General features: G+C 42.6%; 1 protein-coding gene and 1 long non-coding RNA gene across 2 annotated transcripts; one reads left to right on the forward strand and one right to left on the reverse strand.

Annotated features, from left to right (window-relative positions):
- Window positions 1–6,304: 6,304 nt before the first annotated feature.
- Window positions 6,305–50,550, reverse strand: rpn1 (ribophorin I). The gene is given in 11 exon segments (XM_059943915.1): window positions 6,305–7,005; window positions 11,225–11,470; window positions 13,482–13,601; window positions 15,004–15,142; window positions 16,401–16,500; window positions 19,377–19,569; window positions 20,339–20,548; window positions 24,219–24,525; window positions 32,792–32,856; window positions 50,217–50,457; window positions 50,459–50,550. Coding segments are annotated over 11 exon segments (1,881 nt in total). The 5' UTR covers window positions 50,536–50,550; the 3' UTR covers window positions 6,305–6,822.
- Window positions 50,551–51,159: 609 nt separating this feature from the next.
- LOC132377691 (uncharacterized) lies at window positions 51,160–72,767 on the forward strand. Its single transcript, XR_009506717.1, has 3 exons — window positions 51,160–51,325; window positions 60,295–60,447; window positions 72,124–72,767. It is a non-coding gene; the product is annotated as an uncharacterized LOC132377691 (long non-coding RNA).
- The last annotated feature ends 71,412 nt before the right edge of the window (window positions 72,768–144,179 follow it).

Below are 144,179 nucleotides of genomic sequence, written 5' to 3' on the forward strand. Positions count from 1 at the left end.
CAATCAACAGGAGCCTGACAGATCTGACTCTTCCAGGTTTGTTTATCACATATGCATCGAAACGTACGATGAAATGTTGTTTGCGTTAACAGCCAACACAACCTGAGGATGCGCTGGGGGCAGCCCACAAGCATCACCACACATTCTGATGCCTGTCCTCGGTGTTCACTAGAGCAACAGCAATGAAACAAGACAACAGCAAAACAAGCCCCTTACCCATCCACTCTCTCTCTCTGTCTCTCACAACAACACAGGCCTCCAACCCCAGGCCAGGTCACCTCTGACCACCAGTCCCTGGACCTGACTCGCAGACCTCTGGACTCACCAACTTTGATCTTTGAACTTCAGGCTTCAGCCTACCGTCTCACCAATTCCTGGACTTTGACCTTCAGATTTCACTGAAATCTGGGTGTTGACCTGGGCAGCCACCAGTTTCAAAACTCGGGGATGTGGGGCAGGAGCTGTTTACAGGACCAATAATCCCCAGTGCTGCACACTGAGTAGTGGGTCAGGCAGCATCTATGGAGGGAAATGGGGAGTTGTCGTTTCAGGCCGCAACCTGTCACAGCTCCTTTATGTAATTCTCTAGAATTCCATCATCCGCAGTGTTTTCTGTTCCCAGTCATCTGGCATTGATCTCGGTTCTCGTATTTGTGATGAGTTTCAAGGTGTCTTTTACATTCCCAAACAAAGGAGCCGAGCATATCTCCTCTTCCACTTTTTATAAATCCTCTCTTTAAAATTCTATATTCCTTTTATACATTCTATCACCTGCAAAGGACTCACATTTTGTCTCAGACATGCAACAGCACAGCTCATCTATTCAGGTCGATGTGCCTATCTAAGCTAGTCCCATTTGCCTGTTTTTGGCCTGTATTCCAAACCTCCCTATCTGTGTACCTGTTCACCTGGTCAAACAACTCCACTCCATCTGCAAAAGTCAGGATTTCCCAATGGCCAACCATGTTAATTCCAATCCCTATTCCCATTCCAACACATGGGATAATGGCCTCTTCTGCCACAATGAGGTCACTCTCAGGTTGGAGGAGCAATACCCCTGTCCAGATCTCTCCAACTTCCAGTAAAACTTTCCCATACCCTCTTCTATTCTCCACTCTGACCTCTTCTCCTCACCTGCCTATCACCTCTCCCTGGTGCCCCTCCTCCTATGGTTCACTCTCCTCTCCCACCAAATTCCATCTTCTTCAGTCCTTTGCCTTTACCACTTATCACATTCCAGTTTCCTAATTCATCCCCGTCCCACCCACACCCCCCCCCCCACCTCCCATCTGGCTTCACCCATCACCTTCTAGCTAGTCTTCCTTCCTCCCTCCTCCTCCTTAATCTGGCATCTTCCCTCTTCCTTTCCAGTCCTAATGAAGGGTCTCGGCCCCAAACATTAGCTGTCCATTCTTCTCCCTAGCTGCTGCCTGACCTGCAGAGTTCCTCCAGTATTTTGTGTGTTACTCTAGATTTCCAGCATCTGCAGGATCTCTTGTGTGTAGCTGTTCAAGTGTGTTTAAAGACGTTGTATTGCACAATTAACTTTATACTGCAAAGGGGTAAAGACTCTGAGCCCGAGGATCTGCTGATACAGGAGTCCGGTATAAAACTTAGCTCAGTTTGCAAGAGAAACAAATTGCACAGTAAATCATCTGAAAAACAAATTTATACCTATGATCCTGAGAATACTTGGATTTTATCAGTGGCCCTGTGAAAATGAGCAGGAATTGTTAGAATCCTTGTGTTATGGATTTCAAGATGGCGGGGGGGGGGGGGGTAGCGGATTGTAATGGACAGTGAAGAAGGCAGACCAGTGTAGGTCTTTCACAGTAGAAAGGCTGATGTGGGAATACAGACAACACACACAAAATGCTGATGGAACACAGCAGGCCAGGCAGCATCTATAAGGAGAAGCACTGTTGACGTTTCGGGCCGAGACCCTTCGTCAAGACTAACTGAAAGGAAAGATAGTAAGAGATTTAAGATTTGAGTAAGAGAATACGGATCCATAATTAGTTTAAGTAGCGTCAAAGTTAGATAGGGTTGTAAAGAGGAACTATGGCACATTGGCCTTCAGAAATCAGAGTTGGGTGAGATGAAGGTTAAGAGTGAAGGGTGAAATATTTAAGGGGAATCTGAGGGGAAATATCTTCAGAGGGTCGAGCGAATGTGGAATGAGCTGCCAAACATGCAGGTTCAATTGTAACACTTACATTTAGATATGCATATGAATGGAGACCAATGCTACCCCCATTCAAATTTATTTTCAGCTACAAATAAAGTTTCTTTAATTACAGTACAAACACTTTTAGAGCATGCATTAGGTGTCCATCTGCTTTTTCACCTTCTTTGATGGATGGGTTGGGGAAATGATACCAACTTTCAACATCAGTCTCTGATCCCCACACCCAGTAATTCAGTCTGCTTTGAAAGAACTTGGGCGACTGCGCTGAAACCATGCTCCACCAAATAGGATGTTGGAAAGGCAAAAAAAAAAGAGAATCTCTTAACCTTTTGCCACAGTGCAGGATAGCGTTCAGAGATTTCTTCCTGCAACCAACCCTTTCTGAACCTCAGCTCAGCTGTCATTTTGTAGCAGAATCAGTTCTTGCCCCCTCTTTCCTGCTAAGGTTCAGGAATGGATTTATTACTCAACTGAGAATTTTAATGGAGAGAAAATCTTTAAATCTCTTTGACTTATAGCTAAGCAAGGTGGGCACAGTATTCTAGACCATCTGGTATCCTTTCTTTCCCTTCCAACTCAGAAATTGCAAAAAGACACAATGGCCAATATTGCACTTAAGTAAGGTCAGCTTGCAATAAATGTGAAGACTGATTTCACTTTGATAAGATTCACATGATTTCAATGTGATTGAAGATTGATTTCATTCAACTTGTGAATAATTCTGACAGATAAGCAATGTCACGGCCGGTAGCACTCACATTGTCAGTGATGAAATGCTTTGAGAGGTTGGTCATGACTAGTCTGAACTCCTGCCTCAGCAAGGACCTGGACACATTGCAATTTGCCTATCGCCATAATAGATCAATGGCAAACGCAATCTCAATGGCTCTCCACATGGCTTTAGACCACCTGGTCAACACAAACACCTACGTCAGGATGCTGTTCATCGACTATAATTCAGCATTTAATATCATCATTCCCTCAATCCTAATTGAGAAGTTGCAGACCCTGGACCTCTGTACCTCCCTCTGCAATTGGATCCTCTACTTCCTTACCAGAAGACCACAATCTGCGTGGATTGGTGATAACATATCCTCCTCATTGACGATCAACACTCGGGTGTGTGCTCAGCCCACTTCTTTACTCTCTATATACACGACTGTGCGGCTAGGCATAGCTCAAATACCATCTATAAATTTGCTCATGATACAACCATTGTTGGTAGAATCTCAGGTGGTGATGAGGACGTACAAGTGTGAGATATGCCAACTAGCAGAGTGGTGCCCCAGCAACAACCTGGCACTCAACATCAGTAAGACAAAAGAGCTGATTGTGGACTTCAGGAAGGATATGAGGGAACACATACCAGTCCTCAGAGGGATCAGAAGTGGAGAGAGTGAGCAGTTTCAAGTTCCTGAGTGTTAAAATCTCTGAGGATCTAACCTGGTCCCAACATATCAATGTAGTTATAAAGGAGGCAAGACAGTGGCTATACTTTATTAGGAGTTTGAAGAGATTTGGTATGTCAACAAATACACTCAAAAACTTCTATAGTTGTACTGTGGAGAGCATTCTGACAGGCTGCATCACTGTCTGGGTATGGGGGGTGCTACTGCAGAGGATTGTAAATTTAGTCAGCTCCATCTTGGGTACTAACCTACGAAGTACCCAGGGCATCTTCAAGGAGCAGTGTTTCAGAAAGGCAGCATCCATTATTAAGGACCCCCATTGCCCAGGGCACGCCCATTTCTCACTGTTACCATCAGGTAGGAGGTACAAAAGCCTGAAGGCACACGCTCTGCAATTTAGAAACAGCTTCTTCCCCTCTGCCATCCATTTCCTAAACGGACCATTGAACCCTTAGACACTACCTCACTTTTTAAAGGTATACGGTATGTTTTTGCACGATTTTTTAATCTATTCAATATATGTATACTGAATAAGATTTAGTTATTTATTATTTTATTTCTGTTTTCTCTGTTAGATTATTGAATTGCATTGAACTGCTGCTGCTAAGTTAACAAGTTTCACGTCACATGCCGGTGATAATAAACCTGATTCTAATATTCTTGAGTTAATTACTGAATAAATCATTTGAATCTTCAAAGAATTAGTTTCAAAAAGCTCATTAAAGTGTCTGTTTCTCTTTGAACGCCATCTGATTTTTTTGTGTAACACCCAGCATTCAAACTGTTCATTATTCTAAATTCAAAGGTCTCAAAATCGTCAAGAATCGACAGCATTGGACTTGGTTTTATTAACCACCGTGATAACAGTATTTAACGATTTGTGCAGCCGATTACTTAGGTTTTCTGTGACAAGATGTTGTCTGAATTACACACCCATGGCGAATGTTAGTTATAACTTTTTCAACCAGGTAATAACCCCATGCGGTGGCTGATCATTGATGGTGCCCATCTGTTGCACAAACAAGAATGTTGGTAGGCAGGATGTCCTTCTCTTTTAAAAATCTCTCAACAGCCCAAAATATTGACTGCCCCTTCATGTTATTTCTAGTCTCATCTTTTATGAAGTGAACGTAACTGAGAAGCAAAGATTCATTGCCTGACAAAGTTGACTCATCCAACTGCAGAGCAGATTTTGTTGTCCAATGTTGCACAATGTGTCTTCCACATCCTCAAGAGTTGAACAGAGTTTCTTTAATTATTTGGTCTGGTGACTTATGCAAATCTGTATTTAGAATCTTGCTTGCTGCTGGCAGAATCAGTTCTTCTCCAACTGCCTCTCTGCCTGAAGGTATATGAAGTGGGGCAGAGATATCTTGGTTGGGCCATGGGCTAGAGAAATGCGATCAAGATCATTCTAAAGGGCAGATTCTGAACATTGTACTCTGATTCAAAGGAATTGGCTCACTGTGAGAATGGTTCTTGCTAAAACTGAACTACAGTACTGAATGACAATAATGCGCAGGCCAAGCCTAGAAATAACATGATTTCTTCAGTCCATATTTCTCATGATATGCCAAGTACAGAAGTGTCACCTTGCTTTTCACTAGCTAGAATGTGCTTTGAGTCGTACAAGATCAAAAGAGGAGGCGATTATGTGATCACTGCAATTATGAGGCACCGAGGATCAAGTAATTAATTGTTAAACCTGTAATCCCTCAGCTTGCCCCTCCCTTGCTACTGACCATACCCAGGAGGGGGTGGTATCACCCACTTCGGCAACTACTGTTGTAGAGGGTTCAAGGAGATGGCCACGAGCTGAGTGAGTGGTGAGGAGGGGGGAAGCATGGCAGGTGGAGTTAGGGTAATACTTTACAGCACCAGTGACCTGGGTTCAGTCCACATGGGTTTCTCACCACATTCCAAAGATGTAGATTAGGTCAATTGATTGCATGGGTGTAACCACACAATACAGACTTGTTGGCTGGAAAGGCCTGTTAATTTCTAAATACTTCCCCAGGGATCATAACTTTATCGTGGTGGAGAAGTTTGAGTGTGGCACTGCCTGGAGTTTAGCTCCTGGTAGGGTCACCCATGGCAGGGTCAGCAAGTTCAAAGGGGGAGATTCCAGACAAGAGCGATCCAACCAAGACCTCAACAGATGATGATGTAACGTCACACTGGCTGAGGAAGCCTGCAGCAGTGAAGGAGTCCCAGTTGTTGTGCATTCCATGCCACTGGCCACTGTCAAGGACAATGTGGTGGCTCACCTTGCATCAACTCCTCACGTTTAACAAAGTCACGTACAGGCATTCTCCGTTAAGGCTATCCACCCTAACATCTCTGATTAGATCTCATGCTGATCAGCAGGTTGAAGGGAGCAGGAACGTGAAGAGCCATGTGGGTTTCCTGTGGGTGCGCCGGCTTCCTCACATAGTCCAAAGACACATGGATTGGGAGGTTAATGGATGAATGTAAATCGTCCTGAGATTAGGCTAGGAGTAAGTAGGTGGGTTGCTGGACTGGAAGGGCCTGTATCTCTAAATAAAAGAAACAATCCTGGCCTGGACTGCATAGCCATGTGAAGACTGACTGATACACAGCCCTGTAGGAAAACAGAACTCTCCTCAAATGATCACAATACTATCTCCAAATAAAACAAAAATGCAATGAATATAGAATGTATTTCACAAAGACAATAACACCAGCATCAGAGACGGCAAGATGCCCTTTTAATTTTTTCATTTTCCAACTTAAGAAATTAAAGTTGAATTTACAGTAAACTTCTGTCAGAAAGAAGGAGACACAACCCTAAGCCCTTCCACTGCACTTGGTGTCCAGGGGAGGGATTGGCAATACAAAATGTAGTTTTTACATGCATTAAAAAACATCCACAGAAGATTACAGGAGAAGGGGGAACATTCGCCAGATGGGGCTGGCAGGGGTCATCTTCAGTCGGTCCCGCAATGAATGTGCCTCTGAATGCCAGTTGCCTCATTTGACCCTAGGAATCATCTGCCAGCCCCAAACACTGAAGAGTGATTAAACAAACTTTGAATGCTTGCCCATACTGCACTGCACCTGAGTTGGAGGAGTCACCCCTCTCAAACCGATTACACTGAACCCACCTTACACAAAGGAACTCAATTAGTTTTACTGCCACTCAATCTTTAACGGGGGGGGGGGGGGGGGGGAAGAGAGGAGGAAGCACGGAGGGGAAGACTGGCACTATAAGGTGTCCAGGATGGTGTCGATCCTGGAAATGAGGTCCTGCCGCTTTGAAGAGAGGTGTTTGTCATTCTCGATGTAAGCATCCTTCTTCACCTTCCCAGCTACCAGCCGCTCTGCTTCCTGACTGGCCTTCAAGGCCAGGTCCTTCACCTGCCCGTCCAACTTCTGAATCTCAGCCACCTGCAGAGGAAGACAGGGATGGGGGGGGGAGAGAGACAGGTCAATCACAGGTAGCTTGTCCCTACCCCGTACAGCAGGGCTCCCAGCAAAACTGCTGAACTATAATCAAACACAGGACATCCAAGATGAAGCTAACATTAACAGGGCAGTAGTACGGTGCTCAGTTCTGGCCGCCTCACTACAGGAAGGATGTGGAAGCCATAGAAAGGGTGCAGAGCAGATTTACAAGGATGTTGCCTGGATTGGGGAGCCTGCCTTATGAGAATAGGTTGAGTGAACTCGGCCTTTTCTCCTTGGAGCGATGGAGGATGAGGGGTGACCTGATAGAGGTGTACGAGATGAGAGGCATTGATCGTGTTGATAGGCAGAGGCTTTTTCCCAGGGCTGAAATGGTTGCCATAGGAGGACACAGGTTTAAGGTGCTGGGGAGTAGGTACAGAGGAGATGTCAGGGGTAAGTTTTTTTTAAAACTCAGAGAGTGGTGAGTGTGTGGAATGGGCTGCCAGCAATGGTGGTGGAGGCGGATACAATAGGGTCTTCTAAGAAACTTTTGGATAGGTACATGGAGCTTAGTAAAATAGAGGGCTATAGGTAAGCCTAGTAATTTCTAAGGTAGGGATGTGTTCTGCACAACTTTGTGGGCTGAAGGGCCTGTATTGTGCTGTAGGTTTTCTATGTTTCTAAATGGATCCTGCCCAGAGCAACAAGCTCAAACCCTTGTTCTGTTATGGGAGGGGCTTTCCTCTGCACAGATGCTGCATCCTCTAGGGCTTCTGAGGAAGGCTCAACCGAGGAGATCAAAAGGCAATGCCCCATGGCAGCAGCATCCATCATTAAAGATCCCCACCACCGCGTTGCCACCATCAATGAGGTGGTGCAGAAACCTGAAGAAAGATTCAGATTCAGGAACAGCTTCTTCCCGTGTGTCAGATTTCTGACCTCACTGTTCAGTCTTTTGGTGCCTGTAAACTATATATTAATTTTATGACTTTATCCTGCACTGCTGCCATAACACAAATCACACAAGTCAGTGATGAACCTTGTTCTGAAAACAGAAACTCAGTTGTACTGTCCCCTCGCTGGTAGAGCGAAGGAAGATGGGGATCACAAAGGACACAAGCTCAGTATCCTCACCCCCTCCCCAGCTTCATAATCACACCTTCATTTCTTCAACATGGGGCCAACTTTGTGCAGCTTTGAGGGGAACTTCGGGATTTATCTGAATTAGTTTCACTTTGCCAGACACAGTGAAATGCATCATCTGTGTCAAAACAAATCAGCGAGAATTATGCTGGGAAGCGTCACCATGCTGCCAGCACCAACATGGCAAACCCTAACCACAAGCCTTTAGAACGTGGGAAGAAAGCAGAGCACCCAGAGGAAACCTATGTGGTCACGGGGAGGATGAACAAACTTCTTACAGGCAGTAGCGGGAATTGAGCCTGGATCTTACAGTTGAGGTTACAGTGCTGTGCTATAGATTGGCACATGGACGAAGGGGAAATGTTGGGCCATGAAGGATTAGATTAATCTTAGGGCAAGTCAGAAGGCTGGCACAACATTGAGGGCTGAAGATCCTGTATTGTTCTGATTGTTCTATATTGATCTGTGAGTGTAGAATATGACTGATTTCTTTGATGGGTTTGTTACAAGGAGAAATTAGAGATTATAGATCCAAGGGTGGCTCAGTAGTGTGGTGGTTAGAGCAACACTTCTACAGAATCTGGTATTAGGGTTCAACTCCCAACAATGTCTGTAAGAAGTTTGTACATTCTCCCCGTGACCATATGGGTTTCCTCCAGTTTCCTCTCACACTCCAAAGACATACAGGTTAGGTTTAGGTAAGTTGAGGGGATGCCATGTTGGCACTGGAAGCATGGCGCCATTTGCAGGCTGCCTCGAGCACATCCTCAGACTACGTTGGTCTGTGATGCCAACGACGCATTTCACTGCATGTTCTGATGTACGTGACAAATGCTCATCTTGAATCTGAATTTTATAGGTTATCACAGGTGTTGCACTAGACTGAACATATGCCTTTGTAGTTTAACAATTAATTGTCTGCTGTTTTTTAAATAATTATCTATATAGATGTTACTGTTCAGTGCACCCCCTAGTGGTCAGAGTATGGACATGCAATTGTGCAGTGCACCCCCTAGTGGCCACAATATGTATATGTAGTTGTTCAGTACATCCCCTAGTGGTCAGAGTATGGATATGCAGTTATTCAGTGCATCCCTTTGGATACTTGGCAGTATGGAGGAGCAGAGGGATCTGGAGATACATGTCCACAGATCCCTGAAAGTTGCCTCACAGATAGATAGGGTAGTTAAGAAAGCTTATGGGGTGTTAGCTTTCATAAGTCGAGGGACAAAGTTTAAGTGACGCGATGTAATGTTGCAGCTCTATAAAACTTTAGTTAGGCCACACTTGGGAGTACTGTGTCCAGTTCTGGTCGCCTCACTATAGGACAGATGTGGAAGCATTGGAAAGGGTAGAGCGGAGATTTACCAGGATGCTGCCTGGTTTAGAAAGTATGGATTATGATCAGAGATTAAGGGAGCTAAGGCTTTACTCTTTGGAGAGAAGGAGGATGAGAGGAGACATGATAGAGGTGTACAAGATATTAAGAGGAATAGATAGAGTGGACAGTCAGCGCCTCTTCCCCAGGGCACCACTGCTCAGTACAAGGGGACATGGCTTTAAGGTAAGGGGAGGGAAGTTCAAGGGGGATATTAGAGGAAGGTTTTTCACTCAGAGAGTGGTTGGTGCGTGGAATGCACTGCCCGAGTCTGTGGTGGAAGCAGATACACTAGTGAAGGTTAAGAGACAGGTATACGGAGGAATTTAAGGTGGGGAGTTATATGGGAGGCAGGGTTTGAGGGTCGGTACAACATTGTGGGCCGAAGGGCTTGTAATATGCTGTACTATTTTATGTTCTATGTTACGGTCGTAGAGGTGCTGTAGAGATGTGCGCTGTGCTAGTCGCCTCCATTTCTCACAGTTGTGGGCGAGTGCCTGGGTTGCTGTGAAGCTCTCTCTGGTCCACTGTTGTCTGTCCATTTCCTCCTCTGTCTGCCCCATTTTCTTTTCCCCTGCACCGCTCCCTGAAGAATGGTCTTTGATCTTGTTATGTGGCCATAGCACCACAGTTCCTCTTCTTTGCTGTGGAGAGTAGATCTTTGTAGTGTCTCATGTGCTGTGTGATGGTTCTCCGTACTTTGTCATTTGAGATATGGTCTGTACAGGAGATGCCGATGAGCCTTCTGAAGCATCTCATCTCTACTGCCTGGATATTCTTTTGCAGTTCTGCTGTCAAAGTCCATGATTCACATGCATACGAAAAGATGGACAGCACAGGCGCATATAGGAGTTTCAACTTGGATCAGAGAGCGATGTTATAATCACTCCAGATTGGTTTTAGTTTAGCCAGCGTTGCTGTTGTTTGGGCTATCCTTGCAAGGAATTCAGGCTTTGATCCTTCTTGGTTGATGATGGCACCAGGATACTTGAACTGTTTGACAACCTCTAGCTCATGTCCACTGTGATTTTTGTCGTGATTGGTTTCTCATCAGCTTGGGTTTCTGGTAGATGCATCATCCTCACTCCGTCAGCCCATCAATGCCATCAACAAACCCGAGGTTGGCTAGGATCTGTCCTCCGATGCTGACAAGATCTTCCGGGGCATCTGTTATGAAGTGGTCACAGTACATATATGCAATTTTCAGTGTGTCCCCTAGTGGTCACAGTATGTATATGCAACGTGCCCCATAGTATGATTCTGGTAGCTTCGAACAGGGTCTGATAGGTTAACTCTTATCTGTGTGATTTTAAATAGAACATCTCTTTTCTATGGGGTATAAAAAGAGATGAACAATTTGCCCTGCCATCTTTTTCAGCCTTTCTGTCCTTTGTTCTTAGCTGCCTCTCCCTGATTCCATTTCATTTTGTTGTATTATCACTTAATAAAACGATTGTGAACCAAGTTTAAGGCTTCTTTCTTGACTTACAAAATAACCTTGAATTACAAACATCTGAATCCAACTTTTCTCCTCTGTTCATTCTTTGCTGATGTAACACTCAACAACCAATTGGAATTATGTTTTAAGCCTTTTTCTGGACTTCTGAACATCTTGATCACAAAACCACTAGGACCCAGAGGTAAAGGATTTGCCATGACCTCTCTGCTGTAACCATAGGACCATCCCACACCCCTTACCTTCTCAGCCAGGTCCGAGCCCTCGCTCTTCAGCTTTGACTGCAGGGCGCTGATGTCCCCAGAGAGGCTGCGATGCTCCGTCTCCAGACTCTTGCGGCCGCTGTTCAGGGTGCCAATATCCCGCGACTGCTTGTACTTGTTCACTGACTCCTCGAAGTGGCGGTACAGGCCGAGACGCTTGTTCACCAGAGTCAGCACCTGCTCGGTGATGGAGGCCACCTTCATCCGGGCTTCCGCTGCCGGGTCCTGCAGCAACAGGTGGGACAAGGAGAGACTTCAGCAAGGAGCACTGGCTGAAACCATCGAGTCACAGCATGGACAGCCCAACTAGTTCATGCTGACCGTGGTGCCCATCCAGCTGGTCCCAATTTCCTGTGTTCATCCCTCTGTTTCTTCACCTGCCTCAAACACTTATTCTAGCAGTTTGCTCCATTTACTTACCACCCTCTATGTGAAAAAGTTGTACCCAGGTCTTTTAAATCTTTCCCCTCTCATCCTAAATCTATGCCCCATAGTTTTGGACTCCCCTACCCTGGGATAAAAACTATTACTATCCACCTTAACTATACCTCTCAGTTTTAAACATTTCTACAAGCTTGCCTGCCCCCCCACCCCCCCAATTCACCTACATACCAAGGAGTAAAGACCTAACCCTCCCTACAACTCAGGTCCTCTGGTCCCAACAATATCCACAGATCTTTCCTGCATTTTTAAAAATTCACTGTGCAGCTGCCACAAAACAAAATTCATGACATACATCAGTGAGAACAAACCTGGTTCTGATCCCAGTTTAACTACATCTTTCCTAAAAGAGAGTGACTGAAACCGTACACAGTGCTCGCTTCAAGCGCAGCCTCACCAACACGTTACACAACTGACCATAATGTCCCAACTCCTATACTCATTGCCCTGCCTGAAGGCTGGCATACAAAACAATTTTTTTAAATTATCCTGTCTACCTGCTGTTGCTTTCAGTGAAATATTCACTTGCCCTCCCATCACACTCCCTGGTGCCCAGCATTCATTGTCCAAGACTTATGGTGGAGTAACTTTCCAAAATGCATCAGCTCTACCCACAAAGACCAAATCTTTTAGAGAACAGCAAGCAGGGGGAGGCCACAGGTTCATGGTCAAGGAGAATAGATGTAAACTGTAGATTTAAAAAAATTATCCCCTCAAATTAGTACAACAATCCCAAGACATTTACAGATGTACAGTCTTGGTCAGTGGGATGTGAGTATGTGACAAGGGGAGAGGATAGAGAGATGTTGGGACGGAGCTCTGTAGTTAGGAGAGCTATATGCAGCGCTGTATGGGAAGCAGCTCAGTGGAGAATTGCAGAAGGCATCAGCAGAGTGTGTAGTGCCACTGTCTCTCTGCTCCAGGGGTCCTGGCTTCCATCCTGACCACTGGTACCAGCCGCATGCAGCACAAGGATGAACTTTCTGTTGGTACCCCCACTTCACCGGTTTCCTCTCACATTACAAGGAAGCTTAAATTAGCAGCTGAATTTGACACGGAAGTGAGTGCTAGAATTGTGGGGAAAGAGGGAGCTGAGAAATGAGGCAGCAGTGGGAATGTAGGGAAGAATATAATAGGATTAGTGTAAAGCTGTGCTTGGCAGTACTACGGGCCAAAGGGGTCCATTTCCAAGCTGTTGGACTACGAGTCAAGAGAAGAGGGTGAAGGCTAGGGTAGGGGAAGGAACGAGGAGACTGTCAGACTGAGGTAGGAGGTGCAGTTGGAGAGGACATTGCTTCGTCTGTGGAGTTAGTTTGGGATAAGCAGAGCTTAGGGAAGAAACTTTATTAAGAACAATTTCCCCTCTGCCAACAAATTTTGAACGGTTCATGAATTTATGAACCCTTCTCACTACTGTGCTCATTTTTGATGATATTTATATTATTGTAATTTAAAGTAATATGTATGCACTGTACTGGAGCCACAAAACAATTTTCATGATGTACAGAACAGAACGTTATAGCACAGGACAGGTCCCTCAGCCCACAATGTTGTGCCGACCTTTTAACCTACTGTGAGATCAATCTAACCCTTCCCTCCTGCATAGTTCCCCACTTTTCTGTCATCCATTTGCTGATCTAAGAGCTTCTTAAATGTCCCTGACGTATCTGGCTCTACCACCACCCCTGGCAGCCACTACTCTGGTATAAAGACGCTGGAGATGTCAGTACTAATAAACCTGATTCTCAGAACACTCTCAGAGGATTAAACCGCTCTGTCATGATCACCAGCTCACCTTTGTGATCGAGAAGTCCAACCGGACATAGATGATGACAGTGAAGAAGAGAATGTAGAAAGCTCCCACCACCAGCAGGGGCTCCTGGAGCATCAGGACCTTGTTGAAGTTGTAATGGATCTGTAGGAGGAAAGAGCACAAGAGGTGAGGAAAATTATTCACAGTCACAACTCTATGCCCTGTCAGATAACACTGTTGGTTCAGTTCAACCTGGCAGGGGGGGCACTGGGTCACAGGGACCCGGTATTAGGCCTGATGTCTTCTCTTTCTGACGCCTGCTTTCAGCTGGGAATGCCGAAAGAATGAGGGGGCACAGCCTCAGAATACACAGACACCCCTTTAGAATGCAGATGAGGAGGAATTTATTTAGCCAGAGGGTGGTGAATCTGTGGAATTCATTGCTGCAGAGGGCTGTAGGTATATTTAAACGGGAAGATGATAGGTTCTTTTCCAAGAGAGGATCGAGGAGCCAGGGTCAGAAAAGTCATGGATATAGGAAATAAAGATAAAAATGTCATGTGTAATTGAAACATACAATTACATCCACACTGACATTATCCTGTCCCACTCCGTGGATGGCACAGTATCGAGGTGGCTAGGGCACTGCTTTACTGTGCCAGCTTACGGTTAATGCCCACCACAGTCTGCAAGGAGTGTGTACGTTCTCTGTGACCACGCGGGTTTCCTCCCACGTGCAGTTAGGGTTTAGTGAGCGGTGGGCATACTATGATGGCGCTGGAAGTGTGGCAAAACTTACAGGCTGCCCAGCATGACCCTCGTTGATTTGACTGGACACGAGCAATGCATGTTTCAATGTACGTGTGACAAATAAAACTCATCTCTACAGGAGTGACTGGTCAGTACAGGTGAAGGAGGACTGCACAACACATTGGTCAAGAACGACACCAAGGTCACTACATACAGAGAGCTGGCTTAACAAGGTTAACCCCTTCTGTCGATGTCTGATAGCTCTGGGCCTGTACTTGTTGGAGTTCAGAACTGGCGGGTGGGGAGTGAAATCTATTGGAAGGTCTAGGTAGAGAGGATGTCGAGGAGTCCAAGACCGGGGGTACAGGCTCAAAATAAAAGGGCGTCATTTTAGAACGGAGATGAGGAGGTATTTCAGGGTTATGCATCTGTGGAATTTCTTGTCATAGACAAGGAATTGTCTGGAGGCTAAGTCACCAAGTATACTTAAAAGCTGAGGTTACTTGGCTCTTGTTAATAAGGGGAGAAGGCAGGAGAATAGGATTGTGATGGAATAGCAGAGCAGACGATGGGCTGAATAGCCTCCAATGTCACATGGTCAACCTCTCACCCTTTGCTCCAAAGAGAAAAGCTCCACCCTGCAAGACAGGTTCTCTAATCCAGGGAGGATCGTGGTAAATCTCCTGTGCCTCCCCAAAGCTCTGCAACATAGGTCAGTCACGCATAAGGGGTCTGACCACCCTTGAATTAACAGAAATGGCAGCAACAAGGGCCAAAGGACAATGGTTGAGAATGGGAGAAAAGCAGCAGGTACCACAATATCCTGAATATGCTGTTCCACCAGGTTTGACTTGTGGGCAATGATCACAGGCCGGCCAAACGTGTCCAGGTAGGTGTAGTGGAGTTCGTCAGGCTGTCGGTCGATCCCATATGGTGTGTCCAAGTGAATGTTCCTGCAGAAAATACAGACAGGCTGACACTGGGGTGGGGGAGGCAACTTAGTGACACACAGTTTTATTCCTGTTTCAGAGGCCAAGTACACTTAGAACAATGACTTACTGTAGATAGAGTAAAACTCCCTCTAGCTTGTCCCATCACACTCTTCCCAGACATAGACAGGGTGGAAGAGATTCCTCCCCCCCCCCATCCCTTATCAAATAATCTGCTTGCTGTCTCAGTGTGGTGACTCATTTTCTATGCTGCACAAAGCAGGAAGAAGCCATTCAGCCCCTCAAAATTTTCCATCATTCAACAATAGCACGGCTATACTGCACTATCACATAATCTCATGTAAATGCAAGCAGGATTTTTCCACTGAGATTCGCTGAAACTAGAATTAGAGGTCACAGGTTAAGCGTGAAAGGTAAAATATTTTAGGAGAACTTGAGAGGAAACTTCTTCATTCAGGGAGAGGTGAGAGTTTTGAATGAGATGCTGGGAAGGAAGTGGTGGATGTGGGTTCAATTAGATATGTACACAGATGGGCTGGTTATAGACAGATTAATAATTCAGCACAGACTAGATGGGCCAAAGGGCCTGTTTCCATGCTGTGGTCTCTGTGATTCAATCAGACCTTCGACATTCTGGGACTTGGAGGTCACAGTGCATTCATTCGCTGTTAACAAGAACCTGCTGGCTTGATTCACGATGAAGTGTGGCCCAGGAGGAGCAGGCACGAGTCCGCCCGTTCAGGAGCAGGGACTGGATCAGTCTTCGTCTGGAATCTTGTCCACAGCCCTTCCAACTTGGCTGGCCCCGCCCAAAGGACGCAAGCCTCCATACGATGTCAACGTGTTGATCCAGGTCGTGTCATATGAAACATAACAAGAACTAACGACGAGGAAGATGACATTTATCCTGAGGTTGTTCGAGCCCCGCCTGACGGTGGCTCATCTGTTGCATGCACACATTGATGTTGCTCGCTTGATAAACTCACCAAGGGAGGCTTGGAAAATGCTGACCCAACAAATGGCGAATAACTAGTGCAGACTAGATGGGCCAAAGGGCCCATTTCTGTGCTTTACTGCTGTGACTTTAAAACACACATACATGTGCGCCTGGAGACTTGTGCGGTTGGACTTCATCTCTAGACTAAATGGGAGTTAGTACTTATCAGCTGGGAAAAGGCAAAACTAGTGCTCCCAACCTACACCCAGTAAGGGGGAGCGGCTACAACACGAGGTGAATGTGCGGTGGACCCCAATCACTCACCTCGCTCCTTCTGGGAGAATCAACTTCACGGTGAGGTCGTCAATCACTTGATCATCGAATACGTGATCAACAAACCTCATTTTCAGAGCGTACTGGTCACCTGATAGGAGACAGAAAGGTAAAACTGACCAATCGGCAGCAGTGGAAGGACAGGTCACATCGGTCCCAGGGTGAGGGCAGCAAGGTGTCAGTGTCAGCTCCAACCACCATCCAGACCCAGGGAGACAAGATACCAGTTACTGCAATCTGGAGTGAATCACAAAATGGAGGAGCTCAGACAGGCAGTGTCAGGTCAGGCAGTGTCAACGGGGGAGAATGTAGCCTCCAAACCAAGAGCATGAATAACGATTTCTCTAACTTGGTAATCTCTCTCGCCTCCCTCCTCACTTTGACTCCTTTCTCACTCCTCCTCTTCTCCCTGTCTGCCCATCACTTCCCCTCTCCAATCAGATTCAATCTTCAGCCCTTTACCTCTTCATCCCATCAGCTTCCACTTCTAATTTCATCTCCTCCTCCACCCACCTTCCCCCTCACATACTCACCTATCGCCTGCCACCTTTTGCTCCTCCCCCTCCCCCCGTCCTTTCCAGTTCTGATGGAAACGTCGACTGTTTATTCTCCTCAGCCCCACCATCTGAGATCCTCCAGCATTTTGTGTGTGTTAGTCGATGTTGAGTTGAGTGAAAGGGAAGAGAGCTGCTTTTTTTTTTAAGCGTGTCGCTCCAGACAGGCAGTCATTTCTGTCTGGTGCATGGTGTCAGCATTGGTCTCCTTTTGGATTAACCGGGTCACAATATGAACGGTCCTGACTCGACCCTTGTTTGTTTCTTTTTAAAATGAGGCTCGATGCTCAACCTGGCACGGATGAAAAGCATGCCCCGGGTGGGGGGGGGGGCAGACTTGGATTGGAATTTGGAAGCCTTTGCTCCGGAGTCTGGCGCTGATCCAATTGCACCACCAGCCGGCAAGAGAGCTGGTATAAAGAGGCAAAGGGAAAGAGGTGGAGCTAGAGCTGGCAGGTGTTAGGTGGACCCAGGTGAAGAGGCAAACTGTGAGAAGAGGGAGATCAGGAATAGTGACAGAAGCTGGGAGGTGAAAAGTGACAAAGGACTGAAACTTGAGAATCTGCTGGAAACCAGACCCCAAACAGATACCGCAAGGAGGAAGCTGGAGCATGGAATTAAGCGAGGGAGTTGAAAAGGGCAGATGGGGTAATGGAGAGAGGGGAACCAGAGTGTGGGTAATGGACAGATGGAGAGGGTGGAGCAGGAGTGTAAGTGGGCAGATCTTCCACATGAAGTAGTTGGGGAGCCCACCGGCGAGGTGTTGCCAGAATGGCTTAAGGACATCATTAACTTTAAGTAGGAGTGTTGTGTAGAAAGGGAAGTGGTCAGGAATGGGATGGAACCAGGACCACGTAGTCTGGGAAGAGCTGGCAAGTTGGGAGTTTAGGAAGAGACAATGGTGTTTAATGGCGACTCCTTTGCTCGCATCTTCAGAAACAGCTCTATTTCCATCTTTAATATCTCTATTTTGAAGACCCTGACCTGGAGTTACATGCTGGCTAAAGTGCCGAGACACCAGAGATCTTTGGGCAAAGAGCTTGGGAGAAGTGATGCAACGGATTTCTAACATCGTAAACCAGCGAGTACTTTGTTACATCTCCCATCTTGCTGTGAAACAGAGACACCTTTCTCTCTTATTAGGGGGAGAGGGGGAGAGGGGGAGAGGGGGAGAGGGGGAGAGCCTGTGGTATGTCAAATACTGGTTGAATGAGCAGTCTTTGGAGTACTGCAAGTGTGTGTCTTTACTGTTGCTTTGCTCACGAGTGTTCAATGGTGGGTGCCAAAGCTTCTTTCTGTCGATGGGGCGGGGGGGGGGGGGGGGGGAGAGAGAGAGAGGGTGGACCGTTGCATGCTGCCACTTACGTGTGGGAGGAGGGAGGGGAGCTGGGGGGACTTTGAGGTTCTAACATTTAACTGTCATTCATCCTTTGGGGGGCAGTCCTCTGTTTTTGTGGTTGGTTGTGAAGAAAAAGCATTTCAGGATGTATACTGTATACATTTCTTTGGCATTAAATGTACCTTTGAAACCTTTCCCCAGGGACTGACCTTACAACTGCAGTACTGCCCAAACCAACAAGTGCCATCTCTGATCCATCTCACAAGAGACCTGCGACTAGACAGATTGAAGACCAGTCTCCAAATGGAAAGCTGGTAAATCACTTTGCTCATTACTACAATTAGGGAGGTGAAGACATACACCTAACACTTCAGTAACAGCTTCTTCCCCTGTACTATCAAGAGTTCTGATCAGTCCATGAACATTACCTCAGTATTCCTCCTCTGCAGAATTTGTATTTTGTAAGTTATAGTATATTTTATGTATTACACTTTAATGGTGCCACAGAACAATTTCCTGACATACAGTACTACGCAAAAGCCTTAGGCATGCAAATTTATAGCTAGGGCACCTAAGACTTTTGCACAGTTCTGTAATTGTTAACATGGAGCGGAGAGCAAGTTTGTAAATCAGGCGGGAGTGAAGGATGTTGGGAGTGGTGAGAGACAGGTGGCAGAGGAGGAGTGCTGGGGCAGCGGGTGGTGCTGATGAAGATACACCCAGCCGTGAGACACCAGGCAAGGTCATTTGACTCCAAACAACTGATCATTACGGAATGCCTCTCTGGTGCTTCCTGCTCCCTCCCCTCTCCCTAACCATGATTCCCCTCTCCCTGTCACCTTCCCATTCTCAGTCCACAATAGAGACTCATATCAGAATCAGGTTTATCATCACTCACATACATCAAGAAATTTGTTTTTTTTGCACCAATATAGTGCAATACACAAAATTACTAAAGCGCTGTGCAAAAGTCTCCCTAGCTGTATACACGTAGGTGCCCATGTCCATCAGTGAAAATAAACCCAATTCTGTATCAATCTCTGTTTAAGCTGTAAAGCTGGGACTGGTACTGACCGATGTTGTACAGGTACTCATAGCTGGGCAGGTTGTATCCAATGACATAGTGGGTCTTCCAGCCGCCAAACAGCGGGAAGCGAGGACGGACTTCCATCTCTACAGAATCATCCAGGACAACCAAGTGGCTGGTGGAGATGTTCCCAATGTCATCACGGTAGTAAACATCCTGGGCAGCAGCAGGGAGGATGGTCTGGAATGGACAGCAGAGAGATTGTCACAATAGCTTCCAGTTAAATCAGAGCCTCAAACTAAGAAATGTGGGCCTGCCAGCTGGAGTCAGTCACATCAGAGGTGAGATGCAGAGCTGGTGAAGGTCGCTATAGTTATGCAGATGTTCCTCTCTCCTGGTACATTAGTATCAATCTACATGTGGATAAAATCCACCCTGGATTTGACCTCCTACCCCTGTGGGGGTCAGTAGAAGGGTGGGGTCATTCAGGATGAGATTTCTGTGATATAAGTTGTATTCCTCAATGCGAAGCACCTTGGAACGGGAGTTTCTTTCATCTCCTTTGGAGTGAAGGAGAATGAAAAGCGACCTGATAGATGCGTACAAGATAAGAGGCGTATATCAAGTGGACAGCCAGAGACTTTTTCCCAGGTAGGAAATGGGCAATATGAGATGGCATAATTTTAAGCAGATTTGAGGAAAATACAGGCGGGGGGGGGGGGGGGGGGAGGAGGAGGGAGACAGTGTGTGGAGATGTCAGAGATGAGATCTTTTAAATATACAGAGTGTTGGGTGGGGTGCATGAAACACTGTTGGGATGGTGACAGAGGCAGATACACTAGGGACATTTAAGAGACTCTTAGACAGGCACATGGATGAAAGAAAAATTCAAGGCTTAGGTGTGAGGAAGGATTGATCTTGGAGTAGGGTAAAAGACGACACAACATTGTGTTCTGAAGGGCTGAATGTACACTGTGCTAAGTTCTATGCTCCTGGATGTGAGACATACCTTGAAGGATTTAACAGAGGATATCCCACTGTCCGGTTGCCTCTGGTAATCATAGCGGGAGAAAGGCCCCTTCAGAATGGCGCCACAATGCTTCAGGTCGATGGTCTCCTCCACAGCGATGTTCCCCCAGTGCGACACCTCAATGAGGCGTGTCATGCTGACAATGGCCAAGAAAGGGCTGTTGTTCTCATAATGCACCCTCAGCGGGTCCTGAAAGGACAGTACAGCACATCAGTGAGAACAGTCGGCATAAATTGTGCTCATCAGACTCAGTCCTGCTCTCATAGACACCTGATACAGAGAGAGCAGACACTCAACTGAGAGCAAGGAGTGGCAGGATAGCATAACAGGTAGTTGCTTAACTGTCTGCAAGGAGGTTGTACGTTCTCTCTGTGACCATGAGGGTTTCCTTCGGTACTCTGGTTTCCTCCCTCACTCCAAAGTGGTACAGTTTCAGGTAAGTTGTGGACACACTATGTTAGTGTTGAAAGCATGGCGACACGTACCGGCTGACCCCAGCACATCCTCAGACTGCGTTGGCTGTTTGATGCAAACACATTTAACCGTCTGCTTCAATGTATGTGACAAGTAAAGCTAATCTGCAGACACTGGAGATCCAGAACCACACACACAAAATGCTGCAGGAACTCAACAGGTTGGGCTGAACTGAATAAACAGTTGACGTTTCTGGCCAAAACCCCTCTTCAGGACCTGATCTAATCACTTGCCTTCCCTACAACTGCCCAGCTAATTAACCCTGCAAGAGTTAACAGTGGCATGCCAAGTTTGGTGCAGCAGATCCAACACTTGCTCAGAGAAGAATCATCTCAGGTGCTGAGTGAGTGAGTGTGTGTACGCAAGGATATGGCAAATTGCAGCTGTGCTTTGACAGTCGCTCAAGTGCACAGGGAAGTCATTAATCAGCCACAGAACCCTGTGCCAAGGGAACATGTGAAGTGATCGCAAGCACATTTTGTTCCGAGTAGCTGATAGGAAAGCCATGGCCACACTAACACCTGCTTCTGGTGCTGGGGAAACTGTTACAAGGAGGGAAAATATACAAGACAGGAAATACAATTTAGTTCATAGATGACAGGAATTATTTGCAGCTTTTGCCAGAGGCTGCTGGATATTGGGAAGGTACAACTGGCAGTATCTCTATTAAACAATTATTAGTCACTTACAATAGTATTTAAGCTGCAGAAATACTCTTATGAAGAATGGATCTCTTTTGCAAGAAGTATTGCATTATAAATGCAAATCACACTCAATTTTAGAAGTACTGAACTTAGTGCAGCAGAGCATTGCCTGTGCAGCTCTGAGAACTTTAACGCTTTCCCTTTTTAGGATATTGTTGCAAAGGAAAGATTTAACGATTAATTTTGTTTGTCACATGCACACTGAAATAACATAGCCACAGAACAGAGGGACGTCTACTTAGAACAGAGATGGGGAAGAATTTCTTCAGCCAGAGTGGTGAATCTATGAAATTCATTGCCAGGCAGCTGAGGCTGCCAAGTCACTGGGTTTATTTAAAACAGATGCTGATAGGTTCTTGATTAGTAAGGGTATCACAGGTTCCAGGGAGAAGGCAGAAAAATGTGTTGAGGGGGAAAATAAATCAGCCACGATGAACAGGTGGAGCAGACTCGATGGCCCGAAAGGCCTAATTCTGCTCCTCTCTCTTCTGGTCTATATTCAGTGAAATGCAAGGTTTGAGTACATAAGCAACAGTCTGAGGATGTGCTGGGGGCAGCTCACGTGTCTCCGGCGCAACAAAGCATGCCCACAACTAACCCTAATCAGTACGTCTTTGGAATGTGGGAGGAAACCAGAGCACCCGGAGGAAACCCATGCAGTCAAGGGGAGAAGGTACAAACTCCTTAGACAGTAGCAGAAATTGAACACTGATCCCCAAGATTAACACCTTGATATTCAAGGAGACACACATTTCATTGTCTTGGTCCACAAAATGCCAATGGAAAAGCCAAGATACCCGAGAGAGGCAAGAAGGAGCCACAAGATCAAATGCGAGCTGGGATCACAGAACACACACAAACAAACGTGCTCCTGCTTCCTCTCACAGTCCAAAGATACACCAGTTAGTAGGTTAATTGGTCATTAGGGTTTGTCCTGTGTTTAGGCCAAGGCTAAAAAGGCCAGTTGCTGGATGGCGGGCTTGTTGGGACAGAACGGCCTGTTCTGCACTGAAAAAGCAGATACAACAATATCCGCCATTCCTCTCCTACTGTAACATGACACATAATTATTAAACACAGTCCCCAAGAAAGGCAAATGAAGCAGGACTAGGTTAATAAGGGCCTATACCAGATCAAAGTGACTCTGAATTTCTACAGATCAATAAACACAAGAGGGATAATTTTCCCACCGCCTGCATACTAATATATTAATCCTTTCTGTAACATATAATTAATTCTCTGAAGAGACCGAGCTGAGAATTTATCCTTCTCTCTCCCCTCAGATTCTGCCTAACTAGCTCCGCATTTTAACCCCACCTCCCAGATCTCCAGCATCTGCAGTTCCCGATGAAAGGTCTCAGCCCGAAATGTTGACTATTTATCTCCCTCCATAAGTGCTGCCTGACCGGCTGAATTCCTCCAGCATTGTGTGTGTGCTAATCTTCAGCTCCATTTTCACAAGTAAATCTCTATGGCCAGTACCTGCAAATTTAGCCAGGGGTCCACAGATGTTTGCAAGGACAACCCAGCAAGGGTGGCCAGCTGTCAGAATTCAGTGCTGGAGGTCTGCCTGATGTTAATCCTATCCTGTCTACGCAGAGGTTCCGATACATCCCAGTTGCTTTGTGGGAAATTTATAAGGTGGATGCAGGGCCACTTGATTCCTACAGTGAGGAAGTCTCAGAATACCAGGACGATCTTTAAAGCAGACGAGGAGGAATTTCTTTAGCCAGAGGGTGATAAATCTGTGGAATTTATTGCCAAAGATGGCTAGAGGCCAAGTCATGGGTATTTTTAAAACAGACTTTGATAGGTTCTTGATTAGTCAGGGTATCAAAGGTTATAGGGAGAAGACAGGAGGATGGAGTTGAGATGAATAATAAATCAGACATGATGGAACGGTGGAGCAGATTTGATGGGCTAAATGGCCTAATTCTGCTCCTATGCCTATGGTCTTAGTAATTTTGTTCCTTTGCTTTATTCACAAGGTTGACTTTTCTCCGTTTACTAAAGGCCCAGCAACATTAAATGTGTAATATGCAACCCTAATGGGCAGAAACAAATCTCAAAGACGCCCCTCTCCCACCACACGCAACAGGTTTCAACTACAGCTGGTGTAGTGGCTACAAACAGTAAGTAGAACTCTGCCCTCACCAAAACCATGCAGCAAGGGACAATTCTAACTGAAACTGGCAATATACAGGCAGGGTACAAGACACTACAGATGCTGGAATCTAGAGCAACAAGCAATTTTCTGGAAGAACTCAGCAGAACGATAAGTAAATCTGTTAGGAAAGTACATATAGGGCAGGGATTCCAAACCTGGGGTCTACGGACCCCTTTGTTAATGTTACTGGTCCATGGTATATAGAAAGGTTGGGAACCCCTGGTACAGGATGTGTCACTGAGAACATGAGTTGTAGAGGCCATAGGTCAGGGAATCAGTTCAGTGTTGAGGTGAGTGAAGTTACCCACTGTCTGTGGGGGGAGGAATTGCCGATGTTACAGGGCAAATCTCTGCAATGGAACCCAGCCCCAATGCAAAGATCAAAACTGAATGTCAGCAATTCCTCCCCTCCAAGCAGATGCTGTTCGACTCACTGAAATTAAAGGTGTGGGAAGTTTGCCGAAGGTGGCAAGGAAAGAGTGGAGAACGAAACAAAAACTGTTGTTCTTGTCACCTGGCTGTAGGGAGCGATGTCCTTGAATGGCCCATATTCGATGGAGTCCTCAGATTTGCTGGGGTTTCCAAGTTTGGTGTAACTTTCAACGTTCTTCGAAGCAAGCTTGACCCGAGTTATTTGGGTCTTGGTGGGGTATGGCGAGTAGAAGTAATGGCTGCCCTCAAACACCACAAACTGTTTCTCAGCCTGGGCAATGTGTGTCGGGAAAGGCCGCAGGACGTGAGTGAACGTGGTTTCGATGGTCAGCTTAACTCTGGCACCAGCTGCCAAGCTCGATCCCAGCTTCACTTTGAAGAACTTTCCACTGGAAATGGAAATAAAAAGTGATGAATAAAAAGTCTCTAGAAAAACACTACTCAGACCCAAGATTAACATCACAGTACACAAGCGTAAAGGAAAGTGAAATAATTGTAACTCCAGAGCCGATGCAGCACAAAAAAAACAAGATAAACACTACTCAGACCCAAGATTCACAATTAACATCACAGTACACAAGCGTAGAGAGTGAAATAATTGTTAACTCCAGAGCCCATGCAGCACAAAAAAACCCCCAAGATGACAAGCATGACTGAGTTCAACTTGAAATTTGACAGGGAAAAAGTAAAGCCTGACAAGCGGTTTTTCAGTGGAGTAAAGTGGTATGAGAGAGGAGTTGGCCAAAGTAAATTGGAAGGAGCTGCTGGCAGGACAGCAATGCCGTGAGTTTCTGGGAAAAAATGAGGAAAATGCAGGATAGAAGTATTCCAAAAATGAAGAAATATTCAAATAGCAAAAGTGTACAACAGTGGCTGACAAGGGAAGACAAAGCTAATGTAAAAACAAAAGAGAGGGCATACAACAAAGAAAAAATTAGTGGGAAGATAGATTAGGAAGCTTTTAAAAACCTAGAGAGAGCAATTAAAAGGATATTTAGGAGGGAAAAGATGAAATATGAGAGCAAGCTAGCAAATAATATCAACGTGGATAGAAAAAGCTTTTTCAAGTATATAAAACAAAAGTTGAGAGTGGATATAGGTCTGCTAGAAAATGAGGTTGGAGAAACAATAATAAGGGACAAAGAGATGGCAGCTGAACTAAATGAGTATTTTCTATTGGTCTTCACTGTGGAAGACACTAGCAGTATGCCAGTTGTTGAGGGGTGGGAGGGAAGAGAAGTGAGTGTAGTTACTATTACATGGAAGAAGGTGCTCAAAAAGCTGAAAGATCCAAGGGTACATCTGTTACTCTGTTACATCCAAGGGTTCTGAAAGAGGAAGCGGTAAAGATTGTGGAGGCATTAGTTATGATCTTTCAAAAACCATTGGACTCTGGCATGGTTCTAGGGGACAGGAAAATTGCAAATGTCACTCCACTTTTTAAAAAAAAGAGGAAAGCAGCAGAAAGGAAATTATAGACCAGTTAGCCTGACCTCAGTGGTCAGGAAGATGTTGGAGTAAATTGCTAAGGATGAGGTTATAGAGTACTTGGTGATACAGGACAAGATAGGACAAAGTCAGCATGGTTTTCTTAAGGGAACATTGTACCTGAAGAACCTATTGGAATAAAGAGGGGATTGCATTGAAATCTACTGAATATTAAAAGGCCTAGATAGAATGGATGTGAAGAGGACATTTCCTTTATGGGGTAGTCTAGAACTGGGGGCACAGCCTCAGAATACAAGGACGCCCCTTTAGAACAGAAATGAGGAGTTACTTTAGACAGACGGTGATGAATTGTGGAAGTCATTGCCACAGACAGCTGTGGAGACCAAGTCACTAAGTATACTTAAAGTGGAGGTTGATAGGTTCTTGATTATTAAGGGTTTCAAATGTTATGGGGAAAAGGTAGAATAGGGCTGAGAGGGTTAATAAATCAGCTATGATGGAATGTTAGAATAGACTTAAGGGGCCAAAATGGTCTTAAGTCTGTGGCTTTGGTACAGTTCCAATGTTTAAAAGATATTTGGACAGGTACATAGGGATACAGGTAAATGGGACCAGTTCAAGTAGGCACTGCAGTTGGCAAAGGAGTTTGTTTGAAGGGCAGCGGAGTCTGTGGAAGCAGAGTCCTGGGCTTTGGCTAAGTGGGCTTCGGCATAAGGGGACTTCGGTAAGCCTGTGTGATTGCTCGCTGAGGGGAAGAAGGTAAGGTCGCTAGGTGCTTTTTAGACTTATTCTATTAATCCAGTTCAGGTATGGGGGAGACAGTCAGAGCAGTGGTGTGCTCCGTATGCAGTATGTGGGAGGTCAGGGTCAACACAGTTGTCCCTGATGGCCACACCTGCAAAAGGTGCGTCCAGCTGCAGCACCTATCAGACCGAGTTAGGGAGTTGGAGCAGGAGCTGGATGAACTACGGATCATTCGGGAGGCAGAGGCAGAGATAGATAGGAGTTATCAGGAGGCAGACACACCAAAAAACCAAGAAGTAGGCAGATGGGTGACGGTCCAGAGAGGCAGGGGGAGCAGGCAGAGAGAGCAGAGCACCCCTGCGGCCATTCCCATTAACAATAAGTATACCGTACTGGATACTGTTGATGGGGATGACCTACCAGGAATGAGTTGTAGTGGTCCTGCCTCTGGCACAGAGGTTGAACCCTCAACTAGAAAGGGGAGGAGGGAAGAGAAGAGAGCGATAGTTTTAGGGGACTCTATAGTTAGGGGGGCAGATAGGAGATTTTGTGGGGCAGATCGGGAGTCTCGGATGGTATGTTGCCTCCCTGGTGCCAGGGTCCGGACATCTCAGATCGGGTGCAGGCTATTCTTGAGAGTGAGGGCATGAACCCAGATGTAGTGGTCCATGTAGGGACCAATGATGTAGGTAAGGTGAGTGAGGGGGTCCTGCTTAGAGAGTTCAGGGAGTTAGGAGTGAAGCTGAAAGGCAGGACCTCCAGGGTGACAATCTCGGGATTGCTACCTGTGCCACGTGTGAGTGAGGCGAAGAATAGAATGATTATGCACATTAATACGAGGCTGAGAGCATGGTGCAGGAAGGAAGGGTTCAGATTTTTGGATAATTGGTCTTTGTTCCAGGGACATTGGGATCTGTTTCGAAGGGATGGTCTACATCTGAACCGGAGGGGTACTAACATTCTTGTAGGAGTGTTTGCCAGTGCTGCTCGGGGGGGGGGTTTAAACTAGATGTGCAGGGGGCAGGGATCCAGATCCAGAGGGTTGGTCAGAAGGTGCATGGGGTTAAATGTGTACAAGGTTTGGGTGATCTTGAGAAGGTCATCAAAATTCAGGGTGCAATTTTCCCGAAGGAAGTTCAAGGAGCTGGGTTAGGTACAGTAGACAGTGTTTTAAGCAAAGAGAGGAGGAATGGGCTAAGAATTCTATACTTGAATGCACGTAGTGTCAGAAATAAGACAGATGAGCTTGAAGCTCAGATGAAAATGGGGAACTACGATATTGTTGGGATAACGGAGACATGGCTGCAAGGGGATCAGGCCTGGGAATTGAGTGTACCAGGGTATACGTGGTATCGTAGAGACAGAAATATGGGAAGAGGGGGTGGGGTGGCCCTGTTGGTGAGGAATGAGATTCAGTCCTTAGCAAGAGGTGACTTGGGAACAGGGGAAGTAGAGTCTGTGTGGATTGAGCTGAGGAACAGTAAGGGTAAAAAGACCCTAATGGGTGTTGTGTACAGGCCCCCAAACAGTAGCGTGGATATTGGGTACAAGTTGATTAGGGAGTTAACATTGGCATGTGCTAAAGGTAATGCAGTCATTATGGGAGATTTCAACATGCAGGTGGACTGGGAGAATCAGGTAGGTGCTGGACCCCAGGATAGGGAGTTTGTGGAGTGTCTAAGGGATGTATTTTTGGAACAGCTTGTGCTTGAGCCAACCAGGAACGAGGCTATTTTGGACTTGGTGATGTGTAATGCACAGGAATTGATAAGTGATCTTGAAGTAAAGGAGCCATTAGGAAGTAGTGATCATAACATGATAAGTTTTTATCTACAATTTGAGAGGGATAAGGGCAGATCAGAGGTGTCAGTGTTGCAGTTAAATAAAGGAGACTACGGAGCCATGAGGGAAGAGCTGGCCAAAGTTAAATGGGCGGATGCCCTGGCAGGAAAGACAGTGGATCAGCAGCGGCAGATATTCTTGGGCATAATACAAAAGATGCAAACGCAGTTCATTCCAATGAGAAGGAAGGATTCAAAGAGGGGGAAGGGGCCACAGTGGTTGACAAAGGAAGTCAGAGATTGTATAGCATTAAAGAAAAAGAAGTATGACAGGGCTAAGATGAGTGGGAATACAGATGATTGGGAAAGTTTTAAGGAACAGCAGATCTTAACTAAAAAAGCAATACAGAGCGAAAAAATCAGGTATGAGCTCAGTCTAGCCAGGAATATAAAAGGGGATAGCAAAAGCTTTTTTAGCTATGTGAAGAGAAAGAAGATAGTTAAGAACAATGTTGGCCCCTTGAAGAATGAATTGGGAGAAATTGTTATGGGAAACAGGGAAATGGCAACAGAATTTAATGCATACTTTAGATCTGTCTTCACCAGGGAGGACACAAGCAATCTCCCAGATGTATGGATGGGCCAGGGTCATAAGATATCAGAGGAACTGAGACAGATTGACATTAGGAAAGAAACTGTGATGAGTAGACTGGTAGGACTGAAGGCTAATAAATCCCCGGGTCCAAATGGTCTGCATCCGAGGGTTCTAAAAGAGGTGGCTCAGGAAATTGCGGATGCATTGGTAATCATTTTCCAATGTTCCTTAGATTCAGGATCAGTTCCTGAAGATTGGAGAGTGGCTAATGTTGTCCCACTTTTCAAGAAGGGAGGGAAGGAGAAAACGGAGAACTATCGCCCTGTTAGCCTAACGTCAGTCGTGGGGAAGATGCTTGAGTCCATTATTAAGGACGAAATAGTGGCACATCTAGATGGCAGGAATAGGATTAGGCCGAGCCAGCATGGATTTACCAAGGGCAAATCATGCTTGACTAATTTGTTGGTGTTTTTTGAGGGTGTAACAAGGATGTTAGATGAGGGTAAGCCAGTAGATGTTGTGTACCTAGATTTTCAGAAGGCATTCGATAAGGTGCCACATAGGAGACTGGTGAGTAAAATCAGAGCTCATGGCATTGGGGGCAGGGTTTCAACATGGATAGAAAACTGGTTGGCAGATAGAAAGCAAAGGGTAGCAGTGAATGGGTGTTTCTCAGACTGGCTGGAGGTGACTAGTGGGGTACCACAGGGCTCTGTATTGGGACCACAGCTCTTTACGATTTATGTCAATGATTTAGATGAGGGCATTGAAAACTATATCAGCAAGTTTGCTGACGATACTAAACCGGGTGGCAGTGTGACATGTGAAGAGGACTTTAGGAGAATACAGGGAGACTTGGATAGGCTGAGTGAGTGGGCAGATACTTGGCAGATGTCATTCAATGTGAATAAATGTGAAGTTATCCACTTTGGAAGCAGGAACAAGAGGGCAGAGTATTGTCTGAATGGTGTAGAGTTAGGTAAGGGAGAAATGCAAAGAGACCTAGGAGTCCTAGTTCACCAGTCAATGAAGGTGAATGAGCCAGTGCAACAGGCAGTGAAGAGGGCAAATGGAATGTTGGCCTTTGTTACAAGGGGAATTGAATACAAGAGCAAGGATGTTCTTTTGCATTTGTACAGGGCCCTGGTGAGACCACACCTGGAATATTGTGTACAGTTTTGGTCTCCAGGTTTAAGGAAGAACATTCTGGCAATTGAGGAAGTGCAGCGTAGATTCACTAGGTTGATTCCTGGGATGGCAGGGCTGTCTTACGCAGAGAGATTGGAGAGATTGGGCTTGTACACGCTGGAATTGAGGAGATTGAGAGGGGATCTGATTGAAACGTTTAAGATAATTAAAGGATTTGATAGGATTGAGGCAGGAAATATGTTCCAGATGTTGGGAGAGTCCAGTACCAGAGGGCATGGATTGAGAATAAGAGGTCAGTTATTTAAAACAGAGTTCAGGAAGAGCTTCTTCTCCCAGAGAGTTGTGGAGGTGTGGAATGCACTGCCTCGGAAGACGGTGGAGGCCAATTCTCTGGATGCTTTCAAGAAGAAGCTGGATAGATATCTGATGGATAGGGGAATCAAGGGATATGGGGACAAGGCAGGGACTGGGTATTGATAGTGAATGATCAGCCATGATCTCAGAATGGCGGTGCAGACTCGAGGGGCCGAATGGTCTTCTTCTGCACCTATTGTCTATTGTCTATTGATGTACAGCACTCAGCTGTGATCTCATGGGGTAACAGAGCAAGATGGCAGATAACTCTGGGATGACTGAGGTGCAAGGTTGAAGGCAAGAAAAATGACAAGCGCTCAAGTCACCTGTAGTTAAACTTACTCCGACAATCACCAACCACAACAGTCCAAAATGCTACCCCTCACCTCCCTCCATGTTAAGTCAGAATCTATTAACCGGGCTTTGCCACTTTTCACAAGATGACCATGAAAAAAACTCAGCTGACGGGTACCTTCCCATGCGCTATACAACAGCATCAGTCGAGGAGAAAACTGCAACCACTCTCAGCACTTTTGGCTACTTCTCACAAGTTACGAAAATACAATCAGCCAATCTGTGGGCAAATATAGGAATGCTACAACTAGTTTCAATGCTGCAGGTGAGGGATTAATAAGTCATAGAGCAAAGAAACTGGCCCTTCAGCTCAAATGACCCACGCCCATCCAAGTTAGTCCAAGTGTCCGTGTTTGACTGATATCGCTCTAAACCAGTGATTCCCAACTTAGGGATACATGGCTCCTTCAGTTAATAGTTGGCATAGTAGGCATAAAATAGGTTGGGAACCCTGTTCTAAACTGTTTCTATTCATGTACCTATCCAAGTACCTTTTAAATGTTGTTAATATTTCTGCTTCAGACACATTCCCTGGCAGCTCTGTCCATATACTGACCACCCCCGGGTGGAAAAAGCTTCCCATCGGATGCTCTAGTTCTCGGTTCCCAACCTTGGGAAAATACTATGCACTCACCCTATTGATGTCCCTCAACTTTATGCACACTCAGATTCATCCCTCAATCTCATACCTCTAAGACAGGGGTTCCTTACCATTACCCAACAACATCTCAGTGTACCTCCCCAGGGATCTGGAGCAGAAAACCAGCACACTACAGGAACTCAGCTCAGACAGCATCCGTGGAGGCAGGGAATGGGCAACGTTTCAGGTTGAGACCCTGCACCATTCTTTTTGCCTCCACAGATGCTGCCTGACACTGAGTTTCTGCAGCAGTTTGCTTTCTTTTCAGTGACTACATGCTTGCAAATTCCAGCAGCAACAAAACCCATAGCCATTCATCCCATCTTCTGCAGTTCCAGATTTAGCCTCCACAAACCCACTCGACTGCTTCCAAAATTTATATGATTAGTGATGCTTTTTCAATTTTGTTTGGAAAATGGACCCATGGGAATTCCTGACTAACACACTCAAAATGCCTGGGGAACTTAGCAGGTCAGGCAGCATCTGAGGAAATTAATCAATGTCCAACATTTTGGACAGAGATCCTGAGATCCTTCTCCAGGACTGGAAAGGAAGTTCAGCTGGGGGGGGGGGGGGGGGGGGGGAGCCAGAATAGGGAGGCGAGGGGAACGGAAGTTGTACAACTTGGCAGGTGATAAGTGAAGGGGGAGGTGGATGAAGAAAGAAGCTTAGAAGTGGGAGATAGGTAGAAAAGGTAAAGGGCTGGAGAAGAAGGAATCTGATAGGGAAGGAGAATGGATCATGGGAAGAAGGGAAACCAGATGGAGGTAAGAGGCAGAAAAGAAGGGGTAAGAGGGGAACCTGAATAGGGACAGGAACAAGAAAAGAGGGATTGGGGAGAAATTGCCGGAAGTTACAGGAATCAATGTTCATGCTGTCAGGTTGGCGGCTACCCAGACAGAATATGGTGTTGTGCTCCAGCTTGAGAGTGGCCTCTTCGTGGCAGCAGAGGCTATGGGTCAGCATGTTGGAACGAATGGAATTAAATGGATGGCCACCAAGAAATCCCATCCCATGAACTCCTGGCATTTTAGATGATAAAATTAGTATTTGGAGGATCGAATCAGATTCACTCATGTATAAGAGGACTGGAAAAATATTTGATCACTGGAAGAGAGAGGTTGAATTTCAGGAAGACAGTTGTACGAGTTGCAGCTCGAGTTAAATTAATAAGGATGACTAAATCCATTCTTACTGATGAAGAGAGAACAGGGGAAAAAATCTAGGAATAGAATGCAAATGAAAAGATTAGCGTTATTTGTCACATGTACCTCAAAACAGTGAAACGTCTCTTTTGTGTCAAATGACCAAAACAGTCCAAGGATGTGATGGGGGCAGCCCACAAGTGTTGTCATGCTTCCACTGCCAACATAGCATGTCAGTAACTTACTAACCCTAACCCGTATGTCTTTGGAAAATGGGAGGGAGCCTGAGCACCTGGATAAAACTCACGCGGTCATGGGGAGAACATACAGACTCCTTATGGAAACTGGCAGGAATTAAACCCCGATCTTACAGCTAGAGCTGTAAAGCTCTGCGCTAACAGTAAAACTACCGTGCTCCTACACAAGTGAGAATGAATCATTTACCTCTGTCCTCTGACTGGAGTCTCTTCCAGATTCAATGAAGTTTCTTCTTCATCATTGGTTTTTAACTGGAATAAAAAAAAAGTTTAATTTATGAAGCCAAATGCAGTCCCAACAATTACATATTAATTTTGTCCAACGTCCAAGTTCAAAACAAGAAGAAAACACATTCAATTATTTAAATGATTTAACACTTCTCAACAATAGTGGAACAGATGCTGGAAATCTTGAGCAACACATACAAAATGCTGGAGGAACTCAGCAGATTAGGCAGCATCTATGGAGAGGAATAAACATTCTACATTTTGGGTCAATACCCTTCATCAGGATTGGCTGCCGATCTGCTGATTAGGCCATTCCTGATGAAGGGTCTTGGTCCAAAATGCTGACTGTTTATTCCCCCTCGTAGATGCTGTCTGACTTACAACAGAGAAGATTGCAGCACAGCACATTGGCTCCAGATGTTGTGTTGACTTTTAACCTACTTTAAGATCAGTCTAACTCTTCCCCTCTACATAGCCCTCCATTTTTCCTACCATCTATGTTTCTATCTAAGAATATCTTAAATGCCCCTAATGGATCTGCCTCTACCACCATCCTTGGCAGGGTGTTCCATGTACTCCCTGCTCTCTGTAAAGAACTTACTTCTGGCACCCTCCTTATACTTTTCGCCATTCACCTTAAAACTATGCCCCATTATAGTAGTCATTTCAACCCTGGGAAAAAGGCTTCTAGCTGTCCACTCGATTGATGCCTCTTCTCATCTTCTCCATCTCTATCAAGTCACCTCTCATCCTCCTTTGTTTCAAAGAGAAAAGACCTAGCTCACACTGAGTCCCTCCATTTTGTGTAGGTTAGAATACCTACACTCAATTTTTCTGGACTGGAAAGGAGTATATTGCCCCAACAGCACTGATCAGAATGGAGGGTGTCTCAATGGCAGAGTTTTATAGACGTACGATTGAGATTGCATAGACTGGCTGCATCACAGCCTGGTATCGAAACACCAGTACCTTGACAAAAAAACATACAGAAAGTAGTGGATATAGCCCAGTTCATCACGTAAAGCCCTTCCCTCCATCACAGAGTGCTGTCGCAGGAAAACAGCATCAAGGATCCTTGTAGTTGGTGGAAACATACAGAATTCATAACCACCAACATTAGGTTGGGTTCACTTTAAGAGGCTGTTCTGACATGATAATGCAATTGTGTTAAAGACTTTTATCACACTTTGCTTAGTTTTTGGTGTTCAATAAATCAGTTGCTATGGTTTTCCTTAAACACAAAATGCTTCTGCCTTTTTATTTGCCCCAGCATTGAACTGTTTCCACAACCAATGTACTCACTTTCAAGGACTTTTTAATATCATGTTCTCGATTTTATTGCTGCTTTATTCTCATTTCCTTTTAGTGGTTGCAGAGTTAGTTGTCTTTGACACACTGGTTGAATGCCCACATTGGTGTGGTCTTTCATTGGCTCTGTCACAGTTATCCTATTATGGATTATTGAGTATGCCCACAAAAAATGAATTTCCAGTTTGTATATAGTACATACATGCACTTTGATAATAAATTTTAAACTTGTTTTCATGGTCAGTCCACAAAAAGCAGATCAGACCAAAGGAAAGCAACCACTGATTTGACAGTGAAGTGAAATATCATTCATTGAAGAGAACTGCATTAATACCACACATGCTTTAGGATAACACAAAGCACTTCACAGCCAATGCAAGAGCCTTAGATAATATTCTTCGCTAAGAGTGCTCCATTTCACAAGTGAGACCCTAGACCATTTGAAACCACAGTGGTCAATACTGCCCTTTGCCTTCGACCAGTTATTACAGGGAGATAATGGGAGGTGGGGACATTTCAGTCCCAAAATATTATGCTTTTAAAGTTAGAGTCAACAAAAAAAAACTTTAACCTGAGTATTCCTTTTGCCAATTTGCTTGCTATAGTAGTCTAAACAAAGAGCAGGTGCTCTACAAGGGCCATGAGAACAATCTTAGCCCACTCTCAGCTGGACAGTAAACAGAAGATGTTTTGAATTTGCACTGGCAACCCACAAAGTTGGACAATTCAAATTTAGATTTTAAGGAACTGAAGTCTATACCACTTTGAAGTTTTTAAAGAGGTAACTTGCAATCTTGTACATTTACCTGTGAAGATCGGTTTCCATTTCAAGCACTAGTTTCTAATGGGTTGCATGGTTCCCCATTTGTAGGCCAGCTTTGAAGTATGTAAAGTTTGAGCGTATTTTGTTTATATGTAGAATTTTCAAACATTTCATACAGAAATAACCCCACCAAAAGCCTCCCCATCCTCACCTCCATCCCCAATTGTTGGATACCACACTCCGTTTGTCACACTGCCTGACAACTGGTACTAGAAAATCACAATCAAACATGTCTTTCAACTGCACACCATGAAGAGCAGAGCCACCATCTTCAGTGTCCATCACAAGTCCCACAACTACCAACTTCTTGGCAAACCTCCATGCCTGACTAGATCCCTTGCCAACTTGGTGTTATATCACCATTACTTTATTGCTGTAGAAAGTGTGTCTCAGCTTGGCAGCTGCTGAAACCCTCACCGTTACCCACACTCACTCTAGCCCCCACCCGAAACCCACTCTGCTCTTCAACTCGTCGTGTTATACAGTCAGAGCAATCAGACTCACCCAGCCAACGCTGAGCACCAGAGAGCTCGTTATGAATATGTTCATTTAAAACTTGTGCAATGAGTACTATAAAATGTAATGATTTCTTTAAGTCCCAAAATGCTCTCAGGCCATATTTACCTCAAAAATAAAACCCAGGCCTTGCTTGAAGATTCACAAACTGTTTTACAATCCCTCTTTTCATATTGAAGCCACAGGCTTATTAAAGTATTGTGACAGTTTAATCATTAATCTCTCTGCTTTCACATCCTAGTCAAGTTCATTTTTATCACAGGCCCCTTCATGTCATGGTGTGCCTTCCGGAGTAAAGCTGATGCTGACCACCGTGCCTCTGCTCTGGATATTATCTCGCTCTGCCCCACCAGCGGAAGCCTGCCTCACAACGAGGTGTCGTTACCACATCAGGATAAGAGGAACGAACATTCTTACTGCCACCCTCCCCACAACTTGAACCTTCTCCCCAAACAACTGTATAGACCTCCTTAACCACGATATTATTAGAAACAATGAAATGGCTTTTCTGAAGATGCCAAGGTGAACCAGAGTGATATGGTAATCAACAGCATCCAGGAGAGATCAGGTGGGGGCGGCGAGGGGCTCACAGAGGGTGACACGAATACACTTGATTTACTGTTAACAAAATAGTCAATGCAACCATGGAAGGGAACCAGGATTTTCAGACATTTACTGAGTGTAAATGGCTTCAAGATCCATATTCTGGAGATACTCTGCAGTATGGTAGTGCAGTGGTTAGCAAAATGTTTTACAGCACAGGCGATCAGGGTGCAGTTTCTGCTGCCGCCCATAAATCTGTCCATTCTCCCCGTGACCGCATTGGTTTTCTCTAGGTGCTTCGGTTTACTCCCACAGTCCAAGGAGATAACAGCTGGTAGGTTAGTTGGACATTGTAAATTGTCCCCTGATTAGGCTAGGGTTAAATCAGGTGATTACTTGGCAAGCTCAGCTTGAGGGACCTATTCCATGCTGTATCTCAATAAATAAACACAGCAACATTCTTCCCCTCCAGACAACACACCAGTTAAGACCAGAATTCACACGGAACTTAACGGCAGCTCACCTTCTAATACCATTGATTAATAGAATACCATGACTATTCTGTATGAGAACTGGCCAATTTTATCAAGCCAAAATGAAAGGTGGAACACGGGTGCAGTCTAGCAAATTAACATCAGGACAATGGGATGAGATTGTAATTCCTGTACTTCTAAGGACACTCAAATCAACGGTTAGAGTGGGATGAAAAGCAGCCAAACACAAAAAAAATGTCATTGTACATCGAGTTGAGCAGTGCCTCAGAAAGGCAGTGTCCATCATTAAGGACCCCATCACCCAGGATATGCTCTCTACTCGTTGTTACTGTCAGGAAGGAGGTACTGAAGCCTGAAGGCAGACTGTGATTCAGGAACACCTTCCCCTCTGCCATCTGATTTCTAAATGGAAATTGAACCCATGAACACTACCTCTCATTATTTCTGTGTTTGCACTATTTTAAATTTAATACACATACAATAGACAATAGAAGTAGACCATTTGGCCCTTCGAGCCTGCACCGCCATTTTGAGATCATGGCTGATCAACTACTATCAATACCCGGTTCCTGCCTTGTCCCCATATCCCTCGATTCCCCTATCCATAAGATACCTATCTAGCTCCTTCTTGAAAGCATCCAGAGAATTGGCCTCCACTACCTTCCAAGGCAGTGCATTCCAGATCCCCACAACTCTCTGGGAGGAGAAGTTTTTCCTTAACTCTGTCCTAAATGACCTACCCCTTATTCTCAAACCATGCCCTCTGGCACTGGACTCTCCCAGCATCTGGAACATATTTCCTGCCTCTATCTTGTCCAATCCCTTAATAATCTTATATGTTTCAATCAGATCCCCTCTCAATCTCAATTCCAGCGTGTACAAGCCCAGTCTCTCTAACCTCTCTGCGCAAGACAGTCCAGACATCCCAGGAATTAACCTTGTGAATCTACGCTGCACTTCCTCTACAGCCAGGATGTCCTTCCTTAATGCTGGAGACCAAAACTGTACACAATACTCCAGGTGTGGTCTCACCAGGGCTCTATACAAATGCAAGAGGATTTCCTTGCTCTTGTACTCAATTCCCTTTGTAATAAAGGCCAACATTCCATTAGCCTTCTTCACTGCCTGCTGCACTTGCTCATTCACCTTCAGTGACTGATGAACAAAGACTCTTAGATCTCTTTGTATTTCTCCCTTACTTAACTCTACACCGTTCAGATAATAATCTGCCTTCCTGTTCTTACTCCCAAAGTGGATAACCTCACACATACTGACTGTAATTGATTTACTTATTGCTTATTCTATATTTCATTGTACATGTACTGCTGTTGCTAAGTTAACAAATTTCATGACATATGCCGGTGATATTAAACTTGATTCTGATTCTTTATTTTTCTCATGTAAATCAAAACTAGTGAAACGCATTATGATCAATAGATTTGTTGGTAATTAAATCGACGCCTCCCATGTGTCACTATGCCTCCAATGCCAACATAGCATGCCCACGACTCACTAACCCTAATCCATATGCCATTGAAACATGGTAGAAAGCCACAGAGAGAATGTACCAACAATAGTCACAGAGAGAATGTACCAACACCTTACTATGATAGGAATTTAATGTGATGTGGGATTTTCCATTCATTGGCACTGTAAAGTGTTATGCTAGCCACAACGCTACCATACCATCCTTGGCACAGACACTGATGCTGATGCCCAATATTCACAGAAAGTACAGGAATGGCAAGGACAAAACAGCAACTAAAATTCCAAGGGGCATAAAGGATTATTGGCAATTCAAAACTCAAGGTGTTTTATGAAATGCACATAACAAGTGACAAGAGGGTATATATTAATTAAACTAAACCGATAAATGTTAATAGACACTGACCTGGCTATTGATCTCTATGAATCGTACACTTGCCTTCACAGACACAATTTCTTCCCCATTTTGCATCCAACCTGCCACTGTCTTTTGCATCTCGTAAGTGAATCCGAGAGCTTTACACACTACTTGGTGTTCTGTCTCTCTATCTGCCTTTGTTAACCTGTCGGCTCCATACAAATTGGATTCTAGTTCATTGTTAACTGGGGCAGTTGCTTATTTGGGACAACTCTTAAAGAACAAAAACTAATCTAGAAAATAGCCGGGATTCCTTTCATTTATTTGGGACACTAATTAAAACAGAAGATTGTTCCCAAACAATTTCTAACTAGCATCAGTTGCATGAACTTGTGTAGCTGTCAGACACTGCACCGTGCTTACAGAGAACAGTTTTTTAAAAAATAGTGTCAGTTGCACGTGTTCATGTTCAAAAAGCAGTGATTTCTCACTGACAGCTGGCGAGAAATAAACAGACAATTCAGAGCTGTTTTGCTCTCTGCAGTTTCAAGAGTACAGGCTTGGAGATGCCAGAAACAGCTGAGAGTAAATGAACAGATTTCACTACTTCAAGTTCTTCATAGTTCCCAACTTGGTGAAGATGATGACAATTTTGAGCATTACAATGAAAAAGATTTGGAGGATGAAATCATTGAAAACGTTGTATAAAGGCAGTCCATTATCCACACTGGGTGTCTGTACTGATTTTGTTCATTTATAGTCAATCAACAGAACATGGCAGCGTACACTGGATGAATTCCTCCATCGATAACGATTATGAACTACACGCAGTTTTATAGTACTAGTAGTATTGGTAACGTTCTGGTTTGTTCTGTATTTCATTTAAATGCACTTGTTACTCAAATAGTTTGTCTTTCTTATACCTCTTAAACTATTTCAATTGGTTAATTGGGGCAGCCATTTAATTAGGCTAAAATGTGTTGATTCTGATGTGTCCTTATTAACCAAAATCCACTGTGCATCAAAATCAAATGAGTAACCTTGGCTTCAGCAAAATCCACTGATATTCGCTTTGTTAGATCCTTCCCTCCCTCACCCTCTGCAATGTAGTTTCTGTTCTTCCCACTCCTGACACAGGTTCTTTAACTCAAGATATTAATTCTGTTTGATTCCACAGATGTTGCCACAAATTAGAGATTATGTAATTCCAGAGACCATATGCTCAGCACGGCAGTGAAGTGGTTACTTTAACGCGAGACAGTGCCAGTGGCCAGGGTTCCACTTCCACTGCTGTCTGTAAGGAGTCTGTATCGATTGAGATACAGTACAGAATAAAACCCTCCAGCCGCACTGCACAGCAATCCCCCGATTTAATCCTAGTCAATGTACAATGATAAATTAACCTACCAACCAGCAGGTCTTTGGGCTGAGAGGAAATTGGAGCACCCGGAGGAAACCACACGGTCACAGGGAGAACATACAAACTTCTTACAGGCAGCAGTGAGAATTGAACCCAGGTTGCTGGTACTGTAAGGTACTGTGCTAACACTACACTACCGTGCCCTCTTTCCCCCCCCCATGGTCCCTCAACATCCTCAGACTGTTGGTTGTTGACACAAAATAAGATGCATTTCACTGTGTTTCTGAGTTAGAGAGGAAGCTGAACTTTAATCTTTACATTAGTGGCGAGCAGATGCATACCTGCCTCAGTTTGCCCCTTCGTAGACCTCCTTCACACCAAGCCATGGGGTAAGCTATCACCATCAGAACACTTGGAGGTGAGCTTTTCACACCAGGGTCTCAGCTCAATAGCATACAGCCCCATTGGATGCACATAAATTCTTTGAAAAATATGTGGGGTGGGAGAGTAGTGGTTAATATCAATGTTTAAGAGGACCGATAGCACCAGAATGAGTCAGTGCTTTGTGGGTCTATGTAACTGTGTCTGGGAAGGTGGTGTGGACAGAACGGTGGATGAGCATTTCAAGTCCTGACCTAGCCTTGTGAAGTGTGAAGGTCTCCTTCTATGCCCGGAATTTCTGATTCCACAATCAATTAGCATTTGTAAGAGAGATTCAAACTTCTTACACATACGAGTATTTCGAAAATACCTCTAGTTTCTTGAGGCCATGTTTAAACTTTGGAAAACATCTGCCAGCATAATAGGTTATCTTTTCAAACACAAGAGATTCTGCAGATGATGGAAATCCGAAACAATGTACACATCTCAGCAGGTCCAGCAATGGAGGGGAATAAACTGTTAACACTGTTGGCCTGGAAAGGAGTGGGGCAGAAGGCAGAATAAAGGGGGGGGGGAAGAGGGAGAAGAGTATAAACTGGCAGGTGATAGGTGGAAAAGGTAAAGGACTGAAGGAGGAATCTGACAGGAGAGGGCAGTGAATATGGGAGAAAAGGAAGAAGGCAGGGAACCAGAGTGATGGGCAGGTCAGAAGGGGTGCAAGGGTAACCAGAATAGAGAGAAAGTAAGGAAGAGGGGAAGAAATTACCAGGTCAATGTTCATGGCATTGTTAGAGGCTACCCAGACAGAATACGAGGTGTTGCTACAACCTGAGTGCCCCTGTTGTCTCATCAAAGGTGGCCCTGGACTGACATGTTGGAATCGGAATGGGAGGTCAAAATGAAATGGGAAATCCTGACTTTTGTGGTGGCTGGACTGAAATTGTCCAAACTCCCATGCTACCATGTCCCTCCTTCATGAGGAATGGAACAAGTGATAATAACATCTTTAGAGCACTTTTCATACAGATGGTGTAGTTCAAAATGCTTCACAATGGGATAAATTGCAAACATGAAAATATAAAAAATAAACTTGAAAATAAAAGACAAAAAGATGTTAGTTAAAAACAAGGTTAAATAAACGGATTTTGAGCTAGTGTCAACCGAGTCTGCATCCCTTATAGTTTTAGTATTGAGTTTCACTTCAGGACCCTAATTCAAAAAAAGCTGACCTGCCAATTTTTTTTTGGGGGAGATTGTTTAAATTTAAGAGACCAGTGAAAGAACACCTGAGAGCTTGAGCAGGATTATAAATCAAAAATGATTCTGTGATGTACTAAGGTCCCAGACAATTAAGAGCTTTAAAAAATAAGAGAACTATCAAATCAATTCTAAAAGATACAGGGAGCCAATGCAGACTAGCCATGATGCAAATAATATGTGCCCTCACCCTGGTTTTGGTTAAAAGTCTAGCAGCGGCATTCTGAATGAGTTGAAGTTTGTCAATAGATTGCTTTGGAAGGCCGCTAAAAAGTACATTGCAGTAATCTAGCCTGTTCGACATTTTCCATTGCTGCCTGCAAGGAATTAGCGCATTCTCCGTGACTGTGCGTTTCCCCTGGGTGCTCTGGTTTCCTCCCATAGTAGGTTAATTAGTCACTGTAGATTGTCGCATGATTAGGCTCGGATTAAATCGGAGGTTGTTGAGTGGTGTGGCTCGAAGGGCCAATTCCTTACTGTATCTCAAAAAATAAAACAGCATCTATTCGATATCATAGCGATATCACAGATGTGGACAGTAAATACTAGTTGTCCAAAGCACAAGATACTTCAGCATGTTTTAGTGTTAAATTTAGCTCCAATATGCTGTTAAGTACTTCAGACAGTTTTGCCACCTTCAGGATTTTGTGTAAATATAAATCACTGAGTAACTATTGTCCCAGGAAAACAAGGATGGTATTCAGGGAAACTAATGATCCCGTATATCTGAAATTAAAAGGCAAAGTAAAGGGAAATGCTGGCAACACTCAAACCAGACAGCAATGCGAATTCTCAATTCTGAGTATCACATTTCATTTGTAGGAAGCAACAAGATTAATTTTGGGCTGATTCTCACAAATGACAATCGATGGACGCCTTCAGCAAGAGAATCAGATTTAATATCACTGGCATACAGTACTGTGCAAAAGTTTTAGGCACATATTTTGTACAGTACTATAGTTATTTTATGTATTGCACTATACTGCTGTGGGAAAAAAATCATGACATGTGAGTGATGATAAACCTGTTTCTGATATGGGTCTTTACTGTAGACTGAGAGTAGGAAGGGGGCAGAGAGAGAGGGGAATCGTGATTGGGAAAAGTGGATGGGAGAGGGGAGAGAATGGGAAACACCAGAGACATTCTATAATGACCAATAAACCAATTGACTGGAATCAAGTAACCTTGCCTGGTGTCTCAGGGCTGGGTGTACCTGCACCCACACCCGCTCCCCCCTACCCTTGGCACAATTCCTCTGCCACCTCACACCTCTCCTGCTGAACTCCACTCTCACCATTCCCAACATCCTTTACTCCTGGCAGATTTACAAACTTGCTTTCTGCTCCAGATTGACAAATACAGTACTGTGCAAAAGTCTTAAGCACCCTAGTGCAAAAAGAGAAATTCATTGCCATTCAGAAAACTGATGGCAGAGAGGAAGAAGCTGTTCCTGAGGGGGTTAAGTGTGTGCCTACAGGTTTCTGTACCTCCTCGTTGATGGTAGCAACGAGAAGAGGACATGTCCTGGATGATTGGGGGTGGGTCCGTAATGACAATTGCTGCCTTTTTGACATACTGGCACAGCAACTATAACACCACTACAAAATTTCACAAAAACATTAACATTGTGGGCCTGGAGTGGGCACCACTGAGCTCCAAGTTACCTGGACTAGTTATCATTACTATACATACAGAGACAGAAGCTGTGTAGCTTGTGGGAGTGGCCAACTATCACCTCTTCAAACCTTTCCCTTCATCTATAATGTACAAATCAGGAATGCACTGGGAACTCTTAACACTTCCCTGGAAAACAGCATCAGCAATATTCATGCAGCTTGAAATTCAAAACAATACAACCTGCTTAATCAGGACACCACTCCTGTAAAGTGTGTATGCAACCTACATGCAGCACCACTTCAACTTGCCAGAACTACCATCACCCTATCTTGGGAACTCTACGTTTAAAACAAGTATCAGGATAGGAAAGGAATGGAACAGTGGGGCCAAACACAGGCAAATGGCTGGCTTAGATAAAGAGAAAGAATTAAGAGCCCTGATGAACGGTCTGAGCTCAACACATCAACTATTTATTCCTCTCCATGGATACTGCCTGACCTGTTGAGTTCCTCTAGCATTTTGTGTGTTGAAGAGTATGCTTTCCCAATGACCGTGTGTATTACCTCCCACAGTCCAAAGACGAACCGGTTGGTAGAATAATTGGGCATGGTAAATTGTCCTGCAATTAGATCAGAATTAAATCGGGGGATTGCTGGGCAGCATGGCTCAAAAGGCTGGAATGGCCTACTCTGTGCTGTATCTCAATAAATAAGCATTATTTGTTGCATGCATAGTTTGCGTCAGGGATCGACACAGTCCAAGGATGTGCTGGGGGCAGTCCACAAGCGTCACCATGCTTCCAGCACCCATTTAGCATGCTCACAACTTACTAACCGTAACCTAACACGTCTTTGGATTATGGGAGGAAACCAGAGCACCCATGTGCCTTTATTTCCTGCAGAGCATCATGAAAGCTCACCTCTGTCCCAGGATACTGACGGACTTTTACTGCTGTACCATTGAGAACATACTCACCAACCCGCATCTCAGTGTGTTGTGGCAATTGTCCCATATCGGACCGCAAAGCACTCCAGCATGTGGTGAAAACTGCCCAGCATATTATCGGCACCCAATTGCCCACCAATGAGAACATCTACCATTAACGCTGCCTGGGCAGGGCGAAAAGCATTATTAAGGATGCATCTCACCCTAACCATGGACTTTTTACTCTCCTCCCATCCGGTTGGCGCTACAGGAGCCTCCGCTCCCGCACCAGCAGGCACAGGAAGTGCTAAGCAGTACTGCATCCATATTGTACTGTCTCAGTACTTTTGTATTTGTGTGCTGTAGCACTTACTTTTTAATTCGCAGTTATTTTGTAAATAACACAATTCTTTGCATTTCTGGTTAGATGCCTACTGCATTTCATTTAGCTTTGTATCTGTACTCGGCACAATGACAATAAAGTTGAATCTAATCTAATTTTTAACTTCTTGCTTAATATTACTGTTCAGCATCTTCATGATGCTCATGTATTAAATTGGTGTTAAATAAACGAAGACCTGAATTATAATGAAAGGGTGAAAAATTCAGGATTTTTTTAACCCCCTCTGGATTGTAGGAGAACGAGAGGAGATTTGACAGTGGTTTACAAAATTATGAGCAGTGTAGATAGGGTAAATGCAAGCAAGCTTTTTCCACAGAGGTTGGGTGAGTCTAGAACTAGAGGTCATGGGTTAAAGCTAAAATGTTTAGGGAAACAGGAGGAGGAATTATTTTCTTTAAAACTCAGGAGTGTGGTAAGTGTGGAACAAGCTCCCAGCAAAAGTGATTGATGCAACTTCAAATGCAAGAGAAGTTTGGATAGGTACATGGACTGTTTGTCCCACTCCCATTAGGGAGGCTACACAGCATCCATGCCATGACCACCAAACTCAATTACTTTCTCTGAGCAGTAATGCTGACCAACACCTCCACCCACTAACCCAGCCCTCCACACCACCCACTGATACGTTATCATTTCCTGTTAGTACCACCTTATGTAAAAACTCCTCAGACTACAAGTATCATCTACAAATTGCGAGTGGACAGTGCTCCTGTATACATCAACAGTGCTGAGGTTGACAGCTCCAGGTTCCCAGGAGTAAACATCATTACCAGCCTGTCTTGGTCCACACCCAGCTCTTCATAATCTCAGTGTTTTCATGGCAAGATGTGGAAGTAGACTGCTAGGCCTTTCTTCCACGCAGATACTGCTGCTGCCCAGGTTGGGACCCGGCTGGATTCGAACTCAGGACCACCTGCCTCGAAGTCCAGTGCTGATGCCACTACGCCACCAGCCGGCCTAACAAATAGGTACTTTGATAATAAAATTATTTTGAACTTTGTACATTCTTTCTTCTCTCATCAGGCAGAAAACACTAAAGTGAGACAGCACTCATCTTCAAGCTGAAAGAAAGCTTCTAATCCGCTGTTATAATACTGAACGGTTGCCTAGTCTCATAAATTAGACCCTTAGACTCAATCTACCTCACTATGATCTTGCACATTATTGTCTACCTGGACGGCACTCTCTGCAGCTGTTACACTTTATTTTGCACGATTATTATTTTACCTTGTTTTATAGCACTGTGTGAAAGTCTTATCACATATGTATAGCTAAGGTGCTCAAGTCTTTTGCTCAGTACTGTATTTTTTGTCAATGTGGAGATGAGTTTGTAAATTTGGTGGGAGCAAAGCATGTTGGGAATGGCGAGGGAGGAGTGCTGCGGGAGGGTTGTGGGTCAAGTGGCAGGAAGGAGTACTAAGGGCCAGGGGGGTGGCGCTGGTGCAGACACACCCAGCCCCGAGACACCAGGAAAGGTCATTTTATTCCAAACAATTGGTTTATTGATCATTACAGAATGTCTCTCTGGAGCTTCCCTCGCCTTTCCTCCTTTCCCAACCTGATTCTGCTCTCCCTACCCCCTTCCCACTATCAGTCCACCAGATACCCCTATCAGAATCAGGTTTATCATCACTCACAAATGTCATGAAATTTATTTTTTTTTTGTGGCAGCAGTACAGAGCAACACATAAAATTACTACAGTACTATGTAAAAAAACTCAGGCACCCTAGCCATATATAGGTGCTGGAGACTTTTGCACACTACTGTATGCCAGTGCCCTGTGTAATGAAGTTCAAAGCTCACAGTAACTTTATTATCAAAGTACATGTACGTCACCATATACAGCCCTTAGATTTGTTTTCTCAATAAAAGACTATACCTAGCATGGTGGACAAACAACTGTTGAGCAGGATTAAAGGAGGGTCTCAGCCTGCAACATCGACTGCGTATCTTTTCAATAGATGCTGCCTGACCTGATGAATTCCTCCAGCATTGTGTGTTGCTCTAGTTATATTCGGTTGGCCACACGTGGCAGGTTACACCAATTGCATGCCTGATACCATCACCAGCAAAGAAACCAGCCTCCCCTCCATGAACTCTGTCTACACTGTGAAGCAGCCGACCTAATCAAAGACCCCACTCACCCCAAACATTCTCCCTTCTCCCCTCCCCTGCCCCAACAATCAGGCAAAAGCCAGAAAGCACATTACCACCAGGCCCAGGGACAGCTTCTATCACACTGTTATAACGCTATCAAAAGGTTCTATAGTGTGATAAAATGGACTCAACCTCACAATCTATCTCATTTTGGCCTTGCACCTTATTGTCTGCATACAGTACACTGTAGCTCTGTATTCTGCATTGCTGGTTTACTTTGTAGTACTTCAATACACTGTGGTAATGAATTGATCTGTATGAACAGTAGTATGCAAGATGTGCTTTCCACTGTAGCTCAGTATGCATGATAATAAACCAATTTACCAGACTTCTAAAATCAACACTATTCTGAGCTTCATCACAGGAAGAAATTACCAGGAGACTGCAGAAAAGGTTCAAGGATGAGTTAAAACCCTCCTTGAAATAACTCAATGGTTCCAACTTGCGAGAATCTTTGGCCCACGATCAAGTCTTGCCATAAGACATCGGAACAGAATTAGGCCATTTTGGTCCACTGAGTCTGCTCTGCCATTCAATCAATGGCTGATTTTTTCTCTCAACCCCATTCTCCTATCTTCTCCCTGTAGCCTTTGACACCCTTACTAATCAAGAACCTCAGATTCACCAGCCTCTGGCTAAAGAAAGTGCCCTCATCTCTGTTCTAAAGGAATGTCCTTCTATTCTGATGCCATGTCCTCTGGTCCTAGACTCCCTCACTATTAAGAAACATCCTCTCCATGTCCACTCGATCTACACCTTTCAATATTCAGTAGGTTTCAATGAGATTCCCCCCCACCATTCTTCTGAAATTCAGCAATTACAGGCCCAGAGCCATCAAATGCTCATCACATATTAACCCTTTTATTCCCAGGATCACTCTTGTGAACCTTCTCCAGATTCTCTGATGCCAGAACATCCGTTCTTAGATATGGGGCCAGAAATTACTTATAATACTCCAAATGCAGTCTGACTATTTCCTTCTAAAGCTTCAGTCTGGATGGCTATGTAAACTTCAGATCCATTTGGAAACACACAATGGCTCGGTTAATCTGCAGGAATGCACCACCTCATCAACTATGCACCCATCCATAATTGACCTCATCAGACACTTCATATCCCATAAGATCACAGTTGGAGCAAATGAATCCCCACTGAGGGCTAGCCTGAGAAGGAACAACCAAGAAGGTGATTGTGCTGAAGAGTGCAGAGCAGCTTCACAGGATGCTGCATGGGTTCAAGATTTTTAGTTATGGGGAGAGATTGGAGAGTGCATTTTTCCTCAAAGTAATGACGACTGAGGGGTACACTAATGCAAGTATATGAGAGCCAAACCCCCAAACAGTAAGGTATCAAAAACAACTTAGCATCCATTTGCAGAGGGGGGTACAAAGGTCTCAGTGATTAAAATTAAGCATATGATTGTATTAAAGTGAGCTGTAATCAATAAACAGCAGCCTAATGTAGGTGTTGCTATTGCTCAGGTAACACAGGGGCGAGTGGAGAGCCAGAAAGATTGTATCTGCTATAAACCTGTTGTGGAAATAGGCAAATTACAGTGGGACAATGGTTCCATGTAATATCAAAGAGTGTATACAGTATACAAACTGAAATTCTCACTCTTTAGAGACATCCACGAAACAGAAGATAGCCCCAAAGAATGAATGACAAAAATGCTACAAGTAAGGTCAAAGGCCTTACTTAGGCAGGAGTTGATTCTGGCCATCTCCAACCTCTGTTGAGCAAAGCCCAGCATCGAGGACACCTTCAAAAAGATGGCATTCATCAGTGAGAGCCCCCATCACCCAGGACATACATACTGTCTTCTCATTGCTACCATCAGGGAAGCCTGAAGACACACAATATTTCAGGAGCAGCTTCCCCCCCTTTAGATTTCTGAATGGACTACTTATTTAAAAAAATATATTTTCCCTGTTTTAATTTATTTTTATTATGTCTGCAATGTACTGCTGCTGCAAAACAAAAAAATTTCACCACACACACAAAAAGTGCTGGTGGAGCTCAGCAGGTCAGGCAGCATCAATTGAAATAAATATACAGTTAATGTTTCAGGCCAAGACACTTCTTCAGTCCTGAAGAAAAGTTTCAGACTGAAAGTTCAATTTACATATATGCTGCCTGACCTGCTGAGCTCCTCCAGCATTTTGTGCATGTTATTTTGGACTTCCAGCAACTGCAGACTTTGTGTTTAAAATTTCACAACATACACTAGCAATGTTAAACCTGATTCTGATACAAGAACACGTTTTAAAGAGGATATGAGGGGACAGATTTGAACAGGTCATTTAAGAAACTCAGATCAGAATCAGAATCAACATTAATTTCACCAGCACGTCATGAAATTGTTTTGTGGCAGCAATATATAATATTTGTTTATTGGGACATAGCAGAGAATAGGCCATGCCGCTGAGCAATTCCCTGAATTATTCCCAGCATAATCACAGGACAATTTACAATGACCAACTGACCCACCAACTGGTGAGTCTGTGGACTGTGGGAGGAAAGTGGAGCACCCGGAGGAAAGCTCTTGGTCATGGGGAGAAGGCACCAACTCCTCACAGTGGGACAATGAGATCCATACACACACAGCATAAAGAGAGAGAAGAAATCAGTGAGGTAGTTTACATGGATTCATCATCCATTCAGAAATCTAATGGTGGAGGGAAAGAAGCTGTTCCTAAAATGTTGACTTCAGGATCCTGTACCACCTCCCTGATGGCAACAAAGAGAAGAGGACATGTAATAATGAATGCCCCATTTCAAAACTTCACTTTTTAAAGATGTCCTCAATGCTGGGGAGGCTACTGCTGATGGAGCTGACTGCGTCTGTAACCTTTTCCAGCCCTATGCAGTGGCCTCTCCAAATCAGATGGTGTTACCACGATGACACAAAATAGAAATACATTAGAGACATTTAAAAAACTCTTAGATAGGTACATAGATCAGAACAGCACAGGTCAAACCCTTCAGCCAACAAGACACACAAAATGCTGGTGGAACACAGCAGGCCAGGCAGCATCTATAGGGAGAAGCTGTGTTCCACCAGCATGTTGTGTGTTGTTGTTTAAATTTCCAGCATCTGCAGATTTCCTCGTGTAAACCCTTTAGCCAATCTTTTTGCACGTCTACTCTGAAGATCGGTCTAACCCTTCCCCCAAGATGACCTTCAATTTTTGTTCCATGGAAGGTCATGTAGTTGGACAGTGTTAGACTGATTTTAAGAGTAGGTGATTTTAAGATTGGCACAAAATTGTGAACCAGAGTCCGTATTATGTTATGTAACTGGACAGAAAAGGTTTAAAGGAATACGGCAGAGCTGAGGGAGAAATCTGGTTTAAAAGAAAACTTCACTGAAACAGTGTTCCTTCCCTTCAGAAGAATCTTTTAAAAATTGTTTTAACTTTTTGTTGGATGGAATGGGATTGAAACAAATACCTTTGCGGGACAAATGTCCCCCGAACCAATGGAATAAGGCACTGGAGTTTAGTGCATACGTGTCAAACGCTCCAGTTTCACCAACACGGAAACACCACTCCTGTCATTCATTGTCTACCCTGGGCGCGCAGAACTCCCTCGCCTCCAAGTTTAAAACAATATTACTTGGCCAACTGGCTGTTTCTGCAAAATGCACCTGAGGAAGTTTACATATTTTGCAGCGCAGACAGTGAAACTTTTTTCGATTTGCAATTAAACTATAAAAGGCTACAGCAACATTCGGACGTCAAATGCAAAAGCTTACGTTGACTCCGAGATAGGCCAGGTGGTCCTCCAGACCGGGCTCCAGAGCCAGGAGGAAGGAGGAAGCCGCCGAGGGCCCGCCGTTGGCTAGCGTCACCTCAGCCGTGATCTTGGCCAGGTGGGTGCCCAAATCAATGGAGCGCCGGACCTCCTCGTTGACCAGGGACTCGCCATCGACCGGCCGCAGCGAAGCCAAGAGGCCGCAAACCAAGATGGGAATAGAGAGGGACACCCTCATTTCACAGAATGACCGATGGAATCGGATCCTTCCGAGTGGGTCGCCACAGGCCGCCGCTCCAACGCGCCGACCCCGCCTCCATCTCGAACCATCCAATTAGCAGATGCAGCGTGGGGGTCCCGCGGAGATTGACATCTCAGAAAACCAATAGACCTGCGTTCCAGCACATAGTCCCCGCCCCATCTTTTCAAGAGTCATCCAATCGACACACGCCCCTCTCCGGTGAAGATAGACTTCAAGCGTAATCAATGATCTGCCGCCCTGGTTTACAATTCATCCAATCGACACACGAAGCGGGGTCCAGCAAAGATTGACATCTAGAGAAACCAATGAGCGACAGCTCCGCCCCACGGAGGGAAACATGGCGTTCGCCGGTGGGCTCAGGACCCTGCTCTTAGCAACGGCAAACGGCCAGATCCTGCCTGTCATCACTTCGCTTTCGAAAGAAAAGCTTATTCTGTTCATGTATTATAAATAAGTTGTTGCGATATTTATTGCATATTTTAAAAACTGTGGGATTTCTGCATAGGTAGAATTCAAAAACCTGAGACATTAGCAAATCATTACCCTCTAGAGACTTAGGTACGTTTTCTCATTGGTTTCCAAAGATGTCAATCCTCAGGAGCCCTCGCGGATTGGTTTATTTTTGACCAATCATTTAGTCTATCCACATCCTTTCAATCTGAGATGACCTTTCACCCTATTTCGCTCTTTACGATTGCTAAGTGATTTAGGGCATCCCCTTCTTTTTCTAATCGAAACCCGAATTAATGCTAAAGAAATAAGAATATGGAGGTGGAAATATTCAATTCTGCTGCTGCCCATGGTCAGAAAGCCAAAACAAAATTCAGGACTGAGCCTGAAGATTGCTGGTAAGCCCAGTTCACCTTCGAACGGCCAACTGTTTAAGGAAGGCTACATTTCAAAAGCCAGCAGACCTAATTCTAGAAGAAACATCAGAAGTATTTTTGTTGCCCAGTGCAAATTATCACCAGAAATAATAATCTCGTAACATAAGCGACTGCAAAGTCAAAGTCGAGTTTATTGTCACACAAGTCCTATGTATGCACAAGTGCAATGAAAAACTCTGCAGCATTACAGGCACAGAACATAAGGTAATTAGCAGTCACAAGAAAAACATTAAGCCTCATTGTCACAGGTGCTGGGGTACAGTGAAAATTTTGTCTGTTTTTATACAGAACAAATCACACAGTGCTTTGAGGTAGTACAAGGGGAAATAACATCCAAATGCAGAATAGTTTACGGCTACAGAGAAAGTGCAGTGCTGCAGTAATGTGAAGGATCATAATAAGGTTATAAAAGAAAGAACACGACCAGAATTGGAAGAAAAAAAAAGTTCATTGTAGTTCATAGTGGTCAAAATGGTCCTGGTGAGGTCATAGAGTCATAGAACACAACAGCGGGAAAAAAGACCCTTTGGCCCATCTAGTCCATGCTGAACTATTATACTGCCTAGTCCCATTGATCTGCACCCAGACCATAGCCCTCCCTACCCCTCCCACCCATGTATTTATCTACATTTCTCTTCAATGTTGAAATTGAACCCATATGCATAACTTCTGTTGGCAGCTTATTACACACTCTCATCACCCTCTGAAGGTGTGCTCCTTCATGTTCTCTTTAAATATTTCTCCCTTCACCCTTAAGCCATGGGCCCTAGTCTCAGTGGAAAAAGCCTATCTATAGCCCTCATAATTCTATAGTGATAGGGATTGTGCAGATTGGTTGAAGGAAAGTAGTGCTCTTGAAACTATGGCAGCCTCCTGCTCAACGGTAGCTGCAAGATACCCCAGATGCTGGAATCTGGAGCAACGCACAAGATACTCAGTGACACAACTGTGGGGGGAATTGAACTGTTGACATTTTGGGATGAACCAATCGAGTTGCAGGGTCTTAACTCAATGAACCATTTCCCTCCAACAAAAGAGCAGTTTCATTGTTTGCCAGTTCGTTCAGTGAGATTCCACCTCCACAACTCTAGTCGTCGGCCCAGGACTCACACACTTTCGCTCCTTGGCTAGATTACCAGGATAGGAAGCGTGAGACCAGAAGCTGAGGCCTGAAAGTGAGCTCTGTGATTGCGCCTGTGCTGTGCTGTAATGTTCTATTTCCCATGACACTGGAGAATGGAGGGACAAAGGAATGTGGGGGGAGGGAGCAGCTGGATGAGGGAAGAGAATGAGCCAAAATGCAGGAATTGACCTGGGAGATAAATGGGCTTCTTGTAGAGGCATATCGTTAAATGAAGGGGCCTAGATTTGAAAAATTACCCATTTCTCCTTTTGCAGATGCTGCCCTTACCTGTGAGTATTTCCAACAGTTTTCTGTTTCTATTTCAGACTTCTCTTATACGTAATATTCCTTATTTATAACAATATCAATATTTGCTCGAAACTTATCAACCCTCTCACACTTTCTTGATGCTCACACAAACGAGTCAAGGGATTGCAGAGGCAAGAAGGCCCATATTAGACAATTATCACTTGTTATGTGGAAAACAAGGTAGCCATTTTGCCCTTAGGGGCATACTAAAAAGAGCAATGAGATGAATGACTGTCTTATGGGTTTCAAGCAACGGTGAAAGACAAGGGAATGTTGATTAGGACAGAAAGAAAAGATCTTATTCTCAGAAATCTTTAGTGTAACTGAGTCTCTGGAGTGAACAGATGGGTATCTGTGTCCTTATGTGAAAGACATCACTTCTGACACTAAACTGGACTGACACTTAAAGTTGCACATATTTCCAAGCTTTCTTATCTCAATCTAAAGCTCGTTGGTGCTTATCTAAAGTATGTGCTAGTGAGCCTCATATCAAGAGCTTCACAGATAGCTTGGAGATAATTAGACTGAGAACATAAAATGTAGAACATTCAGCACAGTACAGGTTCTTTGGCCCACAATGTTGTGCCAACCTGTTAACCCACTCCAAGATCAATCTAACCCTTCCCTCTCACATAACGCTCCATTCTTCTACCATCTGCCTGCCTATCTAAAAGTCTCTTAAATTTCCCTAATGTACCTGTCTCTACCACCAAAACCCCTGTAGTGGTGTTCCAAGCACCCACTACTCTCTGTGTGAAAAGCTTACATCCCCCTATACTTACCTCCAATCATCTTAAAAAATATACCCCCGCGTATTAGACATTTCTGCCCTGTGGAAAAAAAAACCTGTCTATATCTATGTGTCTCATCAATTGTACACCTCTATCAAGACACCTCTCTTCCTCTAGTGCTCCAAGGAGAAAAGCTCTAGCTTGCTCAACCTTTCCTCATAAGACATGCCCTTATAATACAGGCAGTGTCCTGGTGAATCTCCTCAACACCCTCTCTAAAGCTTCCACATCCTTCCTAAAATGAGGAGACCAGAACTGAACACAATATTCCAAGTGTTTTATTGTGGGGGAGAGACAACTGGATTCTCCTTTCATTTCTCAGAATGGTCTCTCCAAAGACTGGAGAGACTTTGTTCTCATTGAATGTGTTTTTTAAGATCTCTTGGTAGATGTGACAACAATAAACCAATATTAATTATAAATACTAGATGTTCTGCAGTTGCTGGAAATCTTGAGCAACACACACAAATATGAGGGGAACTCAGCAGATCAGGCAGCAGCTATGGAGAGGAATAGTTAATATTTCGGGCCTAGAGGCTTTATCACTTAGTTGAACCTTGGTTGGGGAACTTGACTGCTCTGGCAAGACCAACTCACCCGATCTTTGAGATGTTCAAAAGGCAATGGAACCAAGATCAGGAAGGTTTTCATGAATGGTTCTTCACTATTGCTTCTCTACCTTAAGCACACTTTACTGCTTGTCACAGCCTATAATAGCCTCTACAACCTCTTTACTGTCTTCCAACATACCAGCCTTGTTGCCAGAGCATTATGATGATTAGGATTATGATTATGATGATTTGCTGGTCGTTTGCACCTCGTGTCCTAACCACTGACATCATTAAATCAGAGCATTCAATAGACAACAAGATTTACCTTTAGGAACTTTGGAATAAGGACCTTGACTTGCTCTTCATTGATAGAACAAAATGTCCATCACTTGACCTTGTGGAGGGAACACCTAGAAGATGAGTTCGAAGGTGCAATTGGACGGAAAGAAAATTGTGGAGCAGTATTTCAGTAATAAAGAAATACGTTTCAGTTTATGCCTCCTTGTATGAGTGCCAATGTTATTTTGGCAAAGCCTACCAGCGTGTTGACCTGTGAGTTTGGTTTCTACACGAGTAGGGCGTTTCCACTGCCCCCGTAATCTCTGAGTACAATTGTGGAGGATGTAGCTGATGGAGTGGTTGAAATATATCCGCATGCAGTCTGAAGACATTAATAAGCAACATAAACAGATTAGCTCATGCAATCCTAACTGTCACCATTAAGTGCGGGAACTTCAATCTATCTTAAAGTTGACACTCAAGAAAACCCTAACTGATGGCTCCTGCTATCCACTTTTACCACAGTATCCTGACCAGCGCCTGGCACCCCACTGATAAACCCCAGGCTGGCAGCGGCAGAGCTGCTCGCCGGAAACCTTGGACCGGCATCATAGGTTCTGTTTGGCTTCTCACAGGAAGCTTTGTGTGGAAGGCTTGCCTTCAGTTGTTCATGCAGAAGCAGCTGGAAGGGAGGAGGGGAGCGGAGTAGGAGGGGGGGGTTGGGGTTTGGGAGTGTGGATGGAGCGAGCAATGAGGTCAGTACGCTGTGGAATAAAGGCCTGGCTCATGCTGAATTAGGGACAGAGCCATTCAGGAAATCGGAACTGCATTTGGAATTGGAATTGGCTTTTTACTGTCACATGTACAGTGGGCCAGTGTAAAACTCTGTTTTGAATGGCATCCACATAGATCAGTTAATCACATCAGTGAATTGAGGTAGCACAAGGGAAAACAACGATAGACCAGAATTTGGTAAAACAAGTACTGTTGTAGGGAAAGTGTCCGGGCCAGAGTCTGGAGGATGGAGACCTGAAGGGACAAATGACCTAATTCTGCTCTTAAATCTTATTGGTGTACAACTCTGGGCTGGAGACTGATGGTTGGAGGGTCAGTGTTTCAGTGTCTGGGCTTCAGACTGATGAATGGAGGGTCAATTTGAGTGATGGTCAGAGGCTCAATGTTTGAGAGTCTGATGCTTGGAGGCCTGAAGTTTGAGTGTCTGATGGTTGGAGGCTCGATGTTTGAGTGTCTGATGGTCGGAGGTTCGATGTTTGAGTGTCTGATGGTCAGAGGCTTGACGTTTGAGTGTCTGATGGTCAGAGGCTTGACGTTTGAGTGTCTGATGGTTGGAGACTCGATGTTTGAGAGTCTGATGGTTGGAGGCTTGATGTTTAAGTGTCTGATGATGGGAGACTTGATGTTTGAGAGTCTGATGTTTGGAGGCTTAGTGTTTGAGTGTCTGAGTGAGAGACTGGAATTCTGAAGGCAGCCTGTACTGGGCTTGAAGGACTTAGCCTTGAGTGCATTGGCTGTTAATGCAAACAATATGGAAACTGGCCCTTTAACCCAACTGGTCCACACCATCTGTGTTGTCCAAGTGAGCTAATCCTGTCTGCCCGTGCTTAAACACACAATCCTCTATAATCCATGTGCTTATCTAGATGGCTTTTAAACGTTGCTAATGTACCCACCTCAACCATTATTTCTGCTAGTTCATTCCAAATAAACACCACTTTTTGCATGATGAAGTTGTCCCAGATGTCCCATTTAAATCTCTCTACTCTGATCTTAAACCTGTGCCCTGATGTTTTTTATTACATCCTCCTTGTTTCTCCATGTTGGCTTCACAGCCCGCTATGGAAACACTAATACTCTTGAATGGAAAAGGTGGTGGACACAGCCCAGTCCATCACAGGTAAAGCCCTCCCCACCACTGAGCACATCTACAAGGAGAGCTGTCGCAGGAAAGCAGCATCCATCGTTAAGGTCCCGCACCATTCAGGGCATGCTGTCTTCTCACAGTTACCATTGGGAGCAGGTACGGGAGCCTCAGATCCCACACCACCAGCTTCAGGAACAATTATTACCCCTCAACCATCAGGCTCCTGAGCCAGAGGGAATAATTTCATTCACCTCAACTCTGAACTGATTCCACAACCTATGGATTCACTTCCAAGGATTTTACAACTCATGTTCTCTGTATTGTTTATTATTATTTATTACTCAGTGATCTATCATTATTATTATTTCATTTTTCATTTTGAATTTGTACAACTTGCTGTCATTTGCATGTTGATTGTTTGTCAATCTGTGTGTGCAGTTTTTCACTGATTCCATTGTGCTTCTTTGTGTTTATTGTGAATGCTTGAAAGAAAGTAAATCCCATGGTTGAATATGGTGACATCTATGTACTTTAATAATATATTTACTTAGAACTTCGAACTTTTTTGGAAAAAAGACTGTGTGCTTTTACCCTGTCAGTGGTGGTCACCCTTCAATCTACTACATTGTAGGCAATAAAGTTGGAGTCGATTATTGAGGATGAGGTCTCAGTGTACTCGGAGGCACATGATAAAATAGGCTGAAGTCAGCAAGGGAAAATCTTGCCTGACTAATCTTTGGGAATTCTTTGAATGAATTGGTTAATGTTGTGTACTTGGATTTTCAGAAGGCCTTTGACAAGGTGCCATACACGAGGCTCTTACAGGCTATGAGCCCATGGTATTACAGGAAAAATTCTAGCATGGATAAAGCAGTAGCTGATTGGCAGAAGGCAAAGAGTGGGAATCAAGGGAACCTTTTCTGGTTGGCTGCTGGTGATTAGTGGTGTTCCACAGTTCTAGGCAAAGGGACTTGGGAGTCCTTGTGCAGGATTCCCTAAAGGTTAATTTGCAGGTTGAGTCAGTAGAGAGGAAGACAAATGCGATATTAGCATTCATTTCACGAGGACTAGAATATAAAAGTAAGGATATAATGTTGAGATTTTTTAAAGCACTGGTGAAGCCTCTCTTGGAGTATTGTGAGCAATTTTAGGTCTCTTAACTTAGAAAGGATGTGTTGAAACTGAAGAAGGTTCAAAGGAGGTTCACAAAAATGATTCCAGGTTTGAACGGCTTGTCATAAGAAAAGCGTCTGATGACTCTAGACTTGTATTCACTGGAATTCAGAAGAATGAGGGGTGATCCTAATTGAAACCTATCGAATGGTGAAAGGCCTTGATAGAATGGATGTGGAGAGGGTTTTCCCATGGTGGGAGAGTCTAAGACCAGAGGGCACAGCCACAGAACAAAAGAGTGCCCTTTTAAAATGGAGATGAGGAGGAACTTCTTTAGAAACATAGAAACTTAGCTGGAGAGTGGTGAATATGTGGAATTTGTTGCCACAGGCAGCTGTGGAGTCCTAGTCCTTATGAATATTTAAGACAGAGGTTGATAGATTCTTGATTGGTCAGGGCATGAAAGGATATGGCAGGAGATTGGGGCAGAGAGGAAAATGGATCAGTCATGATGAAATGGCAGAACAGACTTGATGGACCAAATGGCCTAATTCGGCTCCTATATCTTATAGTCTTATGGTCTTAGCTCCTTGTAATTTGGGCCCCCCAAATCTAGGCAACATCCTGTCAAATCTTTTCTACACTCCGTCCAGTTTAATTATATTGTTACTATAATAGGGTGACCAAAACAATACTCCAACTGCATCCTCAATAGTGCCTTTTATATCTGCCACAAAGCTTTGCAACTCTTATACTCAATGTCCTGGCTGATTAAGGCCCAGGTGCCAAATGCCTTCTTCACTACTCTGTCCACCTATGATGCTGATTGGCCTGCTGGTTGGGATAAGGCTGTCTCACCAACTGAGCTGCAGCCATCAATAGTCAAGAGGGGGAAGCAACTGGTCGGGCCTCCTGTTTCTCTTTGGGTATTCTATGTCTTGATAGTACTAAAACTGAATTTTTCAACTTTGGGTAGCCTGCGCTTCGCTCCTTTCTCTCTCCTTCCTCTCTCCTTCTGATCAAACCTTCCTGTATCCATTTCCAACTGTCTTTTAAAATTGTTTTTATTTTTCACTTATTTGGCAATGCAGCATTGTAACAGATCCTTCTGGCCCTACCCAGTTACGCCACTATGACCAATTAACCTATTAGCCCGCCCGTCTTTGGTAGGTGGGAGCACCTGGAGGAAACACACTTAGTTTCTGTCCAATCTCAGAGCGATCCCATCAGTCCCCCACCATGCCTCTTCTTGGTGCTGCCATCAGCCAGGAGATAGAGGAGCCTGAAGACCAACATCTCAAGGTTCAACAACAGCTTCCTCCCCACTTCCTAACACCACCTGGAATCTCCCTCTCCCTCTCCCTGTCTCATATCTTATGGGGGAGTCCTGACAAGACAAGGGTTAAGATAATGTCCAGATAAGAATGGTTTACAGAGTGCAGTCAACCCAGGAAAGAGAGTTCTTTGAAGAACATAGCTCTCCTCTGCACAATAGGGGACCAGAGCCATCTGACATACCAAGACAGATGAGGATGCGAATGAAGAATTCTAGGATGACACTGACTATTGATCAGTTACTTTACTGATTCTGAAGTATTATTTCCTTTAACATGTAGATTCTATTGGCTATTAATACCTATATTATTGTAATATGATTGGTGATTGATTATACAAATAAGGAATTTGAACACCGCAAGGTTACCAATTGACCAGAATCTGTTTCCAATTAGTCAATTTCTGTATTAAAAGGGCATTTCTTTGTTCAGTCTCTAGGAGAGTTTGATAACAGAGTTTGTGCAAATAAAGTGTGAGTTTTCAGAGAAAAAGAGAGAAGGGGGAGGTGTTAGAAATGACCGGAGTTTGGAGGAATTGATGTTCATACCATCAAGTTACACGGAATATGAGGTGTTCCTCCTTCAACCTGAGAGCGGCCTCATCGTGGAAGTAGAGGAGGCCATAGACTGACATGTCAGATTGGGAAGTCGAATTGAAATGTGTGGGAAATCCCATCCCTTGTGGCAGATGAAGCGTGGCCCCACCCAGTTACGCCACTATGACCAATTAACCTATTAGCCCGCCCGTCTTTGGTAGGTGGGAGCTCCTGGAGGAAACACACTTAGTTTCTGTCCAATCTCAGAGCGATCCCATCAGTCCCCCACCATGCCTCTTCTTGGTATTTGAGGCCAGGAATGGATGTGAGGGGGAAGTTGAAGGGGCAGGTATCACACTTGTCCTGCTTGCAGAGAGAAGAGCCAGGAGGGAGTTTGGTGGGGAAAGAGGAGTGGACAAGGAAATCGCGTAGAGAGCGATCCCTGTGGAAAGCGGAGAGTGGGGGAGGAGGGGAAGGTGTGTTTACTGGTTGGATGTTAAATGTTCCAGAGCAGTCAGCAGGTCAGGCGGCATCTGTGGAGAGAGAAACCAAGTTAGTGGTTCAGGGCAATGATCCTCCTGCACAATGCGGAGCATTTCTGACTTTAATTCATATTTTCATCCTTCCCAGTCAGAGAGTCATTGACCACTACAGCACAGAAACAGGTCCTTCAGCCCATTCAGTCCGTGCAGAACTAGTCCCATCGACCCTCACCTGGACCACAGCCCTCCATACCCCTCCCTTCCATGTGCTGCTCCAAACTTCTCTTAAATGTTGCAATTGAATCTGCATCCACTACTTGAACTGGCAGCTCGTTCCACACTCACACCACCCTCTGAGTGAAGAAGTTCCTCCTCGGGTGCCTCTTAAATATTTCACCTTTCACCCTTAATCTATGACTTCCAGTTCTAGTCTCACTCAACCTCAGTGGAAAAGCCTGCTTCCACTTACCCTATCTACTCCCCTCATAATTTTGTATACCTCTATCAAATCTCTCCTCATGCTCTTACAGGGATTTGAATTTGGGATCTTGCTGTGCTATCTCACACCCCACTGGGTTGCAGCCTGTGGGTGAGCTCGGAGAACGTCAGGAATGTGTCAGTTTCAGTCTGAGTGGGACTGCAGGAAGAACAGATTTCACAGAACAGAACCACTAGGGTCTCAGGTGAAAATACTTTCTCATTCACGTTCCAAGAATATCTGTTGTTTTTTCCCCAAACCAACACATGGTTGGCTTGTGGTTACTGACTGCCTTTATTTAGTTTAATCACCAAATGACAAATTGACAATTTTATATTTAACTGGTTTACAGGAGAAGGGATGACAGCACTCAAATCTCACACACACACCCTTGATGTACAAACTGATTCATACACACAGAAGACAAGTACATTTGATACACATACCGAGAAATGCACCACACATACACGCACACACATATGCATACAGATGTATTTGATATACATCAACCCAAATATTTACACATACAACATATATACATGGAAGTGCATCAAAATATAGAATCTGTGTATTTGATTGAAAGACATAAATATATCCATCATCCAGGCCATGCCCTCTTCTCACTACACCCATCGGGAGTGAGATAGAAGAACCTTAGGTCCCATGCTACCAGGTTCAGGAAAAATTATTAGCCTTCAATTATCGGGGCCCTGAACCATTGTGGATAAATTCACTGACCTCAACTCTGAACTGATACCACAACCGACAAACTCACTTTCAAGGATTCTACAACTCACGTTCTCAGTATTATTTATTTGTTATAATTTGCACAATTTATCTTCTTGTGCACATTGGTTGTTTGTCAGTCTATGTTATGTATAGATTTTCATAAATTCTATTGTATATCTTTACTTTCCTGTAAATGCCTGGAAAAAATGAATCTCAGGGTAGGTATATGGTGACATATAACGTCACATGGACAGAGATACAGTGAGAAGTTTGTCTTGCACACTGTACATACGGATCAGATCATTACACGGTGCACTGAGGTAGAACAAGGGAAAATGACAGAATGCAGAATAAGTTATTACAGACGCAGAGAAAGTGCAGGCAGGCAACAAGGTGCAAGGACACAACAAGGTGGACTGTGAGGTCAAGAGTCCATCTTATATTAGGGAACCTGGTAACAGCGGGGTAGAAGCTGTCCCTGAGCTTGGGGGTATTTGCTTTCAGGCTTTTGTTTCTCCTGCCCAATGGGGGGGGGGATGTTCAAGGTAGGTGGGGTCTTTGAGTACGTTGGCTGCCTTACAGAGGCAGTGAGAAGTATAGACAGAGTCGATGGAGGGGGAGGCTGCTTTTTGTGATATGCCCAGCTGTGTCCACAACTCTCTGCAGTTTCTTGCAGTCATGTGCAGAGCAGTTGTCGTACCAAACCATTATGTACCAAATAGGTTGCCTTCTAAGCTGCATCTATAAAGATTTGTGACGGCCGTTGGTGACATGCCGAATTTCTTCAGCCTCCTGAGGATGGAGAGGTTTTCTTGACTGACTAGATTGATTTGTGGCTCTTAATGTAACAGAAAGCTTTATTGGCAAGGCTACTGTATAAATGAAAGTGGTTGCTGTTCTCTAGACATTCTCATCGTGAACTTTGGGAATACACCATTAACAACTTCACATCCTGTAGATGGCGCCTTTTACTAACAAATGCCTGTTTTATCCCACCCACTCCCCCTCTGGTCCATTATACCCTGTGTGGCTGGGGCTGTGTAAAAGGTCCCATGGATTCTAGGACCAATCTCTGCATTGTGCTAAACTGCAACAGAGAGGATTTGTGATCATTATTGGCATGTCCCAGGGGGCTGAGACTGAAAGTTGAAGCCTGAAGTTTGATCGTGAGTTGGGAAGTCGAGATCTGATGTCTGAAACACTGGGTCCAAGAGTTGACTAGGGAAGTGAAGGGCTGATGTCTGCTGGAGGCACCCAGGGCAGCCTGTCCTGGGGTTGGAGAACAGACTGTATGAGTGGATGGGTGGGAGGGAAGAAAGTGGGCTTGTTGTGCACTATTTTGTTCCACAGAACGTTGTGGGCATGTTATGTTGGTGCTGGAATGTGTGGCAACACTCACAGGCTGTCTCAACATCCTTGAGTGTTAACTCAAATGACACGTTTCACTGCATGTTTTGATGTACACGTTGTAATGAATCTAAATCTGGATTTAAAGAATGACGGATCAGCCATAATCCCATTGAATATGGAACAGACTCGAGGGGCTGAATGACCTTTTCCAGAGCCTAACTCCTCTGATTGAATGGCGACTTTCTGTCTTGTCCCAGTAAACTTAGTATGGGACAGTGCAGACACATAGCACCAGTCAGCACCAGCAGTTTAGCTACGGTCTTGCCTGCCACCTGGCACTGATGGGCTTATCCTTTTCCACAGACCTGCAGGGTTCCTCCAGCATTTTGTGCGTGTTACAGCGGAACAACCCAGACACAAGGGTGGGAAAGGGGCTTGTTTGGCTGCCGTTGTTGCTGCTTGTGTTGTCCTGCCGAGCATCGTGGACATGCTACGTTGACACCGGAGTGTGCCAAACTCTTGCGGGCTGCCTCCAGCCTATCCTTAGGCTGTGTTTGTTGTGAAAAACAGGCAATGCTTTTCACGGCATGTCTCAATCTACGTGTGATAAATAAATGAATCTGAATCTGCTGCCGAGGCCTCTTCTCAGTCCCAGCAGTGTGGGACTGAACTAACCAGCTTGATAATATGGTGAATGTGTGTTCTACTGCAGGTCTCTCTGTGAGGGTTTGAAAAGGATAATTTCTTTTTTGATCTCTTGGGCTGTGGCTGTTAACACCAGCTGCTTTCACTAACATGCATTTAGGAGGCAGAGTGGCTCTCATTACTCAGTCTGGCCTGTACGTGACTCCAGTCCCACCCTGTGTCGTCAGATTTGGATTCGATCGATATAAACGCTGGGCACAGGCAGGTCAGCTCTGTGCTGAGCTAAGAGTCTGGGGACTGACTCTCTTTATGAACCAGTTCAGAACGCTATTTGCTTGCATGATTTGTTTTTCTCTCTCTCTCTCTCTCTCTCTCTCTCTCTGCACATTGGGTGTTTGAAAGTCTTCTTTTAATGTTTAGTTTGGGTTTCTTTTATTCTGGCTGCCTGTTAAGAGATGAATCTCAATATTGAATAATGTATAGATACTTTGATAATAAATATACTTTGAACTTTGGAGAGCAGATTATATCACAAAGATCAGTGTTACTATGAACACAGAAAACAGAATTGTACAGGATAGGGACAGGCCCTTCAGCCCATTGTGATATAGAATAGTGCAGCACATTTCAGGCCCTTTGGCCCACAATGTTGTGCTGACCCTCAAAACCCTGCCTCCCATATAACCCCCCACCTTAAATTCCTCCATATACTTGTCTAGTAGTCTCTTAACCTTCACTAGTGTGCCTGCCTCCACCACAGACTCGGGCAGTGCATTCCATGCACCAACCACTCTCTGAGTGAAAAACCTTCCTCTAATATCCCCCTTGAACTTCCCTCCCCTTAACTTAAAGCCATGTCCTCTTGTTCTGAGCAGTGGTGCCCTGGGGAAGAGGCGCTGGCTGTCCACTCTGTCTATTCTTCTTAATATCTTGTACACCTCTATCATGTCTCCTCTCATCCTTCTTCTCTCCAAAGAGTAAAGCCCTAGCTCCCTTAATTTCTGATCATAATCCATACTCTCTAAACCAGGCAGCATCCTGGTAATTCTCCTCTGTACCCTTTCCAATGCTTCCACATCCTTCCTATAGTGAGGCGACCAGAACTGGACACAGTACTCCAAGTGTGGCCAAACTAGAGTTTTAAAGAGCTGCATCATTACATCGCGTCTCTTAAACTCTATCCCTTCTAACATTAGTCCGCTTTGTGATAAATGTAAAAGGGGCGAGGCCTCTCTCATTCATATGTACTGGTTTTGTCCTAGCTTGGAGAAATTTTGGAAAGATGTCTTCATAACGTTATCGTATATTCTGAATCACCACGTAGAACCAAACCCTTTAATTGCTTTGTTCGGTTTCTGGGGTGAGACAGATCTACGTCTGAGTTCGACTAAGTGTCAAATATTATCTTTTGCCTCTCTCCTGGCTAGACATTTAATCCTCCTTAGATGGAGAGATGTTGCCCCACCCACGCATGCTCAATTGCTTAACGATATTATGGCCTGCTTAGACCTTGAAAAAATTCATTATTCAGTTCTTAATTCGGATTTAAAGTTCCATAAGGTCTGGGGACCTTTTATTGACTACTTTCATAACCTTCCTCTTGACTAAGGTTTTTTTTTCTGTCCCTTGCTTTCAGCTCCTTTTTCTTTTGGTAGTAGGCATTAACATCTTCTGTTGCTAAGTGTATTTACAGCTTTGTGGGTTTGATTGTCCTGATTTATATTCTCTATATTGTGTTGTGGTTGGTCTGGAGTTTTTTTTTTGTGTTGCGTGGCTTGGGGAGGATACTAATTTTACTTGTCTTCAATTTGGGTGCTTTTTCAATTATCTTTCTTTGTATCATATTGTTATTGTATGTTTATTTTTGCACTGTATCAATGTTCTTCATTTTGATCTGGGTTTTTTTTTACCTTAGTTATGTAGAAAATGTATAAAAAAACTAATAAAAAAAAACAAAAAAAACTCTATCCCTCGACTTATGAAAGCTAATACCCCATAAGCTTTCTTAACTACCCTATCTACCTGTGAGGGAACTTTCAGGGATCTGTGGACATGTACCCCCAGATCCCTCTGCTCCTCCACACTACAAAGTATCCTGCCATTTACTTTGTACTCTACCTTGGAGTTTGTCCTTCCAAAGTGTACCACCTCATACTTCTCTGGGTTGAACTCCATCTGCCACTGCTCAGCCCACTTCTGCATCCTATCAATGTTTCTCTGCAATCTTCGACAATCCTCAACACTATCCACAACACCACCAACCTTTGTGTCGTCTGCAAACTTGCCAACCCACCCTTCTACCCCCACATCCAGGTCTTTAATAAATATCACGAAAAGTAGAGGTCCCAGAACAGACCCTTGTGGGACACCACTAGTCACAACCCTCCAATCTGAATGTACTCCCTCCACCACAACTCTCTGCCTTCTGCAGGCAAGCCAATTCTGAATCCACCTGGCCAAACTTCCCTGGATCCCATGCCTTCTGACTTTCTGAATAAGCCTACCATGTGAAACCTTGTCAAATGCCTTACTAAAATCCATGTAGATCACATCCACTGCACTACCCTCATCTATATGCCCGGTCACCTCCTCAAAGAACTCTATCAGGCTTGTTAGGCACGATCTGCCCTTCACAAAGCCATGCTGACTGTCCCTGATCAGACCATGGTTCTCTAAATGCCCATAGATCCTATTTCTGAGAATCTTTTCCAACAGCTTTCCCACCACAGATGTAAGGCTCACTGGTCTATAATGATGTGCTGTACTAATTGAGCTAATGGCCACAGATCCCTCAAAGTTGTTGAGCAAGTTATAGAGTGGTTAAGGAGTCATATAGTTTGTTGGCCTTCATTAGTTGGCAAATGAATTCAGGAGCTGCAAGGTACAAAAGACCTGATAGTGGACTTCCGGAAGGGTAAGACGAAGGAACACACACCAATCCTCAGAGGGATCAGAAGTGGAGAGGGTGAGCAGTTTCAAGTTCCTGGGTGTCTATATTGCTGAGGATCTAACCTGGTCCTAACATATCGATGTAGTTATAAAGAAGGCAAGAGACAGCGGCTATACTTTATTAGGAGTTTGAAGAGATTTGGCATGTCAACAAATACATTCAAAAACTTCTACAATTGCACCGTGGAGAGCATTCTGACAGACTGCATCACTGTCTGGTATGGGGTGTGGGGGGGGGGGGGGGGGCTACTGCACAGGACCAAAAGAAGCTGCAGAAGGTTGTAAATCTAGTCAGCTCCATCTTGGGTACTAGCCTACAAAGTACCCTGGACATGTTCAGGGAGTGGTGTCTCAGAAAGGCAGTGTCCATTATTAAGGACCTCCAGCACCCAGGGCATGCCCTTTTCTCACTGTTACCATCAGGTAGGAGGTACAGGAGCCTGAAGACACAAACTCAGCGATTCAGGAACAGCTTCTTCCCCTCTGCCATCCGATTCCTAAATGAGCATTGAACCGTTGGACACTACCTCACTTACTTTTAATGTACACTATTTCTGTTTTTGCACATTTTTTAAAATCTATTCAGAATGCATAATTGATTTACTTGTTTGTTTATTTTTTTATTTATCTTTTTCTCTGCTAGGTCATGTATTGCATTGAGCTGCTGCTGCAAAGTTAACAAATTTCATGTCACATGCCGGTGATAATAAACCTGATTCTGATTTTGAATATGAGTTGATGCTCTGCCCGCTTGAGGGTGGCCTCATCATGGCTGTAGAGACAGACATGGGAACTGGAAAGTTTAACTGAAATGGGTGGCCACTTGATAATCCTGATTTTGTAGTGAACAGAGTGAAGGTGCTCAACAGAGATGCCCCCTCCCCAATCTACGTCACAACCTCTATGTAGGTACACTGGCAATCCAGCAGAGGCTGGTATATTCCAGCCTCTCAGAGGCAATGACATTTCTCCTTGACCTTGTGGACCTGTCGCGTTTGGAGTGGACGGGGATTGACGGTGAACCGGCGTAGGCTGCCATGATGCCCCGTGTTGGTGGAATGCCTGTAGATAGGAGGCAAGAGGCAGGGAGGTGCATGGGGTTCAGTTCTGCTTGCTGGAGCTTGCACAGTGACTGACGGAAATATGAGATATTAAACTCCTACAAATAAATTTTTTCGATAACATGACCATTTGGAACACCAAACAGTAGAGCATAGGAACCACCACCTCAATGGGCAAGGAAGCGGCAGATGGAATACCGTGTGGTCATGCACTTAGGTAAAGGAAATAAAGGCCTAGACCAGGGCTCCACAGACCCCTTGCCTAATGGTATTGGTCTGCAGCATAAAAAAGGTTGGGAGCCCTTGGCCGAGACTAATTTCTAAATGGGAAATTAATTCAGAAATTGGAGATGCAAAGGGACTTGCAAGTCATTGTGCAAGATTCCCTCAAGATGAACTTGCAGGTTGAGTCACTACCATTTATTCTGAGAGGATTAGAATACACGAGCAAGGATTTAATGCTAAATCTTCACAAGGCATTGGCCAGACCGCATTTGGAATATTGAGAGCAGTTTTGGACCCCATATCTAAGAAATAAATATGCTGGTGTTGGAGAGAGTCCAGAAGATGTTTGCAAGAATGATCCCAGGAGTGAAAAAAGTTAAAAGGTTAACGTATGATGAGCATTTGAAGGCTCTAGGTTTGTATACTTTGGAGTTTAGTAGAATGAGGTAGGTAATCTCAGTGTATCCTACTGAGACGCCCCCCCATCCCCATGGGATCATTGAAAGGCCTAGATAGAGTGGATGCGGAGGGAATGTTAGGTGAGTCTAGGACCAGGGGCATAACCTCAGAACAGAAGAATGTTCATTTAGAACAGAGATGAGGAGGAATTTCTTTAGTCAGAGGATGGTGAATCTGTGAAATTAATTGCCACATATAACTGTGGAGGCCAGGTCATTAGGTATATTTAAAGTGGAGTAAATTTGATAGTAAAGGCATTAAAGATTATGTGTAGAAGATAGGAGATTGAGATTGATAGGAATAATAAATCAGCCATGATCAAATGGTGGTGCAGACTCAATGCGCCAAACGATATAATTTTGCTCCTACATCTTATGTCTTACAGTCTAAGTTAGCCAGTGTGAGGGGGATCACAACTTCTGTCAGGGTATCAGGGAGGAGCAATTGATTCCCCCCCTCACCCCCCAGGGACTTTTCCCCTATTTTTTGTTCTCCTTTTGCACTAATAATTTTTAATATATATTTTTACTGTAATTTGTAGTTCAATCAAATATCTATTGCAATGTTCTGCTGTTGCCAAACAACATATTTCACAACGTATGCCAGTTGTAGTAAACCTGATTCTGAATTGGTTTGTTATTGTTATGAGATACAGTGAAAAGCTTGTCTTGAATGCTGTTCGTTCTGATCCAATCATTGCACAGTGCATTGAGGTAAAACACTACAAAGGCAGAATAAAGTGTAACAGCTACAGAGAAAGTGCAGCACAGGTAAACAAGAAAGGGCAGGATCCTAACAAGGAAGATTGTGAGGTCAAGAACCCAACTTGTCACATTAGTGGACCATTTAATAGTTTGGTAACAGTGGGACAGAAGCTGTTCTTGAGCCTGGCAGTACATGCTTTCAGACTTTTGTATCTTCTGCTCAATGGGAAAAGGGAGAAGAGAGAATGCCTGGGATGGGTGTTGATGCACCATCAATAACTCTCGGAGACGTGAGGCGAGATATAGGCTTTTATTGGCTGGAAGAAAGAACAAGCAGCAAATGACCACCACACTACATCCTGGAGACAGGCCAGGGCTGCGTCTCCAATCGTCTTTATACCGGGGTCCGTGGGAGGAGCCACAGGAGCAGTCAGCAGGGGGGGTGTGTTTAGACAGGTATATGTAGTTCACCACAGGTGTGTTCTTTGATTATGACTGGGGCAGTGAGAAGTGTAGGCGGTGTTCACGGAGGGTAAGCTGGTTTCCGTGTTGAGCCGTTTTACAACTCCCTGCAGTTTCTTGTGATTACAGTTGCAGTAACAAGCCATGATGCATCTGGATAGGACGCTTTCTATGGTGCGTCGATAAAAATTGGTGAGGGTCAAAGGGGGAAATGTCGAATTTCTTTAGCCCCCTGGGAAAGTAGAGGTGGTGTTGAGTTTTCTTGGCTGTGGGCTTGGAGCAGGGCTATTCAGTTTGATCCTGATTCATCTGTACACTAACATTTTCTAGGGGTCTTATCTCTGCTTCGTAGCCCTAACCCTACAGAAAGCCACACTTCTGTGAAATTTCCAATTAAAGAATTCACAAACTTTTGTCATAGAGTTGTTCAAAGTGATTTTTTTAAAAATCAAAGTACATATATGTTACCGTATTCCATCTTGAGATTCATTTTCTTGTAAACATGCTCAACAAAAATAAAGAAATGCAATAGAATCTATGAAAAACTATATTTAAACAATGATGGACAAAAAACAGTATGCAAAAGAAAACAAATTATGTCAGGGTTTCCCAATCTGGGGTCCACAGACCCCTCAGTTAATGGTAGGGGTCCATGGCATAAGAAAGGTCGGAACCCCTGGATTAGGAAAATAAAAATAGCATGAAGAACATGAATTGTAAAGATCCCTTGAAAATGAGTCCATAGCTGGTCGAGACAGTTCAGTATTGAAATGAGTGAAGTTATTCACCCTGGTTCAGGAGACTGATGGTTGAACGGTAAAAGCTGTTACTGAACCTGGTGGTGTGGGACCTAGGCTTCTGTACCTTCTACCCAATGGTAGTGGTGAGAAGAGGGCCTGACCTGGAAACTGGCATATCAGTCTGCCGAGCCTGTACTAACTATCAACCACACCACCAATCTAGAATCAAAGCCATTTTTCTTCTCCTCACATTTCAAAGACTCAGAGGTTAATTTATGATCAAAGTATGTATGCAGTTTACAATTCTGAGATTCGTCTTCTCCTGATAACCACACAAACCAAGGAATCCAGCACAAAAAATATTGTGCAAATGGCACAAGAAAGAATGATAAGACAATCATCAACCCCCCCCACCCCCCATGGGCAAAAGGCAACAGGAATAACCACCAGACCCTCCCCTCCACAAAAAAACTAATAAATCACGCTAAACAGCAACATCGAAGAATGGACAAAAACACAGAAAATTGAAAAAAACATAAACCTGAAATTCAATCCATAAATCACAGAACATTGGTAACATCCTCCATCAGAATCGAGGGAGAGAGAGATCACTCAAACACAGACAGTGTCCCTGTGGAGCAGAGAGCAATGGGACATCACTCACGCGCACCTTCCTCAAAACTTCTATTTCTTCCCCTCACCCACACACTGGGGGCAATTCACACATCAACTCTCAAGTCTTTTTACCTGGGAGGAAAGCAGAGCAGCCAGGGTGGAACCCACATGACAGCAGCACCGTGAGCTCTGCCGTGCAGGAAAGTATTCCCAAATTTAGATTGGGTTGGGGAAATGCTGCCTGCCATCTCTCTCTCTCTCTCTCCCCCGTCCTCTTCTCCCTCTCCTCCCACCTCTTTCTCTCACACACACAATTTCTTCTTTCTCTCTTTATCTTTCTTTCTCCCTCCTCTCAAACTCGATCTCTTTCTCCCCACTCCTTCCTTCTCTCTCTCTCTCCCCTTTCTCACACACTCTCTCTTTACTTTCTTTTTCTTTCTTCCCTCTTTCTCTTCCTCCCTCCCTTTCCTCTTTCCCTCTCTCTCTGTCTCTCTTCCACTCATTCCATCTCACATCACTTTTTGATAGAAGGTAGTAAATGGTCGCCTGTAGTGTTGTGCAGGGAAGAGTGTGAGTGTGTCTGTGTGTGTGTAAGCCTGACCTTCCTGAACCGGCTGCTTCTTCTGGGCCTGACTGGACCCACAGTGGGCTATGGTGCTCTGGAGTAGGTGGTAGTTGGGTAGGTGTGAGTACAGTGGGCTGATGACTGGAATTTACAAGCACCATGGAGATTTCAAAAGGTCATATTTCACCTGAGGGCCCCACTTTGAGTACTCCTTCATCCAAAGGCACAGATCACTATCAGAGATTCACATGAAAGATTTACAGAGAGTTTGAGCTTAATGATGCCTCTCCCATTTTCGTTCTTGTTGTGGTTTTTAATGTTTTCCATTTCACTTAATTTTAATTTAAAACATTTTTGACTATCCTGCAATAGAACAGTTTATAGAATCCCGGATTGACAAAGAAGCCCATCCTACCCATTGAAATCGTCCCATCCTGTACTTCATGTCTGTACACTGCAAGACGCAGACTACATTCTGACATGGGCTGATCGGTAACAAATCATTTATAAGACCCTAAGACCATAAAATATAGGAGCTGAATTAGGCCAATTGGCCCATCGAGCCTGCTCTGCCATTTCATCATGGCTGATCCATTTTCTCTCTGAGTCCCAATCTCCTGCCTTCTCCCCGTATCCCTTCATGCCCTGATTAATCAAGAATCTATCAATCTCCGTCTTAAATATACTCAAAGACTTGGCCTCCATAGCCACCAGCGGCAACAAATTCCACAGACTCACAACTCTCTGGCTAAAGAAATTCCTCTGCACCTCCATTCCAAAAGAACACCCCTCTATTCTGAGGCTGGGTCTTCTTGTTTTAGACTCTCCCACCATAGGAAACATTATCTCCACATCCACTCAACTGAGGCCTTCAACATTCGATAAGGTCACCCCTCATTCTACTGAATTCCAGTGTGTAGAGGCTCTGAACCATCAAATGCTCTTCATATGACAAGCCGTTCAATCCCAGAGTCATTGGGAACCTCCTTTGAACCCTCTCCAATGTCAGCTACGGAAAGCAGCCCAGTCCATCACAGGCAAAGCCCTCCCCAGCATTGAGCATATCTGCATGGAACGCTGCCACAGGAAGGCAGCATCCGTCATCAAGGACCCCACCATCCAGACCGTGCTCTCTTCTTATCACTACCACTGGGCAGGAGGTACAGAAGCTTTAGGTCCCACAGCGTCAGGAACAGTTATTACTCTCCAACCATCAGGCTCCTGAACCAGTGTGGAGAATTTCACTCACCATTAATCTGAACTGATTCAATGGCTTACAGAATCTTTACAATTTTATTTTATATATACATTTTGTCATCTTTTGAACATTGGTTGTTTGTCAGTCTTTGTTTATGTTTTTTTTTGTTAATTCTACAGTATTATTTTTCCTGTAAAGCCTGCAAGAAGTGAAACTCAAAGAACATATATGGTAACATGCAGTGAAATGGCCACTTTATTACTTACACCTGTACACCTTCAAATATCTAATCAGCTAATCACGTGGCAGCAACTCAATGCAGAAACGCATTCAGACATGGTGAAGAGGTTCAGTTGTTGTTCAGACTGGGGAAGAAATGTGATGTAAGTGTCTTTGACCATGGAATGATTGTTGGAGCCAGACCAAGTGGTTTAAGTTTCTCAGAAACTGCTCCTCAGAAATGGTGTGAAAAACAAAAAAAAAAAAAATCCAGAGAGCAGCAATTCTGTGGGTGAAAACACCTTGTTCATGAGTGAGGTCCGAGGAGAATGGCCAGACTGGTTCAAGCTGACAGGAGGGCGACAGTAACTCAAATAACCACTCGTTACAACAGTGGCATGCAGAATAGCATCTCTGAATGTACAACACATCAAATCTTGAAGTGGATGGGCTACAGCAGCAGAAGACTGCGAAGATAGACTCAGTGGACACTTTGTTAGACACAGGAGGTACCTGATAATGTGGCTACTGCGTGTATATCCATCTCCACGGTCTTTAGAATTAGCTGTAATTGATGGTAATTGAATGACAAAGTTCCTGATGACAATAAAGTGAAAATGTCCAGCAAACCTAATTCAAGATGTCAGTTTTAAATTGGAAGCATTGATTGTGAGTTGGATATTTGTTTCTAGAAATCAAGGATAACTCCAAACTATTTCAAATATGGCTGTGAGATCTTTGGTGACCACTGGGAAGGACTGAAGGCTATCATTGTCTAATCTCACACAGTGTGATTCTCTCTCAGTACCACCCCTCCCACAGTGTGACTCTCCCTCAGTACCTCCCCTCCCACGGTGTGATCCTCCCTCAGCAATGCCCCTCCAACTGTGTGATCCTCCCCTTGTAACAACCCTCCCACAGTGTGAAGCCCCCTTAGCATTGCCCCTTCCACAGTGAGACCCTCCCTCAGCAATGGGCATTCCACTGTGTGAAGCTCCCTCAGCAATATCCCCAGACCCTGTAGTTCTGTACATCTCATTATTGGCGAACGTAGAATCCAATTGGATTCTTCAGTCATTAAAGGGTTAATCTGGGGGCTCCTCAACATTGAACAGAGCTGAGGGAAGAACAGGTAGAGTTGACATGAGACTGACAGAGTGCAGAGGATGTTGCCAGGACTTGAGGACTTGAGTTATAGGGAAAGGGTTGAATAGGTTAGCACTTTATTCCCTGGAGTGAAGAAGACTGAATGAGGATTTGATCGATGTGTACAATATTATAGATAGAGTAAATGTAAACAGGCTTTTTCCACTGAGGTTGGTTGAGACCAGAACTAGAGGTCATAAGTTAAGAGTGAAAGTTGAAGTATTTAAGGGGAACCTGAGGGGAAACTTCATTCAGAGGGTGGTTTGAGTGTGGAATGAGCTGCCAGCTCAAGTGGTGGATTCAGATTTGGGTGCCAAGTTTCAGAGGTTTGGATAAGTACATGGATGGGAGGGGTATGGAGGGAATAGTTCAAGTGCAGATTGATGGGATGGGGCAGGATAGCAGAACAGCACTGATTAGATGGGCCAAAGGGCCTGTTTCTGTGCTGCAGTGCTCTATGACTCAATCTGATGAACATTCCATGAATTGGAAGTACAAATGTATTTATTAGTCATGGACAACAGCCAGTGACCAGGAAGAGGCCATTCACCCTTTGAGCTTATTCCACCCTCTAACCTCCTGCCCCCCCCACCCCCACTCGTCAGACTGTGGCTCAACTATTGTATGTGGGCTTTGATGTGGCTCATGTGATAAACTTGCCATGGGAGACCTGGATAATACAGTAACCGGTGAGTATCTGTTAGACATTAAAGGTTTGCGGAACGGATGGTTTAACTGCCTCTGATTAACCGATTGGCCCCAAATCCAGCCTCAGTCTGTGTTTACCTTGCAAACGATATAAAACATGGACCTTGCTTCTTGAAGATTCACAGACTGTTTTACAATCCCTCTTTTCATATTGAAGCCACAGGCTTATTAAAGTATTGTGACAGTTTAATCATTAATCTCTCTGCTTTCACATCCTAGTCAAGTTCATTTTTATCACAGGCCCCTTCATGTCATGGTGTGCCTTCCGGAGTAAAGCTGATGCTGACCACCGTGCCTCTGCTCTGGATATTATCTCGCTCTGCCCCACCAGCGGAAGCCTGCCTCACACCGAGGTGTCGTTACCACATCAGGATAAGAGGAACATATCAGCCTGTTTCCCCCCCCACTCCAACTCTTAATTTTTTTGTAGATGGAATTTTACAAACCTCGCCAGGCACCGCAGCCTCAATATTAATAGAAAAAGACATCAATAAAAGTGCAACATTTAACAGCTGTGGACCAGTGTGGTAACCGTGGGCAAGGCAGTGAAGTCCAGCTGTAAACTCAGCCAGCTCCATCATGGGCACCAACCGCTGTAGTATCCAGGACATCCTCACAGAGCGATGCCTCAAAAAGGCAGCGTCCATCATTGAGGACCCTCATTACCCAGGACATGCCCTCCTCTCATTGTTACCATTGGGGAGGAGGTACAAAAGCCTGAAGGCACACACTCAATGATATAGGAACAGCTTCTTCCCCTCTGCCATCTGATTTCTGAATGGACATTGAACCCATGAACACTACCTCACTACTGTTTTTTAAAAATTCTTTTTGGACTGGGTATTTAATTTAACTATTTAATATATGTATGTGTGTAACTGTAATTCCTAGGTTTTTTTCTATATTATTATGTATCACATTGTACTGCTGCCACAAGGTTAACAAGTTTCATGACGTATGCCAGTGATATTAAACTTGATATGGATTCCCTGTCTGGAGTGACAGAAGAATGCAAGAAGTCGGAGCAGGAGTCGGCCATCTGGCCTGTCGTGCCTGCTCCAACATTCAATAAGATCATGGCTGATCTGACTACGGACTCATCTTTACCTACCTGCCTTTTCCCCATAACCCTCAATTCCCCTACTATGCAAAAAATCTATCCAACCTTGTCTTAAATATATCTACTGAGGTAGCCTTCACTGGTTTATTCCCCAGACTCACCACTCTCTGGGCCACATCTCAAATGACAGTGAATCAGAATACAGAAAGGAGATAGCTTCATGACATGGCATCGCGACAATAACATTTCAATATCAACAAAATAAAGTTGCTGGTCATTGACTTCAGAAAGGGGTTTGAGGAGGGGAGGTGGGTGTACAGGCTCCTGTCTACATCAGCAGTGTTGAGGTTAAGAGGGTTCAGAGCTTCAAGTTCCCAAATGTGAGCATCACCAATAGCTTGTCGTGGTCCAACCACGTAGATGTCACAGCCAAGTAATCTTGCCAATGGCTCTACTTCCTCTGGAGGCTAGATAAATTTTGCACGTCAATAGTTCAATAGTTCCATTTAATATCAGAGATTGTATACAAAAAACAAATTCTTACTCTCCACAGACATCCCCAAAATAGAAGAAAAACCCCCAAAGAATGAATGACAGAGAAAAAAGATGCAAGAACCCCAAAGCCCCCTGCCACTTCTATGCAAGCAGTGTTAACCCTCCCCCAAATTATTCTAGCATAAAGCTTCAGCTTTCCCACCACCCACCAGGCCAACAACAGCAAAGATCCCAAAGAGAAACCATGACCTACAGGCCATCAAAAACTAACTGTTCACTCCAACATTTTGACATCCTCTGGGTTTACTTCCGAATCCTTGCCCATGTTTGTGTATAGCGACAAGGCAGTGGAGATTTGAGCTCAGAGTTTTCCTTCTCAAACCTGCCAAACCCCATCTGCCCGAAACGACTGGTTTTAATGTTCCAGTAACCTGCCTTTGCTCTTAGTTGAGCCACACATGAAGGCCAGGAGCTGGACTTGATTCTCAAGAGTCTATTTCAGACACACACCATTGGAAGTATTTAATAGCTTGTGGGAGCTTGCCTGGCTGCAACAAGCTTAAGGAACCTCCACTCTATGTAGTCCTTTCAATGAGAAAGGCTTCAGTGAGATACCCCCTTACTCTTCTACACTTGAGCAAGTAAAAACCTCGAGCCACCAAATACGTCACACATTAACCTTATCATTCTTGTAAATGCCTCTGAATCCTCTCCAATGCCAGCTCATCTTTTGTTAGATAGGGGCCCAAAACTGCTCACAGAATGTGGTCTGACCTGCGTCTTATCAAGCCTCAGGATTACATCATTACCTACATATTCTAAATGAATGCCAACATTGCATTTGCCTTCCTCACCATCGACCCAACCTGCAAATTAACCCTTCAGGAATCCTGCATGAGGTCTCCCAAGTCCCCTTGCATTTATGATTTCTGAATTTTTCTCCCCATTTAAAAAATAGAATACATCTTTATTCCTTCTGACAAAGTGCACAATTATACTCTTCCCTACACTGTATTCCGTCTGGCACTTCTTTTTCATTCTCCTAATATGTCTAAGTCCTTTTGAAGACTCACTGCTTTCTCAAATGTTCCCTCTCCCCAGCCCACCACCATCCATCATAAACCCATCAATTTTGTCATCTCCATCATTGATGTACAATATGAAAAGAAGTGGTCCCAACACCGATCCCTGTGGAACACAACTATTTACCGGCAGGCAACCAGAAAAGGCCCCCTTTATTCCCACCCTTAGCCTCCTGCCGGTCAATCTTCTATCCTTGTTAGTATCTTTCCTGTAACAACATGGGCTCTTAACTTTGTTTAGCAGCCTCTTCTAACTTAATTTAGTGTAATGATTTGATTGGGTGGTGGGGTGGAGCTTTGTCTCTACTAAAGGGGGTGTTGGACGCTCCTTCCTCCGCTAGCCTACAGGCCACCCTTGGGCGAGGTGTAGCACCTGCTTAGCCCCCGATCAGGGTCACGTGGAGGCATGGGAACGGGTAGTGGACGGTCGTATGAGCAGCTTTAGTGTTTGCTTTTATTAGTGGAGGCATTGTGTTCAAAAGTCAGGAGGTTATGTTACAACTCTGGAGTATTGCATTTGGAATACACATTTGGAGTATTGGTTGTCCCACCACAGGAAGGATGTTGAGGCTTTGGAGAGGGTGCAGAAGAGGTTTACCAAGATGCTGCCTGGTTTAGAGGGCATGTGCTATCATGAGAGGCTGGATGAAGTTTGGTTGTTTTCTCCGGAGCACCAGAAGCTGAGGGGAGATTTGGTAGAAGTTTAGAGAGGCATAACTAGTATCTGTATCTGTTTCCCGGGTTGAAATGTCTAAAACCAGAAGGCAAGCTTTGAAGGTGAGAGGGGATAAGTTCGAGGGGGATGTGAGTGTAAGTTTTTTACTCAGAGAGTTGTGGATGCCTGGAATGTGCTCCCTGGTATGGTGGTGGAGGCAAATACATTAGAGACTTTAAATAGGCATCTGGATGTAAGGAAGATGGACAGATATGGACAAGGTGTGGGAAGGAGGGATTAGTGTTTAAGTGCTTCTGGGTTGTTTTTTAGCTGGTTCAGTACAACATTGTGGGCTGTGCTTTTCTGTATTCTATGCTCTATATCACAAGCTTTTGAGACTACTGACCCCTGGTAGTCTCTGTGAAGAGTATTGTTAATGACTGGGGTCACCCCTCTTGTGAAGACACTGCCCAGAAGAAGGCAATGGTAAACCACTTCTGCAGAAAAACTTTCCAAGAACAATCATGGCCGTGGGAAAGGCCATGATCGCCCAAGTCATACAACATGAAACAGAACAAACGAATGAATTGATCAGTATGGATGGTATGCAAAGCAAACTTTTCACTGTGTGTCAGTAAATGTGACAATAATAAACCAATACTTCCATTACTTCTATGGCAGGGGTGAGAGCTGGACATTTGGGGTTGAAGCCCCATCTTTGGAGACCTGAGCCCTAGGTCAAAACTGACAGTAGGCACAGGTCAGGACCAGTTTACTGCCTGAACGTGGTGCTTCGTATCTGACATGCAATCTCACGCCATGTACCCTCAACCTTTCTTTATCAAATATTTACCAATCTCCGACGTGAAGCTAATTGGAAGATATGTGAGTACACAGAAGAGAGTTTCAGTTTCCACTGACCTCTGCGGTAGAGCTTCTCTGAACTTCACTCCTCACACCTCAAAATCAAAGTAAAATTATTATCAAAGTGTGCATATGTCACAATATACTACAGTGAGATTCATTTTCTTGTTGATATTTACAAGAAAAATAAATACAATAGAATTGACGAAAAACTATACTTAAAGTTAAAAAAAAAGTTTAAAAAAAAGTAAAGTTAAAAAACTATACTTGGATAGGCTAGTGAGTGAGCAGATACTTGGCAGATGTCATTCAATGTGAATAAATGTGAAGTTATCCACTTTGGAAGCTGGAACAAGAGGGCAGAGTATTGTCTGAATGGTGTAGAGTTAGGTAAGGGAGAAATGCAAAGAGACCTAGGAGTCCTAGTTCACCAGTCAATGAAGGTGAATGAGCAAGTGCAACAGGCAGTGAAGAGGGCAAATGGAATGTTGGCCTTTGTTACAAGGGGAATTGAATACAAGAGCAAGGATGTTCTTTTGCATTTGTACAGGGCCCTGGTGAGACCACACCTGGAATATTGTGTACAGTTTTGGTCTCCAGGTTTAAGGAAGGACATTCTGGCAATCGAGGAAGTGCAGCGTAGATTCACTAGGTTGATTCCTGGGATGGCAGGGCTGTCTTACGCAGAGAGATTGGAGAGATTGGGCTTGTACACGCTGGAATTGAGGAGATTGAGAGGGGATCTGATTGAAACGTTTAAGAAAATTAAAGGATTTGATAGGACTGAGGCAGGAAATATGTTCCAGATGTTGGGAGAGTCCAGTACCAGAGGACATGGATTGAGAATAAGAGGTCAGTTATTTAAAACACAGTTGAGGAAGAGCTTCTTCTCCCAGAGAGTTGTGGAGGTGTGGAATGCACTGCCTCGGAAGATGGTGGAGGCCAATTCTCTGGATGCTTTCAAGAAGGAGCTGGATAGATATCTGATGGATAGGGGAATCAAGGGATATGGAGACAAGGCAGGGACTGGGTATTGATAGTGAATGATCAGCCATGATCTCAGAATGGTGGTGCAGACTCGAGGGACCGAATGGTCTACTTCTGCACCTATTGTCTATTGTCTATTGTCTAAGACTGACAACCAATGTGCAAAAGAAACTTAAAGTTCAAAGTAAATTTATCAGCAAAGTATATATGTATATGTCACCATTTGCAAGCCCGAGATTAATTTTCTTACAGGAATTCAGAGCAATAGAGTCAATGAAAAACTTCACGTGAAGACTGACAAAGAACCAATGTGCAGAGGAAGCTGAACTGTGCAAATAGAAAAAACAGACACAGAGAACGTGGGTTTTACAGCCATTGAAAGTACGTCCGGAGGTTGTGTTCAGTGATCAGTTCAGCGTTGAGGTGAGCGAAGTTATCCACACTGGTTCAAAGAGAGTAATAACTGCTCTGGTGGTGTGGGACCTGAGGCTACTGTACCTCCTTCCCGATGGCAGCAGTGAGAGGCCAGGATGACGGGAGTCCTTGGTGATGGATGCTGCTTCCATTCTTGCGGCAGTGCTCTACATAAACAAGCTCAGTAGTGGAGGGGGCTTTTCCTGCGATGGACTGGGCTGTATCTACCACTCTGGACATTTCTTTCCCTGCACATGAGGATGGGAAGCTGGCCTTCCACCAGCAGCAGCACCTTCCACCTAGTTTCTTCTATTTAGTAGGCTGCATTAAGCCACACTTTGACCTTCTAAACGACAGGAAATTAAACCCTACTGTGTGTATTTGCTCCTTCTAATTTAACCCTTGATGTCCAGGCACTGCTCTGCTGAGCCCATACTGTACCTGAATCCCTGAGCTGCAAACTTTCTCCAGTGTTCCTGGTGTCCACTTATTGGTGGAGCGCCAAGCCTCCCCTTTTGTAAAACAGCAGGTATCGCAGCTTGGTACAGCAACTGCAAGTCTGCATCCTAACAGCAGGTATCGCAGCTTGGTACGGCAACTGCAAGTCTGCATCCTAACAGCAGGTATCGCAGCTTGGTACGGCAACTGCAAGTCTGCATCCTAACAGCAGGTATCGCAGCTTGGTCTACAATAAACTGCAGAGAGCTGTGGATACAGCTCAGCACGTCAGTAAAACCAGCCACCTCCGCCATGGACTCCATCTGCACTTCTCACTGCCTCGGCAAAACAACCAACATAGTCAACCACATTCTTTCTTCTCCCCTCCCTTCAGGCAGAAGATATAAAAGCCCAAAAGCCATTCCACTGGCTTCTATCCTGCTGTAAGACTATTGATCAGTCCTCTCAACAGTCATTCATTGTGTGCCATGTCGTATGACGTAGGCGATCGTCTTTCAAAAGAAAGGAAGTGTAAAGTGTTTCTTCCTGCAGGTCCCCCTTGGGCAAGGTCCACCCCCTGATCAGGGTCACCTGAACCCATGGGAGCAGGTGGTGGATGGCTCTAAGAGCAGCTGGTGCAGATTGACCGCTGACACCAGTCAGACAATCTCTGAAGAGTATTGATAATGGTTAGGGTCACCCATCTCGTAAAGGCACTGCCCAGAAGGAGGCAATGGCAAATCACTTCTGCAGAAACACTTGCCAAGAACAATCATGGTCATGAGACTATGATCGCCCACGTCATATGACATGGCACATAATGCTGATGATGACATCACAATAGTGAAACTCAAAGAGAAATGCATCATTTGCGCTAATAAGGTCCCAGGATGAGCTGAAGGGAGTCCGCGAGTGTCGTCCTACTTTCAGCACCACTATGGCATGCCCACTATTTACTAACCCTAACTCATACATCTTTGGACTGTGGGAGGAAACCGGAGTCATTGGAGGAAACCTAAGTGGTCACAGGGAGAGCATCCTGTACAAACTCCTGACAGACGGTGGTGGGAATTGAACCCCAATCTTAGAACTCGCAATGTAACGTGTTACCTATCCACTCTGCTACCGTGACGCCTGAAAGTATCATGGCTGATCGCCACAACCTTTTCCAGCAAAAAGCTGAGTATGGGTCATCACCATTTACTTCTTGACCCCATTCGACGGGGGAGCATGTGGTTCCCCAATCAGTGAAGCATCAATCACCCCATGATCAGATAACCAGCTGGCAGCCAAGCCCGGACTTACGTGTTAACAATGGAAATGACCAAACAGCGCAAGAAGAGTTCGAAGCATTTAACCTTCCCAGGCAACGATAGGTTCACTAACAGGAAATTATCTTTAAGGTGGCCTTAGTGGAGCTGATTCCGGCTGTGTAGTTTTATCGGTGATGAAGAGGCGTTGACATTGTTTGCTGTGATTGTCTGTTTTGTGATCACTGTGCTACTTATGGTTTCACTGCTTGGCTCCCTTCCCTAGAGAGAGTGGCCCTGGCCGTGTCTTAGCCACGGAGATAAGAGACCCAAATCTGCGTCAGCGCCACAGGGTGATGGAGATAATAGGCCTGCAGAAATGTTACCAAAGAGCCACAGTTCTGGGTGGAAACTGGCTGGTTGGGTCTGTCAGTTGGAGTCTCAGTAATAGCTAAAGATCATCACGCTGATTTCCAGTCAGGTTATATCAGTTGATGATAACACTGTCAGATTTAACAGCACCTTGAAAACAATGTTTCTTTAGAGACATACAGTGCTGAACCAGGCCCTTCAGCCCATCTGCTCCATGCTGGCCTATCTAAACTAATGCTATTTTTTCTTCCTCTGTTTCTTCCTCTGTGGTTGAGGCTTTATCAGGAGTGATGAAGCCTCACCTGGAGTACGGTGAGTGGTTTTGGGCTCCTTCTCTAAGAAAGGATGCGCTGACAGGTAGCAGCACGATCTGCACCAAGTCCAGCTCCTTCAGTTCCCCTGCCAATAGGCAGCTCGCTGATGGGGTAGACCTGCAGTATTTTAATGTCCAGCAGGGTCTTGCCATTGTAAAAAATACATTTAAAAAAGACAATAAAACCTTTGGTTTGCCCCATAGAAGCCACTGCAGCCGAGTGTGCCGCCAGCTTCCATGCGGGTGTAACTGGGCAGCACAGGTTTGTTGTGCAAGAAAGGCCTGGAAGTGTGTTCTATCTAGATAGATAGTTCAAAGTTCAAACGTTCAAAGTAAATTTATTATCAGAGTACATATAGGTCACTCTATACAACTATACACTATATACACTATATATAAGTTCAAGTCACTTCTTATTGTCATTTCGACTGTATCTGCTGGCACAATACACAGTAAAAACGAGACAATGTTTCTCAGTTTATTATCAAAGTACATATATGTCACTATATACAACCCTGAGGTTCATTTTCTTCTGGGCATAGTCAATAAATCTGTAGAATAATAACCATAACACAATTGATGAAAGACTGCCCAACTTGGGCTTTCAACCAGAGTGCAGAAGACAACAAATGATGCAAATGCAAAAAAGAAGGAATAATAATAATTAATAAATAATAACTATTGACAATATGAGATGAAGAATCCTTGAAAGTGAGTCCATAGACTGTGGGAACAGTTCAGCGATGGGGAGAGTGAAGTTAAATGAAGTTACCCCACTGGTCAACGGCCTGATGGCTGAGGGTTAAGAACTGGTGGTGTGAGTCCTGTGGCTCCTGTACCTTCTTCCTGATGGCAGCAGTGAGAAGAGAACATGTCCTGGGTGATGGGGGTTCCTGATGATGGATAGATAGATAAACTTTTAAAAAACAAGAACAATTGAGCATCAGTGCAGGTTCCTTCAAAACTAAGTTAAAGTTTGTGACCAGTTGGCAGGGTATAGGTCAGAAATTTGAGCTTACAGGCGACTTGTCCAGGGCTTCTCATACGCTCTTTTGATCTCTGAGACAAACTGCCACATCTCCCTACTGGGTTTAATTGCAGGGTCGGACTCCTGTCTCTTCACAGTGCTGAGGACAAACCAGCCGCCAGACAAACCTTTCACCTACCAGGCTTCTAACCAAGGCAGATGTAGAAGTACCTGCAGGAAGAAGGCATTGGCAAACGCTTCTGTAGAAAAATTTTCCAAGAACAGTCGTGGTCAAAAACCACGTTGGTCCACATCAGATGCAATGGCACGTAATGATGATGACTGTACAGTTGCTGCAAAACAACAATTTTTATGGCATACTGTAAGTCAGTAATAATAAACCTGATTCTGAATTTGCTGCTGTGTGTTACAACGATTAATGTATCATTAATATCCTGGGCATTGTCTGTACTCCTGTGCGTGACGCTGCTGCAGGCAAGATTTTCATTGGATCTCCTCCTTTTAAATATACTTCTGCTACTAATCTGTGTGCCATTGGATCCTGTAGTTTACATATCGATAATGTGTTTTTGGGCCAGCTGAGCGATCTGGCACTTTTGCTGTCTCCGGGGGAATTTGGTGTGGTTGAGAACAGAGTGTGTGACCTAATGGTGGAGGGTGACCCCACAATTGACCCCAATTTTCGACCGACTTGCCAAGTAAAACACCGAGCAAGATTGAAGTCAATGAGGATGAGAGCGGCAGGCGTGCGAGCGTTCCTTTCCCTTTTGCTCGCTGCTGTTGGAGGAAGATGCAGGAGTCTTGGGTCTTGGGCGAGGTTTGATTGGCGCAGTTTGTGGATTGGACTCGTCTTTAGCGGACTCTGCAATTTGATATGATTCTAGCTTCTGATTACTTTTTTATCGCTCTTTTGTGTGATGTTGATCGGGGCTCTTCGACACAGAGAGGCTCTGCGGCCTGCAATGACAGAGCTAAATTGAACTGAACCAAACTGAGCAATCCTAGACTATTTCAAGGACTCTGCTGTTTGATGTTTAATATTTTGAGTGTAATTTGCTTGACTTCTGCCGCTTGCGTAATTTGGGTTTTTCTTTGCTCATTGGGTGTTTGATGTTTCCTTTGAACGGGTCCATGGTTCTTCTTTGTTTCGTGGCTGCCGGTGGGAAGATGAATCTCAGGGTTGTATATTGCATACCTACTTCGATGATAGATGTACTCTGAATCTTTGAACTTCGAATAAAATGATCGCGACCACCCTATTTTGTGCAAGTGTGTGGCAGTAGCTGAAATGCTCCCGCGCACATAGCCTTCGTTGCCACGCGGCTGGGATAAAGGCAGAGGAGAAAAAGTTTACAAAGCATGGAAGATTTCTTTGTGCTACTGTATTGCAATATACCATTCCATTAATCAATAAAATCAAAAGTACGCAACCTTTCAATTTTCATTTTAAATATTCATAGAATGTATACAAAATAATTTCATTATACAATGCAGTTTTCAGGCTGTGTATGAACTTCCTGCTCAGAGCAATAGTTGGTCTGCACAGCTGTAAAAAAAATTAGAGGGGAAGCTGATCACAAAGCAAGAAGTTTTATGCTTGTTTCTTGACTTTCAAAAGAACCTTGGATTAAAGATATCAGAATCCAACACTCCTCACCATTGAATGATAAATCTACACAACTGTTCTCAATTCCTGTGAGGGCAATATAATTTCCTTTGATAAAGCTGATCATAACCTTTAAAGATCCAATCCTTCAATTTCTTCTTCAGCTGTGTGGTCAGTTCTATTGTTAATGCGTATGTCCAGAGGGATATTTGTGTCCCTCTGTCCCTCTGAGACACAATATGAGGGACAGTAAAGTGATCGGAGGTACGCATGCTCCTCCACCTTTGGATGGGGTCAAGAGGTGCCTGGTGATGTCCCAGACTCGACTTTACGCTGGAGGTGGTTGTGGTAATCAGTCAGGATACATCCAAGCAGCACGCTAGCAGATTGGATAGGTAATACTTCACAGTGTCTGAAATCAGGGTCAGTTCCCACCGCTGTCAGTCCAGAGTTTGTATGTTCTCTCTATCTCCTCATATGCTTTCCTCTAGTTGCCTTGGTTTCCTCCCACATTCCAAAGATGTACGGGTCTGGGTTAGGGACTTTTGGGCACGTTATTTGTTTTTATTTTTTTTAGAGATAGCATGGAACAGTCCCAATGAGCTGCACCGCTGAGCAACCCACTGATTTACATTAGTCTAATCCCAGGACAATTCGCATTGACCAATTAGCCGACTAACCGTAGGACTGAGGGAGGAAACCGGAGCACCCGGAGGAAACCCAGACACTTCACAAGGAGAATGTACAAATTCCTTACAGACAGCACCGAGATTCAGCTCTGAACTCCAGAATGCCCCAAACCGTTGTAGTGTCGCGCTAACCCACTATGGTATGTTGGCGCTGGAAGCATGGTGACTTTTACCAGCACAATCCTCGCTGATCTGATACAAACGACATGACTCCATGTCTTGATGCACAACAAATAAATCTTGCTTTATTTAATTTCTGGAGCCAGGCTGCTGCTGTTCCTCCTGCCAGCACCAGAGGGCAGCCTTTTATAGCTAGTGAGAAGTGGCAAGTTTGACCACTGACGTCCTGTGAATGCCCCCATGTGACTGGATTGTAGCGGTGTGCTACACGCAGCGCTAAAATTACGACACGGAGTCGGTAACTGCAGTCGAAGGAAAAAAAAACTTTATTCGAAATCTTCAGCCTCACTTTTAAGCCTCCCTCAACCTGCCCCCCCGTGGCGCAGAGGCTCCAAAGCTCTGTGCTCGCAAACCCCCGTAGGCTTTCTAATTGTGAGCCGGTTCGGATGTGCCAGGAAATGGGTCGCCACATAACCCCCCCCCCCCCCCCCAGAGCCGGCGATACACCCCCCCAATGTCTATGGTCTGGGCCAGAACCTGCTTGGGAGGTCGGCCTCTGCGCCGAGGTGCCGGAAACTCGGCCGGTTGCGCTGGGTCCACATGGGCCGGTTTGAGGCGGTCCACCGTGGAAACCTCCTCTTTCCCCCCAACGTCCAGCACGAACGTGGACCCGTTGTTCCGGAGCACCATAAACGGCCCCTCGTATGGCCGCTGCAGCGGTGGCCGATGCCCGCCCCTTCGTACAAACACAAACTTACAGTTCTGCAGGTCTTTGGGTACGCAGGTCGGGTTCCGCCTGTGCTGTGAAGTGGGTATGGGGGCCAGGTTACCGAGCTTCTCGCGTAGTCTGCCCAGGATTGCTGCGGGATCTTCCTCTTGCCCCCGTGGGGCTGGTAGGAACTCCCCGGGGACGACCAGGGGCGCGCTGTATACCAACTCGGCCGACGAGGCGTGCAGGTCGTCCTTGGGCGCTGTGCGGATGCCGAGTAGGACCCAGGGAAGCTCGTCCGCCCAGTTGGCTCCTCGCAGGCGGGCCATGAGGGCCGACTTCAGGTGACGGTGGAAACGCTCCACTAGCCCGTTCGACTGTGGGTGGTAGGCAGTTGTGTGGTGCAGCTGAGTCCCCAAAAGGCTGGCCATAGCTGACCACAGGCTGGAGGTGAACTGGGCCCCTCTGTCGGAGGTAATGTGGGCTGGTACACCAAAGCGAGATATCCAGGTGGCAATCAGGGCTCGGGCGCAAGATTCGGAGGTGGTGTCGGTGAGCGGGACCGCCTCTGGCCATCTTGTGAACCAGTCCACGACAGTCAGGAGGTGCCGCACTCCGCGTGACACTGGCAGGGGGCCTACGATATCCACATGAATGTGGTCGAAACGCCGGTGGGCGGGATGGAACTGCTGCGGTGGGGCTTTGGTGTGCCGCTGCACCTTGGCTGTCTGGCAGTGCATGCATGATTTGGCCCATTCACTGACCTGTTTGCAGAGTCCGTGCCAAACGAACCTGCTGTAAACCATCCGGACAGTTGTCCGGATGGAGGGATGCGCCAAGTTATGAATGGAGTCGAAAACACGGCGCCTCCAGGCTGTCGGGATGACGGGACGGGGCTGGCTGGTGGTGATGTCACAGAGTAGGGTCCTCTCACCGGGGCCCACGGGGAGGTCCTGGAGCTGCAAACCGAAGACTGCTGTTCTGTAACTCGGAACCTCCTCATCTGCCTGCTGTGCCTCCGCCAGTGCCTCAAAGTCAACCCCTTGGGAAAGGGCATGAACGGTAGGGCGAGAGAGCGCATCCGCCATGACATTGTCCTTACCCGAGACGTGCCGGACATCCGTCGTGTATTCAGAGATGTAGGACAGGTGGCGTTGCTGGCGGGACGACCAGGGGTCGGACGCTTTCGTAAACGCAAAGGTAAGCGGTTTGTGGTCCGTGAACGCGGTGAAGGGCCGACCTTCTAGGAAGTACCTGAAATGCCGGATTGCCAGGTAGAGCGCCAACAGTTCCCGGTCGAAAGCACTGTACTTAAGCTCGGGTGGTCGCAGATGTTTGCTGAAAAACGCCAGGGGTTGCCAGCGACCTGCGATGAGTTGCTCCAGCACCCCACTGACTGCAGTGTTAGATGTGTCCACTGTGAGGGCGGTAGGGGCGTCCATTCTGGTATGTACTAGCATTGCGGCGTTCGCCAAAGCTTCCTTCGTTTGAACGAAAGCGGCGGCGGACTCCTCGTCCCAGGTAATGTCCTTGCTCGGACCCGACATCAGGGCGAACAGGGGGCGCATGATCCGGGCAGCTGAAGGGAGGAAGCGGTGGTAGAAATTGACCATACCTACGAATTCCTGAAGGCCTTTGATCGTGGTGGGTCGGGAAAGAGGCGGACCGCATCTACCTTAGCGGGCAGAGGGGTTGCCCCGTCTTTAGTAATCCTGTGGCCCAGGAAGTCAATGGTATCGAGTCCGAACTGGCATTTGGCGGGGTTGATTGTAAGACCGTACTCACTCAGTTGGGCGCAGAGTTGACGGAGGTGGGACAGATGCTCCTGATGACTGCTGCTGGCTATGAGGATGTCATCCAAATAGATGAACGCGAAGTCCAGGTCCCGTCCCACAGCGTCCATTAACCGCTGGAACGTCTGTGCGGCATTCTTCAGGCCGAACGGCATGCTGAGGAAAAGGCCAAACAGGGTGTTGAGAGCCGTTTTGGGGACGTCGTCAGGATGCATCGGGATTTGATGGTACCCTCGGACGAGGTCTACCTTGGAGAAGATCCGTGCGCCGTGCAGGTTTGCTGCAAAGTCCTGAATGTGCGGCACAGGGTAGCGGTCCGGTGTGGTAGCCTCGTTCAGCCTGCGGTAGTCGCCGCACGGTCTCCAGCCCCCCGTCGCTTTGGGCACCATGTGCAGGGGGGAGGCCCATGGGCTGTCGGACCGCCGGATGATCCCCAATTCCTCCATCCTCTGGAACTCCTCCTTCGCCAGTCGAAGCTTGTCTGGGGGAAGCCGCCGAGTGCGGGCGTGGAGGGGTGGTCCCTGGGTCGGGATGTGGTGCTGTACGCCGTGCCTGGGCATGGCCGCTGTGAACTGCGGTGCCAGAACCGATGGGAAATCCGCCAGGACCCTGGTGAAGTCGTTGTCGGACAGCGTGATGGAGCCGAGGTGAGGGGCTGGCAACTGGGCTGCACCCAGGGAGAACGTCTGAAAGGTCTCGGCGTGGACCAGTCTCTTCCTGGGCAGGTCGACCAGTAGGCTGTGAGCCCGCAAAAAATCCGCACCCAGAAGCGGTTGGGCTACGGCGGCCAGTGTGAAGTCCCACGTGAACTGGCTGGAGCCGAACTGTAGCTGCATCTGACGGGCACCATAGGTCCTTACTGTGCTCCATTCACGGCCCTCAGGGGGGGACCCGGTGCCCTGCTGCGGGTGTCGTAACTCGTCGGTGGTAAAACGCTGATCTCAGCCCCAGTATCGACCAAAAACCGGCGTCCCGACCTTCTATCCCACACTTACAGGAGGCTATCCCGATGGCCAGCCGCCGTAGCCATCAGCAGCGGCTGGCCCTGGCGTTTCCCGGGAACTTGCAGGGCGGGCGACAACGGTGGGCTTCTGCGCCCCACCGCTGGTGGTAGAAGCACCAGTGTTCATTGGGCCGGGGGTTGGCGGGCTCTGCGGCCGGGCCTGGACTGGTTTGCTGCCGGGAGCGTGGCTGGGAGATCTGTGCGATGGACGCCCCACTCACCTTTTTGGCGTTCCACAGCAAGTCCGCCCGGGCTGCCACCTTCCGGGGGTCACTGAAATCCGCGTCGGACAGCAGCGGGCGTATGTCCTCGGGCAGCTGCTCCAGGAATGCCTGCTCAAACATGAGGCAGGGTGTGTGTCCGTCGGCGAGAGACAACATCTCATTCATTAAAGCCGATGGAGGTCTGTCGCCCAAGCCATCCAGGTGCAGTAAACGGGCAGCCCGCTCACGCCGAGAGAGTCCGAAAGTCCTGAGGAGCAGGGCTTTGAATTCCGTGTATTTGCCGTCTGCCAGGGGCGACTGTACGAACTCCGCGACCTGGGCCGCTGTGTCCTGGTCGAGGGAGCTCACCACGTAGTAGTAGCGGGTGTCTTCTGAGGTGATCTGGCGAACGTGGAATTGGGCTTCGGCTTGCTGGAACCATAGGTCCGGGCGCTGTGTCCAGAAACCCGGCAGTTTCAACGAAACCGCATGAACAGAGGCGGCGTCGGTCATTTCTGGTCCAAAAATCGTTTGGACCGTCGGGGTCACCAATTGTAACGGTGTGCTACACGCAGCGCTAAAATTACGACACGGAGTCGGTAACTGCAGTCGAAGGAAAAAAAACTTTATTCGAAATCTTCAGCCTCACTTTTAAGCCTCCCTCAACCTGCCCCCCATGGCGCAGAGGCTCCAAAGCTCTGTGCTCGCAAACCCCCGTAGGCTATCTAATTGTGAGTCGGTTCGGATGTGCCAGGAAATGGGTCGCCACAGGATTATCTTTATTCGCTGAGACACAATATGACCAAGCTAACAAGCCATCACTCGATGACACAATGGCCTAATTCTGCTCTGATGACTTATGAATTCAGGAAAGAATTCAATAAGATTGAAAGAGTATAGAGAAAAGTTTTAAGAGCAATCCCAGGACCTGAGGACATGAGCTATAAAGAAAGATTGATTAGTTTGGGACTTTATTCCCTGAAGTGCAGGAGAATGAGTGGAGATTTGATAGAGGTATACAAAATTATGAGGGTTATAGGTAGGGTAAATGCAAACAGGCTTTTTCCACTGACGTTGAGTGAGACTAGAGCTGAAGATCTCAGATGAAAGATGAAATATTTAAGAGGAACCTGAAGGGGGATCTTATTGTTTCAAAGAGTGTGGAACGAGCTATCAGTGGAAGTGAATGCGGGTTTAATCTCAACATTTAAAATAAATTTGGATAAGTACATAGATGGGAAGGTTATGGGGGCTATTGTCCAGGTATGCATCAATGGGGTTAGGCAGAATAACTATTCAGCACAGACTAGATGGGCCGACTGGCCTAATTCTGTGCTGTTGGGCTCCAAGACTCTATGACTCTACACGAGCTTCTGTACCTTGTCCTTCTCCTGTTACAGTAAACACTGTTGCAAGCTCAGCTTGACGCATCCACTGGTCTTCATTCTGTCTCCGCTATTCATATTTCTTAAGCAGCTGGTGCAGTGGTGAACCAGGCCTTGCCAAACTGCTCCCTCTGCCCCTAAATCAGCTTCAAGTGTTGTCCCTGACAGACTGCAAACCACAGGCATCCAACTCTGGGCTTGTGTTTGGGAAAAAGTATGTTCACTTCTGGATTCACACTAATTGATCAGGATCATAATCACACCTACTATAATGTCTATCATAAAATGTCTGATATTCCAAGATTGTTGAATGTCATTTCCTGTGCACAACTGTAAAGGAGAGCAAAATAATTGTTACACCAGATCTGATGCAGCACAAAAAACCCCACAAAAGATAAAGAACACAATAATAATAATAATAATATACAGAATAAATATAAATACGTAAGATAGCTTATGTACATAGATTGTCTATAAGCTGATGGGAAATAAAAAAGTAGAGGTGGAATTAGTGGGTGGAGATCTTGATCAGTCTTACTGCCTGGGGAAAGTAACTATTTTTGAGTCTGGTGGTCCAGTGTGGATGCTACGAAGCCTCCTCCCTGATGGGGGTGGGATAATCAATCTGTCAGCAGGGTGGGGGAGATCCTTCATGATGTTACCAGCCCTTTTTCAGCAACTTTCTATATATGTGCTCTTGTTGGGTAGGCTGGTGCTGGTGACACTTTGGGCAGTTTTGACTACTCATGGTAGAGCCTTCCAACAAACTGCAATGCAGTTTCTGTACCAAGCAGAGTTGCAGCTTGTTCAGATGCTCACTACTGTAGAATGATGTGGGTATAGATGTGCAAGGACCAGCTCTTGTCAGCCTCCTCAGGAAGTAGAGGCAGTGGTGAGCTTTCTTGACTGTGTAGGATGTGTTCTGGTACAACAGGAGTTTGTGTGTGATGTACATTCCCAAGAGTTTGACATATTCTGTTGGATGTGAGAGGTGCCAGTACTCCTGAAGTCGATAATCATCACCCTTGTCTTGTTGACATTAAGGAAGATGCTATTTGCCTGGCACCAGGCCTCCAGCTCTTCCAGCTCCTCTCTGTAGCTCGTTTCATCATTGTTGGTCATGAACATTATGACCATGGTCATATTATCAGGTCATCAACAAACCTAACAGGTGTTTGATGATGCAGCCTTGAGTGAGCACAGTGTACCATAATGGGATTAGCACATACCCTGGGGTGATCATGGGGGTGCACCCATGTTGAGGAAGATGGGGAGGGAGGGGCGGTTGTGCATCTTGACTATCAGAGATCTGTTCATTCGGAAATCCAACACCCAGTGGGACAGTGGTGTATTTAGACCGATGAGTAGGAGTTTGTTCACTAAAGTCTGTGGGACAGTAGCATTGAATGCTGAACTGAAAACCAAACATAAGTGTCCTTGTTTACAAGATGTGTCAGGGATACGTGAAAGACAGAAGTTATGGCATCTGTGTAGAGCAGTTTGTAGTAGATTAGACCACAAAGCACTTCATAATGGTTGGCAACAGTGCCACTGGGCAATTGTCATTGCTTCTGTTGTACAGAGAGGTGTACCAACAGTACAGAGAGATGTAACAGTTCAAAGAGATGTACCAACAGTAGAGATTGATGCAACAACAGTACAGAGAGATGTAACAGTACAGAGACATGCAACAGCACAAAGAGATGTACCAACAATACAGAGAGATGTAAAAGTTCAGAGAGATATAACAGTACAGAGAGATTTAACAACAGTACAGAGAGATGTACCAACAGTACAGAGGGATGTAAAAGTACAGAGAGATGCAACAACATAACAGAGAGATGTAGTAGTACAGGGAAATGTAACAAAGGTACAGAGAGATGAAACAACACTACAGAGAGATGCAACAACAGTACACAGAGATGTAACAGTACAGAGAGGTGTACCAACAGTACAGAGAGATGTAACAGTTCAGAAAAATGTAAAAGTACAGAGAGATGAAACAGTTCAAAGAGATGTACCAACAGTACAGAGATGCAACAACAGTACAGAGAGATGTAACATTAGAAAGAGATGTAACAACAGTACAGAGAGATGCAACAACAGTACAGATAGATGTAACAGTACAGATTGATGTAACAACAGTTCAGAGAGATGTAACAGTACAGAGAGATGCTACAACAGTAGAGAGAGATGTAACAACAGTTCAGAGAGATGTAACAGTACAGAGAGATTTAACAACAGTACAGAGAGATGTACCAACAGTACAGAGGGATGTAACAGTACAGAGAGATATAACAACAGTAAAGAGTGTTGCAACAACAGTAAAGACAGATGTAGCAGTACAGGGAGATGAAACAAAGGTACAGAGAGATGAAACAACAGTACAGAGAAATGTACCAACAGTAAAGAGAGATGTAACAGTACAGAAAAATGTAACAACAGTACAGAGAGATGCAACAACAGTATAGAGAAATGAAACAGTACAGAGAGATTTCAAAAAACAGAGAGATGTAACAGTAAAAAATGACGTAACAACAGTACAAAGAGATGCAACAACAGTACTGAGAGATGTTACAGTAAAGAGAGATGCAGCAACTGTACAGAGCAATGCAACAACAGTACAGAGATAAGTAGCAACAGTGCAGGAAGATGAAACAACCGTACAGAGAGATGTAACAGTATAGAGAAATGTAACAGTACAGAGAGTTGTAACAGTTCAATGAGATATACCAACAGAAGAGATTGATGCAACAACAGTACAGAGAGATGTAACAGTACAGAGATATGCAACAGTACAGAGAGATGTAATAGCACAGAGAGATGTAACAACAGTACAGAGAAATGTAACAACAGTGCAGGGAGAAGCAACAACAGTACAGAGAGATGTAACAGTATAGAGAAATGTAACAGTACAGAGAGATGTAACAAAAGTAGAGAGAGATGCAAGAACAGCACAGAGAGATGTACCAACAGTACAGAGGGATCTAACAGTACAGAGAGATGTAAGAACAGTACAGCGAGATGCAACAACAGTACAGAGAGATGTAGAAGTACAGGGAGATGTAACAACAGTAAGAGAGATGGAACAACAGTACAGAGAGATGTAACAGTACAAAGAGATCTACTAACAGTACAGAGAGATGTTACAGTTCAGAGAGATGTAACAGTACAGAGAGATGTAACAGTACAAAGAGATCTACCAACAGTACAGAGAGATGTAACAGTTCAGAGTGATGTAACAGCACTGAGAGATGCAATAACTAGAGAGAGATGCAACAACAGTACATATAGATGTAACAGTACAGACAGGTGTAACTGTACAAAGAGATGTAGCAACATACAGAGATATGTAAAAGTTCAGAGAGATGTAACAGTACAGAGCGATGTAACAGTACAGATAGTTTTAACAACAGTACAGAGAGAAGTAACTGTTCAGAGAGATGTAACCGTACTGAGAGATGCTAAAAAAGTAGAGTAAGATGTAACAGCAGTACAGAGAAATGTAGCAACAGTGCAGGGAGAAGCAACAACAGTACAGAGAGATGTAACAGAATAGAGAAATGTAACAGTACAGAGAGATGTAACAAAAGTAGAGAGAGATGCAAGAACAGCACAGAGAGATGTACCAACAGTACAGAGGGATCTAACAGTACAGAGAGATGTAAGAACAGTACAGCGAGATGCAACAACAGTTCAAAGAGATGTAAAAGTACAGGGAGATGTAACAACAGTAAGAGAGATGGAACAACAGTACAGAGAGATGTAACAGTACAAAGAGATCTACTAACAGTACAGAGAGATGTTACAGTTCAGAGAGATGTAACAGTACAGAGAGATGTAACAGTACAAAGAGATCTACCAACAGTACAGAGAGATGTAACAGTTCAGAGTGATGTAACAGCACTGAGAGATGCAATAACTAGAGAGAGATGCAACAACAATACATATAGATGTAACAGTACAGACAGGTGTAACTGTACAAAGAGATGTACCAACATACAGAGATATGTAACAGTTCAGAGAGATGTAACAGTACAGAGTGATGTAACAGTACAGAGAGATGTAACAGTACAGACAGATGCAACAACAGTACAGAGAGATGTACCAACAGTACAGAGGGATGTAAAAGCACAGAGAGATGCAACAACAGTACAGAGAGACGTAGTAGTACAGGGAGATGTAACAAAGGTACAGAGAGATGAAACAACAGTACAGAGAGATGCAACAACAGTACCGAGAGATGTTACAGTACAGAGCGATGTAACAACACTACAGAGAGTTGCAACAACAGTACAGAGAGATGTAACAGTACAGAGATATGCAACAGTACAGAGAGATGTAATAGCACAGAGAGATGTAACAACAGTACAGAGAAATGTAGCAACAGTGCAGGGAGAAGCAACAACAGTACAGAGAGATGTAACAGAATAGAGAAATGTAACAGTACAGAGAGATGTAACAAAAGTAGAGAGAGATGCAAGAACAGCACAGAGAGATGTACCAACAGTACAGAGGGATCTAACAGTACAGAGAGATGTAAGAACAGTACAGCGAGATGCAACAACAGTTCAAAGAGATGTAAAAGTACAGGGAGATGTAACAACAGTAAGAGAGATGGAACAACAGTACAGAGAGATGTAACAGTACAAAGAGATCTACTAACAGTACAGAGAGATGTTACAGTTCAGAGAGATGTAACAGTACAGAGAGATGTAACAGTACAAAGAGATCTACCAACAGTACAGAGAGATGTAACAGTTCAGAGTGATGTAACAGCACTGAGAGATGCAATAACTAGAGAGAGATGCAATAACAATACATATAGATGTAACAGTACAGACAGGTGTAACTGTACAAAGAGATGTACCAACATACAGAGATATGTAACAGTTCAGAGAGATGTAACAGTACAGAGTGATGTAACAGTACAGAGAGATGTAACAGTACAGACAGATGCAACAACAGTACAGAGAGATGTACCAACAGTACAGAGGGATGTAAAAGCACAGAGAGATGCAACAACAGTACAGAGAGACGTAGTAGTACAGGGAGATGTAACAAAGGTACAGAGAGATGAAACAACAGTACAGAGAGATGCAACAACAGTACCGAGAGATGTTACAGTACAGAGCGATGTAACAACACTACAGAGAGTTGCAACAACAGTACAGAGAGATGTAACAGTACAGAGAGATGTATGAACAGTACAGAGAGATGTTACCGTTCAGAGAGATGTAACAGTACAGAGAGATGTAACAGTACAAAGAGATCTACTAACAGTACAGAGAGATGTTACAGTTCAGAGAGATGTAACAGTACAGAAAAATGTAACAACAGTACAGAGAGATGCAACAACAGTATAGAGAAATGAAACAGTACAGAGAGATTTCAAAAAACAGAGAGATGTAACAACAGTACAGAGAGATGTAACAGTAAAAAATGATGTAACAACAGTACAAAGAGATGCAACAACAGTACTGAGAGATGTTACAGTAAAGAGAGATGCACCAACAGTACAGAGAAATGTAATAGTTCAGAGACATGTAAAAGTACAGACAGATGTAACAACAGTAGAGAGAGATGTAAAATTTTAGAGAGATGTAACAGTACAGAGAAATTTAACAACAGTACAGAGAGATGTAACAACAGTAAAGAGAAATGTAATAGTTCAGACACATGTAACAGTACAGACAGATGTAACAACAGCACAGACAGATGTAACAACAGTACAGAGAGATGAACCAACAGTACGGAGAGATGTAACTGTACAGAGAAAAGTAACATCAGTACAGAGAGATGTAACAGTATAGAGAAATGTAACAGTACAGAGAGATGTAACAATAGTACAGAGAGAAGTAACAGTTCAGAGAGATGTAACAGTACTGAGAGATGCTAAAAAAGTAGAGAGAGATGTAACAACAGTACAGAAAAATGTAACAACAGTGCAGGGAGATGTAACAACAGTACAGAGAGATGTAACAGTATAGAGAAACGTAGCAGTACAGAGAGATGTAACAAAAGCAGAAAGAGATGCAAGAACAGTACAGAGAGATGTACCAACAGTACAGTGGGATGTAAAAGTACAGGGAGATATAACAGCAGTACAGAGAGATGTAACAGCAGTACAGAGAGATGTACCAACAGTACAGAGAGATGTAACAACAGTACAGAGAGATGAACCGACAGTACAGAGAGATGAACCAACAGTACGGAGAGATGTAACAGTACAGAGAAAAGTAACAACAGTACAGAGAGATGTAACAGTATAGAGAAATGTAACAGTACAGAGAGATGTAACAATAGTCCAGAGAGAAGTAACAGTTCAGAGAGATGTAACAGTACTGAGAGATGCTAAAAAAGTAGAGAGAGATGTAACAACAGTACCGAGAAATGAAACAACAGTGCAGGGAGATGTAACAACAGTACAGAGAGATGTAACAGTATAGAGAAATGTAACAGTAGAGAGAGATGTAACAAAAGTAGAGAGAGATGCAAGAACAGTACATAGAGATGTAACAGTAGAAAGAGATGTAACAACAGTACAGAGAGATGCAACAACAGTAAAGAGAAATGAAACAGTACAGAGAGATTTCACAAAACAGAGAGATGTAACAACAGTACAGAGAGATGTAACAGTAAAAATGATGTAAGAGCAGTACAAATTGATGCAACAACAGTACCGAGAGATGTTACAGTAAAGAGAGATGCAGCAACTGTACAGAGCAATGCAACAACAGTACAGAGAAATGTAGCAACAGTGCAGGGAGATGTAACAACAGTACAGAGAGATGTAACAGTATAGAGAAATGTAACAGTACAGAGAGATGTAACAGTACAAAGAGATGTACCAACAGTACAGAGAGATGTAAAATTTTAGAGAGATGTAACAGTACAGAGAAATTTAACAACAGTACAGAGAGATGCAACAACAGTACAGAGAAATGTAATAGTTCAGAGACATGTAACAGTATAAAGAGATGTACCAACAGTACAGAGAGATGTAAAAGTTCAGAGAGATGTAACAGTACAGAGAGATGTAACAGTACAGAGAGATGTAACAGTACAGATAGTTTTAACAACAGTACAGAGAGATGCAACAATAGTACAGAGAGAAGTAACTGTTCAGAGAGATGTAACCGTACTGAGAGATGCTAAAAAAGCAGAGTAAGATGTAACAACAGTACAGAGAAAAGTAGCAACAGTGCAGGGAGATGAAACAACCGTACAGAGAGATGTAACAGTATAGAGAAATGTAATGGTACAGAGAGATGTAACAAAAGTTGAGAGAGATGCAAGAACAGTACAGAGAGATGTACCAACAGTACAGAGTGATCTAACAGTACAGAGAGATGTAAGAACAGTACAGAGAGATGCACCAACAGTACAGAGAGATGTAAAATTTTAGTGAGATGTAACAGTACAAAGAGATGTAACAACAGTACAGAGAGATGTAAAAGTTCAGAGAGATGTAACAGTACAGAGAGATGTAACAGTACAGAGAGATGTAACAGTACAGATAGTTTTAACAACAGTACAGAGAGATGCAACAATAGTACAGAGAGAAGTAACTGTTCAGAGAGATGTAACCGTACTGAGAGATGCTAAAAAAGTAGAGTAAGATGTAACAACAGTACAGAGAAATGTAGCAACAGTGCAGGGAGATGAAACAACCGTACAGAGAGATGTAACAGTATAGAGAAATGTAACAGTACAGAGAGATGTAACAAACGTTGAGAGAGATGCAAGAACAGTACATAGAGATGTACCAACAGTACAGAGTGATCTAACAGTACAGAGAGATGTAACAGTACAGAGACATGTAACAGTACAAAGAGATGTACCAACAGCACAGAGAGATGTACCAACAGTACAGAGAGATGTAAAAGTACAGGGAGATATAACAACAGTTCAGAGAGATGTTATAACAGTACAGACAGATGTAACAGAACAGTGAAAAGTAACAACAGTATAGAGAGATGTAACAGCACAGAGAGATGTACTAACAGTACAGAGAGATGTAACAGAACAGTGAAAAGTAACAACAGTATAGAGAGATGTAACAGCACAGAGAGATGTACTAACAGTACAGAGAGATGTTACAGTTTAGAGAGAGGTAACAGTACAGAAAGATGCAACAACAGTACAGAGAGAAGTAGCAGTTCAGAGAGATGTAACAGTACTGCGAGATGCTACAAAAGTAGCGAGCGATTTAACAACAGTACAGAGAGATGTAATAGTACAGAGACATGTAACAGTACAAAGAGATGTACCAATATTACAGAGAGATGTAAAAGTACAGGGCGATGTAACAACAGTACAGAGAGATGTAACAGTATAGAGAAACGTAGCAGTACAGAGAGATGTAAGAAAAGCAGAAAGAGATGCAAGAACAGTACAGAGAGATGTACGAACAGTACAGAGTGATCTAAGAGTACAGAGAGATGTAGGAACAGTACAGAGAGATGTAACAGTATAGAGAAGTGTAACAGTACAGAGAGATGTAACATTAGTACAGAGAGAAGTAACAGTTCAGAGAGATGTAACAGTACTGAGATATGCAACAGTACAGAGAGATGTAATAGCACAGAGAGATGTAACAACAGTACAGAGAAATGTAACAACAGTGCAGGGAGAAGCAACAACAGTACAGAGAGATGTAACAGTATAGAGAAATGTAACAGTACAGAGAGATGTAACAAAAGTAGAGAGAGATGCAAGAACAGCACAGAGAGATGTACCAACAGTACAGAGGGATCTAACAGTACAGAGAGATGTAAGAACAGTACAGCGAGATGCAACAACAGTACAGAGAGATGTAGAAGTACAGGGAGATGTAACAACAGTAAGAGAGATGGAACAACAGTACAGAGAGATGTAACAGTACAAAGAGATCTACTAACAGTACAGAGAGATGTTACAGTTCAGAGAGATGTAACAGTACAGAGAGATGTAACAGTACAAAGAGATCTACCAACAGTACAGAGAGATGTAACAGTTCAGAGTGATGTAACAGCACTGAGAGATGCAATAACTAGAGAGAGATGCAACAACAGTACATATAGATGTAACAGTACAGACAGGTGTAACTGTACAAAGAGATGTAGCAACATACAGAGATATGTAAAAGTTCAGAGAGATGTAACAGTACAGAGCGATGTAACAGTACAGATAGTTTTAACAACAGTACAGAGAGAAGTAACTGTTCAGAGAGATGTAACCGTACTGAGAGATGCTAAAAAAGTAGAGTAAGATGTAACAGCAGTACAGAGAAATGTAGCAACAGTGCAGGGAGAAGCAACAACAGTACAGAGAGATGTAACAGAATAGAGAAATGTAACAGTACAGAGAGATGTAACAAAAGTAGAGAGAGATGCAAGAACAGCACAGAGAGATGTACCAACAGTACAGAGGGATCTAACAGTACAGAGAGATGTAAGAACAGTACAGCGAGATGCAACAACAGTTCAAAGAGATGTAAAAGTACAGGGAGATGTAACAACAGTAAGAGAGATGGAACAACAGTACAGAGAGATGTAACAGTACAAAGAGATCTACTAACAGTACAGAGAGATGTTACAGTTCAGAGAGATGTAACAGTACAGAGAGATGTAACAGTACAAAGAGATCTACCAACAGTAAAGAGAGATGTAACAGTACAGAAAAATGTAACAACAGTACAGAGAGATGCAACAACAGTATAGAGAAATGAAACAGTACAGAGAGATTTCAAAAAACAGAGAGATGTAACAGTAAAAAATGATGTAACAACAGTACAAAGAGATGCAACAACAGTACTGAGAGATGTTACAGTAAAGAGAGATGCAGCAACTGTACAGAGAGTTGCAACAACAGTACAGAGAGATGTACCAACAGTACAGAGAGATGTAACAGTTCAGAGAAATGTAACAGTACAGAGAGTTGTAACAGTTCAATGAGATATACCAACAGAAGAGATTGATGCAACAACAGTACAGAGAGATGTAACAGTACAGAGATATGCAACAGTACAGAGAGATGTAATAGCACAGAGAGATGTAACAACAGTACAGAGAAATGTAACAACAGTGCAGGGAGAAGCAACAACAGTACAGAGAGATGTAACAGTATAGAGAAATGTAACAGTACAGAGAGATGTAACAAAAGTAGAGAGAGATGCAAGAACAGCACAGAGAGATGTACCAACAGTACAGAGGGATCTAACAGTACAGAGAGATGTAAGAACAGTACAGCGAGATGCAACAACAGTACAGAGAGATGTAGAAGTACAGGGAGATGTAACAACAGTAAGAGAGATGGAACAACAGTACAGAGAGATGTAACAGTACAAAGAGATCTACTAACAGTACAGAGAGATGTTACAGTTCAGAGAGATGTAACAGTACAGAGAGATGTAACAGTACAAAGAGATCTACCAACAGTACAGAGAGATGTAACAGTTCAGAGTGATGTAACAGCACTGAGAGATGCAATAACTAGAGAGAGATGCAACAACAGTACATATAGATGTAACAGTACAGACAGGTGTAACTGTACAAAGAGATGTAGCAACATACAGAGATATGTAAAAGTTCAGAGAGATGTAACAGTACAGAGCGATGTAACAGTACAGATAGTTTTAACAACAGTACAGAGAGAAGTAACTGTTCAGAGAGATGTAACCGTACTGAGAGATGCTAAAAAAGTAGAGTAAGATGTAACAGCAGTACAGAGAAATGTAGCAACAGTGCAGGGAGAAGCAACAACAGTACAGAGAGATGTAACAGAATAGAGAAATGTAACAGTACAGAGAGATGTAACAAAAGTAGAGAGAGATGCAAGAACAGCACAGAGAGATGTACCAACAGTACAGAGGGATCTAACAGTACAGAGAGATGTAAGAACAGTACAGCGAGATGCAACAACAGTTCAAAGAGATGTAAAAGTACAGGGAGATGTAACAACAGTAAGAGAGATGGAACAACAGTACAGAGAGATGTAACAGTACAAAGAGATCTACTAACAGTACAGAGAGATGTTACAGTTCAGAGAGATGTAACAGTACAGAGAGATGTAACAGTACAAAGAGATCTACCAACAGTAAAGAGAGATGTAACAGTACAGAAAAATGTAACAACAGTACAGAGAGATGCAACAACAGTATAGAGAAATGAAACAGTACAGAGAGATTTCAAAAAACAGAGAGATGTAACAGTAAAAAATGATGTAACAACAGTACAAAGAGATGCAACAACAGTACTGAGAGATGTTACAGTAAAGAGAGATGCAGCAACTGTACAGAGAGTTGCAACAACAGTACAGAGAGATGTACCAACAGTACAGAGAGATGTAACAGTTCAGAGAAATGTAACAGTACAGAGAGTTGTAACAGTTCAATGAGATATACCAACAGAAGAGATTGATGCAACAACAGTACAGAGAGATGTAACAGTACAGAGATATGCAACAGTACAGAGAGATGTAATAGCACAGAGAGATGTAACAACAGTACAGAGAAATGTAACAACAGTGCAGGGAGAAGCAACAACAGTACAGAGAGATGTAACAGTATAGAGAAATGTAACAGTACAGAGAGATGTAACAAAAGTAGAGAGAGATGCAAGAACAGCACAGAGAGATGTACCAACAGTACAGAGGGATCTAACAGTACAGAGAGATGTAAGAACAGTACAGCGAGATGCAACAACAGTACAGAGAGATGTAGAAGTACAGGGAGATGTAACAACAGTAAGAGAGATGGAACAACAGTACAGAGAGATGTAACAGTACAAAGAGATCTACTAACAGTACAGAGAGATGTTACAGTTCAGAGAGATGTAACAGTACAGAGAGATGTAACAGTACAAAGAGATCTACCAACAGTACAGAGAGATGTAACAGTTCAGAGTGATGTAACAGCACTGAGAGATGCAATAACTAGAGAGAGATGCAACAACAGTACATATAGATGTAACAGTACAGACAGGTGTAACTGTACAAAGAGATGTACCAACAAACAGAGATATGTAAAAGTTCAGAGAGATGTAACAGTACAGAGCGATGTAACAGTACAGATAGTTTTAACAACAGTACAGAGAGAAGTAACTGTTCAGAGAGATGTAACCGTACTGAGAGATGCTAAAAAAGTAGAGTAAGATGTAACAGCAGTACAGAGAAATGTAGCAACAGTGCAGGGAGAAGCAACAACAGTACAGAGAGATGTAACAGAATAGAGAAATGTAACAGTACAGAGAGATGTAACAAAAGTAGAGAGAGATGCAAGAACAGCACAGAGAGATGTACCAACAGTACAGAGGGATCTAACAGTACAGAGAGATGTAAGAACAGTACAGCGAGATGCAACAACAGTTCAAAGAGATGTAAAAGTACAGGGAGATGTAACAACAGTAAGAGAGATGGAACAATAGTACAGAGAGATGTAACAGTACAAAGAGATCTACTAACAGTACAGAGAGATGTTACAGTTCAGAGAGATGTAACAGTACAGAGAGATGTAACAGTACAAAGAGATCTACCAACAGTACAGAGAGATGTAACAGTTCAGAGTGATGTAACAGCACTGAGAGATGCAATAACTAGAGAGAGATGCAATAACAATACATATAGATGTAACAGTACAGACAGGTGTAACTGTACAAAGAGATGTACCAACATACAGAGATATGTAACAGTTCAGAGAGATGTAACAGTACAGAGTGATGTAACAGTACAGAGAGATGTAACAGTACAGACAGATGCAACAACAGTACAGAGAGATGTACCAACAGTACAGAGGGATGTAAAAGCACAGAGAGATGCAACAACAGTACAGAGAGACGTAGTAGTACAGGGAGATGTAACAAAGGTACAGAGAGATGAAACAACAGTACAGAGAGATGCAACAACAGTACCGAGAGATGTTACAGTACAGAGCGATGTAACAACACTACAGAGAGTTGCAACAACAGTACAGAGAGATGTAACAGTACAGAGAGATGTATGAACAGTACAGAGAGATGTTACCGTTCAGAGAGATGTAACAGTACAGAGAGATGTAACAGTACAAAGAGATCTACTAACAGTACTGAGAGATGTTACAGTTCAGAGAGATGTAACAGTACAGAAAAATGTAACAACAGTACAGAGAGATGCAACAACAGTATAGAGAAATGAAACAGTACAGAGAGATTTCAAAAAACAGAGAGATGTAACAACAGTACAGAGAGATGTAACAGTAAAAAATGATGTAACAACAGTACAAAGAGATGCAACAACAGTACTGAGAGATGTTACAGTAAAGAGAGATGCACCAACAGTACAGAGAAATGTAATAGTTCAGAGACATGTAAAAGTACAGACAGATGTAACAACAGTAGAGAGAGATGTAAAATTTTAGAGAGATGTAACAGTACAGAGAAATCTAACAACAGTACAGAGAGATGTAACAACAGTAAAGAGAAATGTAATAGTTCAGACACATGTAACTGTACAGACAGATGTAACATCAGCACAGAGAGATGCAACAACAGTACAGAGAGATGTAACAGTATAGAGAAATGTAACAGTACAAAGAGATCTACTAACAGTACAGAGAGATGTTACAGTTCAGAGAGATGTAACAGTACAGAAAAATGTAACAACAGTACAGAGAGATGCAACAAAAGTATAGAGAAATGAAACAGTACAGAGAGATTTCAAAAAACAGAGAGATGTAACAACAGTACAGAGAGATGTAACAGTAAAAAATGATGTAACAACAGTACAAAGAGATGCAACAACAGTACTGAGAGATGTTACAGTAAAGAGAGATGCAGCAACTGTACAGAGAGTTGCAACAACAGTGGAGAGAGATGTAAAAGTACAGGGAGATATAACAACAGTACAGAGGGATGTAACAACAGTACAGAGAGATGTAACAGTACAGAGAAAAGTAACAACAGTACAGAGAGATGTAACAGTACAGAGAGATGTACTAACAGTACAGAGAGATGTAACAGAACAGAGAAAAGTAACAACAGTACAGAGAGATGTAACAGTACAGAGAGATGTACTAACAGTACAGAGAGATGTTACAGTTCAGAGAGATGTAACAGCTCCTAGAGATGCAACAACAGTACAGAGAGAAGTAACAGTATAGAGAAATGTAACAATACAGAGAGATGTAACAAAAGTTGAGAAAGATGCAAGAACAGTACAGAGAGATGTACCAACAGTACAGAGTGATCTAACAGTACAGAGAGATGTAACAGTACAGAGACATGTAACAGTACAAAGAGATGTACCAACAGTACAGAGAGATGGAACAACAGTACAGAGAAATGTAATAGTTCAGAGACATGTAACAGTACAGACAGATGTAACAACAGTACAGAGAGATGTAACAGCAGAAAGAGATGTAACAACAGTACAGAGAGATGTAACAGTATAGAGAGATGTAACAGTACAGAGAGATGTAACAAAAGTAGAGAGAGATGTAAGAAAAGTACAGAGAGATGTTACAGTTTAGAGAGAGGTAACAGTACAGAAAGATGCAACAACAGTATAGAGAGAAGTAGCAGTTCAGAGAGATGTAACAGTACTGCGAGATGCTACAAAAGTAGCGAGCGATTTAACAACAGTACAGAGAGATGTAATAGTACAGAGACATGTAACAGTACAAAGAGATGTACCAATATTACAGAGAGATGTAAAAGTACAGGGCGACGTAACAACAGTTCAGAGAGATGTAACAACAGTACAGAGAGATGTAACAATAGTACAGAGGGAAGTAACAGTTCAGAGAGATGTAACAGTACTGAGAGATGCTAAAAAAGTAGAGAGAGATGTAACAACAGTACAGAAAAATGTAACAACAGTGCAGGGAGATGTAACAACAGTACAGAGAGATGTAACAGTATAGAGAAACGTAGCAGTACAGAGAGATGTAACAAAAGCAGAAAGAGATGCAAGAACAGTACAGAGAGATGTACCAACAGTACAGAGTGATCTAAGAGTACAGAGAGATGTAGGAACAGTACAGAGAAATGCACCAACAGTACAGTGGGATGTAAAAGTACAGGGAGATATAACAGCAGTACAGAGAGATGTAACAACAGTACAGAGAGATGAACCAACAGTACAGAGAGATGTAACAGTATAGAGAAATGTAACAGTAGAGAGAGATGTAACAACAGTACAGAGAGATGCAACAACAGTAAAGAGAAATGAAACAGTACAGAGAGATTTCACAAAACAGAGAGATGTAACAACAGTACAGAGAGATGTAACAGTAAAAATGATGTAAGAGCAGTACAAATTGATGCAACAACAGTACCGAGAGATGTTACAGTAAAGAGAGATGCAGCAACTGTACAGAGCAATGCAACAACAGTACAGAGAAATGTAGCAACAGTGCAGGGAGATGTAACAACAGTACAGAGAGATGTAACAGTATAGAGAAATGTAACAGTACAGAGAGGTGTAACAGTACAAAGAGATGTACCAACAGTACAGAGAGATGTAAAAGTTCAGAGAGATGTAACAGTACAGAGAGATGTAACAGTACAGAGAGATGTAACAGTACAGATAGTTTTAACAACAGTACAGAGAGATGCAACAATAGTACAGAGAAATGTAATAGTTCAGCGACATGTAACAGTACAAAGAGATGTACCAACAGTACAGAGAGATGTAAAATTTTAGAGAGATGTAACAGTACAGAGAAATTTAACAACAGTACAGAGAGATGCACCAACAGTACAGAGAAATGTAATAGTTCAGAGACATGTAAAAGTACAGACAGATGTAACAACAGTACAGAGAGATGTAAAATTTTAGAGAGATGTAACAGTACAGAGAAATTTAACAACAGTACAGAGAGATGCAACAACAGTACAGAGAAATGTAATAGTTCAGACACATGTAACAGTACAGACAGATGTAACAACAGTACAGAGAGATGCAACAACAGTACAGAGAGATGTAACAGTATAGAGAAATGTAACGGTACAGAAAGATGTAACAAAAGTAGAGAGAGTTGCAAGAAAAGTACAGAGAGATGTAACAGTAAAGAGACATGTAACTGTACAAAGAGATGTACCAACAGTACAGAGAGATGTAAAAGTTCAGAGAGATGTAACAGTACAGAGCGATGTAACAGTACAGATAGTTTTAACAACAGTACAGAGAGAAGTAAAAGTTCAGAGAGATGTAACAGTACAGATAGATGTAACAGTACAGAGAGATGTAACAGTACAGATAGTTTTAACAACAGTACAGAGAGATGTAACAGTACAGAGACATGTAACAGTACAAAGAGATGTACCAACAGTACAGAGAGATGCAACAACAATACAGAGAAATGTAATAGTTCAGAGACATGTAACAGTACAGACAGATGTAACAACAGTATAGAGAGATGTAACAGTAGAAAGAGATGTAACAACAGTACAGAGAGATGCAACAACAGTACAGAGAGATGTAACAGTTTAGAGAAATGTAACAGTACAGAGAGATGTAACAAAAGTAGAGAGAGATGCAAGAAAAGTACAGAGAGATGTAACAGTAAAGAGACATGTAACTGTACAAAGAGATGTACCAACAGTACAGAGAGATGTAAAAGTTCAGAGAGATGTAACAGTACAGAGCGATGTAACTGTACAGATAGTTTTAACAACAGTACAGAGAGATGCAACAATAGTACAGAGAAAAGTAACTGTTCAGAGAGATGTAACCGCACTGAGAGATGCTAAAAAAGTAGAGTAAGATGTAACAGCAGCACAGAGAAATGTAGCAACAGTGCAGGGAGAAGCAACAACAGTACAGAGAGATGTAACAGTATAGAGAAATGTAACAGTACAGAGAGATGTAACAAAAGTAGAGAGAGATGCAAGAACAGCACAGAGAGATGTACCAACAGTACAGAGGGATCTAACAGTACAGAGAGATGTAAGAACAGTACAGCGAGATGCACCAACAGTACAGAGAGATGTAAAAGTACAGGGAGATATAACAACAGTTCAGAGAGATGTTATAACAGTACAGACAGATGTAACAGAACAGTGAAAAGTAACAACAGTATAGAGGGATGTAACAGCACAGAGAGATGTACTAACAGTACAGAGAGATGTAACAGAACAGTGAAAAGTAACAACAGTATAGAGAGATGTAACAGCACAGAGAGATGTACTAACAGTACAGAGAGATGTTACAGTTTAGAGAGAGGTAACAGTACAGAAAGATGCAACAACAGTACAGAGAGAAGTAGCAGTTCAGAGAGATGTAACAGTACTGCGAGATGCTACAAAAGTAGCGAGCGATTTAACAACAGTTCAAAGAGATGTGAAAGTACAGGGAGATGTAACAACAGTAAGAGAGATGGAACAGTACAAAGAGATCTACTAACAGTACAGAGAGATGTTACAGTTCAGAGAGATGTAACAGTACAGAGACATGTAACAGTACAAAGAGATGTACCAACAGTACAGAGAGATGCAACAACAGTACAGAGAAATGTAATAGTTCAGAGACATGTAACAGTACAGTCAGATGTACCAACAGTACAGAGAGATGTAACAGTATAGAGAAGTGTAACAGTACAGAGAGATGTAACATTAGTACAGAGAGAAGTAACAGTTCAGAGAGATGTAACAGTACTGAGAGATGCTAAAACAGTAGAGAGAGATGTAACAACAGTACAGAGAAATGTAACAACAGTGCAGGGAGATGTAACAGTATAGAGAAACTTAGCAGTACAGAGAGATGTAACAAAAGCAGAAAGAGATGCAAGAACAGTACAGAGAGATGTACCAACAGTACAGAGTGATCTAAGAGTACCGAGAGATGTAGGAACAGTACAGAGAGATGCACCAACAGTACAGTGGGATGTAAAAGTACAGGGAGATATAACAGCAGTACAGAGAGATGTAACAAAAGTTGAGAGAGATGCAAGAGCAGTACATAGAGATGTACCAACAGTACAGAGTGATCTAACAGTACAGAGAGATGTAACAGTACAGAGAGATGTAACAGTACAAAGAGATGTACCAACAGTACAGAGAGATGCAACAACAGTACAGAGAAATGTAATAGTTCAGAGACATGGAACAGTACAGACAGATGTAACAACAGTACAGAGAGATGAACCAACAGTACGGAGAGATGTAACTGTACAGAGAAAAGTAACATCAGTACAGAGAGATGTAACAGTATAGAGAAATGTAACAGTACAGAGAGATGTAACAATAGTACAGAGAGAAGTAACAGTTCAGAGAGATGTAACAGTACTGAGAGATGCTAAAAGAGTAGAGAGAGATGTAACAACAGTACAGAGAAATGTAACAACAGTGCAGGGAGATGTAACAGTAAGAAATGATGTAAGAGCAGTACAAATTGATGCAACAACAGTACCGAGAGATGTTACAGTAAAGAGAGATGCAGCAACTGTACAGAGCAATGCAACAACAGTACAGAGAAAAGTAGCAACAGTGCAGGAAGATGAAACAACCGTACAGAGAGATGTAACAGTATAGAGAAATGTAACAGTACAGAGAGATGTAACAAAAGTTGAGAGAGATGCAAGAACAGTACATAGAGATGTACCAACAGTACAGAGTGATCTAACAGTACAGAGAGATGTAACAGTACAGAGACATGTAACAGTACAAAGAGATGTACCAACAGCACAGAGAGATGCAACAACAGTACAGAGAAATGTAATAGTTCAGAGACATGTAACAGTACAGTCAGATGTACCAACAGTACAGAGAGATGTAACAGTATAGAGAAGTGTAACAGTACAGAGAGATGTAACATTAGTACAGAGAGAAGTAACAGTTCAGAGAGATGTAACAGTACTGAGAGATGCTAAAACAGTAGAGAGAGATGTAACAACAGTACAGAGAAATGTAACAACAGTGCAGGGAGATGTAACAACAGTACAGAGAGATGTAACAGTATAGAGAAACTTAGCAGTACAGAGAGATGTAACAAAAGCAGAAAGAGATGCAAGAACAGTACAGAGAGATGTACCAACAGTACAGAGTGATCTAAGAGTACCGAGAGATGTAGGAACAGTACAGAGAGATGCACCAACAGTACAGTGGGATGTAAAAGTACAGGGAGATATAACAGCAGTACAGAGAGATGTAACAAAAGTTGAGAGAGATGCAAGAGCAGTACATAGAGATGTACCAACAGTACAGAGTGATCTAACAGTACAGAGAGATGTAACAGTACAGAGACATGTAACAGTACAAAGAGATGTACCAACAGTACAGAGAGATGCAACAACAGTACAGAGAAATGTAATAGTTCAGAGACATGGAACAGTACAGACAGATGTAACAACAGTACAGAGAGATGAACCAACAGTACGGAGAGATGTAACTGTACAGAGAAAAGTAACATCAGTACAGAGAGATGTAACAGTATAGAGAAATGTAACAGTACAGAGAGATGTAACAGTACAGAGACATGTAACAGTACAAAGAGATGTACCAACAGTACAGAGAGATGCAACAACAGTACAGAGAAATGTAATAGTTCAGAGACATGGAACAGTACAGACAGATGTAACAACAGTACAGAGAGATGTAACAGTATAGAGAAGTGTAACAGTACAGAGAGATGTAACATTAGTACAGAGAGAAGTAACAGTTCAGAGAGATGTAACAGTACTGAGAGATGCTAAAAAAGTAGAGAGAGATGTAACAACAGTACAGAGAGATGCAAGAACAGTACAGAGAGATGTAACAGTAGAAAGAGATGCAACAATAGTATAGAGAGATGTTACCGTTCAGAGAGATGTAACAGTACACAGAGATGTAACAGTACAAAGAGATCTACTAACAGTACAGAGAGATGTTACAGTTCAGAGAGATGTAACAGTACAGAAAAATGTAACAACAGCACAGAGAGATGCAACAACAGTATAGAGAAATGAAACAGTACAGAGAGATTTCACAAAACAGAGAGAGGTAACAACAGTACAGAGAGATGTAACAGCAAGAAATGATGTAAGAGCAGTACAAATTGATGCAACAACTGTACCGAGAGATGTTACAGTAAAGAGAGATGCAGCAACTGTACAGAGCAATGCAACAACAGTACAGAGAAATGTAGCAACAGTGCAGGGAGATGTAACAACAGTACAGAGAGATGTAACTGTATAGAGAAATGTAACAGTACAGAGAGATGTAACAGTACAAAGAGATGTACCAACAGTACAGAGAGATGCAACAAAAGTACAGAGAAATGTAACAGTTCAGAGACATGGAACAGTACAGACAGATGTAACAACAGTACAGAGAGATGAACCAACAGTACGGAGAGATGTATCAGTACAGAGAAAAGTAACAACAGTACAGAGAGATGTTACAGTATAGAGAAATGTAACAGTACAGAGAGATGTAACAATAGTACCGAGAGAAGTAACAGTTCAGAGAGATGTAACAGTACTGAGAGATGCTAAAAAAGTAGAGAGAGATGTAACAACAGTACAGAGAAATGTAACAACAGTGCAGGGAGATGTAACAACAGTACAGAGAGATGTAACAGTATTGAGAAATGTAACAGTACAGAGAGATGTAACAAAAGTAGAGAGAGATGCAAAAACAGTACAGAGAGATGTAACAGTAGAAAGAGGTGCAACAATAGTATATAGAGATGTTACCGTTCAGAGAGATGTAACAGTACACAGAGATGTTACAGTTCAGAGAGATGTAACAGTACAGAAAAATGTAACAACAGTACAGAGAGATGCAACAACAGTATAGAGAAATGAAACAGGACAGAGCGATTTCACAAAACAGAGATGTAACAATAGTACAGAGAGATGTAACAGTAAGAAATGATGTAAGAGCAGTACAAATTGATGCAACAACAGTACCGAGAGATGTTACAGTAAAGAGAGATGCAGCAACTGTACAGAGCAATGCAACAACAGTACAGAGAAATGTAGCAACACTGCAGGGAGATGTAACAACAGTACAGAGAGTTGTAACAGTATAGAGAAATGTAACAGTACAGAGAGATGTAACAGTACAAAGAGATGTACCAACAGTACAGAGAGATGTAAAATTTTAGAGAGATGTAACAGAACAGAGAAATTTAACAACAGTACAGAGAGATGCAACAACAGTACAGAGAAATGTAATAGCTCAGAGACATGTAACAGTACAGACAGATGTAACAAAAGTTGAGAGAGATGCAAGAACAGTACAGAGAGATATACCAACAGTACAGAGTGATCTAACAGTACAGAGACATGTAACAGTACAAAGAGATGTACCAACAGCACAGAGAGATGCAACAACAGTACAGAGAAATGTAATAGTTCAGAGACATGTAACAGTACAGTCAGATGTACCAACAGTACAGAGAGATGTAACAGTATAGAGAAGTGTAACAGTACAGAGAGATGTAACATTAGTACAGAGAGAAGTAACAGTTCAGAGAGATGTAACAGTACTGAGAGATGCTAAAACAGTAGAGAGAGATGTAACAACAGTACAGAGAAATGTAACAACAGTGCAGGGAGATGTAACAACAGTACAGAGAGATGTAACAGTATAGAGAAACTTAGCAGTACAGAGAGATGTAACAAAAGCAGAAAGAGATGCAAGAACAGTACAGAGAGATGTACCAACAGTACAGAGTGATCTAAGAGTACCGAGAGATGTAGGAACAGTACAGAGAGATGCACCAACAGTACAGTGGGATGTAAAAGTACAGGGAGATATAACAGCAGTACAGAGAGATGTAACAAAAGTTGAGAGAGTTGCAAGAGCAGTACATAGAGATGTACCAACAGTACAGAGTGATCTAACAGTACAGAGAGATGTAACAGTACAGAGACATGTAACAGTACAAAGAGATGTACCAACAGTACAGAGAGATGCAACAACAGTACTGAGAAATGTAATAGTTCAGAGACATGGAACAGTACAGACAGATGTAACAACAGTACAGAGAGATGAACCAACAGTACGGAGAGATGTAACAGTACTGAGAAAAGTAACAACAGTACAGAGAGATGTAACAGTATAGAGAAATGTAACAGTACAGAGAGATGTAACAATAGTACAGAGAGAAGTAACAGTTCAGAGAGATGTAACAGTACTGAGAGATGCTAAAAGAGTAGAGAGAGATGTAACAACAGTACAGAGAAATGTAACAACAGTGCAGGGAGATGTAACAGTAAGAAATGATGTAAGAGCAGTACAAATTGATGCAACAACAGTACCGAGAGATGTTACAGTAAAGAGAGATGCAGCAACTGTACAGAGCAATGCAACAACAGTATAGAGAAATGTAGCAACAGTACAGAGAGATGTAACAGTAGAAAGAGATGTACCAGTACAGAGAGATGTAACAGTACAAAGAGATCTACTAACAGTACAGAGAGATGTTACAGTTCAGAGAGATGTAACAGTACAGAAAAATGTAACAACAGTACAGAGAGATGCAACAACAGTATAGAGAAATGAAACAGTACATAGAGATTTCACAAAACAGAGAGATGTAACAACAGTACAGAGAGATGAACCAACAGTACGGAGAGATGTAACAGTACAGAGAAAAGTAACAACAGTACAGAGAGATGTAACAGTATAGAGAAATGTAACAGTACAGAGAGATGTAACAATAGTACAGAGAGAAGTAACAGTTCAGAGAGATGTAACAGTACTGAGAGATGCTAAAAAAGTAGAGAGAGATGTAACAACAGTACAGAGAAATGTAACAACAGTGCAGGGAGATGTAACAACAGTACGGAGAGATGGAACAAACGTAGAGAGAGATGCAAGAAAAGTACAGAGTGATGTAACAGTAAAGAGACATGTATCTGTACAAAGAGATGTACCAACAGTACAGAGAGCTGTAAAAGTTCAGAGAGATGTAACAGTACAGAGAGATGTAACAGTACAGATAGAATTAACAACAGTACAGAGAGATGGAACAATAGTACAGAGAGAAGTAAGTGTTCAGAGAGATGTAACCGTACTGAGAGATGCTAAAAAAGTAGAGTAAGATGTAACAACAGTACAGAGAAAAGTAGCAACAGTGCAGGGAGATGAAACAACCGTACAGAGAGATGTAACAGTATAGAGAAATGTACTAACAGTACAGAGAGATTTTACAGTTCAGAGAGATGTAACAGCTCCTAGAGATGCAACAACAGTACAGAGAGAAGTAACAGTATAGAGAAATGTAACAATACAGAGAGATGTAACAAAAGTTGAGAGAGATGCAAGAACAGTACATAGAGATGTACCAACAGTACAGAGTGATCTAACAGTACAGAGAGATGTAACAGTACAGAGACATGTAACAGTACAAAGAGATGTACCAACAGCACAGAGAGATGCAACAACAGTACGGAGAAATGTAATAGTTCAGAGACATGTAACAGTACAGTCAGATGTACCAACAGTACAGAGAGATGTAACAGTATAGAGAAGTGTAACAGTACAGAGAGATGTAAGAGTATAGAGAAATTTAACAGTACAAAGAGATGTACCAATAGCACAGAGAGATGCAACAACAGTACAGAGAAATGTAATAGTTCAGAGACATATAACAGTACAGTCAGATGTACCAACATTACAGAGAGATGTAACAGTATAGAGAAGTGTAACAGTACAGAGAGATGTAACAGTATAGAGAAGTGTAACAGTACAGAGAGATGTAACAGTATAGAGAAGTGTAACAGTACAGAGAGATGTAACATTAGTACAGAGAGAAGTAACAGTTCAGAGAGATGTAACAGTACTGAGAGATGCTAAAACAGTAGAGAGAGATGTAACAACAGTACAGAGAAATGTAACAACAGTGCAGGGAGATGTAACAACAGTACAGAGAGATGTAACAGTATAGAGAAATGTAACAGTACAAAGAGATGTACCAACAGCACAGAGGGATGCAACAACAGTACAGAGAAATGTAATAGTTCAGAGACATGTAACAGTACAGTCAGATGTACCAACAGTACAGAGAGATGTAACAGTATAGAGAAGTGTAACAGTACAGAGAGATGTAACAATAGTACAGAGAGATGTAACAGTACAGATAGTTTTAACAACAGTACAGAGAGATGGAACAATAGTACAGAGAGAAGTAACTGTTCAGAGAGATGTAACCGTACTGAGAGATGCTAAAAAAGTAGAGTAAGATGTAACAACAGTACAGAGAAAAGTAGCAACAGTGCAGGAAGATGAAACAACCGTACAGAGAGATGTAACAGTATAGAGAAATGTAACAGTACAGAGAGATGTAACAAAAGTTGAGAGAGATGCAAGAACAGTACATAGAGATGTACCAACAGTACAGAGTGATCTAACAGTACAGAGAGATGTAACAGTACAGAGACATGTAACAGTACAAAGAGATGTACCAACAGCACAGAGAGATGCAACAACAGTACAGAGAAATGTAATAGTTCAGAGACATGTAACAGTACAGTCAGATGTACCAACAGTACAGAGAGATGTAACAGTATAGAGAAGTGTAACAGTACAGAGAGATGTAACATTAGTACAGAGAGATGTAACAGTACTGAGAGATGCTAAAACAGTAGAGAGAGATGTAACAACAGTACAGAAAAATGTAACAACAGTGCAGGGAGATGTAACAACAGTACAGAGAGATGTAACAGTATAGAGAAACTTAGCAGTACAGAGAGATGTAACAAAAGCAGAAAGAGATGCAAGAACAGTACAGAGAGATGTACCAACAGTACAGAGTGATCTAAGAGTACCGAGAGATGTAGGAACAGTACAGAGAGATGCACCAACAGTAAGGAGAGATGTAACAGTACAGAGAAAATTAACAACAGTACAGAGAGATGTAACTGTATAGAGAAATGTAACAGTACAGAGAGATGTAACAGTACAAAGAGATGTACCAACAGTACAGATTGATGCAACAGAAGTACAGAGAAATGTAACAGTTCAGAGACATGGAACAGTACAGACAGATGTAACAACAGTACAGAGAGATGAACCAACAGTACGGAGAGATGTATCAGTACAGAGAAAAGTAACAACAGTACAGAGAGATGTTACAGTATAGAGAAATGTAACAGTACAGAGAGATGTAACAATAGTACCGAGAGAAGTAACAGTTCAGAGAGATGTAACAGTACTGAGAGATGCTAAAAAAGTAGAGAGAGATGTAACAACAGTACAGAGAAATGTAACAACAGTGCAGGGAGATGTAACAACAGTACAGAGAGATGTAACAGTATTGAGAAATGTAACAGTACAGAGAGATGTAACAAAAGTAGAGAGAGATGCAAAAACAGTACAGAGAGATGTAACAGTAGAAAGAGGTGCAACAATAGTATATAGAGATGTTACCGTTCAGAGAGATGTAACAGTACACAGAGATGTAACAGTACAAAGAGATCTACTAACAGTACAGAGAGGTGTTACAGTTCAGAGAGATGTAACAGTACAGAAAAATGTAACAACAGTACAGAGAGATGCAACAACAGTATAGAGAAATGAAACAGTACAGAGCGATTTCACAAAACAGAGATGTAACAATAGTACAGAGAGATGTAACTGTAAGAAATGATGTAAGAGCAGTACAAATTGATGCAACAACAGTACCGAGCGATGTTACAGTAAAGAGAGATGCAGCAACTGTACAGAGCAATGCAACAACAGTACAGAGAAATGTAGCAACACTGCAGGGAGATGTAACAACAGTACAGAGAGTTGTAACAGTATAGAGAAATGTAACAGTACAGAGAGATGTAACAGTACAAAGAGATGTACCAACAGTACAGAGAGATGTAAAATTTTAGAGAGATGTAACAGAACAGAGAAATTTAACAACAGTACAGAGAGATGCAACAACAGTACAGAGAAATGTAATAGCTCAGAGACATGTAACAGTACAGACAGATGTAACAAAAGTTGAGAGAGATGCAAGAACAGTACAGAGAGATGTACCAACAGTACAGAGTGATCTAACAGTACAGAGAGATGTAACAGTACAGAGACATGTAACAGTACAAAGAGATGTACCAACAGCACAGAGAGATGCAACAACAGTACAGAGAAATGTAATAGTTCAGAGACATGTAACAGTACAGTCAGATGTACCAACAGTACAGAGAGATGTAACAGTATAGAGAAGTGTAACAGTACAGAGAGATGTAACATTAGTACAGAGAGAAGTAACAGTTCAGAGAGATGTAACAGCACTGAGAGATGCTAAAACAGTAGAGAGAGATGTAACAACAGTACAGAGAAATGTAACAACAGTGCAGGGAGAAGTAACAACAGTACAGAGAGATGTAACAGTATAGAGAAACTTAGCAGTACAGAGAGATGTAACAAAAGCAGAAAGAGATGCAAGAACAGTACAGAGAGATGTACCAACAGTACAGAGTGATCTAAGAGTACCGAGAGATGTAGGAACAGTACAGAGAGATGCACCAACAGTACAGTGGGATGTAAAAGTACAGGGAGATATAACAGCAGTACAGAGAGATGTAACAAAAGTTGAGAGAGATGCAAGAGCAGTACATAGAGATGTACCAACAGTACAGAGTGATCTAACAGTACAGAGACATGTAACAGTACAAAGAGATGTACCAACAGTACAGAGAGATGCAACAACAGTACAGAGAAATGTAATAGTTCAGAGACATGGAACAGTACAGACAGATGTAACAACAGTACAGAGAGATGCAACAACAGTACAGAGAAATGTAGCAACAGTGCAGGGAGATGTAACAACAGTACAGAGAGATGTAACAGTATAGAAAAATGTAACAGTACAGAGAGAAGTAACAGTACAAAGTGATGTACCAACAGTAGAGAGAGATGTAAAATTTTAGAGAGATGTAACAGTACAGAGAAATTTAACAACAGTACAGAGAGATGCAACAACAGTACAGTGAAATGTAATAGTTCAGAGACATGTAACAGTACAGACAGATGTAACAACAGTACAGAGAGATGCAACAACAGTACAGAGAGATGTAACAGTATAGAGAAATGTAACGGTACAGAGAGATGTAACAAAAGTAGAGAGAGATGCGAGAAAAGTACAGAGAGATGTAACAGTAAAGAGACATGTAACTGTACAAAGAGATGTACCAAGAGTACAGAGAGATGTAAAAGTTCATAGAGATGTAACAGTACAGAGAGATGTAACAGTACAGAGACATGTAACAGTACAAAGAGATGTACCAACAGTACAGAGAGATGCAACAACAGTACAGAGAAATGTAATAGTTCAGAGACATGTAACAGTACAGACAGATGTAACAACAGTACAGAGAGATGTAACAGTAGAAAGAGATGTAACAGTACAGACAGATGTAACAACAGTATAGAGAGATGTAACAGTAGAAAGAGATGTAACAACAGTACAGAGAGATGCAACAACAGTACAGAGAGATGTAACAGTTTAGAGAAATGTAACAGTACAGAGAGATGTAACAAAAGTAGAGAGAGATGCAAGAAAAGTACAGAGAGATGTAACAGTAAAGAGACATGTAACTGTACAAAGAGATGTACCAACAGTACAGAGAGATGTAAAAGTTCAGAGAGATGTAACAGTACAGAGCGATGTAACTGTACAGATAGTTTTAACAACAGTACAGAGAGATGCAACAATAGTACAGAGAAAAGTAACTGTTCAGAGAGATGTAACCGCACTGAGAGATGCTAAAAAAGTAGAGTAAGATGTAACAGCAGCACAGAGAAATGTAGCAACAGTGCAGGGAGAAGCAACAACAGTACAGAGAGATGTAACAGTATAGAGAAATGTAACAGTACAGAGAGATGTAACAAAAGTAGAGAGAGATGCAAGAACAGCACAGAGAGATGTACCAACAGTACAGAGGGATCTAACAGTATAGAGAGATGTAAGAACAGTACAGCGAGATGCACCAACAGTACAGAGAGATGTAAAAGTACAGGGAGATATAACAACAGTTCAGAGAGATGTTATAACAGTACAGACAGATGTAACAGAACAGTGAAAAGTAACAACAGTATAGAGGGATGTAACAGCACAGAGAGATGTACTAACAGTACAGAGAGATGTAACAGAACAGTGAAAAGTAACAACAGTATAGAGAGATGTAACAGCACAGAGAGATGTACTAACAGTACAGAGAGATGTTACAGTTTAGAGAGAGGTAACAGTACAGAAAGATGCAACAACAGTACAGAGAGAAGTAGCAGTTCAGAGAGATGTAACAGTACTGCGAGATGCTACAAAAGTAGCGAGCGATTTAACAACAGTTCAAAGAGATGTGAAAGTACAGGGAGATGTAACAACAGTAAGAGAGATGGAACAGTACAAAGAGATCTACTAACAGTACAGAGAGATGTTACAGTTCAGAGAGATGTAACAGTACAGAGACATGTAACAGTACAAAGAGATGTACCAACAGTACAGAGAGATGCAACAACAGTACAGAGAAATGTAATAGTTCAGAGACATGTAACAGTACAGTCAGATGTACCAACAGTACAGAGAGATGTAACAGTATAGAGAAGTGTAACAGTACAGAGAGATGTAACATTAGTACAGAGAGAAGTAACAGTTCAGAGAGATGTAACAGTACTGAGAGATGCTAAAACAGTAGAGAGAGATGTAACAACAGTACAGAGAAATGTAACAACAGTGCAGGGAGATGTAACAACAGTACAGAGAGATGTAACAGTATAGAGAAACTTAGCAGTACAGAGAGATGTAACAAAAGCAGAAAGAGATGCAAGAACAGTACAGAGAGATGTACCAACAGTACAGAGTGATCTAACAGTACAAAGAGATGTAACAGTACAGAGACATGTAACAGTACAAAGAGATGTACCAACAGTACAGAGAGATGCAACAACAGTACAGAGAAATGTAATAGTTCAGAGACATGTAACAGTACAGACAGATGTAACAACAGTACAGAGAGATGTAACAGTAGAAAGAGATGTAACAGTACAGAGAGATGTAACAGTACAAAGAGATCTACTAAGAGTACAGAGAGATGTTACAGTTCAGAGAGATGTAACAGTACAGAAAAATGTAACAACAGTACAGAGAGATGCAACAACAGTATAGAGAAATGAAACAGTACAGAGAGATTTCACATAACAGAGAGATGTAACAACAGTACAGAGAGATGTAACAGTAAAAAATGATGTAAGAGCAGTACAAATTGATGCAACAACAGTACCGAGAGATGTTACAGTAAAGAGAGATGCAGCAACTGTACAGAGCAATGCAACAACAGTACAGAGAAAAGTAGCAACAGTGCAGGGAGATGTAACAACAGTACAGAGAGATGTAACAGTATAGAGAAAAGTAACAGTACAGAGAGAAGTAACAGTACAAAGAGATGTACCAACAGTACAGAGAGATGTAACAGTAAAAAATGATGTAAGAGCAGTACAAATTGATGCAACAACGGTACCGAGAGATGTTATAGTAAAGAGAGATGCAGCAACTGTACAGAGCAATGCAACAACAGTACAGAGAAATGTAGCAACAGTGCAGGGAGATGTAACAACAGTACAGAGAGATGTAACAGTATAGAGAAATGTAACAGTACAGAGAGAAGTAACAGTACAAAGAGATGTACCAACAGTACAGAGAGATGTAAAATTTTGGAGAGATGTAACAGTACAGAGAAATTTAACAACAGTACAGAGAGATGCAACAACAGTACAGTGAAATGTAATAGTTCAGAGACATGTAACAGTACAGACAGATGTAACAACAGTACAGAGAGATGCAACAACAGTACAGAGAGATGTAACAGTATAGAGAAATGTAACAACAGTACAGAGAGATGCAACAACAGTACAGAGAGATGTAACATTATATAGAAATGTAATGGTACAGACAGATGTAACAAAAGTAGAGAGAGTTGCAAGAAAAGTACAGAGAGATGTAACAGTAAAGAGACATGTAACCTTACAAAGAGATGTACCAACAGTACAGAGAGATGTAAAAGTTCAGAGAGATGTAACAGTACAGAGAGATGTAACAGAACAGATAGTTTTAACAACAGTACAGAGAGATGCAACAATAGTACAGAGAGAAGTAACTGTTCAGAGAGATGTAACCGTACTGAGAGATGCTAAAAAAGTAGAGTAAGGTGTAATAACAGTACAGAGAAATGTAGCAACAGTGCAGGGAGATGTAACAACAGTACAGAGAGTTGTAACAGTATAGAGAAATGTAACAGTACAGAGAGATGTAACAGTACAAAGAGATGTACCAACAGTACAGAGAGATGTAAAATTTTAGAGAGATGTAACAGTACAGAGAGATGTAACAGGACAGAGAGATGTAACAGTACAAAGAGATGTACCAACAGTACAGAGAGATGCAACAACAGTACAGAGAAATGTAATAGTTCAGAGACATGTAACAGTACAGACAGATGTAACAACAGTACGGAGAGATGTAACAGTAGAAAGAGATGTAACAGTACAGAGAGATGTAACAGTTGAAAGAGATGTGAAAGTACAGGGAGATGTAACAACAGTAAGAGAGATGGAACAGTACAAAGAGATCTACTAACAGTACAGAGAGATGTTACAGTTCGGAGAGATGTAACAGTACAGAGACATGTAACAGTACAAAGAGATGTACCAACAGTACAGAGAGATGCAACAACAGTACAGAGAAATGTAATAGTTCAGAGACATGTAACAGTACAGTCAGATGTACCAACAGTACAGAGAGATGTAACAGTATAGAGAAGTGTAACAGTACAGAGAGATGTAACATTAGTACAGAGAGAAGTAACAGTTCAGAGAGATGTAACAGTACTGAGAGATGCTAAAACAGTAGAGAGAGATGTAACAACAGTACAGAGAAATGTAACAACAGTGCAGGGAGATGTAACAACAGTACAGAGAGATGTAACAGTATAGAGAAACTTAGCAGTACAGAGAGATGTAAGAAAAGCAGAAAGAGATGCAAGAACAGTACAGAGAGATGTACCAACAGTACAGAGTGATCTAAGAGTACCGAGAGATGTAGGAACAGTACAGAGAGATGCACCAACAGTACAGTGGGATGTAAAAGTACAGGGAGATATAACAGCAGTACAGAGAGATGTAACAAAAGTTGAGAGAGATGCAAGAGCAGTACATAGAGATGTACCAACAGTACAGAGTGATCTACCAGTACAGAGAGATGTAACAGTACAGAGACATGTAACAGTACAAAGAGATGTACCAACAGTACAGAGAGATGCAACAACAGTACGAGAAATGTAATAGTTCAGAGACATGGAACAGTACAGACAGATGTAACAACAGTACAGAGAGATGAACCAACAGTACGGAGAGATGTAACAGTACAGAGAAAAGTAACAACAGTACAGAGAGATGTAACAGTATAGAGAAATGTAACAGTACAGAGAGATGTAACAATAGTACAGAGAGAAGTAACAGTTCAGAGAGATGCAACAGTACTGAGAGATGCTAAAAGAGTAGAGAGAGATGTAACAACAGTACAGAGAAATGTAACAACAGTGCAGGGAGATGTAACAACAGTACAGAGAGATGTAACAAAAGTAGAGAGAGATGCAAGAACAGTACAGAGAGATGTAACAGTAGAAAGAGATGCAACAATAGTATAGAGAGATGTTACCGTTCAGAGAGATGTAACAGTACACAGAGATGTAACAGTACAAAGAGATCTACTAACAGTACAGAGAGATGTTACAGTTCAGAGAAATGTAACAGTACAGAAAAATGTAACAACAGTACAGAGAGATGCAACAACAGTATAGAGAAATGAAACAGTACAGAGAGATTTCACAAAACAGAGAGATGTAACAACAGTACAGAGAGATGTAACAGTAAGAAATGATGTAAGAGCAGTACAAATTGATGCAACAACAGTACCAAGAGATGTTACAGTAAAGAGAGATGCAGCAACTGTACAGAGCAATGCAACAACAGTACAGAGAAAAGTAGCAACAGTGCAGGAAGATGAAACAACCGTACAGAGAGATGTAACAGTATAGAGAAATGTAACAGTACAGAGAGATGTAACAATAGTACCGAGAGAAGTAACAGTTCAGAGAGATGTAACAGTACTGAGAGATGCTAAAAAAGTAGAGAGAGATGTAACAACAGTGCAGAGAAATGTAACAACAGTACAGAGAAATGTAATAGTTCAGAGACATGGAACAGTACAGACAGATGTAACAACAGTACAGAGAGATGAACCAACAGTACGGAGAGATGTATCAGTACAGAGAAAAGTAACAACAGTACAGAGAGATGTTACAGTATAGAGAAATGTAACAGTACAGAGAGATGTAACAATAGTACCGAGAGAAGTAACAGTTCAGAGAGATGTAACAGTACTGAGAGATGCTAAAAAAGTAGAGAGAGATGTAACAACAGTACAGAGAAATGTAACAGTATTGAGAAATGTAACAGTACAGAGAGATGCAACAAAAGTAGAGAGAGATGCAAAAACAGTACAGAGAGATGTAACAGTAGAAAGAGGTGCAACAATAGTATGTAGAGATGTTACCGTTCAGAGAGATGTAACAGTACAGATAGATGTAACAGTACAGAGAGATGTAACAGTACAGATAGTTTTAACAACAGTACAGAGAGATGTAACAGTACAGAGACATGTAACAGTACAAAGAGATGTACCAACAGTACAGAGAGATGCAACAACAATACAGAGAAATGTAATAGTTCAGAGTCATGTAACAGTACAGACAGATGTAACAACAGTATAGAGAGATGTAACAGTAGAAAGAGATGTAACAACAGTACAGAGAGATGCAACAACAGTACAGAGAGATGTAACAGTTTAGAGAAATGTAACAGTACAGAGAGATGTAACAAAAGTAGAGAGAGATGCAAGAAAAGTACAGAGAGATGTAACAGTAAAGAGACATGTAACTGTACAAAGAGATGTACCAACAGTACAGAGAGATGTAAAAGTTCATAGAGATGTAACAGTACAGAGCGATGTAACAGTACAGATAGTTTTAACAACAGTACAGAGAGATGCAACAATAGTACAGAGAAAAGTAACTGTTCAGAGAGATGTAACCGCACTGAGAGATGCTAAAAAAGTAGAGTAAGATGTAACAGCAGCATAGAGAAATGTAGCAACAGTGCAGGGAGAAGCAACAACAGTACAGAGAGATGTAACAGTATATAGAAATGTAACAGTACAGAGAGATGTAACAAAAGTAGAGAGAGATGCAAGAACAGCACAGAGAGATGTACCAACAGTACAGAGGGATCTAACAGTACAGAGAGATGTAAGAACAGTACAGCGAGATGCACCAACAGTACAGAGAGATGTAAAAGTACAGGGAGATATAACAACAGTTCAGAGAGATGTTATAACAGTACAGACAGATGTAACAGAACAGTGAAAAGTAACAACAGTATAGAGGGATGTAACAGCACAGAGAGATGTACTAACAGTACAGAGAGATGTAACAGAACAGTGAAAAGTAACAACAGTATAGAGAGATGTAACAGCACAGAGAGATGTACTAACAGTACAGAGAGATGTTACAGTTTAGGGAGAGGTAACAGTACAGAAAGATGCAACAACAGTACAGAGAGAAGTAGCAGTTCAGAGAGATGTAACAGTACTGCGAGATGCTACAAAAGTAGCGAGCGATTTAACAACAGTTCAAAGAGATGTGAAAGTACAGGGAGATGTAACAACAGTAAGAGAGATGGAACAGTACAAAGAGATCTACTAACAGTACAGAGAGATGTTACAGTTCAGAGAGATGTAAAATTTTAGAGAGATGTAACAGAAAAGAGAAATTTAACAACAGTACAGAGAGATGCAACAACAGTACAGAGAAATGTAATAGCTCAGAGACATGTAACAGTACAGACAGATGTAACAAAAGTTGAGAGAGATGCAAGAACAGTACAGAGAGATGTACCAACAGTACAGAGTGATCTAACAGTACAGAGAGATGTAACAGTACAGAGACATGTAACAGTACAAAGAGATGTACCAACAGCACAGAGAGATGCAACAACAGTACAGAGAAATGTAATAGTTCAGAGACATGTAACAGTACAGTCAGATGTACCAACAGTACAGAGAGATGTAACAGTATAGAGAAGTGTAACAGTACAGAGAGATGTAACATTAGTACAGAGAGAAGTAACAGTTCAGAGAGATGTAACAGTACTGAGAGATGCTAAAACAGTAGAGAGAGATGTAACAACAGTACAGAGAAATGTAACAACAGTGCAGGGAGATGTAACAACAGTACAGAGAGATGTAACAGTATAGAGAAACTTAGCAGTACAGAGAGATGTAACAAAAGCAGAAAGAGATGCAAGAACAGTACAGAGAGATGTACCAACAGTACAGAGTGATCTAACAGTACAGAGAGATGTAACAGTACAGAGACATGTAACAGTACAAAGAGATGTACCAACAGTACAGAGAGATGCAACAACAGTACAGAGAAATGTAATAGTTCAGAGACATGTAACAGTACAGACAGATGTAACAACAGTACAGAGAGATGTAACAGTAGAAAGAGATGTAACAGTACAGAGAGATGTAACAGTACAAAGAGATCTACTAAGAGTACAGAGAGATGTTACAGTTCAGAGAGATGTAACAGTAGAGAAAAATGTAACAACAGTACAGAGAGATGCAACAACAGTATAGAGAAATGAAACAGTACAGAGAGATTTCACAAAACAGAGAGACGTAACAACAGTACAGAGAGATGTAACAGTAAAAAATGATGTAAGAGCAGTAGAAATTGATGCAACAACGGTACCGAGAGATGTTACAGTAAAGAGAGATGCAGCAACTGTACAGAGCAATGCAACAACAGTACAGAGAAAAGTAGCAACAGTGCAGGGAGATGTAACAACAGTACAGAGAGATGTAACAGTATAGAGAAATGTAACAGTACAGAGAGAAGTAACAGTACAAAGAGATGTACCAACAGTACAGAGAGATGTAAAATTTTAGAGAGATGTAACAGTACAGAGAAATTTAACAACAGTACAGAGAGATGCAACAACAGTACAGTGAAATGTAATAGTTCAGAGACATGTAACAGTACAGACAGATGTAACAACAGTACAGAGAGATGCAACAACAGTACAGAGAGATGTAACAGTATAGAGAAATGTAATGGTACAGAGAGATGTAACAAAAGTAGAGAGAGATGCAAGCAAAGTACAGAGAGATGTAACAGTAAAGAGACATGTAACTGTACAAAGAGATGTACCAACAGTACAGAGAGATGTAAAAGTTCATAGAGATGAAACAGTACAGAGAGATGTAACAGTACAGATAGTTTTAACAACAGTACAGAGAGATGCAACAATAGTACAGAGAGAAGTAACTGTTCAGAGAGATGTAACCGTACTGAGAGATGCTAAAAAAGTAGAGTAAGGTGTAATAACAGTACAGAGAAATGTAGCAACAGTGCAGGGAGATGAAACAACCGTACAGAGAGATGTAACAGTATAGAGAAATGTAACAGTACAGAGAGATGTAAGAAAAGTTATGAGAAATGCAAAAACATTACATAGAGATGTACCAACAGTACAGAGTGATCTAACAGTATAGAGAGATGTAACAGTACAGAGACATGTAACAGTACAAAGAGATGTACCAACAGTACAGAGAGATGTAAAATTTTAGAGAGATGTAACAGTACAGAGAAATTTAAGAACAGTACAGAGAGATGCAACAACAGTACAGAGAAATGTAATAGCTCAGAGACATGTAACAGTACAGACAGATGTAACAAAAGTTGAGAGAGATGCAAGAACAGTACAGAGAGATGTACCAACAGTACAGAGTGATCTAACAGTACAGAGAGATGTAACAGTACAGAGACATGTAACAGTACAAAGAGATGTACCAACAGCACAGAGAGATGCAACAACAGTACAGAGAAATGTAATAGTTCAGAGACATGTAACAGTACAGTCAGATGTACCAACAGTACAGAGAGATGTAACAGTATAGAGAAGTGTAACAGTACAGAGAGATGTAACATTAGTACAGAGAGAAGTAACAGTTCAGAGAGATGTAACAGTACTGAGAGATGCTAAAACAGTAGAGAGAGATGTAACAACAGTACAGAGAAATGTAACAACAGTGCAGGGAGATGTAACAACAGTACAGAGAGATGTAACAGTATAGAGAAACTTAGCAGTACAGAGAGATGTAACAAAAGCAGAAAGAGATGCAAGAACAGTACAGAGAGATGTACCAACAGTACAGAGTGATCTAAGAGTACCGAGAGATGTAGGAACAGTACAGAGAGATGCACCAACAGTACAGTGGGATGTAAAAGTACAGGGAGATATAACAGCAGTACAGAGAGATGTAACAAAAGTTGAGAGAGATGCAAGAGCAGTACATAGAGATGTACCAACAGTACAGAGTGATCTAACAGTACAGAGAGATGTAACAGTACAGAGAGATGTAACAGTACAAAGAGATGTACCAACAGTACAGAGAGATGCAACAACAGTACAGAGAAATGTAATAGTTCAGAGACATGGAACAGTACAGACAGATGTAACAACAGTACAGAGAGATGAACCAACAGTACGGAGAGATGTAACTGTACAGAGAAAAGTAACATCAGTACAGAGAGATGTAACAGTATAGAGAAATGTAACAGTACAGAGAGATGTAACAATAGTACAGAGAGAAGTAACAGTTCAGAGAGATGTAACAGTACTGAGAGATGCTAAAAGAGTAGAGAGAGATGTAACAACAGTACAGAGAAATGTAACAACAGTGCAGGGAGATGTAACAGTAAGAAATGATGTAAGAGTAGTACAAATTGATGCAACAACAGTACCGAGAGATGTTACAGTAAAGAGAGATGCAGCAACTGTACAGAGCAATGCAACAACAGTACAGAGAAAAGTAGCAACAGTGCAGGAAGATGAAACAACCGTACAGAGAGATGTAACAGTATAGAGAAATGTAACAGTACAGAGAGATGTAACAAAAGTTGAGAGAGATGCAAGAACAGTACATAGAGATGTACCAACAGTACAGAGTGATCTAACAGTACAGAGAGATGTAACAGTACAGAGACATGTAACAGTACAAAGAGATGTACCAACAGCACAGAGAGATGCAACAACAGTACAGAGAAATGTAATAGTTCAGAGACATGTAACAGTACAGTCAGATGTACCAACAGTACAGAGAGATGTAACAGTATAGAGAAGTGTAACAGTACAGAGAGATGTAACATTAGTACAGAGAGATGTAACAGTACTGAGAGATGCTAAAACAGTAGAGAGAGATGTAACAACAGTACAGAAAAATGTAACAACAGTGCAGGGAGATGTAACAACAGTACAGAGAGATGTAACAGTATAGAGAAACTTAGCAGTACAGAGAGAAGTAACAAAAGCAGAAAGAGATGCAAGAACAGTACAGAGAGATGTACCAACAGTACAGAGTGATCTAAGAGTACCGAGAGATGTAGGAACAGTACAGAGAGATGCACCAACAGTACAGTGGGATGTAAAAGTACAGGGAGATATAACAGCAGTACAGAGAGATGTAACAAAAGTTGAGAGAGATGCAAGAGCAGTACATAGAGATGTACCAACAGTACAGAGTGATCTAACAGTACAGAGAGATGTAACAGTACAGAGACATGTAACAGTACAAAGAGATGTACCAACAGTACAGAGAGATGCAACAACAGTACAGAGAAATGTAATAGTTCAGAGACATGGAACAGTACAGACAGATGTAACAACAGTACAGAGAGATGAACCAACAGTACGGAGAGATGTAACTGTACAGAGAAAAGTAACATCAGTACAGAGAGATGTAACAGTATAGAGAAATGTAACAGTACAGAGAGATGTAACAGTACAGAGACATGTAACAGTACAAAGAGATGTACCAACAGTACAGAGAGATGCAACAACAGTACAGAGAAATGTAATAGTTCAGAGACATGGAACAGTACAGACAGATGTAACAACAGTACAGAGAGATGAACCAACAGTACGGAGAGATGTAACTGTACAGAGAAAAGTAACATCAGTACAGAGAGATGTAACAGTATAGAGAAATGTAACAGTACAGAGAGATGTAACAATAGTACAGAGAGAAGTAACAGTTCAGAGAGATGTAACAGTACTGAGAGATGCTAAAAGAGTAGAGAGAGATGTAACAACAGTACAGAGAAATGTAACAACAGTGCAGGGAGATGTAACAGTAAGAAATGATGTAAGAGCAGTACAAATTGATGCAACAACAGTACCGAGAGATGTTACAGTAAAGAGAGATGCAGCAACTGTACAGAGCAATGCAACAACAGTACAGAGAAAAGTAGCAACAGTGCAGGAAGATGAAACAACCGTACAGAGAGATGTAACAGTATAGAGAAATGTAACAGTACAGAGAGATGTAACAAAAGTTGAGAGAGATGCAAGAACAGTACATAGAGATGTACCAACAGTACAGAGTGATCTAACAGTACAGAGAGATGTAACAGTACAGAGACATGTAACAGTACAAAGAGATGTACCAACAGCACAGAGAGATGCAACAACAGTACAGAGAAATGTAATAGTTCAGAGACATGTAACAGTACAGTCAGATGTACCAACAGTACAGAGAGATGTAACAGTATAGAGAAGTGTAACAGTACAGAGAGATGTAACATTAGTACAGAGAGATGTAACAGTACTGAGAGATGCTAAAACAGTAGAGAGAGATGTAACAACAGTACAGAAAAATGTAACAACAGTGCAGGGAGATGTAACAACAGTACAGAGAGATGTAACAGTATAGAGAAACTTAGCAGTACAGAGAGATGTAACAAAAGCAGAAAGAGATGCAAGAACAGTACAGAGAGATGTACCAACAGTACAGAGTGATCTAAGAGTACCGAGAGATGTAGGAACAGTACAGAGAGATGCACCAACAGTACAGTGGGATGTAAAAGTACAGGGAGATATAACAGCAGTACAGAGAGATGTAACAAAAGTTGAGAGAGATGCAAGAGCAGTACATAGAGATGTACCAACAGTACAGAGTGATCTAACAGTACAGAGAGATGTAACAGTACAGAGACATGTAACAGTACAAAGAGATGTACCAACAGTACAGAGAGATGCAACAACAGTACAGAGAAATGTAATAGTTCAGAGACATGGAACAGTACAGACAGATGTAACAACAGTACAGAGAGATGAACCAACAGTACGGAGAGATGTAACTGTACAGAGAAAAGTAACATCAGTACAGAGAGATGTAACAGTATAGAGAAATGTAACAGTACAGAGAGATGTAACAGTACAGAGACATGTAACAGTACAAAGAGATGTACCAACAGTACAGAGAGATGCAACAACAGTACAGAGAAATGTAATAGTTCAGAGACATGGAACAGTACAGACAGATGTAACAACAGTACAGAGAGATGTAACAGTATAGAGAAGTGTAACAGTACAGAGAGATGTAACATTAGTACAGAGAGAAGTAACAGTTCAGAGAGATGTAACAGTACTGAGAGATGCTAAAAAAGTAGAGAGAGATGTAACAACAGTACAGAGAGATGCAAGAACAGTACAGAGAGATGTAACAGTAGAAAGGGATGCAACAATAGTATAGAGAGATGTTACCGTTCAGAGAGATGTAACAGTACACAGAGATGTAACAGTACAAAGAGATCTACTAACAGTACAGAGAGATGTTACAGTTCAGAGAGATGTAACAGTACAGAAAAATGTAACAACAGCACAGAGAGATGCAACAACAGTATAGAGAAATGAAACAGTACAGAGAGATTTCACAAAACAGAGAGAGGTAACAACAGTACAGAGAGATGCAACAGCAAGAAATGATGTAAGAGCAGTACAAATTGATGCAACAACTGTACCGAGAGATGTTACAGTAAAGAGAGATGCAGCAACTGTACAGAGCAATGCAACAACAGTACAGAGAAATGTAGCAACAGTGCAGGGAGATGTAACAACAGTACAGAGAGATGTAACTGTATAGAGAAATGTAACAGTACAGAGAGATGTAACAGTACAAAGAGATGTACCAACAGTACAGATTGATGCAACAGAAGTACAGAGAAATGTAACAGTTCAGAGACATGGAACAGTACAGACAGATGTAACAACAGTACAGAGAGATGAACCAACAGTACGGAGAGATGTATCAGTACAGAGAAAAGTAACAACAGTACAGAGAGATGTTACAGTATAGAGAAATGTAACAGTACAGAGAGATGTAACAATAGTACCGAGAGAAGTAACAGTTCAGAGAGATGTAACAGTACTGAGAGATGCTAAAAAAGTAGAGAGAGATGTAACAACAGTACAGAGAAATGTAACAACAGTGCAGGGAGATGTAACAACAGTACAGAGAGATGTAACAGTATTGAGAAATGTAACAGTACAGAGAGATGTAACAAAAGTAGAGAGAGATGCAAAAACAGTACAGAGAGATGTAACAGTAGAAAGAGGTGCAACAATAGTATATAGAGATGTTACCGTTCAGAGAGATGTAACAGTACACAGAGATGTAACAGTACAAAGAGATCTACTAACAGTACAGAGAGGTGTTACAGTTCAGAGAGATGTAACAGTACAGAAAAATGTAACAACAGTACAGAGAGATGCAACAACAGTATAGAGAAATGAAACAGGACAGAGCGATTTCACAAAACAGAGATGTAACAATAGTACAGAGAGATGTAACAGTAAGAAATGATGTAAGAGCAGTACAAATTGATGCAACAACAGTACCGAGAGATGTTACAGTAAAGAGAGATGCAGCAACTGTACAGAGCAATGCAACAACAGTACAGAGAAATGTAGCAACAGTGCAGGGAGATGTAACAACAGTACAGAGAGATGTAACTGTATAGAGAAATGTAACAGTACAGAGAGATGTAACAGTACAAAGAGATGTACCAACAGTACAGATTGATGCAACAGAAGTACAGAGAAATGTAACAGTTCAGAGACATGGAACAGTACAGACAGATGTAACAACAGTACAGAGAGATGAACCAACAGTACGGAGAGATGTATCAGTACAGAGAAAAGTAACAACAGTACAGAGAGATGTTACAGTATAGAGAAATGTAACAGTACAGAGAGATGTAACAATAGTACCGAGAGAAGTAACAGTTCAGAGAGATGTAACAGTACTGAGAGATGCTAAAAAAGTAGAGAGAGATGTAACAACAGTACAGAGAAATGTAACAACAGTGCAGGGAGATGTAACAACAGTACAGAGAGATGTAACAGTATTGAGAAATGTAACAGTACAGAGAGATGTAACAAAAGTAGAGAGAGATGCAAAAACAGTACAGAGAGATGTAACAGTAGAAAGAGGTGCAACAATAGTATATAGAGATGTTACCGTTCAGAGAGATGTAACAGTACACAGAGATGTAACAGTACAAAGAGATCTACTAACAGTACAGAGAGGTGTTACAGTTCAGAGAGATGTAACAGTACAGAAAAATGTAACAACAGTACAGAGAGATGCAACAACAGTATAGAGAAATGAAACAGGACAGAGCGATTTCACAAAACAGAGATGTAACAATAGTACAGAGAGATGTAACAGTAAGAAATGATGTAAGAGCAGTACAAATTGATGCAACAACAGTACCGAGAGATGTTACAGTAAAGAGAGATGCAGCAACTGTACAGAGCAATGCAACAACAGTACAGAGAAATGTAGCAACACTGCAGGGAGATGTAACAACAGTACAGAGAGTTGTAACAGTATAGAGAAATGTAACAGTACAGAGAGATGTAACAGTACAAAGAGATGTACCAACAGTACAGAGAGATGTAAAATTTTAGAGAGATGTAACAGAAAAGAGAAATTTAACAACAGTACAGAGAGATGCAACAACAGTACAGAGAAATGTAATAGCTCAGAGACATGTAACAGTACAGACAGATGTAACAAAAGTTGAGAGAGATGCAAGAACAGTACAGAGAGATGTACCAACAGTACAGAGTGATCTAACAGTACAGAGAGATGTAACAGTACAGAGACATGTAACAGTACAAAGAGATGTACCAACAGCACAGAGAGATGCAACAACAGTACAGAGAAATGTAATAGTTCAGAGACATGTAACAGTACAGTCAGATGTACCAACAGTACAGAGAGATGTAACAGTACAGAGAGATGTAACAGTACAAAGAGATGTACCAACAGTACAGAGAGATGCAACAACAGTACAGAGAAATGTAATAGTTCAGAGACATGGAACAGTACAGACAGATGTAACAACAGTACAGAGAGATGAACCAACAGTACGGAGAGATGTAACTGTACAGAGAAAAGTAACATCAGTACAGAGAGATGTAACAGTATAGAGAAATGTAACAGTACAGAGAGATGTAACAATAGTACAGAGAGAAGTAACAGTTCAGAGAGATGTAACAGTACTGAGAGATGCTAAAAGAGTAGAGAGAGATGTAACAACAGTACAGAGAAATGTAACAACAGTGCAGGGAGATGTAACAGTAAGAAATGATGTAAGAGTAGTACAAATTGATGCAACAACAGTACCGAGAGATGTTACAGTAAAGAGAGATGCAGCAACTGTACAGAGCAATGCAACAACAGTACAGAGAAAAGTAGCAACAGTGCAGGAAGATGAAACAACCGTACAGAGAGATGTAACAGTATAGAGAAATGTAACAGTACAGAGAGATGTAACAAAAGTTGAGAGAGATGCAAGAACAGTACATAGAGATGTACCAACAGTACAGAGTGATCTAACAGTACAGAGAGATGTAACAGTACAGAGACATGTAACAGTACAAAGAGATGTACCAACAGCACAGAGAGATGCAACAACAGTACAGAGAAATGTAATAGTTCAGAGACATGTAACAGTACAGTCAGATGTACCAACAGTACAGAGAGATGTAACAGTATAGAGAAGTGTAACAGTACAGAGAGATGTAACATTAGTACAGAGAGATGTAACAGTACTGAGAGATGCTAAAACAGTAGAGAGAGATGTAACAACAGTACAGAAAAATGTAACAACAGTGCAGGGAGATGTAACAACAGTACAGAGAGATGTAACAGTATAGAGAAACTTAGCAGTACAGAGAGATGTAACAAAAGCAGAAAGAGATGCAAGAACAGTACAGAGAGATGTACCAACAGTACAGAGTGATCTAAGAGTACCGAGAGATGTAGGAACAGTACAGAGAGATGCACCAACAGTACAGTGGGATGTAAAAGTACAGGGAGATATAACAGCAGTACAGAGAGATGTAACAAAAGTTGAGAGAGATGCAAGAGCAGTACATAGAGATGTACCAACAGTACAGAGTGATCTAACAGTACAGAGAGATGTAACAGTACAGAGACATGTAACAGTACAAAGAGATGTACCAACAGTACAGAGAGATGCAACAACAGTACAGAGAAATGTAATAGTTCAGAGACATGGAACAGTACAGACAGATGTAACAACAGTACAGAGAGATGAACCAACAGTACGGAGAGATGTAACTGTACAGAGAAAAGTAACATCAGTACAGAGAGATGTAACAGTATAGAGAAATGTAACAGTACAGAGAGATGTAACAGTACAGAGACATGTAACAGTACAAAGAGATGTACCAACAGTACAGAGAGATGCAACAACAGTACAGAGAAATGTAATAGTTCAGAGACATGGAACAGTACAGACAGATGTAACAACAGTACAGAGAGATGTAACAGTATAGAGAAGTGTAACAGTACAGAGAGATGTAACATTAGTACAGAGAGAAGTAACAGTTCAGAGAGATGTAACAGTACTGAGAGATGCTAAAAAAGTAGAGAGAGATGTAACAACAGTACAGAGAGATGCAAGAACAGTACAGAGAGATGTAACAGTAGAAAGGGATGCAACAATAGTATAGAGAGATGTTACCGTTCAGAGAGATGTAACAGTACACAGAGATGTAACAGTACAAAGAGATCTACTAACAGTACAGAGAGATGTTACAGTTCAGAGAGATGTAACAGTACAGAAAAATGTAACAACAGCACAGAGAGATGCAACAACAGTATAGAGAAATGAAACAGTACAGAGAGATTTCACAAAACAGAGAGAGGTAACAACAGTACAGAGAGATGTAACAGCAAGAAATGATGTAAGAGCAGTACAAATTGATGCAACAACTGTACCGAGAGATGTTACAGTAAAGAGAGATGCAGCAACTGTACAGAGCAATGCAACAACAGTACAGAGAAATGTAGCAACAGTGCAGGGAGATGTAACAACAGTACAGAGAGATGTAACTGTATAGAGAAATGTAACAGTACAGAGAGATGTAACAGTACAAAGAGATGTACCAACAGTACAGATTGATGCAACAGAAGTACAGAGAAATGTAACAGTTCAGAGACATGGAACAGTACAGACAGATGTAACAACAGTACAGAGAGATGAACCAACAGTACGGAGAGATGTATCAGTACAGAGAAAAGTAACAACAGTACAGAGAGATGTTACAGTATAGAGAAATGTAACAGTACAGAGAGATGTAACAATAGTACCGAGAGAAGTAACAGTTCAGAGAGATGTAACAGTACTGAGAGATGCTAAAAAAGTAGAGAGAGATGTAACAACAGTACAGAGAAATGTAACAACAGTGCAGGGAGATGTAACAACAGTACAGAGAGATGTAACAGTATTGAGAAATGTAACAGTACAGAGAGATGTAACAAAAGTAGAGAGAGATGCAAAAACAGTACAGAGAGATGTAACAGTAGAAAGAGGTGCAACAATAGTATATAGAGATGTTACCGTTCAGAGAGATGTAACAGTACACAGAGATGTAACAGTACAAAGAGATCTACTAACAGTACACAGAGGTGTTACAGTTCAGAGAGATGTAACAGTACAGAAAAATGTAACAACAGTACAGAGAGATGCAACAACAGTATAGAGAAATGAAACAGGACAGAGCGATTTCACAAAACAGAGATGTAACAATAGTACAGAGAGATGTAACAGTAAGAAATGATGTAAGAGCAGTACAAATTGATGCAACAACAGTACCGAGAGATGTTACAGTAAAGAGAGATGCAGCAACTGTACAGAGCAATGCAACAACAGTACAGAGAAATGTAGCAACACTGCAGGGAGATGTAACAACAGTACAGAGAGTTGTAACAGTATAGAGAAATGTAACAGTACAGAGAGATGTAACAGTACAAAGAGATGTACCAACAGTACAGAGAGATGTAAAATTTTAGAGAGATGTAACAGAAAAGAGAAATTTAACAACAGTACAGAGAGATGCAACAACAGTACAGAGAAATGTAATAGCTCAGAGACATGTAACAGTACAGACAGATGTAACAAAAGTTGAGAGAGATGCAAGAACAGTACAGAGAGATGTACGAACAGTACAGAGTGATCTAACAGTACAGAGAGATGTAACAGTACAGAGAGATGTAACAGTACAAAGAGATGTACCAACAGTACAGAGAGATGCAACAACAGTACAGAGAAATGTAATAGTTCAGAGACATGGAACAGTACAGACAGATGTAACAACAGTACAGAGAGATGAACCAACAGTACGGAGAGATGTAACTGTACAGAGAAAAGTAACATCAGTACAGAGAGATGTAACAGTATAGAGAAATGTAACAGTACAGAGAGATGTAACAATAGTACAGAGAGAAGTAACAGTTCAGAGAGATGTAACAGTACTGAGAGATGCTAAAAGAGTAGAGAGAGATGTAACAACAGTACAGAGAAATGTAACAACAGTGCAGGGAGATGTAACAGTAAGAAATGATGTAAGAGTAGTACAAATTGATGCAACAACAGTACCGAGAGATGTTACAGTAAAGAGAGATGCAGCAACTGTACAGAGCAATGCAACAACAGTACAGAGAAAAGTAGCAACAGTGCAGGAAGATGAAACAACCGTACAGAGAGATGTAACAGTATAGAGAAATGTAACAGTACAGAGAGATGTAACAAAAGTTGAGAGAGATGCAAGAACAGTACATAGAGATGTACCAACAGTACAGAGTGATCTAACAGTACAGAGAGATGTAACAGTACAGAGACATGTAACAGTACAAAGAGATGTACCAACAGCACAGAGAGATGCAACAACAGTACAGAGAAATGTAATAGTTCAGAGACATGTAACAGTACAGTCAGATGTACCAACAGTACAGAGAGATGTAACAGTATAGAGAAGTGTAACAGTACAGAGAGATGTAACATTAGTACAGAGAGATGTAACAGTACTGAGAGATGCTAAAACAGTAGAGAGAGATGTAACAACAGTACAGAAAAATGTAACAACAGTGCAGGGAGATGTAACAACAGTACAGAGAGATGTAACAGTATAGAGAAACTTAGCAGTACAGAGAGATGTAACAAAAGCAGAAAGAGATGCAAGAACAGTACAGAGAGATGTACCAACAGTACAGAGTGATCTAAGAGTACCGAGAGATGTAGGAACAGTACAGAGAGATGCACCAACAGTACAGTGGGATGTAAAAGTACAGGGAGATATAACAGCAGTACAGAGAGATGTAACAAAAGTTGAGAGAGATGCAAGAGCAGTACATAGAGATGTACCAACAGTACAGAGTGATCTAACAGTACAGAGAGATGTAACAGTACAGAGACATGTAACAGTACAAAGAGATGTACCAACAGTACAGAGAGATGCAACAACAGTACAGAGAAATGTAATAGTTCAGAGACATGGAACAGTACAGACAGATGTAACAACAGTACAGAGAGATGAACCAACAGTACGGAGAGATGTAACTGTACAGAGAAAAGTAACATCAGTACAGAGAGATGTAACAGTATAGAGAAATGTAACAGTACAGAGAGATGTAACAGTACAGAGACATGTAACAGTACAAAGAGATGTACCAACAGTACAGAGAGATGCAACAACAGTACAGAGAAATGTAATAGTTCAGAGACATGGAACAGTACAGACAGATGTAACAACAGTACAGAGAGATGAACCAACAGTACGGAGAGATGTAACTGTACAGAGAAAAGTAACATCAGTACAGAGAGATGTAACAGTATAGAGAAATGTAACAGTACAGAGAGATGTAACAATAGTACAGAGAGAAGTAACAGTTCAGAGAGATGTAACAGTACTGAGAGATGCTAAAAGAGTAGAGAGAGATGTAACAACAGTACAGAGAAATGTAACAACAGTGCAGGGAGATGTAACAGTAAGAAATGATGTAAGAGCAGTACAAATTGATGCAACAACAGTACCGAGAGATGTTACAGTAAAGAGAGATGCAGCAACTGTACAGAGCAATGCAACAACAGTACAGAGAAAAGTAGCAACAGTGCAGGAAGATGAAACAACCGTACAGAGAGATGTAACAGTATAGAGAAATGTAACAGTACAGAGAGATGTAACAAAAGTTGAGAGAGATGCAAGAACAGTACATAGAGATGTACCAACAGTACAGAGTGATCTAACAGTACAGAGAGATGTAACAGTACAGAGACATGTAACAGTACAAAGAGATGTACCAACAGCACAGAGAGATGCAACAACAGTACAGAGAAATGTAACAGTATAGAGAAGTGTAACAGTACAGAGAGATGTAACATTAGTACAGAGAGATGTAACAGTACTGAGAGATGCTAAAACAGTAGAGAGAGATGTAACAACAGTACAGAAAAATGTAACAACAGTGCAGGGAGATGTAACAACAGTACAGAGAGATGTAACAGTATAGAGAAACTTAGCAGTACAGAGAGATGTAACAAAAGCAGAAAGAGATGCAAGAACAGTACAGAGAGATGTACCAACAGTACAGAGTGATCTAAGAGTACCGAGAGATGTAGGAACAGTACAGAGAGATGCACCAACAGTACAGTGGGATGTAAAAGTACAGGGAGATATAACAGCAGTACAGAGAGATGTAACAAAAGTTGAGAGAGATGCAAGAGCAGTACATAGAGATGTACCAACAGTACAGAGTGATCTAACAGTACAGAGAGATGTAACAGTACAGAGACATGTAACAGTACAAAGAGATGTACCAACAGTACAGAGAGATGCAACAACAGTACAGAGAAATGTAATAGTTCAGAGACATGGAACAGTACAGACAGATGTAACAACAGTACAGAGAGATGAACCAACAGTACGGAGAGATGTAACTGTACAGAGAAAAGTAACATCAGTACAGAGAGATGTAACAGTATAGAGAAATGTAACAGTACAGAGAGATGTAACAGTACAGAGACATGTAACAGTACAAAGAGATGTACCAACAGTACAGAGAGATGCAACAACAGTACAGAGAAATGTAATAGTTCAGAGACATGGAACAGTACAGACAGATGTAACAACAGTACAGAGAGATGTAACAGTATAGAGAAGTGTAACAGTACAGAGAGATGTAACATTAGTACAGAGAGAAGTAACAGTTCAGAGAGATGTAACAGTACTGAGAGATGCTAAAAAAGTAGAGAGAGATGTAACAACAGTACAGAGAGATGCAAGAACAGTACAGAGAGATGTAACAGTAGAAAGGGATGCAACAATAGTATAGAGAGATGTTACCGTTCAGAGAGATGTAACAGTACACAGAGATGTAACAGTACAAAGAGATCTACTAACAGTACAGAGAGATGTTACAGTTCAGAGAGATGTAACAGTACAGAAAAATGTAACAACAGCACAGAGAGATGCAACAACAGTATAGAGAAATGAAACAGTACAGAGAGATTTCACAAAACAGAGAGAGGTAACAACAGTACAGAGAGATGTAACAGCAAGAAATGATGTAAGAGCAGTACAAATTGATGCAACAACTGTACCGAGAGATGTTACAGTAAAGAGAGATGCAGCAACTGTACAGAGCAATGCAACAACAGTACAGAGAAATGTAGCAACCGTGCAGGGAGATGTAACAACAGTACAGAGAGATGTAACTGTATAGAGAAATGTAACAGTACAGAGAGATGTAACAGTACAAAGAGATGTACCAACAGTACAGATTGATGCAACAGAAGTACAGAGAAATGTAACAGTTCAGAGACATGGAACAGTACAGACAGATGTAACAACAGTACAGAGAGATGAACCAACAGTACGGAGAGATGTATCAGTACAGAGAAAAGTAACAACAGTACAGAGAGATGTTACAGTATAGAGAAATGTAACAGTACAGAGAGATGTAACAATAGTACCGAGAGAAGTAACAGTTCAGAGAGATGTAACAGTACTGAGAGATGCTAAAAAAGTAGAGAGAGATGTAACAACAGTACAGAGAAATGTAACAACAGTGCAGGGAGATGTAACAACAGTACAGAGAGATGTAACAGTATTGAGAAATGTAACAGTACAGAGAGATGTAACAAAAGTAGAGAGAGATGCAAAAACAGTACAGAGAGATGTAACAGTAGAAAGAGGTGCAACAATAGTATATAGAGATGTTACCGTTCAGAGAGATGTAACAGTACACAGAGATGTAACAGTACAAAGAGATCTACTAACAGTACAGAGAGGTGTTACAGTTCAGAGAGATGTAACAGTACAGAAAAATGTAACAACAGTACAGAGAGATGCAACAACAGTATAGAGAAATGAAACAGGACAGAGCGATTTCACAAAACAGAGATGTAACAATAGTACAGAGAGATGTAACAGTAAGAAATGATGTAAGAGCAGTACAAATTGATGCAACAACAGTACCGAGAGATGTTACAGTAAAGAGAGATGCAGCAACTGTACAGAGCAATGCAACAACAGTACAGAGAAATGTAGCAACACTGCAGGGAGATGTAACAACAGTACAGAGAGTTGTAACAGTATAGAGAAATGTAACAGTACAGAGAGATGTAACAGTACAAAGAGATGTACCAACAGTACAGAGAGATGTAAAATTTTAGAGAGATGTAACAGAAAAGAGAAATTTAACAACAGTACAGAGAGATGCAACAACAGTACAGAGAAATGTAATAGCTCAGAGACATGTAACAGTACAGACAGATGTAACAAAAGTTGAGAGAGATGCAAGAACAGTACAGAGAGATGTACCAACAGTACAGAGTGATCTAACAGTACAGAGAGATGTAACAGTACAGAGACATGTAACAGTACAAAGAGATGTACCAACAGCACAGAGAGATGCAACAACAGTACAGAGAAATGTAATAGTTCAGAGACATGTAACAGTACAGTCAGATGTACCAACAGTACAGAGAGATGTAACAGTACAGAGAGATGTAACAGTACAAAGAGATGTACCAACAGTACAGAGAGATGCAACAACAGTACAGAGAAATGTAATAGTTCAGAGACATGGAACAGTACAGACAGATGTAACAACAGTACAGAGAGATGAACCAACAGTACGGAGAGATGTAACTGTACAGAGAAAAGTAACATCAGTACAGAGAGATGTAACAGTATAGAGAAATGTAACAGTACAGAGAGATGTAACAATAGTACAGAGAGAAGTAACAGTTCAGAGAGATGTAACAGTACTGAGAGATGCTAAAACAGTAGAGAGAGATGTAACAACAGTACAGAAAAATGTAACAACAGTGCAGGGAGATGTAACAACAGTACAGAGAGATGTAACAGTATAGAGAAACTTAGCAGTACAGAGAGATGTAACAAAAGCAGAAAGAGATGCAAGAACAGTACAGAGAGATGTACCAACAGTACAGAGTGATCTAAGAGTACCGAGAGATGTAGGAACAGTACAGAGAGATGCACCAACAGTACAGTGGGATGTAAAAGTACAGGGAGATATAACAGCAGTACAGAGAGATGTAACAAAAGTTGAGAGAGATGCAAGAGCAGTACATAGAGATGTACCAACAGTACAGAGTGATCTAACAGTACAGAGAGATGTAACAGTACAGAGACATGTAACAGTACAAAGAGATGTACCAACAGTACAGAGAGATGCAACAACAGTACAGAGAAATGTAATAGTTCAGAGACATGGAACAGTACAGACAGATGTAACAACAGTACAGAGAGATGAACCAACAGTACGGAGAGATGTAACTGTACAGAGAAAAGTAACATCAGTACAGAGAGATGTAACAGTATAGAGAAATGTAACAGTACAGAGAGATGTAACAATAGTACAGAGAGAAGTAACAGTTCAGAGAGATGTAACAGTACTGAGAGATGCTAAAAGAGTAGAGAGAGATGTAACAACAGTACAGAGAAATGTAACAACAGTGCAGGGAGATGTAACAGTAAGAAATGATGTAAGAGCAGTACAAATTGATGCAACAACAGTACCGAGAGATGTTACAGTAAAGAGAGATGCAGCAACTGTACAGAGCAATGCAACAACAGTACAGAGAAAAGTAGCAACAGTGCAGGAAGATGAAACAACCGTACAGAGAGATGTAACAGTATAGAGAAATGTAACAGTACAGAGAGATGTAACAAAAGTTGAGAGAGATGCAAGAACAGTACATAGAGATGTACCAACAGTACAGAGTGATCTAACAGTACAGAGAGATGTAACAGTACAGAGACATGTAACAGTACAAAGAGATGTACCAACAGCACAGAGAGATGCAACAACAGTACAGAGAAATGTAATAGTTCAGAGACATGTAACAGTACAGTCAGATGTACCAACAGTACAGAGAGATGTAACAGTATAGAGAAGTGTAACAGTACAGAGAGATGTAACATTAGTACAGAGAGATGTAACAGTACTGAGAGATGCTAAAACAGTAGAGAGAGATGTAACAACAGTACAGAAAAATGTAACAACAGTGCAGGGAGATGTAACAACAGTACAGAGAGATGTAACAGTATAGAGAAACTTAGCAGTACAGAGAGATGTAACAAAAGCAGAAAGAGATGCAAGAACAGTACAGAGAGATGTACCAACAGTACAGAGTGATCTAAGAGTACCGAGAGATGTAGGAACAGTACAGAGAGATGCACCAACAGTACAGTGGGATGTAAAAGTACAGGGAGATATAACAGCAGTACAGAGAGATGTAACAAAAGTTGAGAGAGATGCAAGAGCAGTACATAGAGATGTACCAACAGTACAGAGTGATCTAACAGTACAGAGAGATGTAACAGTACAGAGACATGTAACAGTACAAAGAGATGTACCAACAGTACAGAGAGATGCAACAACAGTACAGAGAAATGTAATAGTTCAGAGACATGGAACAGTACAGACAGATGTAACAACAGTACAGAGAGATGAACCAACAGTACGGAGAGATGTAACTGTACAGAGAAAAGTAACATCAGTACAGAGAGATGTAACAGTATAGAGAAATGTAACAGTACAGAGAGATGTAACAGTACAGAGACATGTAACAGTACAAAGAGATGTACCAACAGTACAGAGAGATGCAACAACAGTACAGAGAAATGTAATAGTTCAGAGACATGGAACAGTACAGACAGATGTAACAACAGTACAGAGAGATGAACCAACAGTACGGAGAGATGTAACTGTACAGAGAAAAGTAACATCAGTACAGAGAGATGTAACAGTATAGAGAAATGTAACAGTACAGAGAGATGTAACAATAGTACAGAGAGAAGTAACAGTTCAGAGAGATGTAACAGTACTGAGAGATGCTAAAAGAGTAGAGAGAGATGTAACAACAGTACAGAGAAATGTAACAACAGTGCAGGGAGATGTAACAGTAAGAAATGATGTAAGAGCAGTACAAATTGATGCAACAACAGTACCGAGAGATGTTACAGTAAAGAGAGATGCAGCAACTGTACAGAGCAATGCAACAACAGTACAGAGAAAAGTAGCAACAGTGCAGGAAGATGAAACAACCGTACAGAGAGATGTAACAGTATAGAGAAATGTAACAGTACAGAGAGATGTAACAAAAGTTGAGAGAGATGCAAGAACAGTACATAGAGATGTACCAACAGTACAGAGTGATCTAACAGTACAGAGAGATGTAACAGTACAGAGACATGTAACAGTACAAAGAGATGTACCAACAGCACAGAGAGATGCAACAACAGTACAGAGAAATGTAATAGTTCAGAGACATGTAACAGTACAGTCAGATGTACCAACAGTACAGAGAGATGTAACAGTATAGAGAAGTGTAACAGTACAGAGAAATGTAACATTAGTACAGAGAGATGTAACAGTACTGAGAGATGCTAAAACAGTAGAGAGAGATGTAACAACAGTACAGAAAAATGTAACAACAGTGCAGGGAGATGTAACAACAGTACAGAGAGATGTAACAGTATAGAGAAACTTAGCAGTACAGAGAGATGTAACAAAAGCAGAAAGAGATGCAAGAACAGTACAGAGAGATGTACCAACAGTACAGAGTGATCTAAGAGTACCGAGAGATGTAGGAACAGTACAGAGAGATGCACCAACAGTACAGTGGGATGTAAAAGTACAGGGAGATATAACAGCAGTACAGAGAGATGTAACAAAAGTTGAGAGAGATGCAAGAGCAGTACATAGAGATGTACCAACAGTACAGAGTGATCTAACAGTACAGAGAGATGTAACAGTACAGAGACATGTAACAGTACAAAGAGATGTACCAACAGTACAGAGAGATGCAACAACAGTACAGAGAAATGTAATAGTTCAGAGACATGGAACAGTACAGACAGATGTAACAACAGTACAGAGAGATGAACCAACAGTACGGAGAGATGTAACTGTACAGAGAAAAGTAACATCAGTACAGAGAGATGTAACAGTATAGAGAAATGTAACAGTACAGAGAGATGTAACAGTACAGAG

The sequence above is a fragment of the Hypanus sabinus genome, chromosome 19 (assembly GCF_030144855.1).
Source record: "Hypanus sabinus isolate sHypSab1 chromosome 19, sHypSab1.hap1, whole genome shotgun sequence".
NCBI classification, from domain to species: Eukaryota; Metazoa; Chordata; class Chondrichthyes; order Myliobatiformes; family Dasyatidae; genus Hypanus; species Hypanus sabinus.